Source organism: Mastigoproctus giganteus, chromosome 13, assembly GCF_048544385.1.
Source record: "Mastigoproctus giganteus isolate SK-2022 chromosome 13, ASM4854438v1, whole genome shotgun sequence".
NCBI lineage: Eukaryota > Metazoa > Arthropoda > Arachnida > Uropygi > Thelyphonidae > Mastigoproctus > Mastigoproctus giganteus.
The window spans coordinates 41,798,056-41,942,234 of record NC_143587.1 but is presented as its reverse complement, the minus strand read 5'-3'; the positions used below and the strand labels follow the sequence as shown (position 1 = coordinate 41,942,234).

At 37.1% G+C, this 144,179-nt stretch overlaps 1 protein-coding gene across 1 annotated transcript; it reads right to left on the bottom strand.

The window, feature by feature from the left end:
* Positions 1–54,670: 54,670 nt before the first annotated feature.
* On the bottom strand, positions 54,671–119,659 carry LOC150075986 (ribitol-5-phosphate transferase FKTN-like). The gene is made up of 7 exons (XM_090387571.1): positions 119,098–119,659; positions 84,426–84,662; positions 81,913–82,181; positions 73,573–73,832; positions 70,609–70,748; positions 60,571–60,695; positions 54,671–54,922 (listed from the first exon to the last, which is right to left on the bottom strand). Exons 1-7 carry the CDS (start codon positions 119,224–119,226, stop codon positions 54,712–54,714), a joined length of 1,371 nt encoding a protein of 456 aa, XP_090243697.1. The 5' UTR covers positions 119,227–119,659; the 3' UTR covers positions 54,671–54,711.
* Between the last annotated feature and the right edge of the window lie 24,520 nt (positions 119,660–144,179).

Genomic DNA, 144,179 nt, shown 5'->3' with positions numbered 1-144,179 from the left:
CGAAATAAAGCTCTTTTTGAATGAAAAAAAAAAAAAAAAAATAGTTATGACGAATTTTCAAATATAGATTGGCTAAATGATTTAATGTTCTTATGTGATATCACTCAGCATTTCAATGAACTGAATAAAAAACTTCAGGGACATGGACAAATTGCATTAATAATGTTTGAAAATATCAAAATATTTATGAAAAAACTTGACATCTTTACTAAAGATTTGGAAATGAGCACCATGAAATATTTTCCTCAATTACAAAAACATTTTCAAAACACTAAAGATTTTGAAAATATTCTTGACATTCAAGAAAATGCAATTAAAAAAATATTTAACCATTTTGCAAGAAATAAAACAAGCTTTCCATGAGAGATATAATCAATTTAAAAGTTTGGAAAATACATTTCGCTTTATTTTATGCCCACATAAAGCAGAGTATGATACAATGCAGCTAAACGATTTTATGTGGCTAGGTATCACTAACTTAGAAACGGAATTAATTGAATTCCAAAGCAGCATAGTGTGGAAAAATAAATTTGAAAACTTGATTTTCGAAGTAGAAGGAAACATTTCAAAAAGTAATGCAGATAGGCCTAACGAAGATTCCACACTAAAAGTTGAAAATATTATATTAAACGCATGGTATTCTTTACCGAACAATTTTACATGTATGAGGAAACTGGCTAACCCTCTTCTCACAATGTTCGGGTCCACATATTCATGTGAAAAATTGTTTTCCTCAATGAATTTTGTTAAATCTTCCAACAGGAATAAACTTGGAAATGAATTGACTGCAAAATGTATTAAAGTAATGAACACGAAGTATGTACCTAATATTAAGAAACTGTCTGAAAGTAAGCAACAACAAATTTCGCATTAAATATACTTTTATCAACTTTATTACATGTACTGTATCTGTAATTATGTTTGGCGCACTATGGTCATAGTTGCTGATGCGCCCAATAAATCCCGAAACAAACAAGTAATTATGTTAATTATTAATGAAGAATATTTTAAAATAAAAGCGTTTTCTTTTATTCCTTGCCTATTCAAATACTTTGTGCAGAGGCAATACTGGTCATGATGTCACCTGGTGCGGTACAAGGTATCAAATCAAGCTTCGATATTTACTTTTTTTTTAGCTCTTCACTTGCAAAAGTTAAAGTTATAAATCAAAAAGGAAACTAAAACCTTTTTTGGATTATTTCAAAAGTGAGAACCAAAAAGATTCGACTGTCAACTTTATCTCGTAACAAAATGTTTGATGTTTCCAAATAATTGGTACCCTTTTCACCCCCCTCTCCTTTCTAATTGAAGCCACTAACTTTTAACTCACGGGCTAGTATTTAAAAAAAGAAATAAAAATAATTGACCCACTCTTCAAAAAGGTTCGCCATCACTGATCTAGGCCATAACAAACTTTTACAATCAAAAGAAATATTTGCTAGACAATGCAAAGCAGTCAACATCGATTATGAACGGTTTAAACTTGGATGCCTCATGCATTTCACTTCACAGAAAATTCAACTGCAATCTGAGGCTGAACCTCACTGAATGCATCTAGCTGAATCTCCCAACAGTGTCCTCCACTAAGAAAGAATTACTTAGAATAATAAACAATTGTCCCAGTAAGGTGACTATGGGCCAGATTGGATTTTTGCTTTTTATCATTAAGTTCTGTAGTCCCTTTATTGGACTACAGATCTTTGATCTATTTAACTGACTTTTCCCCACTTGAAAATTGTTTAAATTTTCAGCTAAGTCAGATCACTGCCTTGGTTACATCTACTCGGCAATCAATAAGATTAGATGATTAGATATTATCTTCAATATAAAGTCGGAATACGACTGAATTAGTTTCTGCTCTCCATATTTTGGAGCGCTACTACAAAACCATAGACAAACTATTCTATATCCCAAAAGCTATGCTGCAAATTCTACACCTGTCCATAGCACATGAACCTTTCCAAGTTCTTTCTTGCCAGGGATGTCTGTATCTTGGGGCGGCATTCTATCCACTACCCTCTTTGCACCAGCACTGGAATAGGGTAGTGGATAGAGGGTAGTGGATAGAATGCCGCCCCAAGATACACTACCCTCTTTGCACCAGTACTGGAATATTCCCTCTTCTCCTATGCGGATGTTTCTTGTGCTGGCGATTTAAAGTTTTTAATTGTATCTTATCCAAAATTTTTCTCTAATCAATACTACCTTTGTGCTAGGAAATCAACCCTTGCCGGTAGTACTTGGTTATAATTGCCATCCTTCCGCACCATGCGAAAAAGAACAAAGTTCGAATCTCATCAATGATGTACAGAACTTTTATGGACTTTTTTCGCACCACGTTCGAGTTAGTCCTTTTCTTGTGAGGGTAAAAAAAAAAAAATATTATTATTTTAGGGTTAACCATAATTAAATACATTAACCCGTATTTGTGTCTATAAATTGCGTATGTTCTATGGTTGATTTGCCTGTTTTGCTGGACGAAAAAAACCACAGTTACTGGGGAGAAAAACCTTGCTATCTACGCCTCAGACCAACTAACTCAGTCACGAGGTGAAAAAAGCCGATTAAAGTTCCTCGCGTCATCGACGGGATTCGAACCCAGGCCTTTTCCACCCGGTGTGGGGAAGACGGTGACGATACCACTGTGCTACCCGCGCAGTCTTCTTGTGAGGGTAGCAATTTTTTTTCTCTCGGTGTTTTTTTGTTTTACAGATAGGTGTTTTGCCTGTAAAACAAGCAAAATGACGATAGAATGCTCGCCATTTACACACAAATTACTACAGGAACAGGAAAAGTCACTTGGGGTGTGTGAACTACCGCTCAGGTAACCCATAACTTGAAGTAAGCTAGAAATCGACCGCACGAATGATCTTAACTAAGAAGAAAATCGAAAACGTTCAAAGTCCCATCAACACTAAAGAAGTCAAGAAGGTATGAAGTTTGGGTCTGCCTGGATGGCAATTTGAATTTCGCTTACTATTTTAACACCATGAAAGGTAAAGACTAAACACAAAAATGGGGCTTCATGAGTAGTTTTTTGAAAATATCAAATGTTTGTTTGCAGAGATTCCTTCTACTTTTCAACATGTACGTATCCATCACTTGGTCTGCTGCTCTTCCAGCTCAGTTGTTGGTTTTGAGAATCGGGTATCGAGAAAGATGAATTGAATATCCAAGAACTTTTTCATCATCTCAAATCTTCTCTTCATTCCATCCTTGGTGTTCTACTCCAGAAACTACTCATAGCGTCAACAAATATCTCTGTTCGTCAAAATCCTCACATGCTGAATAGACACGCCTGACATATCCTAAGTTGTTCAACATTAGTCGAAACTTCTGCTTGTGGCTGCTGTTAAGCAGCCACAAGCAGAACATATTAGCATTAGTAGAGGCATATGATGCCAGAAAGCAAGCTTATGGCAGCATCAGCCAAAAAAAAAAAAAAACTTCCACTTCACCCCTCCATTCATTCGAAATACCTGTCCAGCTGAGCTTTAAATTTATTTAGGCTATCAACTTCTACAATAAGGGATGGAAGTCTGTTCCACCAACCAAGTACCCGCTGGCGAAAGGCAAATTTCCGCACATCTATTCTACATCTGTCTTTCCTCAATTTGAATTTATGCCCTCTCAGGGGATTATTCTGAGCAAGAGGAAGAATCCCATCAGCATTGAGCATGCTCAAACCATTCAAGGCTTTTACACCTCTATCAGATCACCTCGCTGGTGCCTAGTCTCCAGCCACTGTAATTTGCAAAACACAAGCCTTTCTTCGTAAGAGCAACCCTTTGTTCCATTCGCTAATCTTGTTGCCCTTCTCTATACTCGTTCCAGCAGCTCTAAATTCTTTTTGAAATGAGGCCTCCAGACCTGTAAACAATACTCAAGGTGTGGCCTGACCATTGCCTTATACAAGGGAATAATCACCTCCTTATCCCTGCTAGAAAAATTCCTGTATATCATTGATAAGACACCATGAGCTACTCTTGCAGCCAGTCTGCACTGCTCAGAGAACTTCATATCTGCCTGCACAATTACCCACAGGTCCTTTTCATTCTCTACCACTGTCAGTGTAGTACCACAGAGTTGAGACATTGCTCTGGGATTGCTGTTTCCCATATGTAGTACTTTACATTTGTCAATGTTAAACTTCATTTGCCACCTCTCAGCCCATCTGCTCAACCTTTCCAGCTCCTGTTGCAGCAGCATAGCGTCAGTAGTGTCCTTAACAACCCTGCCAACCTTTCTATCGTCTGCAAACTTGGACATTAAGCTTGATATACCATCATCAATATTATTTATAAATACAGAAAACAATAATGGACCCAACACTGAACCCTGAGCAACTACACTAATAACATTAGTCCACGATGAGCAGTGACCATTGATTACCACTCTCTGTCTTCTCCCCCTCAACCACCCCTTTATGCATAGCAGCAATTTTCCTCCAATGCCACACTGCTCCAATTTGTGCAGCAGTCTTCCATGTGCAACAGCATCAAAAGCCTTTCTAAGATCCAAGTATATAATATCAAAGTTATTCCCTACATCCATTTCTTTTGTGACTGCATCATAGTATCCAATGAAATTGGTTAGGCAAGACTTTCCCTTAACAAAACTATGCTGTGTCTGAGCTATAACTGAAGTCTTGTCTAGATGATCCTGCAGTGCTTCTTTAACCAGTGCCTCCATTAATTTTCCTGGAATAGAAGTTAAACTCACAGGTCTATAATTACTTGGGTCAGCCTTTGATCCTCCTTTTTGAATTGGGGTCACATTTGCTCATCTCCAGTCTATGGGTACCTCCCCTGAGTCCAAGGAAGCTCTCATAATTATGGCTAAGGGTTTGCTTACTTCCTTTGCTGCCTCCTTTAATATAACTAGATAGATCCCATCCACCCGAGGTGCCTTTCTTGTTTTTATCTTCAACAATTTCTCCTCCACTTTACTCTCAGAGATTACAAGATTCTCTAGCTTACTGCCAGAATTGAATACACCTCTGGCATTCCCCTCGCTGAATAACTCCTCATGTGTGAATGTCGATGCAAAATATTCATTTAGTTTGCAAGCTACCTGAGCAAGATCATCAACAGTTGAACCATCGATATCAAGTGGACCAATCTGATTCATCCCCTTCCTTCTAGAGTTTACATAAGTAAAGAACTCTTTGCTGTTTTTCTTTACATCCTTTGCGATAGATTTCTCGTATTCTGCCTTCGCCTGCCTAACCTCCTATGTAACTTGGTTACAGATCATCTTATATCTATCATAGGCTTCTGCGTCACGTGTTAATTTTTATGTATCCCATGCATTTTTCTTCTCTGCCATATGTCTCATTAGTTCATCTGATATCCATTTAGGCCTAAACATTGAACAATATATCTTAGTTGGCATGTAAAGCCTAGTAGCTTCCAAGATAAATTCGTTGAATGCTTCCCATTTTGAATTTGCTGTTGGTAACATCATCAGTTGGTCCCACTGTATAGAATTTAAATACTGTCTCAGACCATCATAGTCACCTTTATGAAAGCAAAAACCCTTCCATATACCCCTGTTAATTTATGCCTCTTTGAGTAAATCCCACTTCAGCACACTGTGATCACTGCCACCTAGTGGTTCCTTTATATACAAATTATTAATTCATGAAGAATCACTTCTGATAATCAGATCAAGAGTATTACTCCCTCTAGTTGCCTCCCGAATATGTTGATGTAGAAAACAATCATCCAATAAATCCACAAAAGCCTTGCTAGTGTGTGAGTGATCAACCCACAAATTCCAGTCAATATCTGGGAAATTAAAGTCCCCCATTATAAGCCTCTCTGATTTACTGGCCCACTTTATTTCCCTGTACAGTTTCTTATTATACTCATCAGAGTCATTAGTCCTATAGCACACTCCTAGTCTCAATTTTGATCTCCCAATGCTTATGTCACACCAAACTGACTCGACACTGCACTGTCCAGCAATGTCAACTGGCTTCACTTCCTTGGATTTTATGTGTTTCTTAACTAATAGCATAACCCCTCCTCCCTTCCTATCCTGTCTATCCTTTCTGTAGACGTTGTACTCCCCAAATTCCAGTTATGCATTACTTATATCTGTGTGACACCACGTCTCTGATATCCCAACAATATCCGCCTTTGATGCTTTGAGCAATCCCTCAAATTCATCAAATCTATTTACCAAACTCCTAGCATTGGTGTACACGCAAGTATACATGCACCTGTTCTTTTTCTTAGCAACCCTAACACAACCCATGTGTTTACTTGTACTCCAATGACTCCCAGCAGTCTCTGAAATATCCTGCATCTTATTTTCCAAGCTGCTGCTCATTCCAATAGAAGCAGTGCATGAATCACTTTCACCTCTGCCAGTGGCTACTGTTAATTTATTAGTCCTTGTATCCCCCCAATCTAGCAGTTTTTGACCCACCTAACACTGCCTCGATAGCACCAGCAAACATTCTTGCACCTTTTCTATTTAAGTGTATCCCATCCCTGTAGAAGCAGTCTCTCCTGTTAATAAGTACAGACCAGGCTGAAAAAAATTCTACCTCTTGAGCCTTACAGAATCTTTCCAGGGCCATTTCAGACACTTTCAAATTCAGCCCTAATTCACTGCTTTCCTTCACTTGAGATGACATTCTCAAAACAGAGGACTGTATGCAACAGTTTAGTGTAGCATCTCATTGGGGATGTTGGCTACATGCTGTTTAATGCTTTCTTTCCAATCGACAAGCATCTGTATGCCGCCATGGTAAACTCAGTCTTTCAGATATACCCGTGGCCAGAAATCACAGGAATTGAGATCTGCTGATTAGGCTGGCCAGAATTGCGGAAAGTCTAGAAATGATGCAATCATTTCCAAATGTTTAGCAGAGCAGTTCCTTCACTTGTCAACCAACATGGAGAGGGGCACCATCTTGCATGAACACTGTGGTCTCCAAGCATTGCCTTTCTTGCAGAGCGGGAATATTGTGACCTCTTAGAGTGCAGTACCGTGCACTAGTTACCATACACCTTATGGGGCCATAAGCTGTAGACTATTCAAAGAAAAATGGTCTGATTATAAACTCTGTTGTGAATCTACACCATACTGTAATGTATGGAGTTTTAGTGGTCTTTCATGCACAGCAGATGGATGAGACATTCCCCATATTTGGAATTTTTTTTGCATTTACAGCCCCATGAAGAGTGAAATGTGCCTCTTCAGACCACAAGATCATTCGAGCCCATGTATCATCAAGTTCCATTCGAGCCAGAAATTGTAGAGCAAAGTCTATTCATTGTTGCTGATCACAAGACTTTAGTTCTTGCACTACGTGAATCTTGTACGGGAACCAGCGTAAAATTATTCGAAGCACTTTACATACAGTAGAACAAGGAAGATTCCAGTCTCTTGACACATCTCTGGCACTACTGACTGGTAGTGTTTCACTTTCTGACGATTGAAATTGCTACTTCATCCACTACCTCCATTCTGATACATGGTCATTCCTTGTCTGGAATTACACCTATATTCATGTAGTGCTGCATTAGCATTACTCTTATTCTGGTAGAGCAGTTTTACTAAAAGAGCACGTTCTTTTTTGTAAGAGTCATAATGGTTATTGACTGTGGCCTTTCTGCTTTTATATAACAGAATGTCATTTGCATAAGCAGCATGTCTTGAAGTGAATGACAACTTTTATCTATGCAGGGCCGTTTTCCTCTGCTGGCAGAAATTTGAACTAATTTTTTTTTCTTCTACAAATCGATTCCTAAATGACATACCCACTGATTTTCACAGTGCTAACTCTAACTGTTTTGGCACTAGGATCTCCTGAATAGGGAAACTTATTTTATAACCACCTGGTATATATTTTAAACAGATTACACCCAGGAGTAGCCCGCTTTTTTTTTTGAAATTTTAGAAATGTATTCATTTTTGATAATGAATACTAAAATAGGGGCAGACTAGCCTCAATTTTAGTATTCGTTATTATCGATTGCCACCAATGCTGATAGCAATTATAGTTACTGCCAACAATTAAAAAAAAAAAAAAATGGCTAAAACATTGTTGGGAGCTAATTAGCTTACTGTTAAAATATGCACTAAAAACTATTAGTATTTTTTAGTATTTACTAAAATGCCAAAAAAAAAAAAAAAAACTTTAAAACATTTGAAACAGGAACACCTCATTATAACTTCATTGTATAATAAAATCAATGTTTGTTCATCATACATGTATAATGTCATCTACTTATTATGAGAAGCAAATGCTATACTATATGTCATTTGGTTTCTGCATATATAACATGGCACATTATACATGGGTGTAAAGAGGTCACCCATTTTGTAGTTCAGAAAATCTGGTTACTAAAAATATGGAGCAGATAAACATTAGAAATCCAAAACATGAAAATTATGTATTAACACACCAGTGGTAGAACCACGCTGTTTTCCAAAAGGCAGGAGGGGAGCAAAGGGGGGTATATGACATAAGTGAGATATAGTGGAAATTCTGTAGGTGGTTGAAGGTCTTTCATTAACTGCCCTATTCTCTCTCATTCCATATACTTTTTTATCCATATAATTCACAGTACCAACTGCTTACATAAGCAGCACATTTATTACACCAACAATTTGTTGATGAGAAAGGGTGAAGTTGTGGTACAGTGATTGCAGAATTGCTAGTTAATGACCTTGACACACCTATAAAAATTCTCTCTATTACAATAATTGAAAATTCAGCTCAAATTAAGCTTGAATATATCTTGAATTTTTAACCAGCTTTTATATGCTATTAGGTGACCACACATCCCAATTTTGAATATAAAATCCCAATGTCCCCAAAAAAGTTTTAGTAAAGGTATTTCATCACAATTTTCATGTAGAGCTCTTTTTATGAACTAAATATATGCTTTTAAGATTAACAGCATATATTTATTTTGGTAATTTAGCATTGCAATTCACATTATCTTAATAAATAATACATCTAATGTTGAAATGCAAGAAGGTTTTAATAAAGCATTAATACAGTATTAGTGGTATTAATAGTGGCAAAGGATGTAAGAAAGAAAGCTTATACGGCATCAGCCAAACAAAAAAATATGTTCTCATTTCAACTGTCCACTCTAGTTCTCCCTTGAATATATTCAAACTATCCACTTCCACAACAACAGATGGAAGCTTGTTCCAACAATCAAACACCCGTTGGCTGAAGGCAAACTTCTGCACATTTATTCTGCAACTATCTTTCCTCAATTGAATTTATTACCCATCATGTGCATAGTCTGAGCAAGAGGAAGAAACCCATCAGCAATGAGTTTTCTCAAGCCATTTAAAGAGTATATTGCATCTGTAATAGTGTGCATTCTTTGGTTGGTTTGCTGGACAAAAAAAAGAAAAAAAAGAAAAAAAAATTTCCAGGAGCAAAACCCCTGCAACCTCCACTCAAGACAGACTAATGGCGACATCGTGGAAAAAGTCAATAAAAGTTCCTTCTGCCAAGACAGAAATGGAATCCAGGCCTTTTCCCTACTCAAAAGACTGGAAGCTGCACTAATGTCTTTTTTTTTTTTTTTTTTAATGTCTTAACATCATGCTAGCGTGGAAATAATATTTTCTTTGCACAAACACTGGACAAAAGATAGTATTAGGTGTAAGTTCAGTGGAAAAGCAACTAAGGCTTTGAAGTATCACTATATCAGGGGCATATTTGAGGGGGGGGTAAGTGGGGCATGTGCCTCCTTAACCATGCATATAATGTGTTCCTAGGTCTATCCAAAAAAAAAAAAAAAAAACACTAAAAAATCTTGTAGTCATTCCCCCCTTACAATGATATGTGGATACAATAGTACAGTATATTGTACTATTGTACTAAGTGGATGTATTCTTCAGTCTGTTTTCTGGAGAAAACTTGTTTCCCAGAGAATAAACTATGCAACCCTTACCTGAGATGACTACCTCAGTCACATATAAAAAAAAAGGCATAAAAATTCCTTGTGTCATTGATGAGATTTTCGAACTCAGGCCTTTTCCACCTGGTGTTGGAGGATGGCAGTTAAAAACCCCTGTGCTAACCACAAGGGCAGCAAAATCAAATGGAAATCTCCATGCTGAAAGCAAATCTGCAAGTAACACTTGATACAGATCAACTTCTTTAGAATGTTTAACTTTGTTATAAAACCGAAAATCTAAACAAAATAGGATCTAGTGAATGCAACTGATAGCGGTTAATTGTATTATGTTTTTTTTTATTAATGTAAAATGTATTTTGGTTTTTGTAGTTAATATTTTCTTAGATAAATGTTTCTTAGTAGACTAATTGTTAGACTAGAAAAATTTTTGCTACCAATGGCCCATGCAGGTCTGCCTTGCCAAACAAAGTTATTACAGCTGGAATAACTTCTTTTTTTTTTTTTTTTTTTTTTATAACAGTCGACTTTATTATTTTAATGAACAGATATTTACACAAGAGAGTTGTTTATCTTTTGTAGCAATTATTAAAATAAAGATGGTAAGAGGTACCAGTGCAGACAGTAGTTTTTAAAGATTTCATTATTTTATGTGTATTACACAGGTTATTGCAAATGTCCAGCACCACCATGGCTAATTAAAATAAATGCTCAGATTTTTCACCATCAGAATGAAAGAATTTTTAATTTCATTTGCATGTGTGAACATTTAATGCTTCAATGTTAATCTAGCACATCAAAATATCATTTTCTCCTTCCCTTTTTCTGTGGCTAATATAGCACCACCATGGATAATTAAAATAAATGCTCAAGCTGTTCACCATCAGAATGAAAGCATTTTTAATGAAAGCATTTTTTGCACATATGTAAACATTTAATGCTAATCTAGCACATCTAAATACCTTTTTCTGTGTCGTCATGTTCTGAAGTAATATGACGATTCCTTCATAGATATTCACTACTGTCACTTTCCCTTGATGTCCCAAAGTCATCTGACAGGATCTTTGCTATCCAGTACTTTTGTTTAGACTGAATAATTTTAACCTTTTGTTGCTCCTGGCCCCAATTTAACAAGACCGCTGATGTGGCATCTGTGAGATTAATTAATTAACTAAATTAATTTTGAGCTTTTTCACTGAACTGAAAATAATTGATTATTATTATTATTCATTATGATTTGCTAAACTCAGTTTAAAAATATTGAATGAAAATTAAATGAAAGAAACCAATAATAATAATAACATAATAAAGAAACTTTTTTATTGCATTTTTTAGAATCACATTTTATAATTGCATTTTTTCAATCTGCGGATGAGTGACCTTTTTCCGGGTCACTCATCCCCAGATTGAAACAGACACTCAGTGGCATCTGGCAGCTGCAATATGAACTTATATTTTTGTCAGCTGTTCACATTTAGCTGCCGAAACTAAAGCTCTGTGGCAAGATTAGACATCTATTGCTGGTGTCTCACAGATGCCATGTTGGAATGGAAATTGCCTAGAAGATAGATAAGATGCTTTTGCTCGCCTGGCTCTGTTAAACACCACACACAAAAAAAAATTTCATTTACGAATTTAAAGAAATAAAAGAGAAATTCAAAAAAGTGGTATCTGTCAGATGCCATATTAGGAGCATGAGGTTGATCACTGGTGTTCATGTCAGTGGAATATCATCCAGAATAGGTACAGGTATTAAGAACAGTTATAGTACACATCTTTTGTCTGTTGTGACCTTCTCAACAGTGGTTGAGAAAATCACAACACTAAAACTCAACAATGAGTTTTATTAAATTCATCAGTAACGAATCCAGTGGAAGGACTTTACCTCTACAAATTAAAAACTTCTATCGTATTTTTTTTACTTTTTCAGTGTTCATCCCCTTTCATTTAAGTTAAGGTTGGATCTGTCAGAATGGGTACAGAGGAGAACAAGATTGGCCAGGACACAAAAGGGTGTCTTTGCCAAAAAAGGACTTCACTTTTGCAATTGCAGAGTCTGGAACGGGGTTCCTGCAAGGATTGAGGTATTTAAGGCTTTAAATGGATTAAGTAAACTAAATGCTGGTGACATCCTACTCCTTCTTGGACAGCATACATAAAGAGATATAAATTTAAATAAAAAGGATAGTTGAAGCATATGCAAATATTCGTTTTCAGCCAGAGAGTAATCAATTGTTGGAACAAACCTCTATCTGATATTATGGAAGCAGGCAGTTAAAGGTGAGGGGGTGAACAAATGAGGGTTTTTTTTTTTTTTTTCGCTGATACTGTATACGCTTGCTTCATTGCATCATCATCTGCCACTACTAATACTAAAATGGTGAAATAATTCACATAATCCAGGTAAAATCTCAAAAGATTCATGATTTTTGTAATAACTTTTATATTTGTATATAGTTTAAATATTATAGTCACAATATTTTTCTTTCATTCATGAAAGCATCCAAATCCAATGTCATCCAAATTAATATTTCAAGGAATAAGTGCTTGGTTTTCAACAAGTGTGAACAAGAAATATTACAGTTTATGGAGTAAGTATGATTATTATTATTATAATTAGACAGTAAGGTGACATCTTAAAATTTCATTCATTAATTGTTAATTGAATTATTTTATATTGAATGGAGCTAGTACTCATTGAGCTGGTTTACACAATAACTGATATAAGCTGGTTAACTGATACTTAACTGATACAACCAATTGCATGTTGTTGTTTTTTTTTTTTTTCTTTCATGGTGACCCCAAATATGAAAGGTTATTAGAACTTATAGTACTCTTAGTATAAGTTGCCAAGACAGAAAATACTTGTTGACATTGGACTTGAATTTCTGTAGATTTTAATTTTCAGGAAGTACATAAAAAGGATAGCTGTTCTGAAGAACAAAATGGATAACAGATGACGAAAAGTTAGTTTGAGCTGAATTGTGAATATGTATTGATCCTCTATTGAATATATTCAAACTGGTTTGAAAGAAAAGAGGATGGAATTGCAGATGCAAATTCAGAAGATTAATTCTCATGGAAATATCTGTAGAAAAGGAATGCAGTAGACACCCAGCTTCCAAATGACAGTGATTTGAGTGAGTTCATAACAGAGGGACCATTAACTAACCTCTCTTTTGGATACAGTTTTTTAAGTGGAATTCACTACTCCAGATGTGAGAACACTGCTCCATGTAGGGCTCCATGTTTGTTTGTTTGTTATTTGGTTTTTAGGAACATTAGTAACTAAGGCCATATTGCTCCGGGAATATGCGGTGGTCATTCGCTGACTTTTCCACATCCTCCGTATTTGGTGGTCATGGGCTCGAACCCTGGTCTAATCAAGAAGTGTGTGCTACGCACTGCTGTGCCTGCCCACCTGGCTACAGAGGCGCTGCATATTTGTGATCTGTACAGAATCAATAGCTATTTATAAGAAAAATAATGCTTAGAGCAAAAGAGAAAAACTTAGTTTTTTTTCAATTAAGTTATATTTGTGATATGTTTATGTCAAACACACCAGGTCTGTTTTAAACAGGATTTGGCAGACTTAAAAGATGGATGATGATTTACATTTTAAAATGACATTCTATGCAGAGAGAAAATCGTAAAGATTTGTACTATTTTGAATAAGGCTGTTATCACATAAAAATTGACTGTTGTAAACTATACCTATCTGCTTTTGTGAATAGTAAAGAATATATGAAAGAAAGCCTGCACAAAAAGAATACTATCTACATATATTTCTATTGCAGTTGGGATTGCTGTTAATGACAAAAGATTAACTTACTGAAACCACAGTTATTTGGAGAAACAGCACATTATTAATGTCTTAACAACTTTTGCATTAGTTGTTTTAACTGGTTATTTACAGGATGAATATAATATATATAAATTCAAATTTCATAATCATCTCTGTTGCATCCCAGATATTAGTCACTGTTAACTCTAATAGAACTATATTGTGCAGTAATTGCAATTTATTTTAGAAACAGCTATAAAACTGCAAAGTTTGTTTTGTTAGGTGTAGAATTTCTTAAATTAAATTAATCAAAAGTTCAATAATCCTTAAAAAAAAGAAAGAAAGAAAATGGTAGGGAATTGGAGTGCAGTCACTTTGTAATTAAGTATTTTGAGAAATTAAATGGTTTTATATCTATATAATCGCATGCCAAATTTAGGTAGTCCTGGCCCTGATACAAATATTTTTAAAAGTCTTAAAATAAGATTTTGGAGGGGGAAGCCCTAGACTCACAGTAATTAATAAAGTTGAGTTATTTTAAACATAAAACTTTGAATTGTATTTACAGAAAATCCAGTGTTCATATATATATATATATATATATGTACACAGAAACATATACATGTATATACACTGCCCTACCATTAATATCTGGATATCCCTCCATAGATGAGGAAACATTAGCATTAGCATTAGTAGAGGCATATGATGCAAGAAAGCAAGCTTATGCAGCATCAGCCAAAAAAAAAAAAACCACTCCCATTTCACCCCTCCATTCGTTTGAAACACCTGTCCAGCTGAGCCTTAAATTTATTTAGGCTATCAACTTCCACAACAAGGGATGGAAGTTTGTTCCAGCAATCAACCACCCACTGGCTAAAGGCAAACTTCTGCACATCTATCCTACAACTGTCTTTCCTCAATTTGAATTTATGCCCTCTCAGGTGATTATTCTGAGCAAGAGGAAGAATCCCATCGGCATTGACCATGCTCAAACCATTCAAGGCTTTATACACCTCTATCAGATCACCTCGCCGGTGCCTAGTCTCCAGACACTGTAATTTGCAAAACTTAAGCCTTTCTTCGTAAGAGCAACTCTTTGTTCCATTCACTAATCTTGTTGCCCTTCTCTGTACTCATTCCAGCAGCTCTACATCCTTCTTGAAATGAGGCCTCCAGACCTGTATACAGTACTCAAGGTGTGACCTGACCATTGCCTTATACAACAGGTCCTATGCAAGTAACACGTCACAGAACCTGCTATAAATATGCACACTGCGCTTCGAACAGACAATTGAAAGAGTGGGCATGCAAGATGAAACATTCACCAGAATTACCTCAATGGTTCAACATCACTGATCACCTCAACAAATGCTAGATGCTGATTAACATGGTGTAACGAGCGTGAATCCTGAACAGTGGAAAACAGTCCTATGGACAGATGAGTTGAGGTTTGCACTCTACCAGTCTGATGGCCATTCCTGGGTGTGGCGAATGCCAGGGGAACAGTTCCTTCCTGATTATATCCTCCCAACAATGAAGTTTGGTGGAGGTAGTGTCGTGGTATGGGGCTCCTTTCATGGTTTGGCTTGGGCCATTGGTCATTATCGACAAAACCATGAATGCTGTGCAATACATTCTGGACAATTATTAACTTCCAACATTATGTCAATACTTCAGGGAAAACCACCTCCTTTTGTAGCCATTTGTAGCCATTATTCCCCTCTGACCTCTCTCATCAACAAGCAATTTTCTTCCACAGGAGTGCCATTGAGAGGATGCTTTCTGTTCATTGCACCATTCTCGATACACTCTTGAAACTGTGGTGCATGAAAAGTTCAGGAGAACTGCTGTTTCAGAGATGCTTTGTCCAGCATGTCTTGCACCTACTACCATGCCACATTCGAAGTCCTTTAGATCACTCCTTTTCCCCATTCTTGATATGGTTTGTATGCTTAACTGATACTAGAAAGGTTGTTCTGCTCCATTTATATCCACAACTGCGGTCATGTGACTTGCATCATTGTGAGACAACCATTTGCGTCCACAGCAGGGGTGTACCTAATAAAGTTGCAGCACAGTGTATATGGAACTGTCATAAAAACATACTAGTAGGCTCCTATGGGTTCGGTTGGGTTAGGTCAGCAGTGGGCAACAGCCGGCCTCGCGGGCCACATCCGGCCTGCGACGATGTTGAATCCGGCCCCCTCGGTAAATGCATAAATATAGAAAATCCATACCTGACTACACTCGCCGTTAACGTTCGGCTTAATTCAGTTCAATCGGGAATCGCGGCCAGTACAACAGTAACCAAGTGATTCTACGCAGCGTCAAAGAGTTATTTCCTAATTATTATTGTAGCATTGATCGAACGAAGTTCCTTTGGGTTTGACTTCTTATCGAAAAAAATAATATTGGTGCGAGATATTTTATGTTTTATGCCTTTTCTAATTATTACAATTTTTAATTTAATATAATTTATAGCCCATAAAATGAGCCAATTAAAAAAAAAAGAAAAATTGATGCCGAATGCCGCATTTTCAATGATAATTGGACATTCAGATATTTTTTTAAAAAATACATTAATAATTTGGTAATTCAAGTAATATAACATTTTTTAGGTTCTGATTTTTTTTATTAAATCGTTCAATCTATTCCAGCCCGCATCATGATGCGAAAATTTCATTTGGCCCGCATCATGATACGAAAATTTCATTCAGCCCGCTGACGAAAAAAGTTGCCCACCCCTGGGTTAGATTATAAATCTACTCACGACCCGCATTGATAGGGCAGCCAAATATCTCTAGCACACAGGCGGCTAACAGCCCAAAATGGCCCTGCATACGCAATATTAGAATATACCTTTCATGTTTAGAGTTTTCATAAAAAAAAATTAATTAAAATAATTGCAAAACTGTTATCATGAGATCAAATAAAATATAAGATTTATGTGTTTATCATATAACATACAGACATAATTGCTATATTTGACCTCATGATATCAGTTGTACAATTATATTTTAATTAATAAATGTGTCCTTGCATTTTTTTTTTTTTTTTTTTTAAATTTGCTAGAAATGATGGTGGAAATCAAAAGTGGCTCTGGTGTAGAAAGGTTACCATCCCTTGCTTAAGAATACAATGTGTTTCCTTCCCTCCCCTCCCCCGGCTCTCTCTGTATGGATCCATTTAAGAATATATTGTCTTAGGCTCACAAATTTACAAATAGGGCTCTGAGCAATAAATTGTATTTGTATGATAATTTGTCCAATGTGTGCATGTGATAGATTCGTCCATATTACTACAGTGAGCCATAATGCAGTTTCTGGTTGCGGAAACTGTATTACACCCACTGTCAAGTGAAATTTTTAATTGCATATGAGATGTTTATGGAGAATGCCCAGGTAAACAAGTGGTATAAACCATATAATAGGGGTTGGCAACCTTGTTTGAGTGAAGAGCCAGTTTTAATCTAATTAAAAAAAAAAAGAGATTCCGAAGAGCTGGGAAGAGGGGAAGGGGTGGGGAGTTTAAGAAATAGAGTGGGAAGGTGTTTTATTAAAAAAATATATATTTTGAAATATTTATTAATACTGAAAAGACGTAAAAAACATCCAATTAGGTACGAATTAATGTGGCTTTTGCTGCTGAACTTCTTGAGCGAAGTCTCTCAATATCAGGCCAGTATGCCATGCCATAATTTTGTGTTTTAAACATGCTGAGAGACTTGTATTATTCAGACGGTTTCTTGATTTATTTTTAATATAGTTCATGTTCGAAAATATTTGCCTGCAGAAATTCATTGAACCAAAAACTGAGAGAAGTCCAAACACAAATATTTTCAAATTTATATATGTGTCCGGTAAGCTACTCCACTCATCGAACACAATTTGTTTTGCTTTTCAATTCCTACATCGTCATCCATTTGTGTAGAATTGCAAGGGCAGCCTTTTGCCTCTCCAAATCCTCAATTTAAGTTTTAAGGCATTTTAGTCTTGCACTCCACATGTCTTTGATTTTTAAGTCCTCTAACTCCATTTCAAATTGTGCTTCATGTGGGCTAAAAGTTAAAAAACTGCATTTACATGCTCAAAGAGCCGCATGCTGCTCGCAAGCCTCAGTTTGCCGACCCTTGCCATATAGAATGGTCATTAGTTCACTGCTGTCTAGCCATGGATCACATCATGCTGTTAACAATAATACAAATGTGAAGGTATGAATGATCCAGGGCCTGCATATTGCCATTTTTGTGAAATAGTGAAAATCGTGATTTGTCACTTTTACATAAACAGTGAGTTGTCTCTATGTGAATTTTATATGTTCACCATAATGGTGAACATCTAAAAATATGCACAATACTGAATGCTCAAATGACTTACAGAGATGGGAAATATGTGGTCTTTAGTATGTGTTTAATAACTATGGGCTGGAAACTTTACATAAAAACAAGGATATACTGGTAAAAGTCAGCTTGAATTTGGGAATACAAATTTATTAACACAGCAAGAATAAGTTTACCATGGAATCAGAAAAAAATTTGCCGTACTTTACATTTCCAAGTTATCAGCAGCATACCCTTGAAAAGTTTGTTAGTCTTTTCTCCTTGTTTTTATAACACCGGCATCACTATTAGATTACCACTTTTCCTGTAGTCAGAGCTGCATCAACACTAAAGCATCTAAGTGAAAACAAGAAAATGCTGCCCTGTCCCACTACATCAGATGCCAGCAATACTCTATTCATTTTATTGCTGCTTCACTCTAAAAGAAAAAATCTGATTGATATGACCTATTTTGCTGTCCCTGAGAGTTGGTGCTTAAATGTAATCACTTCCAGATTTCCACCTTCATGTAGCCCTGCCTACAATTTCTCATGTTTTTCCATAATATATTCCTCTGCCTGCCCTGTTATGTGCATAGCCGAGTGGTCAGGAGCGAGAGTGCACAGCACGCGTTCCTTGAGTGACCGGGGTTCAAGCCCGTGACTACTAAATACGATAAATATTTGTATTGACGATTTATTGTAAACTCTACTGACTTGGTTGTCGTGCCGGAGTATAAACAGAAAATTTATTTATTTATTCATATTTATGGAGGAGTCATAGGTAGGTCATTTTTAAAAAAATTACCTTGGGAAGCACCCAAGGTAATTTTTTTATCACAGTTTGTATTAAAAACTTAAGAAATCTTTATTGAATAGGTTAAGATTGTGCTCCTCAAAGTGGCATTATTTTATGTATGGTTTTGCACAATTGCCAGTGGATAGCTGCCAACTCTCTTGGTTTATGATGGAGAATCTGTGTTTTTTAATCAAATAAATCCATGGGATGGTAACTCCTCTAACTCATGTTGCCGTACTTTACATTTCCAAGAAATACGAGCCAAAACAGTGCTCTTCCCTGTAAATAAATCAATAAAGGCCACCATCCTTGTCAATCACAAATATAAAAAGAACGAGAGATGATTAGTACAGAGACACAATATATCATGAACATCAAAGCAGGTTGATAGATGATGAACCGGTCAATAGTATGCTACAACATGATGTCTCAGTATATTATACATAGGATAAAAAAAAAAAAAGAAATGTAAGTGCAGTTCTGTCAACATTGTGCCATCAAGGTGATTTGTGCGCTGATATGATCCACTGAAGTGTTACACTTTCAAAAATTTAATATACTTGTAGCAGAAAAACTCTGACTTAATGCATAAATTTGATAAATTGTGGATTTAAGTTTGACTTTTTATCTTGACCAAACAGTGTTTCTTTATGGTATTCAAAAGTCTGCTGGCTCCAAACAAAATTCAAACATTCAGTTGTCAGCTGAATGTCTGGAAATATTATTTTGCTTTAACCTAATATATTGTATTTAGAGAAGCAATTAATCATCCAATTCAGTGAATACGTTTTTTCAGTGATTTTGCAAACACACAAAGTTTCTAGTACTTCTCAGTATACTGAGAAGTACTAGATGATGAGGTTACAAAGGAACTGGAGGCAAAAAATAATATTGATATCATATACTTGGATTTCAGGAAAGCTTTTGACACTGTTGTGCGTGGAAGACTACTGTACAAATTGGAGCAGAATGGTATTAAGCAGGGGTGGGCAACTTTTTTCGTCAGCGGGCCGAATGAAATTTTCGTATCATGATGCGCGCCGAATGAAATTTTCGCATCATGATGCGGGCCGGAATAGATTGAACGATTTAATAAAAAAAATCAGAACCTAAAAAATGTTATATTACTTGAATTACCAAATTATTAATGTATTTTTAAAAAAAATATCTGAATGTCCAATTATCATTGAAAATGCGGCATTCGGCATCAATTTTTCTTTTTTTTTTAATTGGCTCATTTTATGGGCTATAAATTATATTAAATTAAAAATTGTAATAATTAGAAAAGGCATAAAACATAAAATATCTCGCACCAATATTATTTTTTTCGATAAGAAGTCAAACCCAAAGGAACTTCGTTCGATCGATGCTACAATAATAATTAGGAAATAACTCTTTGACGCTGCGTAGAATCACTTGGTTACTGTTGTACTGGCCGCGATTCCCAATTGAACCGAATTAAGCCGAATGTTTACGGCGAGTGTAGTCAGGTATGGATTTTCTATATTTATGCATTTACCGAGGGGGCCGGATTCAACATCGTCGCGGGCCGGATGTGGCCTGCGGGCCGGCTGTTGCCACCCATGGTATTAAGGGTGAGTTGCTACAATGGATAAAAGGGTGGTTGAATGGGAGAAGACAGAGGGTGGTAATCAATGGACCCTGCTCTTCATGGACTATTGTTATTAGTGGAGTTCCACAGGGTTTGATGATGGGCCCACTGTTGTTTTGAAATCTATCAATGATATTGATGAAGGTATATCAGGCTTAGCGTAGAAGTTTGCAGATGATACAAAGGTTCGCAGGGTTGTTAATGACAGTAATGGCAGTGTGGTACTGCAACAGGATCTAGAAAATTTGAGCAGATGGGCTGAGAAGTGACAACTGAAGTTTAACATTGACAAATGCAAAGTACTGCATATGGGTAGAAGTAACCCCAGAGTAACATATAAACTGTGCGGCACTACACTTAGGGTGGTAAAAATGAAAAAGACCTGGGAGTAATTGTGCAGTCAGATATGAAGTTTTCTGAGCAATGCAGACAGGCTGCAAGAGCAGATCATGAGGTTTTGTCAATAATATACAGGAATTTTGCTATCAGGGAGGTGATTATTCTTTTGTATAAGGCCACACCTTGAGTACTGCAAACAGGTCTGGAGGCCTCATTTTATGAAGAATGTGGATTTGCTTGAGCTTGTACAGAGAAGGACAACAAGATTGGTGAAGGGAATGAAGGGATCCTCTTACCAAGAGAAGCTTAAGTTCTGCAAATTGCAGTGGCTGGAGACTAGGCACCTGCGAGGTGATCTAATTGAGGTGTATAAGGCCTTGAATGGGTTGAGCACACTGAATTCTGATGGGATTCCTCCACTTGCTCAGATTACAAACCTAAGGGGGCATAAATTCAAATTGAGGAAAGACCATTGTAGATAGATGTGTGGAAATTTGCCTTTAGTTAGCAGGTGGTTATTTGCTGGAACAAACTTCCGTCTGTCATTGTGGAAGTTGATAGCTTAAATAAATTTGAGGTGGAACTAGACAAACATTTTGAAGAAATGGTTGTCTGAATTATTTATTTTTTTTTTTTTGGCTGATGCTACATAAGCCTATACACTTGCTTTCTTGCATCACATGCCTCTATTACTATTACTAGAAACTTTGTACTTTATCTTCAGTACATTGAAGATAAAGAAATAGATATTTTGCAGTATTAGTTCTATCAGTTTCAGTGTGAGAATCTACCAGACACTATTATGAAAGAAAAAAGGACTGTTAAACAGTAGTCCTTGGCAGGAAATTTGAAAACACAAGGAAGCTTGAAATGTAACAAATTAATTCAAGTCATGGTTAGTATTTAAAGAATTTCACACATCATTTGCTAAGTGTGAGAATATTCAGCCAAGTGAAAAAGAAAAAAGTTCAGATCTCCTCCTTCTGGTGAAGCTTTGGAACTGCTGTTGAAAGTCAAGTCCAAGTTTAAACACCAGTGCCATTGTTATAAACAAAACTCTGACTAAACATTTCTAAAGGGAGCAAAGTCTGTTGCAGACTTTGCTCTCTTTAGAAGTCATAATCTGCTTGACAGGTAGCAGACAATCTGAACAGAAATATTATAGGTATACTAATTTTTGAAAGCATGCTGTACTGGTAAGCAATCCTATGACTGTATTTTAATATAAATGTGTATGTTGTTGGTGAAATTTAGTTTCTAGAGTAGCGTGGACCTTGTCCTTTTGAGAAATGTTGAAGTTTTGTTTTATAACTCAAATTTTCCTCCCACTTTCCACAAAAAGCTCCTATGTTTTTACCTGTTTTGGCCAAAAGAATCTCCTGTTTTTCTTCTACTTACAGTTACCTAATCTCCAACTTTTTCAAAGTCAAAAGTTGGCAGCTATGCAGTGGATTAAGAAGTTATTCTTAAATTTTCCCATCATCAGTATATTCTTTAATAACAAAAGTGTGCTTTTTTTTCATTTTTTTTTTAAATAGAGACTCATGGTGGAACAGTAGATTCTGAAGATACAGCAATGTTTCTGTTTAGTGAAAACTCATCAGAAGAAGATACAAAAAAGTACGTGATTACCAAATATATTTTTATGATATATTTCCAACGAAATCATTTAATAGGTTTTGTCAGTTATTGTCAGTTAATTTGCAATGCATTATAAAAAAAAAAGTCATGGAACTTTCAGGAGGAAAAATAATCTGAATTAGCTTGTAAAAAATTGTATAGAAGTTGAGCTTTGCTTAAAACATTGGGAAAAGTGTATGTGCATGTGTACACATGTGTATGTGTGTGAAGGAGAGATAAATGCCACTATTCATGCCAGTAAATCCTTATTATACTAATGGGATATCAATATCTGAATTTAAAAACTGATTACTAAATAAGTTTATATATTTTGTACAGGAAAATTATTTCATTACCAGTTTTTTTTTTTTTTTACAGTTATTGCATAACTATTTTTATAGCAGCCTATACATAACAGGCTTCAGCTGTTTATTTACAGGCTGGCTGTAAAAATAATTATGCACCAATTATTTAAAAATAAGCTTTGGTTAAACTATTTTTTATTGCACAAAGTTTTAAGGTTCTAAATATATAATAGTTTCGAAACACTGTTTTCTCTGATTATAGATTATTTAGAAGTAAAGACTACTTAAATGGTGAGTTAACTGTGTTTCGGCCATCATATATTGAAAGGTGCATCTTTTGTGGTAGTGTGATGGAAGTACCTGTTGGTTTGTTTCTTTTAGTACCTGAGGAAGTAGAAAAAGGTAAGAAATCATAATTTATTAGAACAATTTCAATACAGGAATGGGTAAAGAATTGGATAGGGAATAATAATTTTTTTTATTTACACTAAGGACAAGTTGAAAGCACAAAATGCTATTTACATTGCTCCTGAATCCACTTATGTAGTATTATTATTCTAAGGGCAAGTGATGCAAGGAAGCAAACTTATACAACATCAGCCAAAAAAAAAAAAAAAAAAAAAACTACCCAATTTATCTGTCCATCCCCCTGTACAATTTTATCTAATTCTTGCTTAAATTTATTAAAACCACCCACTTTTATAACACTGGACATTAGTTTAGTATTAGTTGAGGCATATGATGCAAGAAAGCAAGCTTATACAGAATCAGCCAAAAAAAAAAAAAAAAAAAACCTTCCCATTTCACCTATCCAGTCACTCCAAATGTTTGTCTAGTTCAGCCTTAAATTTATTTAAGCTATCAACTTCCACAACAACAGATGGAAGTCTGTTCCAGCAATCAACTATCCACTGGCTAAAGGCAACCTTCCACACATCTATTCTACAACTGTCTTTCCTCAGTTTGAATCTATGCCCCCTCAGGTTCTTAATCTGAGCAAGCAGAAGTATCCTGTCAGCATTGAGCCTGCTCAAACCATTCAAGGCTTTATACACCTCGATCAGGTCACCTTGCAGGCACCTAGTCTCCAGATGCTGCAACTTGCAGAACTTAATCCTTTCTTTGTAAGCGCACCCCTCTGTTCCTCTCACCAACCTTGTTGCCCTTTTCTGTACTCATTCTAGCAACTCTACATCCTTCCTAAAATGAGGCCTCCAGACCTGTATACAGTACTCAAGGTGTGGCCTGACCATTGCCCTATACAAAGGGATAATCACCTCTTGTCTCTGCTAGAAAATTCCTATATATCATTGACAAAACTCCATGACCTGCTCTGTTTGCCCATGTGCATTGCTCAGAGAACTTCGTATCTGACTGCACAATTACCTTGAGGTCTTTTTCATTCTCCACTCCCAGAGTGTAGTACCACACAGTTGGCACATTTCCCTTGGGTTACTGCTACCCATATGGAGTACTTTTCATTTGTCAATGTTAAACTTCAGTTGCCACTTCTCAGCCCATCTGCTTAACTTTTCTAGATCCTGTTGCAGTAGCATACTGCCTTTACTGTCATTAACAACCCTACCAACCTTTGTATCATCTGAAAACTTGGACATTAAGCCTGAAATACCATCATTGATAAATACACAAAACAACAATTGGCCCAGCACTGAACCCTGGGGAATTCTGCTAATAACATTAGTCCATGCAGAGCAGTGTCCATTTATTACACTCTCTGCGATCTCCCACTCAACCATCCTTTTATCCATTGCAGTAACTTGCCCTTAATGCCATACCACTCCAATTTGTACAGTAACAGTTCAGTTGGAACAGTTTGTTCCAACAGTCATTTACTCTCTGGTTGAAAGCATCCTTTTTCAATTTATGTCCCCTTTTGTCTATTGTTCAAAAAAGAGTAAGGATGCTAACAACCCTTAGTTTACAGAATTGATTGAAAGCCTTAAACACTTCAGTCAGGTCTCCTTGCAGGTGCTAGTTTTCAAGCATGGAAATTTTCGGAACTGGTCTTCCATGGTAAGAGTACCCTTTTGTGTCCTTGACTAATCTAGTTGTTCTTCTCTGCACCTATTCCAAGAAATCCACATTCTTCTAAAAATTGTACCCCAGACCTCTATGCAATACTTAAGATGCTTCCTAACCATTACCTTATACAATGGGATAATTGCCTCCTTATCCCTGCTGGCAAAATTCCTATATCATTATCAAAACACCATGAGCTGTCCTAGCACATGTCTGCACTACTAAGAATACTTTGTCAGAACTTTCTTATTACAAAGGTGTTTTTCCTTCTGCTTGGAAATTTGCTCATATCCAGCCAAGCTCTATAGTTTCTTACCACCTTGAGTATGGACTTGATGACATTATAGAGCAGATATCATCTTTTAAGGGCACAAAAAGAGCATGTATATTTTAAGGGATAAAAAGATATCATCTTCTAGTACACATTAGCACTAATGACATTAAGAGTAGGAGATCTGCAGACTTACTTAACAACTTCAGGTCATTGTTCGAAAAAAGTCACAGCTTAGGGTTAAATTTGAAAGTGCATTTCTACTCAGACAAGAGATGAAAGAGTATATGATAAAAGCCTTGTCCATCAATTTGGCCCTGGAGAGATTGTGCAAGGCTCATGGGGTAGAATTTTTCTCAGCATGGTCTGTACTTGCTTGTTAACAGGAGAGACTGCTTCTACAGGGATGGGACACACTTAAATAGAAAGGGTACAAGAATACTTGCTGATGCTATTGAGGCAATGTTAGGTGGGTTGGGAAACTGTTAGCTTGGGGGTATACACAGACTAATAGATTAACAATAGCTGCAGGCAAAGGTGAAAGTGATTATCGCATTGCTTTTATTGGAATGACCAGCAGCCTGGTAAGCAAAGTGTTGGAGACTGCTGGGGGTCATCATGGAACAAGTAAATACATGGGCTATGTTAGGGTAAATAAGAGTAAGAACAGGTGAATGTATACTTGCATGTGCGCCAATGCTAGGATTATAGTAAATGAATTTGAAGTGTTAGTCAAGCTGTTAAATGCAGACATTGTTGTGATTTCAGAGACGTGGCATCACTCAGATATTTGATTATGGGGAGTACAATATATAAGGAAAGAATGGGGAGGGGAGAGTTATGTGCTTAGTCAAGAAGCACATAAAATCTAAGGCAGTGCATCCAGTTGACAGGGTGGCCAGTTCAATCTTGAGTCAGTTTGGTGAGACATACACACTGGGAAAGCTAAGATGTAGAAGTCTGTTATAAGCCTAATGACTCTGATGAGTACAACAAACAGCTGTACAGAGAAATATAGCAGGCCAGTAAATCAGAATGTCTTATAATGGGGGATTTAACTGTCCAGATATCGATTGGAACTTGTGGGTTGGCCACTCACAGATTAGCAAGACCTTTGTGGATTTATTGGCCGGCTGTTTTCTACAGCAACATGTTAGAGAGGCAATAAGAGGGAGTAACTCTAATTATCAGCAATGATTATTTATGCATTAGAAATCTGCAGATAAAAGAACCACTAGGTGGCAGTGATCACAGTATATTGATTTTGAATTTACTTAAAGCTGTAACTACCATCAAGGGTAAAGGGAGGGAATTTTGCTTTCGTAAAGGTGACTACAGTGTTCTCAGACAGTTTTTAAATTCTGTATGGGGAAACCAACTGATGTTACCATCAGCAAATTCTAAATGGGTAGTATTCAAGGAATTTATCATAGAAATTACTAAGCTTTTCATGCTAACTAAGAAATACTCTTCAAGGTATAGGCCTAAATGGATGTCAGATGAACTGATGAAACTCATGACAGAGAAGAAAAGTGCATGGGATGCATATAAATTATTGGGTGACACAGAAGCCTATGGTAGATATAAACTAGGTCAGGCAAGCAGAGGCAGATTACGAGAAATCTTTGGCAAAGGATACAAAAAAAAAAAACAGTGAAGACTTCTTTACTTATGAAAACACTAGAAGGAAGGGGATGAATCAAATTGGTCTACTTGATATTGATGGTCTGACTATACACTTGCAACGTGATCTGATTGAGATGTTTAAGGCTTTGAATTGATTGGACAAGCTCAATGCTGATGGGATTCTTCCTCTTTTTCAGGCCACACACACATAAGGTAACATAAATTCAAATTGAGGTAGGACAGTTGCAGAATACGTGTGGAAGTCTATAGTTTAAATAAATTCAAGGAAGAAGTAGACAAACTATTGGAGGGAATGAGTAAATGAAATGGGAGGTGTCATGCATTTTTTTTTTTTTTTTTTGCTTATGCTGTATAAGCTTGCTTTCCTGCATCATTTGCCACTGCTAATGCTAATCAAATTGTTATGTTATTCTGGAATTACTGTTGACACATGCAGTACTGTGCATTTATCAGTGTTAAACTGATAAACCATTACTTCTCAGCTCACCTGCCTAACTACCTTGCCAACCTTTGTATTATTATTAGTAGTAATACCAGCAAATGATGCAAGGAGGAAAGCTTATTAGTAAAAAATAAATAAACACTACCCACTTTGTCTGTCCATCCAATCTAATAATAAGTCTAATTCTTCCTTAAATTTTTTTAAAAAATAAACTATCCACTTCTACAACACCAGAATGATAGTTTGTTCTAACAATCAGTTATTCTCTGGCTGAAAGCACTTTTTTGCACGTCTGTCCTGCAGTCATCCGTTTTCAATTTGAGTTTGTCTTTGCACCCATACCAAGAGACAGCTAAGGTAAAGAAAGCCTGCACAAGAAGCATGCAAAAGTTCGATGAAATTTACCGGTAAAAGTACTTTGCTGTAACGGCATTTGTATTGTTGCTCACTCAGTAAACAGACTGTGGGTGTTATCGGTTCTGGAGTAGAAGTTGAATCCCTTGGGAGCTTGAAACCCTCCCGAAGTGGGGAGTAACCTGACCTTTTTTCTTTAGAATCACTAATTGAATTATGAACAGAGTCATATTGGAAGTTCTGGAATCGAAAAAAAATTTTCGTAACGTAGTTTCACCAGTAAACTTTTTCAAAGTTTTCCATGCTTCTCGTGTGGGCTTCCTTTGCCTTTTTTTTTTCTTAATAAACAATTTATCCACTAGTCCACCAGTGATTCTAAAGAAAAAAGGTCATGTTACCCCCTCCACTTCAGGAGGGTTTCAATCTCCCACGGGATTCAATTTTCAACTCTTGACCGATAATACCCACAGTCTGTTTGCCGAGCGAGCAACAATACAAATGCTGTTACAGCAAAGTACTTTTACCGGTAAATTTCATCGAACGTTTGCATAATTTTCGTGCAGGCTTTCTTTACCTTTACCAAAGAGACCACCATTTCTTATAATGAGGCTTCCAGAATCATATAGTACTGAAGATGTGGTAACCATTGCCTTACATAATGGGATAATCACTTTTGTCAGTGTTGGCAAAGTTCCTGCATATCATTGGCAGAACTCCATGAGCTGTTCCAGCAGTCTGTGTACACTGCTCAGAGAAATTTAATAAAATTGTACAATTATCCCTAGGTCACTTTTGTTCTCCACGATGTTGAGTGTGGTATACCTAGTTGGTATATTATTTTGGGATTACTGCTGCCCATATGCAGTACATTGCATTTACCAATATTAAACCTTAATTGCCACTTCTCAGCCCATTTGCCTAATTTATCTAGGTTTTGCTGCAGTAGTATGCATATATGCATGCCTTGATCCCTCTCATTGATCATCTGCAAACATAGATAGTATGCTTGATATGCCTTCATCAGTATAGTTAAGTAATACTGTATACAATAAGGCACCCAGCAGTAAACCCCGAGGGCTTCACTAATAACATTAGTCCAAGAAGAGCAGTGGCGATTTATAACCACCCACTTATATCTTCTGCCACTCAACCATCCCTTTATCCAGAGCAATAACTTGCTGCCACACTGCTACAATTTTTACAGCAGTCTTTTGTGTGGAACAGTGTCAAAAGATTTACTTAAATCTAAATATATGATGTCAGATTTATTATTTGTATCCACTTCCTTTGCTATTATATCATAGTAACTACTGAGATTAGTCAGACAGGATCCCATCTGTTAATAAACCCATGCTGTGATTTATTGTATAATTCCATTCCTGTTAAGGTGATGCTGCAACACCTCTTTAACCACTGACTCCATTATTTTGCCTGGAAAATAATTAAATCAGTAGTTAAAGTCATGTTTACAAGCCTGTAATTACTTGTCACCCATTTATCCCCCTTTATGAATAGAACATGCATTTGCACACCTCCAATCAATAGGAACCTCCCTTAAATCTAAGAATGCTTTCATAATTTTGGTCATGGGTTTACCTACATCTTTTGCTGCTGCTTTTAATATAACTGGATAGATCCCATCCACCTCAGTGCCTTATTTACTTTTAGCTTCAGCAGTTTCTTTTCCACTTTATTCTCAGTTATAAGAAAATCATTTTTCTCTCAATTATAGGGATGGTGTTCCCATCCCTAAAAACTTCATCTGTAAACTTAGACAATAAGCTTGATATGCTTTCCTCAATATCAGTAATAATTATTGAAAATAGTAAGGGCCAAGCACTGAACCCTGAGGGAACCCACTAATAACATTACTCCAAGAAGAGCAGTGCCCATTTATAATCTCCTTCAACCATCCCTTTATCCATAGCAGTAACTTTTCCGTAATGCCACACTGCTCTAATTTGTACAGCAGTGTCATGTTTGTAAGTGTCAAAAGCTGTACTAAAATCTTTTTTTGCATAGAGTTCCTTTGTTACTCTGCCACATTATCTTATCATATTGGTCAGACAAGATCTACCCTTAAGAAATCCATGCTGCGATTTCCATAATATTCCATTCCTGTTAAGGTGAGCTTACACTACTTCTTTAACCACTGGCTCCATCAGTGGATCACAACATACTTTGTTAGGGAATCACAACAAACTTTGTTAGGGAACATTACTTGTTTTCAATATGATTAGTATATATAATTGTATACATATTTCAAATTATTCATTCTACATATAGCAAACTGATGATAAATAAAGTTAGTATTATATATCTGTATAAATATAAGAATAAAGTTGTTGTTTCACACATAAAACTTTGACTTTTCTTTTCAGAAATCCCAGTGTTCATACACATATGCACGCACACATATACCTATATATATAGGGATCTGCAGACTTTTTTGAAGGGGTCCATAAATCTCAGTAGATTGGGAATCACTGCTGTAAGGGATATCTTCCTCCTGTAGGAAAACTTTGTATAATGCCATTTTAAAGCTTACTTGGAAAGTGTACGTTGCAAGAAGTTTTGAATGAAGATGAACAACTGTCCATGTAATCTATGGCAGTTGGTTAAGAATTCTGTACTTCCAGGTAGTTTCGTAGACTTTGTTCTTGTTAAAACAAATTCTTATGTAGTGTTCCATTCAAATGAAAGCATTTCTTATTGAATCTCCACACTCTTACCAAAATATCTAGCATGGTTCTGTTCCATCTGGGCTATAAAGAAGATTGTGATTTTCAAGATACAATCATAATTCCATGGTTGACTATTTTCTCCAAGACCTTGTACAGGCAGCTGATTAAAGCAATGAGTCATATTGGTCTTTTCCTGTTTTCAAGAAAGCAAGAACAATAACAATGATGCATTGTTCTGGGAAGCAGTTTTCTGTATAGATTCTATTGTAGGGGAATATAAGTGATTGTAAAGAACTTTCATTTGGTTTCTTGATCAAGGAGTAATGAATATTGAGTGATCTCACAGCTCTGTGACCAGATATTGTTAGCAATCTTTTTTTTAAAAAATTCATTCATTTAAAATGTTGGTTATATCCTCTATCCCCAATAATTTTCACTTGAAAGTGAAAATTATCTTGTGCTTTAATTTCCAAATCAAAAATTATTTTGAAGATTTTGGGGATAGGATCCTATTGTTGCAAAGGTTTCCCCAAGCACATTTACAATTTCTGATAGGTCAGCAATGTTCTGACCTTGCCAATTTATAATTTGCAGAGGGTTGTCATGATATCTGCCGCTTATTTTTCTATTGGCTTTCCAGATTTGTTAGGAAATGGTGGTGTTATTTGTATTACTGAGGCAAAACTTACTGAAGAGGCCTTTTTTGCTGGGTTCTTCCAATGCACCTGGACCTTACTCACTTGTGTTTGTTTGAATGAGGTTGGCTGCAGTCAGTTTGCAGCACAAGGTCATTCCATTTGTTTCTTTCAGGTACAAGGCAATCATTATTCCGCCGAGTCTTTGGGTGTAGCAGTAGTTCAGTGAATGTTTTAGGTATTATTAGCAGCATTTAGCAATTTCTTTGTAACATACATGACTGCTTTGATGAGTGAGGATTGTTGGATTGCCTGAAAACCCAGTGTTGATAGAGGTGTTGCTAAAGTTTCCATTTTCAATTTCTATTAAAAAAATAGTTTTGATTAGTATTTTAATTATAGTTGGAAGGTGGTTGCTATGAAGAGGATCGATCTGTAGGTGTTCCACTTGAACAGAAAGATTAAGCTTTGAGAACACATTGATAGATCAATTGTAATATTGGTACCAAATAACCAGATGGGAAATGAAAGTATGTAAGTGATACATCATTAAGAAAAACAAGTTTGTTATCTATGAGTTTTTCAATATGCTTTTCCCTGTGGTCTGTGAAGTTATTTCCCCATAGTGTGATGAAAGTTAAGGTCTTCTAGGATCAAGTATAGTGAGAATAACTGTGATATTAGATTGTCAAGTTATGTTATTCTGCAGATCACAATTTGGTGGTACATATAAAAAACAGTTAAATGTGTTTTCTATGGTGTTAGATGACTACTGCATCCAGAGGAGTGTTAAGTGATAACTGTTTAATGGGAGTATAATGGTTTTTTTTTTTTTTTTTTTTTATGTAAACCCCAAACACGAGAGGTATTAGAACCTATAGTACTTAGTACCTTGCTTGGGTTGGAGGTTGAGAAGACAAAAGATATTTGTTGACATTGGATTTGAACTTCTGTAGACTATAATTTTCAGGAAATACGTACATGAAGGAAGTTTGTTCCAGAAAACGGCAGTTGAATGAATAAACGAAGAAGATGAAAAGTTGGTTCTGTGAGTTTGAAGTTGGACAGTAAATGGATGTTGGCTTGTGGTGGCACGTGTTCGGACTATTTTGAAAGAGAGAGCGGGAATTATAGAAGCCAATTCAGAAGAACACTGCCAATGGAAATATCTGTAGAAGAGGCATGCAGCAGAAACAGTATGTCTATGAGACAGTGAGTGGAGAGAGAATCTGTTAGAAATGAATCATTAATTACCCAAACTGCCCTCTTCTGAATGGAATCAAGAAGCCTGAGACAGGTTTTGTGGGCACCACCCCAGATGTGGGAACAATATTCCATGGTTGGGCAGATTTGCGATTTGTAAAGAGTGAACAGCTGTGTGGAAGAAAATTAACGCCGAGAGCGAAAGAGAAAACCAAGTTTTTTTGATGCAGAGGAAGCAATAATTGTAATGTGCTTGTGCCAAGGGAGATTAGAAGTCAGGGTAATCCCCAAAAGAGATATATCATTTTTCCTAGAAATCGGAGTGTCACCAAAGATAAGCATAGGAGCAGAAGAATCCTTTTTGTGAGATATAAGACAAGACTGAGTTTTAGAAGGATTAAAATCAACTAAGTTGTCTTTGCCCCACTCGTGAATTACCTGGAGATCGGCATTTAAGGAATTGGTAGCAGATTTTCGAGAAGTTGAAGCTGATTGAGCAAGACAGGGTTTCTCAAAATGGAAAGTGGAATGCAATGTGCTATCATCGGCAAAACTATGGATAGCATTTCCAGTCAATGGAAGAAGGTCATAAATATACAAGAGGAAAAGAGGGGGGGACACCGGTATTAGAGGAGAAGTTAGAAGACAGAGAGCCATCTACCATCACTCTCAGTAAGCGATCAGAGAGAAAACTGGATAACCAATTACAAAAAACAGTTGGCAAACCATAAGATGGAAGCTTCTTTAGAAGATCTTTATGCCAAACACGATTGAAGACCTTTGAGATGTCAAGAGCAACTGCTTGTGTTTCACCAAACTTTTCCGATGAATTAGTCCATAAATGGGTAAAATAAGCCAGAATATCACAAGTGTATTAACACTGACAGAATCCATACTGGCGAGAGTTGATCAGATGCAAGATTTCCAGGTAGTTTAGAAGTTGGCGGTTAATTGATTTCTCCATTACTTTGGAAAGAGTAGAAGTAATCGCAATGGGACAATAATTGGATGGGAGGGACTTGTCACCCTTTTTAGGAACTGGCTGGATATGAGCAAATTTCCAAGCAGGAGGAAAAACACCTTTGGAATAAGAAATTGAAAAAAGGTAGCAAAGAACAGGAGTAAAGTTCAGGAGCATAGGTTTTGAGAACAAGTGGAGAAATACCATCAGGACCTGGAGCTTTCTTAGCATCAAGATTCGCCAAAATACTTCTGACATCCTTTTGATGGAAGACCACAGAAGGAATTGAATGGAGCATGTTGGGAGGTGTTTTACCAAGATCATTAATACATGAGTTAGAAGAAAAATGGGATGCTAGCAGGTCAGCTTTATCCTTGGCTGAAGTGACAACAGAACCATCTGGTTTGGACAGAGGTGGGAGCAGAGATGGGCAAAAGTTGCAGCCAACAGATTTTGGCAAGAGACCAATGCTTGGCTACCATTAGGGCAAGAAGCAGGTTTACTACTCTTAGCCTGTTCAAACTCTGGTTTGTACTCATTAATAACTGCTTTTTACCATAGTTAGGCACATTATGGCCTTTGCTGCTCTTGCACCGTAAAGCTTACAAACAAACAATAACTGCTTTACAATTGTTGCGAGCTTTCCTGTAGGCAGAAAATGAAACTGAAGAATTAGAAACAAGCCAATTACGATTTGCAACATTCTTCTCTTGAACAGCCTTAGCACATTTATTGGAAAACCAAGGTTTAGACAAAGGACAAGGTTTTAAAATGGAGTGTGGGATAAAGGATTCCATTCCTGCAAGAATAATTTCACTGACACGATCTGAGAAAATGTTCACATCAGAAGTTTTGAAACAGTAATTCGACCAAGAAAAAGAAAAAAAGAAATCTCGCAGGTCATCCCATTTTGCATTCTTGTAATTCCAAACAATATGAGGTTGGGAATAGCCATGAGATAAGGGCTCCATTAGAGAAGAGACAATCACCAAGTTGTGATCTGAGGTGCCTAAAGGACCTCTCACTTCGACCATGTACTTAGAAGGGTTGTTTGTGAGAAAAAGTGTGAACATTAAAATCACCAAGGAAAATTACCTCACTGTTAGGAAAGTTGGACTGGAGAAAGTCAAGTTTCAAAGAGAGGAAGTCAAAGAGCTCCAAGTGATTAGTGGAGTTGGAAGAATGGTAGAGACAACAGATGAATTTGATACAATGAGGTAGAGAGATTTTAAGCCAGAGAAGATTGAAAAAATAAGATTCCGAAATAACCAAGTGTCTGACAGGGAATATCGGAACGGACATATTCACAAGTACCACCTTTGAGGCGAAAGGAATCATACAGCGAATAATTTGAGCAACTGAGATGAGCAGTAGTTGAATCAACTGATAACCAAGATTCTGTCAGAAAAAGTACATGGGGGTTTGGCAGACTGCAAGTGGAAATGGACATCATTGAAATTAGAATTGAGATCATGTATATTTGTGAAATGGATTAGGAAGTTTAGATATTTTTGCAGATAAGCTTACTCTATTTGTTTGACAATTCATGGTGGATTCAATAGTAAGAAAAAGTGGGTGGGACATGCTGTATGAAGTAAGGAAATTTTTGGATATGGCATACACATGGTAAGAATATCCCCAGATCCTTGACATAGTGTGGCCTCAACAATGCCCCCTGCAAAACACACTACTCGGACTCCCTGCAGTCACTATCTGGCAGAGTAGAGGTAGCAAGATTATAGACCAGCTGATCCGGAAGCCTCCCACAGAGTTACCAATTGGTTCAGTCCTGTATACTAACTAGCGGCCGGCCTGCAAACACCGTTTTAGAGCTGTACCCTCGAAATATAAGGAAGATTGGATCTCGCCATGATGTTCATCATAACCTCAAAAGTCATCAATCATACTGCATGATGGAAGAGATGGGGAAGGGTTGACTGGAACTTGGCTCTGGAGACTAAACATGGGTTCCACCACTTCAAGCCTCCAATAAGCAAAGTGGTGGTATTGCACCGGTTAATGAGTGTCACCTACCACTGCCTGGTAACACAGAGGGGCGGCATTCCTCCATGTGGTGTGGGAGCCACACCTCAACCCCTGCTTACGTTGGTTCACACTTGGGTGGTCACACACCGTGTGCTTGTGCATGGAGGTTATACCCAGGATTACTAACAGTCCCACCATCATGAAGGTGCAAGCAGAGGATTTTGCTGTTACAGACTGTCCGGACTTCGCCGAAATTGGGTCCACTTGACTTGAGTGTCACCCGAATATCAGTTCCATCAGCGTTTTAGACTCCCAGGTAGCAAGTACAGCTTGTCTGGCATATCTGAGAGAATGTCTGTGACAACCTCAATGACCATTGGGTTGGTAAGAACTGCCATTCCTCCATATCTTGTTTAGTTCTGCATCCTATCTTTTCTGAAAAATCGTAGTACATATTGTGTATCTTGCAGCTTTAGATATATTTCTTGTAGACACATATTGGTGCATTGCATTAGGAAGTCATGTTAGTCATCTGCTTTGGCAGGGGAAACCATGACAATTCCACTTAATGAATGTGTAGAACCAAAATAGACAAACAGAAAGCTTCAGTCCTTTGAGAGCAATACGAAGAGCATCAAGAAGCAAATAACTCCCAAATAACTCAAGCTTTAAGTTTAGTTCTCTCCTTTTTTTTTTGGAAAAACTAGTTTTCTCATATACATGTCTTTTTCAACAGATATGTCTAGGGATTTATTCTGTTTGTTCTTATCAACATTTGTTTCTTCGTGACGTCTTCCAGCAGTCTCTGAAATACCCTGCATCTTATTTACCAGGCCATGTTTTCCATTTTGTTGCTCATTCCAATAGAAGCAGCCTGGAAAACAAGATGCAGGGTATTTCAGAGACTGCTGGGAGTCATTGTGGTACAAGTAAACACATGGGTTGTGTTAGGGTAGCTAAGAATAGAAACAGGTGAATGTATACTTGCGTGTACACCAATGCCAGGAGTTTAGTAAATAAATTTGAAGAATTTGAGGTATTGCTCAAAACATCAAAGGCAGATATTGTTGGGATATCAGAGACGTAGTGTCACACAGATATATGGAATGCAGAACTGGAATTTGGGGAGTACAACGTCTACAGAAATGATAGGAAGGGAGGAGGGGTTATGCTATTAGTAAAGAAACACGTAAAATCCAAGGAAGTGAAGCCAGTCGACATCGCTGGACAGTGCAGTGTCGAGTCAGTTTGGTGTGACATAAGCATTGGGAGATCAAAATTGAGAGGGGTGTGTTATAGGCCTAATGACTCTGATGAGTATAATAAGGAACTGTACAGGGAAATAGAGTGGGCCAGTAAATCGGATAGTCTTATAATAGGGGATTTTAATTTCCCAGATATTGACTGGAATTTGTGGTTTGGTCACTCCCACACTAGCAAGGCTTTGTGGATTTATTGGATGATTGTTTTCTACATCAGCATGTTCGGGAGGAAACTAGAGGGAGTAATACTCTTGATTTGATTATCAGTAGTGATTCTTCATGCATTCAGAATCTGCAGAGTGGCAGTGATCATGTGCTGAAGTGGGATTTACTCAAAAAGGTAACTACTATCAGGGGTAAAGGGAAGGGTTTTTGCTTTTGTAAAGGTGAGTATGGTGGTCTGAGACAGTATTTAAATTCTATATGGTGGGACCAACTGAGGATGTTACCAACAGCAAATTCAAAATGGGAAGCATTCAAAGAATTTATCTTGGAAGCTACTAGGCTCTACATACCAACTAAGAAATATTCTTCAAGGTTTAGGCCTAAATGGATGTCAGATGAACTAATGAGACATGTGGCAGAGAAGAAAAATGTATGGAATACATATAAATTAATGGGTGACATGGAAGCCTATGATAGATATAAGCTGGTCTGTAACCAAGTCACAAAGGAGATTAGGCAGGCAAAGGCAGATTATGAGAAATCCTTGGCAAAGGATGCAAAGAAAAACAGAAAAGAGTTCTTTACCTATTTAAACTCAAGAAGGAAAGGGATGAATCAGATTGGTCCACTGGATGTTGACGTTTCAACAGTTGAGGATCCTGCTCAGGTGGCTATTTTGCATCTACATTCACACACGAGGAGTTATTCAGGAAGGGGAATGTCGTAGGTGAAGTAAACATTGGCAGCGAGCTAGATGATTTTCTAATAACTGAGAGGAAAGTGGAGGAGAAATTGTTGAGGATAAACATAAAAAAGGCACCTGGGGTGGATGGGATCTATTCAGTTATATTAAAGGAGGCAGCAAAGGAAGTAAGGAAACCCTTAGCCATAATTATGAGTGCTTCTTTGGACTCAGGGGAGGAACACATGGACTGGAGATGCGCAAATGTGACCTCAATTCACAAAGGAGGATCAAAGGGCAACACAATTAATTATAGACTTGTTTGTTTAACTTCTGTTCCAGGAAAATTAATGGGGGCACTGGTTAAAGAAGCACTGCAGAATCATCTGGACAAGACTTCAGTTATAGCTCTGACACAGCATGGTTTTGTTAGGGGAAAGTCTTGCCTGACCAATTTGATTGGATACTATGATGTGGTCACAAAGGAACTGGATGTAGGGAATAACTTTGATATCATATATTTGGATCTTAAAAAGGCTTTTGATACTGTTGCACATGGAAGACTGCTGAACAAATTGGAGCAGTGTGGCATTGGAGGCAAATTGCTGCTATGGATAAAGGGGTGGTTGAGGGGGAGAAGACAGAGAGTGGTAATCAATTGACACTGCTCATCGTGGACTAATGTTATTAGTGGAGTCCCTCAGGGTTCAGTATTGAGTCCATTGTTGTTTTCTGTATTTATAAATGATACTGATGATGGTATATCAGGCTTAATGTTCAAGTTTGCAGACAATATGAAGGTTAGCAGGGTTGTTAAGGACCTAATGACAGTATGCTGCTGCCACAGGATCTAGAAAAGTTGAGCAGATGGGCTGAGAGGTGGCAAATGCTGTTTAACATTGACAAACGTAAAGTACAGTAATACTCCGAAGTTACGCGATAGGTGGGTCCGACGAAAATCGCTTAAGTTGAATTCGCGTAAGTTGGGGTACAACTTTGCATATAAATATATTTTATTGCAAGAAAAATATTTTAGAAGAAAAATATTTAATAAAATTGCAGTTATTTATACATATTAATACAAAATATGTATTAAAAAATAAATGAGTTACGTAAAAAAGTTATTTCGATGTTTTCATAAAATCTAACAACTTCGTCTGACGACACAGCGCCTTCTTTTTTTCACACAGAATTTCTTTGTAGCAAGCTAATAATTTTTTTATTCCTTGCTTTGTAGCTATAACGTGTTCTTCGTTGGAGTCTGTTTTCTTAAATTTTTAAGCCCTTTTCAATTGAGCTGAGACCTTCTGTCAAGCTTGCAATTGTCATGTGCTTTTCTGGTGGGACTGGGTCTGAAGTGTCGGATACTTCAGTGACGTTTTGCTCACGCATTTATATGAGCTCATTCGTTCTCAGCTCCTGACTATGTGAATCCAACAGCTCATTGACATCATCACCATTGACTTCCAAATCTAATTGCCTGGCAAGATTAACAACTTCTTCTATCACATGAGCGACATGATCAGTTTCTGGCATTGTTTTCGTCTCATTTTTGAAAAAAAAAAAAAAAATTGGACAAAGTTTCTTCCAGACACCATTCAATGTTTTTTTGTGAATTTCATCCCAAGATTCTTCAATGATTCTTACGGCATCTAAAACATTGAATTATTTCCAAAAGTCTTTAACAGATATCTATTTTGTCCCATAGCTTCATTCAGACTTGCAAATGAACGCCTCGTGTAGTAAGCCTTGAATGTTTTGATGACTCCCTGGTCCATTGGTTGAAGCAAGCTGGTTGTGTTTGGAGGCAAAAACACAACTTTCACATGTGGGTCGAAATTAATTAGGGTGGCAGGAGGGTGACCGGGTGCATTGTCAATAAGAAGCATCACTTTAAATGGAATCTGTTTAGACTTGCATTTACGTTAGACTTCGGGTATGAAGTGGTGACCAAACCAGTCCTCAGAAATGGAAACTGTCACCCAGGCTTTATGATTTGATTTCCAAATCACTGGTAAGCTAATTTTAGATATACACCAAACGAAAAAATCAAGAACCGCGTAACTCCGAGTATTACTGTACTACATATGGGAATCAGCAACGCCAGAGTGACGTATCAATTCTGTGGTACCACACTGACAGTGGTAGAGAACGAAGAGGACCTGGGAGTAATTGTGCAGGCAGATATGAAATTTTCTGAGCAGTTCAGACGGTCTGCAAGAGTAGCTCAGTGTCTTGTCAATGATATACAAGAATTTTTCTAGCAGGGATAAGGAGGTGATTATCCTCTTATATAAGGCAATGGTCAGGCCACACCTTGAGTACTGTATACAGGTCTGGAGGCCTCATTTTAAGAAGGATGTAGAGCTGTTGGAACGAGTACAGAGAAGGGCGATAAGGTTAGTGAATGGAACAAAGGGTTGCTCTTACGAAGAAAGGCTTAAATTTTGCAAATTACAGTGTCTGGAGACTAGGCACCAGTGATCTGATTGAGGTGTATAAAGCCTTGAATGGTTTGAGCATGCTCAATGCAGATGGAAATCTTCCTCAGAATAATCGGCTGTGAGGGCATAAATTCAATTGAGGAAAGGCAATTGTAGGACAGATATGCAGAAGTTTGCCTTTAGCCAGTGGGTGGTTGATTGCTGGAACAAACTTCCATCTGTCATAGAAGTTGATAGCTTAAATAGATTCAGGGCAGAACTTGACAAACATTTGGAGCGAGTGGATAGGTGAAATAAGGGGTTTTTTTTTTTTTTTTTTTTTTTTGGCTGATGCTGTATAAGCTTGCTTTCTTGCATCATGTGCCTTTGCTAATGCTAATTTTCATGTTCAGAAGTATTGTGCAGTTATTATATGGTATAATGTAAAATAATTTCAAATTGTATATTCTTTCCTACAGTTTATTCTTTTATTTAATTAGATGTTACTTTAACTTTTTTTTTTAGCTCTACCACCTGAAGCAAGACATTTCCTTACTGAACCAGTTAAAACACATATATTGCAAGATTGTGAAAAAAGAACAACTAAAACACCTATAATATCTGATATAGCTAACTGTGAAAAAATTAGAAAGACCAACTGTAGTGGCCAACTCTTTTCTCCAGCCCAACAACTTAAGCAAATGCTGATGTCACAGGGTATAATTTATTATTGTTGTTACAGCCCATTCTTTTAAAAATAATATCAAAGATTTTGTTATGTTTGTTTTTTCAGGATGCAAAAGCACAAATTTACATTAATATTTGTCAGATCTCTGAAAAATCAATTCCACTCATACTATATTTACCTAACTTATAGTATATTTAATACAGCAGAAGCTACACACCTTGAAACCAATTTCTATAGGCTTCAAGTATATTCACTAACTGAGGCTACCCACCATCTGATGAGAGACCACTAACAGGTTGCCCTATCAGTGTCTCACATTTTAAACCAAAGGCAGAGTACCCTTTCATGGAGGTAGTTTGTTTAGAAACAGTGTATTCCAGAGAATACTTGTGTTAAAGCAGTGGTATGCAAACTTATTTCACTCACGATCCCCTTTATTAAATATAAAATGGATGCGACCCCTCAATGTAAACCCTGAGGGAGGATGACAAGATTTTTAGATAAGAAAAGTGGCATTTTGTAAATTATTTGTGTACTGAAAAGGAATAAAAAAATAGTTTCCTTTTTAATTTACACATTAAAATAATTGTTTAATATTTTAAATGAATGTAGCAAAAACAACAAATCAAATTCTTTTTCTTCCGTTAAGATTACAAAACAATAAAAAATTAACATTTGCAAAACAAACCAATTAATGAGAAGGATGAGCTTGGATAACTGATAATATTTGGACGCAATATTTAAAATTGCTAATCTCATGTCATCTTCTGGATGAAATCTGGAACTCTTGTCTTGTTTTTATAGCTGCTAAATTTTATGACATAAATATGTAGACCCAAAAGGCAGCTAGCTATCTTTGTATCAGCATTATTTTTGAAAGCTTCTGAGTATTAATATATTTGTTCCCTATCCTTGAAGACTTAAATTTAAATCAAGTTTTTGAAATATATCAACAAGGTAGCTACATTTTCCAAGCCATTTTTGATTTGTAAATAATTGAGTCCTGATCTGTATCTGATAAAAACAATAAAACATGTTGGAGGTCAAAAAAGATTGCAACATTTTACCACTGGACAACCACCTCACTTTTGTATATAAAAGAAGTGTTTCATAAGCAGATCCCATTTCATTACAAAGTATAGTGAAAAGTCAGCTATTTAAGTTTCTACTTTCAATAAAGTTGATCACACTTACTGTATCTTTCAAAACATCATGCAAATCAGTTTGCATTTCTTTCACTATTAATGCTTCTCTATGTGTAATGCAATGATTAAAAACTGTATTTGGAGCAATTTCCTTTACTTTTCCTTTTAAATCTTTGTTTAATGCAGCCATCAGTACAAATCACAACACAGTTGTTCCATGTTAGATTTGTTTGAAAGAAAATATTTATAACATCAAAAATCTTCTGGCCCATCGTTCTTCCTTCTAAAGCTATGCAAAATATAAATTCCACCAAAATATCCCCCTCATAGCAGTATCTGACATATACAATAAGTTGAGCAAGGTTTGAAATATCTGTGGATTCATCAAATGTATTGCAAAAATTGGACTTTCTCTCAATCGATTTAATAAATTGAATTTTATGTTGTCAGATAACTGCAATACTCCACAAGACTGTCTCTGGACAGAGGAATGGTCTTGAAATAATTCCTCTACTTTTTTCCATGCATACTTTTCATTTCAGCAAGGAGGATGCACCAAATTACGAAGCAGAATAAAGCTTTTAGCATTAGCATTGGCATTTGATGCAAGAAAACAAGCTTATGCAGCATCAGCCAAAAAAAAAAAAAAAAAACACCACTTCCACTTCACCCCTCGGTTTGTTCAAAATACCTGTCCAGCTGAGCCTTAAACTAATTTAGGCTATCAACTTCCACGACAAGGGATGGAAGTCCGTTCCACCAACCAACCAACCACCCACCCGCCCACCCGCTATCTAAAGGCAAATTTCCGCACGTCTATCCTACATCTGTCTTTCCTCAATTTTAGTTTATGCCCAGAATAATCACCTGTTGATTATTCTGAGCAAGAGGAAGAATCCCATCAGCATTGAGCATGTTCAAACCATTCAAGGCTTTATACACCTCTATCAGATCACCTCGCTGGTGCCTAGTCTCCAGACACTGTAATTTGCAAAACTTAAGCCATTCTTCGTAAGAGCACCCCCTTTGTTCCATTCACTAATCTTGTTGCCCTTCTCTGTACTCGTTCCAGCAGCTCTACATCCTTCTTGAAATGAAGCCTCCAGACCTGTATACAGTACTCTAGGTGTGGCCTGACCATTGCCTTATACAAGGGAATAATCACCTCCTTATCCCTGCTGGAAAAATTCATATATATCATTAACAATACACCATGAGCTACTTTTGCAGCCCGTCTGCACTGATCAGAGAACTTCATATCTGCCTGCACAACCACCCCCAAGTCCCGTTCATTCTCTACCGTCAGTGTAGTACCACAGAGTTGATATGCTGCTCTGGGGTTGCTGTTTCCCCATATGCAGTATTTTACATTTGTCAATGTTAAACTTCATTTGCCATCTCTCAGCCCATCTGCTCAACCTTTCCAGATCCTGTTGCAGCAGCATACTGTCATTAGTGTCCTTAACAACCCTGCCAACCTTCGTATCGTCTGCAAACTTGGACATTAAGCTTGATATACCATCAGCAATATCATTTATCAATACAGAAAACAATAATGGACCCAACATTGAACCCTGAGGGACTCCACTAATAATATTACTCCACGATGAACAGTGATTACCTCTGTCTTCTCCCCCTCACCACCCCTTTATCCATAGCAGCAATTTGCTTCCAATGCCACACTGCTCCAATTTGTGCAGCAGTCTTCCATGTGCAACAGTATCAAAAGCCTTTCTAAGATCCAAGTATATAATATCAAAGTTATTCCCTGCATCCAGTTCTTTTGTGACTGAATCATAGTATCCAATCAAATTGGTCAGGCAAGACTTTACCTTAACAAAACCATGCTGTGTCTGAGCTATAACTGAAGTCTTGTCTAGATGATCCTGCAGTGCTTCTTTAACCAGTGCCTACATTAATTTTCCTGGAACAGAAGTTAAACTCACAGGTCTGTAATTACTAGTGTCAGCCTTTGATCCTCCTTTGTGAATTGGGGTCACATTTGCACATCTCCAGTCTGTGGGTACCTCCCCTGAGTCCAAGGAAGCTGTCATAATTATGGCTAAGGGTTTGCTTGCTTCCTTTGCTGCCTCCTTTAATATAACTGGATAGATCCCATCCACCCCAGATGCCTTTCTTGTGTTTATCTTCAACAATTTCTCCTCCACTTTTCTCTCAGTTATTACAAGATTCTCTAGCTTACTGCCAGAGTTGAATACACCTCTGGCATTCCCCTCGCTGAATAACTCCTCATGTATGAATTTGATGCAAAATATTCATTTAGTATGTTAGCTACCTGAGCATGATCATCAACAGTTGACCCATCGATATCAAGTTGACCAATCTGATTTATCCTCTTCCTTCTAAAGTTTACATAAGTAAAGAACTCTTTGCTGTTTTTCTTTGCATCCCTTGCCAAAGATTTCTCATAATCTGCCTTCGCCTGCCTAACCTCCTTTGTAACTTGGTTACATATCAACTTGTATCTATCATAGGCTTTTGTGTCACGTTAATTTGTATGTATCCCATGCATTTTTCTTCTCTGCCATGTCTCATTATTTCATCTGACATCCATTAAGCCTAATGGATGTCAGATGAAAGCCTAGTAGCTTCCAGGATAAGTTCTTTGAATGCTTCCCATTTTGAATTTTCTGTTGGTAACATCATCAGATGGTCCCACTGTATAGAATTTAAATACTGTCTCAGTCCATCATAGTCACCTTTACGAAAGCAATAACCCTTCCCTTTACCCCTAATGGTAGTTACCTCTTTGAGTAAATCCCACCTCTTCACACTGATCACTGCCACCTAGTGGTTCCTTTATCTGCAGATTCTTAGTGCATGAAGAATCACTACTGATAATCAAATCAAGAGTATTACTCCCTCTAGTTGCCTCCCAAACATGCTGATGTAGAAAACAATCATCCAATAAATCCCCAAAAGCGTTGCTAGTGTGTGAGTGACCAGCCCCCAAATTCCAGTCAATATCTGGGAAATTAAAATCCCCCATTATAAGACTCTCTGATTTACTGGCCCACTATTTTGGTGGAACTCGGTTGGTGGAACCGACTTCCATCACTTGTTGTTGAAGTTGATAGCCTAAACAAATTTAAAGCTCAACTGGACAGGTATTTCGAACGAACGGAGGGGTGAAATGGGAGTGGTGTGTGTCTTTTTTTTTTTTTTTTTTTGGCTGATGCTGAATAAGCTTGCTTTCTTGCATCATATGCCTCTACTAATGCTAATTCCCTGTACAGTTTCTTATTATACTCATCAGACCTATAGCACACTCCTACTCTCAATTTTGATCTCCCAATACTTATGTCACACCAAACTGATTCAACACTGCACTGTCCAGCGATGTAAACTGGCTTCACTTCCTTGGATTTTACATGTTTCTTAACTAATAGCATAACCCCTCCTCCCTTCCTATCCTTTCTGTAGACGTTGTACTCCCCAAATTCCAGTTCTGCATTCCATATATCTGTGTGACACCACGTCTCTGATATCCCAACAATATCTGCCTTTGATGTTTTGAGCAATACCTCAAATTCTTCAAATTTATTTACTAAACTCCTAGCATTGGTGTACACGCAAGTATACATTCACCTGTTTCTATTCTTAGCTACCCTAACACAACCCATGTGTTTACGTGTACCGCAATGACTCCCAGCAGTCTTTGAAATATCCTGCATTTTGTTTTTCAGGCTTCTGCTCATTCCAATAGAAGCAGTGCAAGAATCATTTTCACATCTGCCAGTGGCTACTGGCAATCTTTTAGTCTTTGTCTCCCCCCAAGCTAGCAGTTTTCCGATCCACCTAACACTGCCTCGATAGCATCAGCAAATATTCTTGCACCCTTTATATATAAACAATGACTAATAGATTAACAGTAGCCACTGGCAGAGGAGAAAGTGATTCTTGCACTGCTTCTATTGGAATGAGCAGCAGCCTGGAAAATAAGATGCAGGATATTACAGAGACTGCTGGGAATCATAGGGATACAAGTAAACACATGGGTTGTGTTACGGTAGCTAAGAATAGAAACAGGTGCATGTATACTTGCGTGTACCCCAATGCTTAGTAAAGTAAATAAATAAAGTAAAGTTTAGTAAATAAATTTGATGAGTTTGAGGTATTGCTCAAAACATCAAAGGCAGATATTGTTGGGATTTTAGAGACGTGGTGTCACACAGATATAAGGAATGCGGAACTGGAATTTGGTGAGTACAATGTCTACAGAAAGGATAGACAGGATAGGAAGGGAGGAGGGGTTATGCTGTTAGTTAAGAAACACATAAAATCCAAGGAAGTGAAGCCAGTCGACATCGCTGGACAGTGCAGTGTCGAGTCAGTTTGGTGTGACATAAGCATTGTGAGATCAAAATTGAGTAGGAGTGTGCTATAATCCTAATGACTCTGATGAGTATAATAAGAAACTGTACAGAGAAATAGTGGGCCAGTAAATCAGAGAGTCTTATAATGGGGGATTTTAATTTCCCAGATATTGACTGGAATTTGGGGGCTGGTCACTCACACACTAGTAAGGCTTTTGTGGATTTAATGGATGATTGTTTTCTACACCAGCATGTTCGGGAGGCAACTAGAGGGAGTAATACTCTTGATTTGATTATCAGTAGTGATTCTTCATGCATTAAGAATCTGCAGATAAATGAACCACTAGGTGGCAGTGATCACAGTGTTCTGAAGTGGGAGTTACTCAACGAGGTAACTACCCTTAGGGGTAAAGGGAAGGGGTATTGCTTTCGTAAAGGCGACTATGATGGACTGAGACAGTATTTAAAATCTATACAGTGGGATCAACTGATGATGTTACCAACAGCAAATTCAAAATGGGAAGCATTCAAAGAACTTATCTTGCAAGCTGCTAGGCTTTACATACCAACTAAGAAATATTGTTCAAGATTTAGGCCTAAATGCATGTCAGATGAACTAATGAGGCATATGGCAGAGAAGAAAAATGCATGGGATACATACAATTTAACACGAGACACAGAAGCCTATGATAGATACAAGTTGATCTGTAATCAAGTTACAAAGGAGGTTAGGCAGGCGAAGGCAGATTACGAGAGATCCTTGGCAAGGGATGCGAAGAAAAACAGCAAAGAATTCTTTTCTTATGTAAACTCTAGAAGGAAGGGGATGAATCAGATTGGTCCACTTGATATCAATGGGTCAACTGTTGATAACCCTGCTCAGGTAGCTAACAAACTAAATGAATATTTTGCATCGACATTCACACATGAGGAGTTATTCAGCGAGGGGAATGCCAGAGGTGTTTTCAACTCTAGCAGCAAGCTAGAGAATCTTGTAATAACTGGGAATAAAGTGGAGGAGAAATTGTTGAAGATAAACACGAGAAAGGCACCTGGGGTGGATGGGATCTATCCAGTTTTATTAAAGGAGGCAGCAAAGGAAGTAAGCAAAAACCCTTAGCCATAATTATGAGAGCTTCCTTGGATTCAGGGGAGGTACCCATGGACTGGAGATGTGCAAATGTGACCCCAATTCACAAGGCAGGATCAAAGGCTGACACAAGTAATTATGGAACTGTGAGTTTAACTTCTGTTCCCAGAAAATTAATGGAGGCACTGGTTAAAGAAGCACTGCAGGATCATCTAGACAAGACTTCAGTTATAGCTCGGACACAGCATGGTTTTGTTAAGGGGAACGTCTTGCCTGACCAATTTGATTGGATACTATGATGCAGTCACAAAAGAACTGGATGCAGGGAATAACTTTGATATTATATACTTGGATCTTAGAAAGGCTTTTGATACTGTTGCACATGGAAGACTGCTGCACAAATTGGAGCAGTTTGGCATTGGAGGCAAATTGCTGCTATGGATAAAGGTGTGGTTGAGGGGGAGAAGACAGAGAGTGGTAATCAATGGACACTGCTCATCGTGGACTAATTTTATTAGTAGAGTCCCTCAGGGTTCGGTATTGGGTCCTTTATTGTTCTCTGTATTTATAAATGATATTGATGATGATATATCAAGCTTAATGTCCAAGTTTGCAGACGATACAAAGGTTGGCAGGGTTGTCAAGGACACTACTGACACTATGCTGCTGCAACAGGATCTGGAAAGGTTGAGCAGATGGGCTGAGAGATGGCAAATGAAGTTTAACATTGACAAATGTAAAATACTGCATATGGGGAAACAGCAACCCCAGAGCAGCATATCAACTCTGTGGTACTACACTGACAGTAGAGAATGAACGGGACTTGGGGGTGGTTGTGCAGGCAGATATGAAGTTCTCTGATCAGTGCAGACGGGCTGCAAAAGTAGCTCATGGTGTATTGTTAATGATATATATAAATTTTTCCAGCAGGGATAAGGAGGTGATTATTCCCTTGTATAAGGCAATGGTCAGGCCACACCTAGAGTACTGTATACAGGTCTGGAGGCTTCATTTCAAGAAGGATGTAGAGCTGCTGGAACGAGTACAGAGAAGGGCAACAAGATTAGTGAATGGAACAAAGGGGGTGCTCTTACGAAGAATGGCTTAAGTTTTGCAAATTACAGTTTCTGGAGACTAGGCACCAGCGAGGTGATCTGATAGAGGTGTACAAAGCCTTGAATGGTTTGAGCATGCTCAATGCTGATGGGATTCTTCCTCTTGTTCAGAATAATCACCTGAGAGGGCATAAATTGAAATTGAGGAAAGAGATGTAGGATAGATGTGTGGAAATTTGCCTTTAGCCAGCAGGTGGTTGGTAGGTGGAACAGACTTCCATCCCATGTCGTGGAAGTTGATAGCCTAAATAAGTTTAAGGCTCAGCTGGACAGGTATTTCGAACGAACAGAGGGGTGAAGTGGAAGTGGTTATTTTTTATTTATTTATTTTACTTTTTTTTTTTTTTGGCTGATTCTGCATAAGCTTGCTTTCTTGCATCAAATGCCTCTACTAATGCTAATGCTAAGTGTATCCCATCCCTGTAGAAGCAGTCTCTCCTGTTAATAAGTACAGTCCAGGCTGAAATAAATTCAACCCCTTGAGCCTTGCACAATCTTTCCAGGGCCGAATTGTTCGACAGCTCTCATCATATACTCCCTCCTATCGTGTCCGGGCAGAATTGCAGACACTTTCAAATTCAACCCTTAGAAGGGATAAGACTCATAGTAAAATGAGGTTGAAGTTTCATGTTTATAAATGATACTAGAACTATGGTTATTGTAGGGCAGAGGTCAGCAACCTTTTTTTGAGTGAAGAGCTTTTTTTTATATATAATTTTTATATAAAAAAAAAAAAGGAGAATCCGAAGAGCCACAACCTTAGCTCAAGATGGGAGGGAGGGGTACGAGAGTTTAAGAAATGGATTAGAGTGGGAAGGTGTTTTATTAAAAAATATATTTTGAAATATATAAACAGGTTGCCGACCCCTGTTGTAGGGTTTTAGGCAAATCAGCGACATATTGCACCATAGAACATGTGGGCTATAAATTAAAATTATGAGGGAAAGAGAGGAATTATGTGGGAAGTTTTATTTTTAACTAGAAAGTTTTTAATTTCCAGAATAATTTAGCTGATAACTTGGGGAAATCCAAAAATCTGCTCAGTATTTACATGAGAAACATGTTAGCATTTATTTTTAATTTAGATTTCATAATAAAATCCCCATTTAAGTGTTTGAATTTGGAGGCCTGTGCTTTTAATATTTTAGGCCAAATAAAACTTTCAGTAATTTGAACTTTTGTTTTTAGGACCAATTTCAAGCTCCATATTGCCATGTGCTCTTGGACCTTTAGAAGTCATTGATATAAATAATGGATCATATAAAGTACTTGCATATAATGTAGATTTGGCTTGAAGTCATAGGATGGTTTGAGAATTGACAGGTCACGGCCAGTAAACAATTAGAAATATTAAAATGGTAAAGGATATATAAAAGTAAAATTATATAAATTTTTATTTGTAGTATATCATAATCTCGTACTGTGTATAAGCTTCTCTAATTTTTAACATGAACAATTGATTTTTTCATGGCAAAAACTGAAAAATTTTCAGCATGAATAAAAGAAATTTTTTTTTTTTTTTTCACATAAACAATAAATATCAGTTTGTTTGGTTATCAACACTTAAAACATTAAAAATCAACATTATGTAATTAAATAAGGAGTGTTAAAAGTATTTTTTAAGAAATTCTTAAAGAAAGCATATGCATGACTTTTCTAAATATATGGGAAATTTATGAACTGGATGCAAAAAATAATTTTGATATTATATACAGTGGATTCCGGTTATTTGGGCTGCCATTTATTTGGGGCAAATCTTAAAAACAGAACCCAATTGAGAAAATAGCTAGGGTTTACTTCACTTAATTGGGACAACATGCCGTTGAATCGGGGCAGGAGACTGCAGCACTGGAGATTACCCTACGATTGTCTCCGACTGTAATGTGGTTCGGTCGGATTTCTGGAGTTCACAACCATAAAACAATAAATACAATTAGCAGTCACCTGTTTACTGAGCTTTTCTGTTAGTGCAATCTTTCATAAATGGATAGTAAACTCCATCTTATCGAAAACTATATCTTATTGAGAGTAAACTATCTTATTTAGATAGTATGAATCAGAGCTGTACTACTCATGTTCTACATTGATAATAATATTAGTAAAAAAAAAAAGGTTTACCTCAATATAGTGTGTAGAACACTTCACACTTTTTTTTTTTTTACTCTATCTTATTGAAACTGATATTGACAGCTGGAATTCTGTGGGTTATTATGGTGAAACGTGTTTACACTTCCATGGAATCTTCAATCATATAAAATAATTAATTTTCAGAATCTTCTCTTCATTACTATTTTTAAAGCTTCGTTAACTTGTTACTCCATTTTTACTTGTGCATATTGTGTTACTTGAAATTTGTATGTGCCGTATTCTTTGTTACTGATTGCTTATCTTTTTACTGTTTTAAGTTTTAACCCTCACCCACAAATGTCAGTGAACAGAAATGTCAACTAGTTAGTATGTACATATTACAGTATGTAATAATTATTCCGATTATCAGGTGTCATTTAATTTTTTAATTGGTAAGGTAATAAAGGGCAAATTTGTGCTTAATATATATCTTTAATTTTATAGCCTGTGGATAATATTCCTCCTATTTTCGCTAATTAGAATCTCTGTTTAATAGAATTAAAATTCAATTCACAAATGTAATCACAATGACTGGCGCTTACTACACATCGTATAGTGAATGGTACTTTACTATGGTGACTCCATCATAATGGGATTTGATTGTACAGTGAACCAATTGTAAAGTGGGGTCCATTGTATTTTTAACTTTTTTTTTTCGTGAAACTTCAGATAATTGGGGCTTCGCTTAATCGGGCCAAAATGCACTAGTCCCGATGTGTCCCAAATAACCGGAATCAACAAGTAATTATTATGATAATAGATATAATAATTAACTGTATTTAGCAGTTACAAGTTTGAACCGTGGTTTGCTTAAATGTGTTTTATTCACTCTAGTCTTCATTCTTGCACTACCACTCAGCTATGAACCAGGCCTTTTTCCTGCTTTTCTTTTAGCCAAAGCAATATTCATTTTTATAGAACACTTGATTTTTTGCAAAGATTATTCCATAATTTTGAGTAAAGGACAAAAACAATGAAAAGGTGCAAAATGTTTAATTTGTTCTGATTGTTCAAGTGAGAAATCTTTTTTTTTCAAAAAATTACAACTGGCAACAAACATGGCTGTTTCAGTAATAACAATTCAAAAATCAGTTTTGATTGAGAAAACCAACTCCAAAAGTCAAAATAGAAAGGGTTCAAATCAAGGATGAAAACAATTTAGATTTGATTTTTTTAATTTTTGATATTATTGCTATTGTTCATTCAGAATTCACCCCCTGAAAATCAAAAGTTACTTATCATTTGGAATTAAAGAAATATTTAAAAATTATTTTTGATCAATGCAACACAAAATCTTTGGCCAAATAAATAGATTCTTCATCATGTGATATACCAGCTAATAATATACTTTATACAAAAAAAATAAAAAATAAAATTCTACAAATTATTCATTGAATTTGACCCAATGCAATAACTAACTTTTACTTTGCTACTTAGAAAAGTAGAAACTGAAAAATACAAATGGAAAGAAAATGATTTTTCAGCTTTGATAACATTTAAAAAGAATGCAACTGGTATCCTGAAGAGTATTTCAAAAGAAAGTTTTAGAAATATTTGTTATAAAATTAAGCCAATTTTAAGTACCATAAAATTGGCTTAATTTTAAATAAATACTTTCAAAAAATAGCATTACCAAAAATGCCAATCTATTATCCACTACTAGGACAGCATTTTCAGGCCTTACTGGTCCCTAAACAGATGGGTCTGAATTAGTGAATCCCACACAACTTAGTAAATAAGACATAAGGGACCACAAGTCCTGAAGCAGGCTATCACAGCAGCACATTATCTTTTAACTAAATGGATGACTAGCCTTTTAGTGATGTCATTTTTTAGAAAGTAGTACAATACCAAGGCAACTCATGGCATAGGAATTCTATTGTGAGTATTAAGAACCTTTCACAGTTATATCATAATTCTATCTGTGAGGCTACTTAAATTATGTTTCCTACATTGTTGCAAATGATATTAACATATACTTATTATACCTACAAGTACTGCATTATTCAATAAAAAATAATGACCAATAAATGTTTATTTGATAAATTGTGGATGCCAGACCAATAAACACTATTGTTTTTACAGCCTGTCAGTTGCTATGTTTGTCAGTAATGCATTATTTATGAAAACAGCACCTTATGACAATGAAGTTTATCAGCTCTACAAAGAAACAGGTAGATAGAAACAGATACACTTTCATAGGGCTATATTATACAGACAATTACAATATATATATTCAATGCATAATAAATAACAATATACTATATACATCATATTTATAAATTCCTGGAGTTGGATTGTTTTAGATTAGTACCAAGGACAACTCATGTCATGGTGTGCATCTGTATATCATTTGTAAATTGTGTCCTAAGGCTGACTTGCCTGTTTGCAGGATAAAACAAAAAGACTTGAGAAAATATTTGGGGAACATACCACCACTTCCTCAGGTTGGCTAAACCACTTGTGCTTAAAAATACCTGACTAAATTCCTTATATCATCATCAAATAAGGTTTCAACTTAGCCTTTCCAAGCGGGTGATAAGTGGTAAATCCATCAAGCTATGGAAAGCTCTATAAATTACATAAATACTACCTTGGCTAGGAAAAGCAAGTTAAATTACATCGCAATGTACTGCATTCAAGGTCCTGTTAATTAAAAAGCAGCCTACACATTTGTTTCATATTTTTGAAATAAAGCTTTATAAGAGATCATCCTCCTAAATTGTTGGTTTTATAATAATTTTTTAATTATTATTAGTAGTAGTAGCAAATGATGCAAGGAAGCAGGATTATAGAGCATCAGCTAATGAATGAATTTTAATAATAATGAATTTAACCAAATAATAACGATAAATTCGATGACGATATATTTTAAAATTCATAATAAATTTTCACCAAATCATTGAAATGGTGAGCTTTTGAAAGTAAATGATAGTGGTTGTAATTTAAAGGATGAAAATCTATTTCAGTTTTATGCTACTTGATTTAGGATTATGAAATTGAAATATAATGACTAAGTATATATCATAAAATGAGGAATATCTTACCATCTAACAAAATCTACTGGTATATATTATAAGCATACAAAAGCTTGTGACAAAACAGTTTATTTATAGAATTGATATGCTTGGTCTTATTATATATGATTTGATTAGTTTTTTGTTTTTTTTATCATGCTTAATTTACAAACATCAAATATGTACTATATACATTTTACTTTTGTTGAAATACTTCATTCCTGAGTTGCCTTGGTGCCAATCCACATACCAACTGATTTGCGTTTGCAGTTATGAGCAATGCAGTTTAACTGCTTTCTTCCTTCTATGTTCTCCATACAATACATATCCAATTATAAAGCTAAGATGGCAATCTATGTTTGAAAAGTAAGTAATATTATGCAGATTTCATAATTCTCATTAACAGGATAAAAAATTCAGTTGATAATAACACATGGATTTTTGAAAGTGGCAGTGAAAAACATGGCATTTACTGCTAAAGTTTTGATGCTGTCATTGCAATACCTCATTATAATTTATTATTCATTTAAATGTAATGGCACTGCATTACAAACAAATTAGTTATGTTGCTTATCTCTTATGCACTTCTAAGGCAACCTATGATGATAGCATCTATATTGAGAGATCAGTGTCATAATATAAAGATTTTGTCCTTTCCCTGTCCATAAAATAAGGTGTAAATTTTTTAAATTAAAATACTTTAATATAGAGTTGAAACATTTAACTTTAGTTATTCATTTCTTATATTTTATTTTTAGTATTAATCATTTCATGACCATTGATCCATATCAAAATGCTAGCTCTCCTTCAATAGAAGGAATTGATAATTATGTAGAAAAAAAAAAAAAATCTGTCACTCATGAGAGAAAAAGAAATGACATGTGTGAAAAAAAAAGTGAAGCTATAGAATTTAGGCTTTTTTTAATCTGGCATTTTTCCCTTGTATTTATAAAAATTAGAATTTTTTCTCTTATTTACAATGCTTTTTTTTCAGGCAGGCATCATTTTGCTGGGTAGAATGACTAGATAACACTATTTAATCCTTTTTAATGACTAGAAAGATGGTTCATTTATTGTAGTATATTACTTGGCCATTATCACCAAACACTGACCATTTTCTGTAGAATGGTACTTTAAAAGGGAAAAAAAAAAAAAGTAATGACTATGAGAGTTGAATATGTATTATGATACTTTCAATTTGAATTACTTTCATTGTTTATTGTTCTTGTCTTTATGATGCAATGCTTATTTATATAAGACAGGATAATAATTTTACTGGGGACAATGACTAGATTAAGAACTTTTTTCATTAGCTTATCTGCATGACTAGAATGAAAATTCATTCATACTGATATATTATGCTGCAATGATTACAAATAAACAGAAAAATATAATAGCATCTGATGTCAGTTTGAACCTTTTCACTATTATTATCAATTGTAATAAGAGATATTATGGTTCATATGAAATAATAAAAAAAGTAATGGTTGCAGTATTTTTATCATAATAAAGGACACTTAGAATGATTATCCAAACATAAATCATATTCAATGTGACAATTATTGATATTTAAAAAAAAAAAAGTAATTAAAGTTGAATCTAATTTAGCTTTGTTGTGCGTATCACAATCAGTGAGATAATCATCTCTTACCATTGACTTTGATAGATAGATATAAATATTTTGATATGTCACATATCAAAATAAATATTTTGATATGTGACTAAAATGTAGTTTGAGTTATTTGAGTGAGGTACCCTACAGAGATTGATATGACTGCTCTTGCTCAGCATCTGACCATTTTTTTCTATTTTTAATATTAAATGCCGAGGAATCATATCTCCAGGTCTTTACAGGCACTCTCCAGTTACCATATTCAGCATCTATCACAGCTTCTGCTTCACATGGCACATGCACTTTTTCACCCACTAGTTCTGCAGAACAGAGAGTAAAATGCGGATATACATACCTATAAAAGAAAAAATTTCTTTTATTCTTGTATTTCATATATAGAAAAATAACTATTTGAGGGAAATTTGATAAAAGGCTGCATAATTATTATATACTTGATTAGTTTAGAGGATAATAAAATAGGCCAAAAATATTTACATAAAAAAAAAAAAAAAAAAAGTTATATATAGTGGTAAGTCAGTTTGAACCTGACTTACCAATACAAAGTAAATAGTAAAGGTCTAAAACTACATAAATTTTTGTTAAGTTTTATGCCCTTACTTTTGGAAATGCTTTCTTTATATTCATGGGTACAGAAAGCCCCTTAAAAGGCATAAAAGTTCATTTGAATTTATTTAATAATGGCAAAATTCTTTATAGTTTATTAAATATAACAATTTAGTAAGTGAAACATTCAGAAACTGTCAGTGTTGTTTCTAATGTAGTTAGAAACAACACTGATCAATAAAAAGAATAGTTTATTTCCATCAAAAATATAAACCACTTTTCTAAACCAGTTTTGTGCACTGATTTCAAATGCATTTCTCAGCTTTTTCTAGCACATGTAGTTTTTGTAATATGACTTGATAATATTAGTACAAGTTAATTTTTTTTTTACTATTTCATTACAAAATACGAGACTGGTTACAGTTAAATTTTTTTTTTTTTTTAATCACTTTTACAGTTTGCAGTTCACTTTTTTTACAGTTCACTTTTACAAAAAGATATGTACAAGTAAAAAAAAGTGTTATGCAGATGTTTTTCTTTGTCATGCTTTGTTCAGAATGCCGTGGTACAATATCTAGCAGCAAGCTACAACACACCTTTGTTCCAGGAACCTTGGCAGTGATTTTGCATTGACTTTAATTCCTTGATGGAATTTTTTCCCTGTTCATTATTCACTATGCCAAGGTTTTCAGAAAGGAAGTCCAAATGCGAATGCAAGAAAGAAGTTTCAGCAACATACATCATCCTATTTCGTTATACACATTGAGCAATTCCTGAATTCCATCTCTGTATGTGTGTGTAACCTGTGATTACCCAAAATGTTTCCACAAAGCCATCCAAAAGCTCAGCATACTTTTAGCTATAATACAATGAGACAATTTTCAAGCTTTAATCCTGAAGAAGCCTTCCAATTTGGGTTAATACCATCTTGAATTCATCTTGCCCACTGCTTTCACAAAGGCTTCATTAGGCCTTTGAAGCTAGTCACAACTGATGTAATGGTCTTCAGTAAAGTAGTTATTCCATATATAGAGGAAACAATATTTGAGAGCCTTCCTTACATGCCTATTAACATACCAATGACTTGGAAGTCACTGCAGATATTCCATTGATGAATGATATGTGTCATGTTATAGTATATCACCTTTAGATGAACAGAATAGGCAATGAGGGTGGATGGTATTAAGTTTCTCTTATACAAGAGAACAGCCTTCAAACTTCACTGTGATGAATCTGTGACGTGGCACCATTCAGATGTAGTGGGTACTTGTAACAATTCTATAAACACTATTGATATCATGACAGTAGCAGAGCAGACAACATTCCCAAAACTTAGTTGCTTTTTTTTTTTTTTTTTGATAGCGAGACACTCTGACTTGTTTCTTAAACAAGTGTTTTTGCTTTAGCCTCAAGGTGAGAAGTTTGGTCTCTAAAAATAAGGTCCTTCAACTCATCCACTTCATTTTTTAAAGAATCTAGTTTTAAAGAATACTGTCATTGTGAGGGATTGGTCTCATTTCTAAATCCAGGTTTGGATAAACAATCTCGTGCTTATTCATTGCCGAGAATCCAATTGCATTCACATTACAAAAGTAACAATCACCGTTATGGTCTTTTGGTTTCCTCTACATCACAGATATAGCAAATGGCATTGACTTTTTCCTTTTGTTCAACCAATCATGTAATCCATTTGAACAAGCAGTTCAAATAACATGTGGTGCCCTTGCCTTATTCACCTAGAGGAGAGGCAAAGTATAGCTAGTAAGTTTACTGAATATCTGTTGTGATTGTATGCTACTATGATTTAGTTAGGGGAGGGGAAAGAGAGCAGAATTTGTTGAGGTGATTTTTACACTTTCATGGCATGATGATGAACATATTTCGGTACTCACTAGACCTTACCTTAAAGAATTTATAATCAAATAATTAAAATATGAAATGACAAGATATATTCAAACAATTATATGAATATGAATGTATAAACAATAATTGTGTTCATGTAGACTGGTGAGTGGTATAATAAGTCTCAATGTTCATGCAATCTGTTTCATCAGAAAAACCAAACATGCAAGAGGAAAACTGAAAACAGATCTGAAATCAGCATCTGAAGATCTATATAATCCACCTTTTTTTTTTTTTTTTTTTTTACCCCAATGAAAGATTTGTTGAGCTGTGTAATTTAATATTGAACTTTATAAGTGCATGTTGCAAATGTAGGTAATTAGAATTGGTAAAATGGACACTTCTGTGTTAGTTAAACTAGTTTTATTTGGAAAATTTAACTGGATGTATAACATTTTGTACAGTTCTGCCTACCTTTAGTAATTAACAATTAGAAAACTTAAATTATTTAACAAATGCAGATGCCTACATTATAGCTAGACTCCTATTTTTGCTGAGATAACAGAATACTGTACAAAAAAAAAGGAACTACATAAACAAATTTCTTATTCTAATCCACTGTATTCGAAAATTCAAGAATCAGGAATATTCCCAAAGGGGGAGGGGAAGAGAGAGAGAGAGAGAGAGAGAGAGAGAGAGAGAGAGAGAGACCACCTTTTGTTTTTCAAATTTATATGACAAAATTTCCACAAAAGATGAAAGTTAAGATTAGTTTAATTCAGATAAAGAAACATGCTACCTCAGGAAGCTATGGTAAAGTTTATCATGGTTACACATAATTTACAAAAGCCGAAACAACAGCAGTTAAAGTGCAGTATGTCAGACTATCTTTTTAATTAATTTTCAAAAAAAAAGTGCCAAATTTTTCAGAATTCTAAAAAATCTGGCACTTTTTTTTCCCCCAAGAAGTTGAATGCTAGACTTATTGTTTTCAAACTGGTCACATCTTTTTACCTATGTATATATTAAAAGGGTGTGAAAAAAAATAAGCATTATTTGTCAGAGAAAATAGCAAATGAATTCTCTTCATGATACTCTGGATAACAGGATGGACAAAAAATAAAAGGTAATTGAAATAATTAAATAAAATGGAAGGTCCAGTCTTGTTTTTTTTTTTTTTTTTTTTTAACCTTTCCCTGAGTTCTTGGTCTCTCTGGTTTGATATTACTCTTTGCTCAAAAGTGTCATTTATCCATTTGCAATTACTCTTGAATTAAGGCCATACAGGATATTGTATCTGTAGACTTCTATCCTACCTTTAGAGCGAATCTTAAACTTTTCTGTGTAAAGCGATTAGACATACGACTTGTGTAATTGAGACCCACTAATATATTAGCAGGTCTCGATTACACAGATCGTCTGTCCAACATGTCTATTATTAAGCCAACAGGATTCCGATAATGTTTTTTATACAATGTAAAGTGATTAGTGATAATATTAATATAAATACTTATTACTATTAAATAAGTTCAAATAATGCTTTTTTTTTTTATGCCTCTTAATATTATTGTTCATTATGTGCAAGTGGTCTTGCAAATTATGTGACAACGGGAAATTTTTTTCATAACTGTGAAGTAACATCATTCCCTGACATGGATCAAACTATCAATTGATGGCAACTACTGTTATTCAAACTGCAAATATTTAGTCAAAAATATTTTAAGAAAATTTGACAATTGTCTTTGGTTTTCAGTCTGTTATTGCTGATTGGTTTAGTTTTAGGTGGATTGATATACATCAGCTATGGTTTGCTCTTCCTTTTTAGCAGGAAGTGGATAATGGGAATTGAATACAAGATTAGGTTTTAGGAAACCCATAAGATATATTAATAATATTTTAAAAAGCATAATATTGCATTATAAATTTAGGCCTTTGCATAATGTATTAACCGGATGAATTTGATGTGAGCATCGGGCTGAAGAATTTTCCTATAAAAAAGGTATGAGAAGTTCTTATATTTTACAAGCTATATTGTATAGCTTTATAAAAAAGCTGGTGACAATGGGACTTTACACCAGCAATTATTTAAATAAACAAATTTTAATCCTTCAACTAAAACACTTTATTTACAATAAAATAAAATTACAAGTATATAGGATAAAAATATAATAATCTAAAACTGATGTGGTTTAATTTACAATAAAATAAGAAATGTAAAATAAAATATGATGATAAAAGTGATAAAAATAGTAAAATAAAATACCGTAACAACTGTAGCTTTTGGAGACAGCGGTCTCCTTTCTCAACAGCATATTTCTGCTGTGCGGCACATCCTTAAATAGCATAAATTTTGCTATTTATTTTATTTTATTATAAATAAAGTGTTTTAGTTGAAGGATTGAAATTCGTTTATTTAAATACCGGCTGGTATAAAGTCTAATTGCTCAATATGAATTGTGCCAGCCTTGTAGGCCTATTTGGAGAAATGGGACTTAAACATTGTTGAATTTTTTTCAGAAGTTCAGCAAGGTTGAAGTCTCAGTGTCACTAGATTTAAGGTTCTACTGTACATATTTTTTTTTTTATCTAGCTATATTTTAGTGTTATTATATATCTCAAATTATATCTCTGATGTACTATATTAGCATATGTGAATAGTACAGTACACAAGATGAATCAACTGGTTTAAAGCTGAAAATTGCATTGACACCATTTGTAGCTTTCACTATTACAGGTGTGCAAGCTTCCAAGGGTTTGAACTCTTATTGTGGGAAATAAACTGATTAAATAAATAGAACTGTAAATGCTATATGCATTTCAGAGTGCTAATTTCAAATGTAGCTGATGGCCCAATGTAGTAGCCAAGTAATCAGGCACAAGGGTGCAGAAGCACGTGCACTTTGAGTGGATCATACTTCAAGCCAGTGTGAATGCTAAATATGGTTAATGATTCTATTTATTATCAAAATAACTAATGTAAATGCTTCTAACCTAGTGGTCATGCTGGAGTACAAACAAGAGCATTTTTATATTCTGAGAGAATCCAAAAGGCATGATAACCTATTTGGCACTGTATAACAAAGTTATTCTGACCAAATGGTACCAAACACCAGATGTTTCTAAAGCTTATTGCATAGTCTTTCTGTGAAAAAGGTTTGGTTTTTACTATTTTCACTGGGAAAGAATCTGTAAATCAGAGTAGAAACACAATTAGCATTCGGCGAGACTAAAGTGTTCTGTTATATACTTAGCATCCAGTATTCATTCTAGCATTCCTATATCCTATTGGAGCATCATTTCCAAATTATCAGTATAACTGAGTTATAATTTTGACAAAATAATTATTTCAATAAAAATCCATGGCATGCTAATTTTATAACTTTGCATTCAAATCTTATTTTAATGGCATCACAAACTGAAATGAAAACATTTGCATTGTCTGCCACAAAATAACATAAAACTTTTAAAATACTACAAAAAGATGTAAATAAATTGAATTTTCATTAATCTCATGTTAACCAGTATATCCTTCTAACCTTGTTGATTTTTGTATTAACTCAAATCTTTCATATATATATAGCTTAATTAGGTACATACTGAAAATATGTTTTACTGCTTATTTCATGTCCACAGTACCATGAAGAATTGCTGTCTGTGTATGTAAAGAACAAGTCTATCCTCAAACTGTCCCAATATAAGGCATATTGGTAACAATTATCTGGCTGAAAGAAAACAGAGCTATTAAAAAAAGCATAATTTAAGAAAAATACTGTAAATATAATTCATACTATTAGGTGTCCATAAGAATTATTATACTCTTCAAACATTATATTAAAAACCTTGAGAATCCTTCACAAATTTGCTTTAACACTGCAGGTAAAGTGAAATTTAGTCCGTGTTGTCAACATCATGAATATATGTGCAATTTGCATGTCATGATGCTTTATGTAATTTCATTTGTCACTGTCAGCTGTTGTAATTACATTGAGAATAGTCTATAAAACAAAAATCAATGCATATTTTGTGGTCAGCCAAAATAGTGTTTTTTCATGTTTGGAGGACAATGTATGGTTCTGCTCAGCAGAGAATCCTTCAATGGGTTGAACAGTTCAAACTGTTCAAAGGAAAAGAAAAGTTGATGTTATCATGATGACAAAAATTAACATTAGTATTTTATTTCAGAGTTATTATGAATCAAAGTATGATTTAGATTCTCTTTCTCTCAAACAAATCAAAATTTCCTTAGAGCAGAGGCCCCCCCGATTACCTGACCATGGTCTGAACAATTTTGATTCAGATCACACACAATATATGAAAAATCTGAACTGAAGTAAATAATTTGCACATAAGTAATTATTTTATGAAGTCCCTCAACTTGGCATTTGACATTTAAAAAGAAAAATGCCACACATTATACCAACTGCACTTTCTTTGCTGTTGTTTTTTTTTTTTTTTTTGGTTTTTAGGAGCATTAGCAACTAAGGCCATATTGCTCCGGAATATGCAGTGGTCATTCCCTGACCTTTCCGCATCCTCCGTATTTGGTGGTGATGGGCTCGAATCCCGGTCTAATCAAGAAGCGTGTGGTACTCACTGCTGCTCCTTCCCACCTGGCTTCGGAGGCACCACTTTCTTTGCATTACTGATGATGCCATAATACTTGTGAAATATGTCATTCTATTTCATAACAATTTAATAGTTAAATTACACAATTGCAAAGAAAAAAGTGTCTCCTTCTGCTGTGCAGCCTCGTAATTATACAAGGTAATTAAACAAGGTGTTCTGTAATAAAAGAAAAATGCATTATTATAATATTTATTTCACATTTTGTTAGTTTTATTCCAGTAAAGGATCTGAACTTGAATTTTTTTTTTCCTTAGATATTCTGGTCTATACACAGCAGAAGACTTATTTACACAGCATGAGAGATATCAAAAAGGTGTTCTTCTTAGACTAATACTATTTTAGGGTGGTAAGCTTGAAACTATGACATTAACTAGTGCATTTGGATCATTATTACATAGTTGAATTTTTTTAGACAAACCGAAGTTTGTACATTGGCATCATTATTGTAACATCACATATTGTGAAATCCTTCACAATATGAGATGTTACAATATCTAATATCACCCCTTATACTTCTGAGAATCCAAGTAGCTTTAAAATAGTGATGTTTCTAAATGGCAGTACTCAACTGAAAATAAGTAGTCTTCTCTAATGGGAAGCATTACTTATTTGATATAAGGAAGGCAACTTGTTGTGAATTTCATAATATCAGATGTTATAATCGTAATATCAGTTACAAACTTCTATTTGACCAAAAAATTCAACTTGTGTAGTAATAATGCAATGCACTAACTAGTCATAGTTTAAATTTTACAGTCTGAAGCTGGCTTCGATAAAATATTATTAGTCTAATTAACTACTTTAATTAAAATTATTGTCTTATCACTTAATTTCCATTAACTGATACTTAGAATTAGCACATGATGCAAGAAAGTAAGCTTATATAGCATCAGCCAAAAAAAAAAAAAACACCCCTTATTTCACCCATCCACTCGCTCCAAATGTTTGTCAAGTTCTGCCTTGAATCTATTTAAGCTATCAACTTCTACAACGGCAGATGGAAGTATGTTCGAGCAATCAACCACCTGCTGGCTAAAGGCAAACTTCCACACATCTATCCTACAACCATCCTTCCTCAATTTGAATTTATGCCCTCTCAGGCAATTATTCTGAGCATGAAGAAGAATCCCATCTGCATTGAGCATGCTCAAACCGTTCAAGGCTTTATACACCTCAATCAGATCACCTCGCAGGTGCCTAGTCTCCAGACACTGTAATTTGCAAAACTTGATCCTTTCTTTATAAGAGCAACCCTTTGTTCCATTCACTAATCTTGTTGCCCTTCCCTGTACTCGTTCCAACAGCTCTAAATCCTTCTTAAAATGAGGCCTCCAGACCTGTATACAGTACTCAAGGTGTGGCCTGACCATTGCCTTATACAAGGGGATAATCACCTCCTTATCCCTGCTAGAAAATTTCCTGTATATCATTGACAAGACACCATGAGCTACTCTTGCAGACTGTCTGCACTGCTCAGAAAATTTCATATCTGCCTGCACAATTACCCCCGGTCCTTTTCATTCTCTACCACTGTCAGTGTGGTACCACTGAGTTGATACATTACTCTGGAATTACTGCTTCCCATATGTAGTACTTTACATTCGTCAATGTTAAACTTCATTTGCCACCTCTCAGCCCATCTGCTCAACTTTTCTAGATCGTACTGCAGCAGTGTACTGTCAGTGTCATTAACAACCCTGCCAACCTTTGTATCATCTGCAAACTTGAACATTAAGCCTGATATACCATTATCAATATCATTTATAAATACAGAAAACAACAATGGACCAAACACTGAACCCAGAGGGACTCCACTAATAACATTAGTCCACAAAGAGCAGTTTCCATTGATTACCACTCTGTCTTCTCCCACTCAACCATCCCTTTATCCATAGCAGCAATTTGCCTCCAATGCCACTGCTCCGATTTGTGCAGCAGTCTTCCATGTGAAACAGTATCAAAGACTTTTCTAAGCTCCAAATATATGATATCAAAGTTATTCTTTGCATCCAGTTCCTTTGTGACTACATCATAGTATCCAATCAAATTAATCAGACAAGACTTCCCCTTAACAAACCCATGCTGTGTCCGAGCTATAACTGAAGGCTTGTCTAGATGATCCTGCAATGCTTCTTTAACCAGTGCCTCCATTAATTTCACTGGAACAGACGTTAAACTAACAGGTCTATAATTACCCATCTCCCTTTGATCCTCCTTTGTGGATTGGGGTCACATTTGCACATCTCCAGTCCATTGGTACCTTCCCTGAGTCCAGGGAAGCTCTCATAATTATGGCTAAGGGTTTACTTACTTCCTTTGCTGCTCCTTTAATATAACTGGATAGATTCCATCCACCCCAGGTGCCTTTCTTGTGTTTATCTTCAGCAATTTCTCCTCCACTTTACTCTCAGTTATTACAAGATTATCTTGCTCACTGCCAGAGTTGAATACACCTCTGGCATTCCCCTCGCTGAATAACTCCTCATGTGTGAATGTCAATGCAAAATATTCATTTAGTTTGTTAGCTACCTGAGCAGGATCATCAACAGTTGAACCATCGATATCAAGTGGACCAATCTGATTCATTCCCTTCTAGAGTTTACATAAGTAAAGAACTCTTTGCTGTTTTTCTTTGTATCCTTTGCCAAAGATTTCTTGTAATCTGCCTTCACCTGCCTAACCTCCTTTGTAACTTGGTTACAGACCAGCTTATATCTATCATAGGCTTCTGTGTTACATGTTAATTTATATGTATCCCATGCATTTTTCTTCTCTGTCACATGTCTAAGTTCAGCTGACATCCATTTAGGCCTAAATCTTGAACAATATTTATTTGTTGGCATGAAAAGCCAAGTAGCTTCCTTCTTTGAATGCTTCCCATTTTGAATTTGCTGTTGGTAACATCATCAGTTGGTTCCACTGTATAGAATTTAAATACTGTCTCAGACCACTGTAGTCACCTTTAGGAAAGCAAAAACTCTTCCCGTTACCCTTGATGGTAGTTACCTCTGAGTAAATCCCACTTGAGCACACTGTGATCACTGCCACCTAGTGGTTCCTTTATCTGCAGATTCTTTATGCTTGAAGAATCACTACTGATAATCAGATCAAGAGTATTACTCCCTCTAGTTGCCTCCCAAACATGCTGCTGTAGCAAACAATCATCCAATAAATCTTTAAAAGTGTTGCTAGTGTGCGAGTGACCAACCCACAAATTCCAGTCAATATCCAGGAAATTAAAATCCCCCATAAGACACTCTAATTTATTGGCCCACTATTTCTCTGCACAATTGCTCATTATACTCATCAGGCCTATAACACACACCCACTCTCATTTTTCCTTTCCCAGTGCTTATGTCACACCAAATAGACTTAACATTGCATTGTCCACCCACGTCACTTGGATGCACTTGCTTCGATTTTATGTGTTTCTTAACTAACAGCCTAACTCCTCCTCCCTTCCTGTCCTGTCTATCCTTTCTGTACACATTGTACTCCCCAAATTCCAGTTCTGCACTGCTTATGTCTGTGTGACACCATGTCTCTGATATCCCAACCATATCTGCCTCTGATGTCTTGACTAGCACTTCAAGCTCATCGAATTTATTAACTATACTTCTAGCATCAGTGTACATGCAAGTATACATGCAGCTGTTTCTACTCTTAGTTACCCTAACATAGCCCATGTATTTACTTGTTACACTATGACTCCCAGCAGTCCTGGAAATTCCCATTGCCTTGCTTTCCATGCTGCTGCTCAATTGCATTTCAATTGAGTAGCAGCCTTACTTTCTGCAGAATCCAGCAAACATACAAATTTATAAACAATAACTGCTTTATGAAGTGGTTTCCTTATAATTTGTCTACCAAATATTTCAAATAATCATGCAAGAACATATATATTTCAAATAATCATGCAAGAACATATATATTTATATGTGCAATAAATATAATCCAATTTTGTTATCTTTGTTGCTGCTTTATCATCATCTAATGAGGTATTTTCATTTTTGAAAGAAGCAGTTGTTCACTAAATATTAGTATTATAATGGATAAATGAAGGAATGGAATTTTTTCTGCATCAGCAAAAAAAAAAAAAAAAAACCCTATCATTCACACCATCCTATCACAAAAAAAATTTATCTAATTCCACTTTGAACTTAACCAAACTGTCAACTTTAACTGCTGGGCAGGCAATTCATTCCAATTATCTACAGCATGCTGCCCAAAAATAAACTTCATGAGATTCCAGTCTTCTATTAATCCCTTAAATTTTGTCTGTGCTCCTAGGTGCTTTTCTATTCTTCCAGTGAAAATATACCTCTATAAATATACCTTTATATAAAATACAAATAGTTCAAATGGTGCAGCAGTTATTACCAACAGACAGGCCAGCATGTGAATTTTTTTTTCCCACCACAATGCTGCACTTAACTGAAGAAGATGAGTTTCCTACAAAGTGTGCTTTTCTGATTAAGCAACTTTTAATGTTTCATGACATGTAAATTAGAACAATGTTCACATATGGGAATCTGAGAACCCACATAAAGTGCATGAAAATGTTAGTCTGAAAATCAATGCATGATGCAGACTTCATGATCACATTATTGGTCCATTTTTCTCTGAAAAGTCAATTAATAGAACAATTTAGCTTGAGATTTTAGAGAATTATGGATGCTCACAACTGGAGTAAATCAGCCAATGTTTTTCCAATAGGATAGTGCCCTACCATTGGTATTCTGCTGTACATAACAATCTTGAAGCTGTTTTTCCAAATTGCTGGATTGGCCGTGGTGGACTGATTGAACGACCACCTCGGTCACCATTCAGCTCCACTTGATTTTTTTCTTGTGAGATTATATTAAGATTAAGGCATTTGCAACAACAGTTCCTGATTTGTCAACATTAAAGACAAGAATAATTGAAGCAATCCCTTTGATTTCATCTGAAATGCTAACAATATATGGCAGGATGTTGAGTACAGATTTGACATTCTCAAATCTACAAGAGTGGGTACACATTCATGTTTTATTGATATGCATAAAAACTTTTGAGTTTTTAAAAATTATAAAAGCTCAAAAGTTAATGTAAATAGCATCCATTCAAAAGCTATGGCCTTTTGAACAGTATGTAATGCAAAGTAGCAGACCAGACTAGACTAGAGCCATCAAACTAACAATAGAACATAACATCCACCTGTAACAAAGAATTTACATGTATGAAGTTAGAGAAGTAAACTCATATGAGTAAATGAGTGGCAGGGTACATGCACCATAAGCAAAATAATGTGTAAAGCTCACCCCCACACACACACACACACACTATTGTGCTCAACCCTGGGATTTTGAAAAAATGAACAATGCCCATCATCCATGTGTCAGAGAAATAAGCATAAAAGCAACTGCATTCACACTAGAAGTAGGCAGATCAATGAAATACAGTAGATGGGCTGAAGTGCCAAGCTTAACTTTCAGTAGGATGCCAAATCAAAGTATTTGCAGCATTTCTGAAAACTACTGCATCCTGGATCAGAGATTCCCAAAATTTTATACCTTGCCCCCACCCTTAAATATTTCCTAGATTTTTCTCCCTATCTTCCAGAAAAGTGCAAATAAGCATATTTGAAATAAAAGTTAGTTACACGTATACATATTTTTATAAATTATAAGAGTCGTTGTCCCACACTTTGGGTTGTTATTATTTGGTTTTTAGGAGCATTAGCAACTAAGGCCATATTGCTCTGGGGATATGCAGTGGTCATTTCCTGACCTTTCTGCATCCTCCGTATTTGGTGGTCATGGGCTCGAACCCCGGTCTAATCAAGAAGCATGTGCTACACACTGCTGCTCCTGCCCACCTGGCTACGGAAGTGCCCACACTTTGGGAACCTCTACCCTAGATCAATGATGATTGATGCAATCACCAAATGGAAACATCTGGGAAATGTTTCGATACACTATAGAAGTTGATGAAAAGAGACCAGAGGGCATTCAGATCCAGTGAGTCATCATCAAACAAAAGTACAAAGACAACAGGAACTGGGGTTATTACAAAAATGATACATAGGGAGCTACATAACATCAGCTTTTATGCCCAAGCACACTAAAAAACATCACAGCACACAAAGCAGTGTTGAACTGCCTGCCGAACAAACCCATTATAACTGGTCAATGGATTGTTGGAAGACTATCTATTACGAAGTGATGAACCAGGGTGCATGGTTTTCTGATCTGATGACCATGTTTGGGCCTGGTTGATGCTTGGAAAACATTATTTACCGAAGTGTGTTATCTCAATGTGAAGTTTGGCAGAGGTGTTGTCATCACAAAACAACTCCCATTTACTGTTGATTGTTATGGTTTGTGCTTAAACCATTAGTCATTGAACATGTTTTGTGGTACACTGATATTTTGGATAATCCACTCTTCCTATGTGATTGTAGCAACATGGGGAAAATATTCATTTCTGTTTCAGCATGAAAATGCACTATGCCATATTGCACAGCCTGTAAGTGATTTGATTTGAAGATATGGATGTGCAAACCTTCACTGACCACCCCTGAGCTGTATCTTTAATCCCATTTAAGATCTTTTGGATGAACTGGAATGTCAGCTTTGATCAGGCCAACATGACTGAAATCAGAACCAGGTTCATCATTTCCATTAGGCACTGTGCCTAGGGCACATGAGGTTTTTATATAATGTTTATATAAATAAAATAGAATTCAAATGATTTTATTCCAACAATAAAATTCTTTATTTTTTTCTTTTTAAAGTTCATATTGCAAGTAAGTTAGTGCTGTAATAAGTGTTGTGGAAATAACCATCAGGGGTAAGGGAAAGGGTTTTTGCTTCCGTAAAGGCGAGTACAGTGCTTTCCGACAGTTTTTAAATTCTGTACAGTGGGATAAACTGACAAAGTTACCAACAGTAAATTCTAAGTGGGAAGCATTCAAGGAATTAATCGTGGAAGCTACTAAAAGTTTCATACCTATTAAGAAATATTGTTCAAGGTTTAGGCCTAAATGGTTATCTAATGAAACTCTTAATAGAGAAGAAAAATGCATGGGATGCATATAAATTAATCAAGTGACTCAGAGGCCTATAGCAGATATAAGCTAGTCTGTAATCAGGTGACAAAGGAGGTTAGGCAGGCGAAGGCAGATTACAAGAAAAACAGCAAGGATTTCTTTACTTATATAAACTCTAAAAGGAAGGGGATGAATATGATTGGTCCACTTGACATCGATGGTTCGACTGTTGATGATCCTGCTCAGATAGCAAACAAACTGAATGAGTATTTTGCATCTACATTCACACATAAGGAATTATTAAGGTTTGAAAATGGCAGAAGGTTATCAAATTGTAGCAGGATACTTAATGATTTTGGAATAACTGAAAGCAAAGTGGAGGAGAAATTGTTGAAGTTAAACATAAGAAAAACACCTGGAGTGGATGGGATCTATCCAGTTATATTAAAGGAGGCGGCAAAGCAACTAAGCAAACCCTTAGCCATAATTACGAGAGTGTCCTTGGACTTGGGGGAGGTTCCCACGGACTGGAGATTTGCAAATGTATCCCCAATTCACAAAGGGGGATCGAAGGGTGACACGAGTAATTACAGACCAGTTAGTTTAACTTCTGTTCCAGGTAAAATAATGGAGTCACTGGTTAAAGATGCATTGCAGGATCATCTAGACAAGACTGCAGCAATAATTCAGACACAGCATGGGTTTGTTAAGGGAAAGTCTTGTCTGACAAATTTGATAGGATATTATGATGTGGTTACAAAGGAACTGGATGCAAAAAATAATTTTGATATCATATATGTGGATTTCAGGAAAGCTTTTGACACTGTTGCACATGGAAGACTATTGTACAAATTGGAGCAGAATGGTATTAAGGGTAAAGTTGCTACAATGGAAAAAAGGATGGTTAAGTGAGAGAAGACAGGGTGGTAATCAATGGGTGTTGCTCTTCATGGACTAATGTTATTAGTGGAGTTCCACAGGGTTCGGTGTTAGGTCCACTGTTTTGTATATTTATCAATGATACTGATGAAGGTATATCAGGCTTAATGTCGACGTTTGCAGATGATACAAAGGTTGGCAGGGTTGTTAATGACAGTGATGGCAGTGTGCTAGTGCAACAGGATCTAGATTTGGGCAGATGGGCTAAGAAATGGCAACTGAAGTTTAACCTTGACAAATGCAAAGTACTGCATATGGGTAGAAGTAACCCCAGAGAAACATACCAACTGTGTGGTACTACACTTAAGGTGGTAGAAAATGAAAAAGACCTGGGAGTAATTGTGCAGTCAGATATGAAGTTTTCTGAGCAATGCAGACAGGCTGCCAGGGCAGGTCATGGGGTTTTGTCAATGATATATAGGAATTTTGCTAGCAGGGAAAAGGAGGCGATTATCCCTCTGTATAAGGCAATGGTCAGGCCACGCCTTGAGTACTGTGTACAGGTCTGGAGGCCTCATTTTAGGAATGATGTAGATTTACTTGAGCGTGTACAGAGAAGGGCAACAAGATTGGCGAGGGGAATGAAGGGATCCTCTTACCAAGAGAGGCTTAAGTTCTGCAAATTGCAGTGGCTGGAGACTAGGCACCTGCACGGTGATCTGATTGAGGTATATAAGGCCTTGAATGTTGAGCACGCTGAATTCTGATGGGATCCTTCCACTTGTTCAGATTACGAACCTAAGGGGGCATAAATTCAAATTAAGAAAAGACAGATGTAGAATAGATGTACGGAAATTTGCCTTTGTTCCAATCACTTGTTCCAGAAAGAAAGAAAAGAAATAAACTACCAGTATCATTTCAGTCCAATCGAAATCTATACTGTTTCAGTTCTTGGGATGTCAACCAACCCCAGTTTTATCACAGCAACCAGTTTTTCTGGTGAGAGATATTTTTAAAAAATATGTATATTATAATAATAATAATAATAATAATAATAACAATAATAACAACAACAGCAACAACAAATTCCAGTAACTTACAAATCCATAAATTTTTTTCAGCTTCAAGTGCATATGAGCTCCCAAAATATAGTCAGTCAAATCAGGCTGAAGAAAATGGGCCCATGTAGCAAAATCAACATCAGAAGTATATGGGATTATATCACATTGCCTATACCAACCTGTAATGAGAGTGGTAATATAACAGTTATGATGTACTTATGTTTATTGTATTCACATGCACAGAAATATATAAAAAAATTCTTTAATTATTAAGAACAGGGGAATGAGATTTATCTTCATATAAGTTTAAGTTATTTTCTACATAAAATATACTGTGGAAAGATGAAGAAACACAGGAAGAACAAACTACTAAGGCGACCTACTCTGCATTAAACCAAAAGTTAAGGATATGTCAACAATGGTGCAAATGAAAGAGTATAGTTTTTGCAGTCTTCAGAAATGGATAAAGTGCTAAATTTTTGAATAAGATAAGAAAGCCCATAGCAGATATTTGAAGAAATCTGCTGAGATTATAGTCTCTTTTGCCAGTTATTAACAACAAAATTATCGTTGGTTCACCTTCTAATTCCATTAATTCACCAATTAATGGTTGCTCTTCATATTGGGCTAACGTTAGAAGTACATGCCTTGGGGTCCCCAAGGAATGGTACAGAGACCACTGCTGCTTATGATTTTTAAAGTGACAAAGGGACGGAGGGCATGATGTTAAAATTTACAGAGGATATCAAGACTGGGAGAGTAGCTAATGATCAATGCCAAGCAGTGCTCCATCAGCAATACTTAGACCTCAAGGATGGCCAAAAAAATGTGGCCATTATGGTTTAATGCTGCACAATGCAAGGTATTGGGCAATTCCAGAATAACTTACACACTTAGTGGGTTTAAATTAAAAACAGTAGAGGAAGAAAGAGATTTAGGAATTACAATATATTTGGATGTGAAATTCTCCATACAGTACAGTAGACAGACAGCAAGAAGGATTCATGGAGTACTACTAATGATTTATCAAACATTTGCTTGGCTTGTAAAGACAGCAAGGTCATAATCCCACCATATAAGGAAGTTGTGAGACTACACCTGGAATCCTGTGTTCAGGTATGGAGACAGCACCTAAATTCCACTAAGGTTATCTGAGTAATCAATCAGAAGTGTCTGATTCTCCAATAGAAATTTCTAAGCAGTCAACAGCACTCTCTGCCAACCCATCTAATTACCACATATTGGTTTCCTCTTTTATTACATGCTGGATGGAGTTTGCTTCCTGCACAGCTATGATACAATTTACTCCTTTTGTGGAAAGCCATTCTACTTAAACTTTTAAAGTGCAATTTTCACTTGCAATGAATCCTTTAATTGGCTCCACATATTTTCAATTGGGTTTCAAATGCTGTTTGTTGTTTGTTTGTGTGTTATTTGGTTTTTAGGAGCATTAGCAACTAAGGCCATATTGCTCCGGGATATGCAGTGGTCATTCCTTGACCTTTCCGCATCCTCCGTATTTGGTGGTGACGGGCTCGAACCCCGGTCTAATCAAGAAGCGTGTGCTACGCACTGCTGCTCCTTCCCACCTGGCTACGGAGGCGCCGTTTCAAATGCAAATAGCATGGAAGCAGATGAAGAACTTTATGTTCATGCTGAAGAGCTATGTTATGAATACAATATGAATCTTATCTACCACAAATATCAGAAACAGATAACTCCACCTTCAACATAATGGAATTCCATAGAATGTTTTTCTGTCAGCCAGGTTTGAATGTCTGATTTTTTTGGTAGATATCGTTGGGATGGTTTCCATACGAACACTATGGTATGGAGCATTATCTAAAACAATAATGCTATTTAGCTTAATGTTTGTCAATAGTTTGTTGACAAAATAATCTTCGTAATGTGGGCCATTCATTTCTCCATAGTAATCGCCTATAGGTCTTTTACTATATATTTCGTACTGTACATTCACAAATTTCATCAACTCTTCATTCTCATTCATAACTGTCATCAGCTTTTCAATGTGAGAATTTCGTTCTGGAAGAAAAACTCGTGCACTCTTTTCCAAATAGCTGTCAGCATAAAATTACGATTTTTTTTTCAGCTCCAGTCTTTGATGGTCACTTCTTTCTGGGCATTAAAAAATGATCTGTACTGCTGAAGTTGAGACTTAATCTTTTTAATAGTGTAATCTGAAACACCAGTTAAATCTACAGCCAAAGAGAATATCTCATTATGCAATTTATCTGGATGTGTTTCTTTTAACTTCAGGATACATTCCAGAACTTCTTAAAGGCTGGCCAGCTGCATGCTTTCAAAAACCAGTTGACTGATGAAAACACTCCATATTGCTATAACTAGCAAGGAAGCTGATGGTTGATTGGGTAATAACTAACTTGTGGGAAAGCTTGTGGGAAATATGGATAAGGCATTTAGAAATGGCATTCATGCCCAATACTTATAGCACATAACTTTTGATTAAACTTGTATTAAAAACAGAATTTGTAATTAATGTTACAAACCCTTTAGTGGAACTATATTTGTGGATGTACCTTTCCTTCCATAGACTCCAATATAAAGTTAGGTTTTTGCAGCAAGTACAGTGGTGAAAATAGCTAAACAAATGAAGAAATTTTCACAATTATAAATGATACTATAATTAAGGACCATAAATTACAATTATGAAGGAAGAGTTTTAGACTGGATTATAACACTTTATTTTCACCAGTGAATTGTTAAGTTGTGAAATAAGTTACATCTGTGGATAGTTGAAGCTGACAGTTCAGGGAAATCAAAAAGGTTAGCTGGATCAGCACCTATGTGGAAAGGAAAACACATAAGGATTTTGTTTTGGCTGCACCAGTCAAAAAAACCCCCCAGTGCATTCTTGAACTGGATGACTCATACTAATACATAATTAATAGTAATATTAGGGTAAATTCTTTTCATATGCATTACACTGTAAAGCATATACAAGCAGTAAGAAGTTTCACTTACCTAACAGTGTTCCACTTGATATCCAAAATGGTATTAAAAGTGACTTCAGTAAATATTTCAGTTCCCTGAGAGAATCCTTGAAATCCTTCTTAAACGATTGGTTAGGAACTGCTAACAGAGAATGCTTACTATAGAAAGTCCTGCATTCTTCAAAATTACACTCTAGAAAATTTGATATGGGCAATTCCATTAAGAAAATTAATGGATCTGATGGAATTCTGTAGCAGAAATTTCCATTATTAACTATATGTACATTAAATCTGAAAGAAAGAAAGAAAAAAATCTTATCATGGTTGATATAGCATCAATACAAAGTTTGATAAAGTTATCTGGTGTGGTGATAGTACAGAGGTGTATTACATTTCACTTTCTCATGAAGTTGTACTTTACATTCGTACATAAATTAATTTTTGAAAGATCTGAAGCCAAAACAAATGCAAATTTTTGGTCATTAGATAATTTAAGTTATTGTGAATTCAGACAAAAGGTTTACACATTTATCAGTTAGCTGTAAAATAGTGTTATACAAATGTTTTTTGGTCCCATACCTCTTAATTCCTAGCTTTACCAGTGGAACCCTAAATAAAGAGGAGGCTAAATAATAAGGAGGTGATTATTCCTTTGTATAAGGCAATGGTTAGGCCACATCTTGAGTACTGTATACAGGTCTGGAGGCCTCATTTCAAGAAGGATGTAGAGCTGCTGGAACGGGTACAGAGAAGGGCAACAAGAGTAGTGAATGGAACAAAGGGTTGCTCTTACGAAGAAAGGCTTAAGTTTTGCAAATTACAGAGTCTGGAGACTAGGCACCAGCGAGGTGATCTGATAGAGGTGTATAAGGCTTTGAATGGTTTGAGCATGCTCAATGCCAATGGGATTCTTCATCTTGCTCAGAATAATCAGCTCAGAGGGCATAAATTCAAATTGAGGAAGGACAGATGTCTGATAGATGTGCGGAAATTTGCCTTTGGCCAGCGGGTGGTTGGTTGGTGGAACCAACTTCCATCACTTGTTGTTGAAGTTGATAGCCTAAACAAATTTAAAGCTCAACTGGACAGGTATTTTGAACAAATGGAGGGGTGAAATGGGAGTGGTGTGTGTTTTTTTTTTTTTTTTTTGGCTGATGCTGAATAAGCTTGCTTTCTTGCATCATATGCCTCTACTAATGCTAAAATATATTTTTATTTTTTTCAGTAATAAAGCACTGTGATTGGCAAACAAATATTTTTAAGTTCAAAATCTGTGTAATTGGAAATCCTTCTGCATTTTAAATTGCACAGATTTTAAAATTTGCATGCTGGAAGCTGAGATACAAGCCAAATACATTGCTTATATCTCAGCTTCCAGAAATGCTAGAGATAAAAAAAAAAAAAAAAAAAGTCATTGACAACTTAATTCCCAGAATTAGCATGATAGGCAAGTTTGTAACTCATTCATGGGCCACATATTGAGACGAGTCTGCCTTCTCATGGAATAACTGCTGTTTACCCCAACACAAGGTCTGCAGACCACAAACTGTGGTCTGCAGATTACTGTAAACAAGCTATATCTTTAGCATTAAAGATACTAGTTTAAAATTTGTAATGAGACTTGATCAGTATATTTCATGCATTCTGAGAATCCAGAACAAAATCCAAACAAAATATTTAGTGAAAGATTCCAAGCAGAAGTAAATTAACAGGTTTAATTTTGTACACAATTCCAGTATTTACAAATAACATGGAAACCTTGAGTATATATCCAGAACTGCTTGAAATATTATAATAGCAATTACCAGAAAAGCCATAATATAACAAAAATATTATAAATATTAAAATAGAGAAATGCACATATACTTATCAAAATATCTCACAGAAAGAAATTATTAGTAAATAATGCAAGAAAGCAAGCTTATAACAGCATCAACCAAATAAAAAAAAAAAAAAAAAAACCTTCCCATTTTACCTATCCATATCATTCAACTGTCTAGTTCTTCCTTGAATTTATTCAGGCTATCCATTTCCACAACAGATGGAAATTCATTCCAGTAATCAAACCCCTGCTGGCTAAAGACTAACTTCTGCACATCTATTCAACCATTCTTTCTCAATTTGAATTTATGCCCCTCATGTGCACAGTCTGAGCAAGAAGAAAAATCCCATATACATTGTGCTTGCTGAATCTATTCAAAGCCTTAAACATCTCAATCAAATCATCTCGCAGGTGCCTAATCTCCAAACACTGCAATTTGCAGAACAGAAGTCTTTCTTGATAAAAGCATCCGTTTGTTTCCTTCACCAATCTTGTTGCCTACTCTATACCTGCTCCAGCAGCTCTACATCCTTCCTAAAATTAAACATTAAGACCTGTATGCAGTACTCAAGACATGGCCTGACCACTGCCTTATACAAACGCATAATCACCTCCTTATCTCTGCTAGCAAAATTCCTGTACACCATAGTCAAAACTCCATGCACTGTTCTGGCAATCTGTCTGCACTGTTTAGAAAACTTCATATCCGACTGCACAATTACCCCCAGGTCTTTTTCATTCTCCACTACCTTGAGTGCACTATCACACATTTGGTACATTAATCTGGTTACTGCTACCTACATGCAATATTACATTTGTCAATGTTAAACCTTAATTGACATTTCTCAACTGAAATGCCTAATTTTTCTAGCTCTTGTTGCAGTAGCATGCCATCATTACTGTCATTAACCATCCCACCAACCTTTGTATCATCAGCAAACTTAGACAATAAGTTCTGATATACCCTCATCAATATCATTAATAAATACAAAAAAAACAATGGATCCAGCACCAAACCCTGGGGGACTCTGCTGATAACATTAGTCCACAAAGAACAGCATCCATTGATAACTCTGTCTTATCCCACTTACCGATCTCCCCCCCCCCCATTTTTTTTTTTCAAAGCAGTAACTTCCCTTAATGCCACATTGCTCCAATTTGTACAGCAGTCTTTTATGCACAACACTCAAATGCTTCCCTGAAATCCAAGTATATGATATCAATATTATTTTTACATCAGTTCCTTTTTACTGCATCATAGTATCCAATCAAACTGTTCAGACAAGATTGCCCTTGACAAACTCATGCTATGACTGAAGTATAACTGCACTCCTGTGTAGATGGTTCTGCATTATTTCTTTGACCAACGACTCCATTACAAAGCTTTCCTTAAAAAAAAAAAGCATTGTCATGTTTGCTGAATGTTACAATAATTATGATCATGTCTGAGGATTTATGAGCTTGTACTCTTTCCCTGTGTGATGATGGTATTACTCAAAATCAGATAAGCTGAAAAAGTTTATTAGTGTTATAAACTTTTTCAGCTAAGAGAGGACTATGAAAGTGACACTAATGCTTCAGGTTCTTCACTATAATTATATTCCATTGTAAAAATGTCATATTATGCTTCACCAATCTCAGCTTATTTTGTTAAAGACAAGACTAACATTGCTCATACATATAAAACTATATACAACATAGCAGAATAATTTAATTGAATAATGTACATTTAATTTTACATACTCAAGGATCATTTGGCATATTCAAAACTTTCTTCATTTACTCCTTTGCAGTCCAATGTTGTGGCTGCCACAACTTTGTAAAACTCTGCTTCCTGTCTGATGCTGTGGCAGCCATGACCGTTAGTGCTGCCAATTTTAAAATTGGTTTTTCTGCTGTGCTAGCATAATTAATGTACTGTTATATATTTAATAAAACAATCTTAAAAACTAGACTGATATTTACATTCAACTGTTAATAGTAGGCAGCAGTTGTTTTTCTTCATTTTAGAAGTCACAAAATATTTTATATTCTGTGTTAGAAGTGAAGTATTTAGCCATGGCATCAACATCTAGTAAAGCTTTTCTGATGAAGAAATTGTTGGAACTTTCTGATTCAGAATTTGAACGAACTGAAGATGTTTTTTGGTATTAACATGGGACTAGATGAAAAAACTACTACACAAGAACATTGGTCTGAAGGCTTTAAATGGATTGAGTAAGTGCAATTCTAATGGTATTCTTCCTCTGGCTACACACATCAGGGGGTCCATAAATTCAAACTGAGGAACAATAGATGTGTAGAAATTTGCATTCAGCCAGAGAGTAACTGATCGTTGGAACAAACTACCATTTAGTGTTTTGTGGAAGCAGACAGTGTGAGTAAATTTAAGGAAGAATTAGACATGTTATTAGAGGGGATAGACTGAGGTGGGCAATGTTTTTTTTTTTTTTTTTTGTTGATATTGTATAAATCTTGCTTCATTCCATCATTAATTCAGTATTGAAGGTGCTGAGTGAGGAAATTGCTACTAAGGTCCAATGCCTATATGCGAAGTATTGGGGGTAGTGTTAGACTTTGTTTATTCACTGATTGATTTTACACTAGTATCCAACAAGCAGAACTTAATGAACTAAATATATAACCTTGAGGCACTGTTATGGAAAAACAAAAAGGGATTTACATTTACCATCAAAGATCAACACAAAGAAAATTGAAAAGCACAGGATTATTGGTTCTTGAAAACAGGATAAATACAAAAGAAAAGTACTTATGATTTCTATATTACTGAAACTGAAGTAACAACTAGACTGATATTGTTTCTTTCTCCCTCTCTTTACTTATCAGGAAAAGTAAAAAGAGGGAGAAAACCCTGTCACTATTTGTGATTACATAATGGGTGCTGTAGACAGAAGTAACAGATGAATGAAATGGTAAAGTTTGTTTGCAACTTTTAGAAGTCTTAGTTGTGAACAGCTTCATCTCAATTAAAAGGTACCAGATCCATTTCAAAAGAACCTTCATCACAAGAAGTTTTGAAAGAATTTGCTTGTTTGGCTAGTAGGAGATGCCCAAAATAAGAACAGTCTTTCTAGAAAGAGGCTATCAAGTTCAAATGCAGAAGACAAATTGAATGCTTAATTTCATTTTGCGAGAAAAGATGAAAATCCAAATAACAAGAAACAATGTACAATATGTATAAGTGTTAGAAACAGAAAAAAAGAAAGTCTGGTATTGCAAGACATGTTCCAGAAAATATGGACTGTGTGATTTTGAAAGTTTCAAACCCAGTTGTCTGGAGGACTACTTATTTGTTCCATCATTCCTCGAGCTGTACTACACCGCTATCCTTGTTATTTGGTTTCATTATTATGTGTATTGTGTGTTAATATTCTGTAATGGCATCCCCGGTTGTAGAATTCCTTCTCATATTAGAGAGTCTCTTTGTAATAGGTAAAGGTTTTTTATTGAAATCTGTCCACTGTGCTACAAGAGGCAGGGGTTTAAATTTAAAAAAAAAAATTTTTTTTTTTTTTAAATTTTAAAAAAATTTGCTTGTAGTCATTGAAGAGAACTGTTACTCGTACTTGTGATTCAATTAGTTTACTTAAAATTGCTATTTATTACTATCCTCCAATTACTAGTGTCATTTATAACTAATTTAAACACTCAAGTAAATTTAACATTTTCCTTCAGTTATCACAAAATCATTCAGCTCCCTGTTAAACTTTGATATGCTTCTGGCATCCTCCATCCCTAGACAATTCCTATTGTGTGAATGTACATACAAAATTTCCATTCTGTATCTACATTCTGAGCAGGATCATTAACAGTAAAAACAATTCATATCTAGTGGACTATTATGATTCATCCCTTTCTTTCTAGTGTGTAGAAAAGTAAAGAAGTCTGTCGCTTTTCTTTGCATTTTTAGCATTAGCTGAGGCATATGATGTGAGAAAGCAAGCTTATAGCATCAGCCAAAAAAAAAAAAAAACACCTTCCCATTTCACCTATCCAGTCACTCCAAATGTTTGTCTAGTTCAGTCTTAATTTTATTTAAGCTGTCAACTTCCACAACAACAGATAGAAGTCTGTTCTAGCAATTAACTACCCAATGGCTAAATAAAGGCAAACTCTGCACATCTATTCTACAACTGTCTTTTCTCAATTTGAAAATATGTCCCTACCCCCAGTTCTTAATCTGAGCAAGCGGAAGTATCCCATCAGCATTGAGCCTGCTCAAACCATTCAAGACCTTATACACCTCAATCAGATCACCTTGCAGAACTTAAGCCTTTCTTGATAAGAGTACCCCCTTCTTCCTCTCACCAAACTTGTTGCCCTTCTTTGTACTTATTCTAGCAACTTTACATCCTTCTTAAAATGGCCTCCAGACCTGTATGCAGTACTCAAGGTGTGACCTTGAGTACTGCGTACAGTCTGGAGGCCTCATTTGACAGTGACTTCTCATAATCTGCCTCAGCTTGCCTCTAACCTCCTTTGTGACTTGACTACAGACTAGTTTATATCTATTGTAGGCATCTGAATTACCTATTAATTTATATGCATCCCATGCATTTTCATTCTCTATCACAAGTCTCATCAGTTCATCTGACATCAATTTAGGTCTATTCTTGAACAGCATTTCTTAATTGGAAAAATAAGAGTATCTTACGATTACTTCCATTTAGAATTTGCTGTTGGCAACTGCATCAATTGGTCCCACAGCATAAAATTAAATTGTTGTCAACTTTAAAAAAGCAAAAACGTTTTCCTTGCCTCTGACAGTAGTTTGATTTTTAAGTAAATCCTACATCAATACATGTGATCACTGCCACCTAGTGGTCTTTTATCAGCAGAATGGAATGCATGAACGGTTGCTGCAGACAATCACATCAAGTCTCTCTCTCAAATAGAAAAAAATAATCCAATAAACTCACAAAAGTTTTGCTACCATGGGAGTGGCTAACCCGCAAGGTCCAGTGAATATCTGAAGTTCAAGTCAATCATAAGACATTCTGATTTACTGGCTCAATCTACATGTCTATACACCTGGTCATACTCATCACAGTCGTTAGATCTATAACACTCCTACTTTAATTTTTGTTTTCCTAGTACTTATGGTACACCAAACTGACTCAACATTGCACTAGTCATCCATATCCACTGGATACACTGCCTTATATTTTATGTGCTTCTTAACTAAGAGCATAACTCCTAAGCCCGCATCCTGTTTGTCCTTTCCGTAAACATTGTATTCTCCATATTCAAATTGTGAATCCCTCATATCCGAGTGACATGTTTATAAGAATATTTTTGAGTTTCTTTCATTTGCAATTTCAAAGCAGGATAAAGTTTGGTGTATGGGCACTTTTAATATAGTTAAAATTCAGCCTATAATATCAAACTATAATAAGCAAACTGTAGAAACAGTTGCAGGTTTTTAGTATTTTTAAACTCCCCCCACCACACAAGAAATATGCAAGATTTGGCTTTATTTATTCAAGTGTTCTCAACAGCTAGTTTACACTATTCTGTTCTCCGGTTTTTGAGTCAAACTGTTGCCATATCGGTAGTGAATGGACTTATTACAGAATATTTTTATGTGCCAAAAAGTTTTCTCAGGAGCAAGGAAAGGTTTATGAAATAAATTTCACTAGAGTTCATTAGAGTATACTAATTTAACTTAGATTTCCCCTGCCTATGTATATTAATATTTCCCTTGCTAACTTTCCTTGATTGATCTGTTATGTTGTTCCAATGGAGTTTGCAATTTTTACACAGGTCTTATAAGCGGGTTAGCTCTGATGAAAATTAGTTTCTGTAACATGACAGAATTTTGTGGAGGCCAAAGTCCAGGCATTATCTGATTTTATGCACGTTTGTTCTGCTAAGGGTTGAATAATTTTTCTCAGAACCAAGTGTGTTTATTTCTTTTTAGTTTAGATGAGTGAATTAACTTTGTCATAAAACCAGAAAGTAATTCTGTAATTGATTTTAGTGTTCTTTGTTCATTAGTTGATCAGTTTAAAGAGCACTGATTTCATGTTTTGTTTTACAGAAAGTCTAGTTTCCTTTTGATCATAAGAACAACTTTCCTCCAGAGAGGAGCAATACAAACAACATGATTGAATGCATGATAGGATAACTACATTTAAACCACTGAACAAGTGAGGAACTTCACACAATTTAGCTAAATGGTCCCTCTTTAGTGTTTTAGATTAGGAATGAATTCGGATTAGTGATATGGGACCACAGCCAACAGAATGACAGGGAAAGGGAACCCTAGACTTTTACTCAAGTTATGTTTAAAATTCTGACTAAGCCAAACGTGTTTCACTCATGGCTTTGCAAAAGTTTGCATTTTTCCTGCATAGGACATCAATGAGAACACAAACTCCTTGTAGCTATGCACCAAAATACAAATAGGATAACAGATTTTTGCACTACCATTATTATATTTAATCTATTATTTAAGATAAGATTGATGCACTTGGTTTTAATAAAATTATTTAACTAAAGATGCTTACAATTAGCTTGTTCACCCACCTTTCAAAAGCTGCAGGGTGTGTTCCAAGAAGTAAAAACTCTGTAGAAATCCAAGACATGTTTTGTGGAAAAGATTCCACTTTACCAATCCATAAATAATTATTCCTCTGAATGAAAACTATAAAGTGCATTATGCGATTCTGTTTAACACAGAAATAATGTGTTTTAATAATTGCTGTCCTGGTTTTACTAGGATCCCAGTGCAACAAACGAGGATCTTCTGTCTCCATACTGTATGACAATGTGCAGTGGTTTTTCATTTGTAATATCTGAAAATGAGGGTATAATAAGTAAACTGAAAAATCAAAAATGTTAAATAAAAATTTAATATATAGTTTATTTACCACTGGCCTATTTTATGATTATATATTATTTTAAACTTATCTCCTCATGCAATGAAATTTATTACAAGCCAAAGAAATGAGTATTAACAGAAGCAATATAGTAGTATTAGTATTGGCCGCATGGTGCAAGAAAGCCTATGGCTTATGCTGGTGAATGTTTTTTTAGTAAACTAAAAACTTGTATAAATTTAACTGCTTGTCATCTCTTGCAGAAAATGCATTTTTCCTCTGTTTTACATCTTTGATATTGCTTCTCCTTAGTTTATAATGAAAAAGTCAAATGAAAGATGGCCAAAAGTAAAAAAAAACAAAAAACAAAAAAAAAAAACTTAGTTATTTTAAAATACTTTCCAAAGGCAATTTGTGCCATCAGCTATCAGAGGCAAAACCATAAATTCTGGGCTCTTTCCCCTCAGTTGTCAAATGGCCCCAAAATGATCTTTAGCAACCATACTAAACAAAACATTTGGTCTCCTGACACCCCCCCCCCCCACACACACACACAGTGGCAGACCTGACAGTGTGGTAATTTTGTTGCTGGTGTGTCAATCCCATTGTGCCACAACCAGCCTATTTATAGTGTCTAAAAGACTTTTGCAGTTGCAGCATTTTATTTGTTACTCCATTCTTGACTTTGTTTTAAATTCTTTAAACAATTAAGTTGCAAGACAACAGAACTGGACTGCATGGACTTTGCATTACTGTGAAGAATTACTTTCCCTGCTCCCCTCTATGCCAAGAAATTCTTATGTAATGACTTTATGCAAATACATTCCTAGGCATATCTGTGCCAGAGACAAATTCCTAGAATGTCACCATACACATTTGTATTGCCAATACACATTTGTATTGTGTATTGGCACCTCAATACACAATACAAATGTGTATTGAGGTGCCAATTCACATTAGCCTGTACATATGCCCCCCCTCAAGCTGTGTCCACAATAATTATTCTACTCATCTACATCTAGTTACACCTTTGTGAAAATCTCAAACAGTAACTGCCGTTCCTTAAATCCAACTTTTGATTAAACTCAGTAACTGGGTCTCTTGATGCAATATGGACAAGCTTCCTTATTCTGCAAGTTCACTAGATCCGGTGAACATGCACACATTGGATATGGTGGAATATTCCCTGATATCTACTGTTGCCCAGCTCGCAGTACTAATGTAAGAAGCATGGCTTAATTTTGGAAGCAATTTGGTTGCTTGTATCATGTACACAGAGGCCATACTTCATACTGATGTGCAGTGCATTTTTGCAAGTAAATACTGCTGAACTGATACACAAACTTAATAATTTCTTGTCCACACTAATATCTGCCACTCCATGTATTCCGAGCTGAAAGCATGTCCTCCTTTTAGGCAAGACAATTTAAATGAGCAATATAATATTACTGACTTGCAGATAAAGCATCTCTAAATTGTAGTGTTGATAAAAATGATAGTGTTGGTCATCACACAATGCATTTTTAAAATTTACAATATTAAATTGTCCCTGTGCAAATATTATGTACAAAATACAAATAAAATTACTATATAATTATGAATGTGAAATTTATTTTATAGTGAATATATCTTGATTAACTAGGTAAAAAAGAATCAACAAAAATTCTCATCAAATCACAAAAATGGTTTAACTTAACCAATTTGGTTGTGAAATTGATTTTTTCCTTTTAAAATAACACATTCGTAATTTTTTTTAAAAATTATGAATATGTTATTTTAAAAGTCAGTAAAGTATAATTCTTTGTAAAAATATAAAATATTCAAATATTGACCTACTACAAGCATTTAAAAAGGGTATGGGTCAGAACCTCACTACACTTAGGAGTTTGATCCATGCTTCCTAAAGCAGTTGCAAATTGGTGGTGCACAGTTCTGCTACAACCACAGCTTTGCCTATTATGCCAAATGGAATGTTGTCTAGACAGGGTATTGAAAATGTCTCTGGCATTTCCAGACCTGTTTTTCATCTGTTACACTGCTATCAAAGTACAAACCAATTAAGCAATCTTCCCATTTTGTACAAGTTACTTCTATTCAATGCCAATTGTTGTTAGTCTTGGAGTAAATAATGGATTTTCTTGGATATTTATATAATACTGGTCAACAAAATAAGGCTATTTCTTGTTTATAAAAATTCAATGGACAAAAGGAAGTATTTACCTTATCAAGAACTGAGATATCCTCTTCCATTATACCAACAGTTGTAATATTGGTAAATCCCATGTTTCTTGTCACATTAAAATGTCTTTTTAAAAGCAGCTGCTTTTGTTTAGCACTTAAAGATAACATCAATACTGTTGGTTCAATGCAAAATACACTTGTTCCCCGATCTTCCATGTAATTAAGTAAACTAGCCCATGCTTCTGCAAAGGGAATGTTCCATTTCCTGATTAATTCCTGCAAAAGAAAAAGAAAAGAAAGAATAGCTAAATAAAATGATTTTATTGGATCATTTTTGGTACAAAAATAAGAAATTTTTAGAAGCCCTTAAAGCGCACACACACACATATATAAAAATATATATATATAAAAATAAAAAAAAAAAAAAAATATATATATATATATATATATATATATATATATATATATATATAAAAATAAAAATAAGAGAGAGAGAGAGAGAGAGAGAGAGAGAGAGAGAGAGAGAGAAGGAACATAATATTTCAATAACTTATAAACCCACCACAGAGATTTAGTTATTACTAAGATTTTGATGTAATGTATTTAAGTTCTAAAAATTTCCTTTAAAATCTCAATGTGGTACAATGAAAACAGAGTACAGCTATCAGGTGGTTGTTGCTGGAACAAGCTGTCACCCATTGCTGTGGAAGTGGATAGTTTGACTAAATTGAAGGAAGAACTAGACAAACTATTGGAGGGGATGGATAGGCAAAATGTTTTTTTTTTTTGGCTGATGCTGTATAAGCTTTTAATTTAACTGCTTACTGCACATGAATAATATTTAAAGTGGGAATGCCAGTTATATGCTATCATCTGTGATGTGCTCTTTATTAATATAAGTATTGTATTATTGTATTTTTACCCTTTTATTTCAGGTCAGTTTCAATTGTGTTCCACTCTGCTAATCTTGATGTTTCAATGTGGAAAAATATGCATTTTATGTCTGTCAACATATATGCCACACTAAAACCTAATCATACACTGCATGTGGCAACTTTGCTTTTTTTTTTTTTTTTTTTGTCATAAGTTAGCAAGACTGTCTGTCTTTTTTTTTTGGCTGATGCTGTATAAGCTTTTAATTTAATATTATTGTATTGTGAATTTTATGATATGCAATGCATCATTAAAACTAATGAAAGTTAGAAGTTCAAGGTGTGTTTGTTTCAATTGCGGTCTCCAGGGTTTCCCCTATATGCCGCTGTAGCATCTGAAAAGGTGAAGGCCGGCAAGTGAAAAGGTGAAGGCTGAAAAGGTGAAGTTGCCAGTGCCAACACTCAACAAGAAGTATGTGTCTTGTTATGTTGAGTGTTGGCACTGGCAACTTTGCACTGTAATGAAAGTTACAGTGCATAATACGTTTTATATGTACAAGTTGCTATATGCTTTGTTTGTTTGTTATTTAGTTTTTAGGAGCATTAGCAACTAAGGCCATATTGCTCCGGGGATATGCGGTGGTCATTCCCTGACCTTTCTGCATCCTCCGTATTTGGTGGTCACAGGCTCGAACCCGGGTCTAATCAAGAAGCATGTGCTACGGCACTGCTGCTCCTGCCCACCTGGCTATGGAGGCGCCTGCTATATGCAAAGCACTGTCAAATATATATCAATTACCTTTATCTTTTAGCCCCTGCAATTTAATATAACAATGCATTGCCATTTGAGTTATGATAAGATCACACCAGTTACACTTAACAGAGCCTAAATAACTTTAACAAGACATTTATTAGTTACTGGAAAGACAGTGCAATATCCATGGGGGGGAGTGTTCGCAGTTGGCTTTGGGGGGGGTCCTTTCTTTTATTTCGACCATTCAAAAATGTTTTGAAATCCCTTCTGTCACGGTCCAGGCTCAGGTGGTAGATGACTTTCATCAACCGGTGAAATACCACCGCTTTGCTTATTGGAGGCTTGAAGTGGTGAAACCCATGTTTAGTCTCTAGACTCTAGAGCAAAGTTTCCGGCATCCCCCCTCCCCCCATACTTCTCCTTCAACCCATGCATGGTTGTAAGTACTATAGGTTTTGATACCTTTCGTGTTTGGGGTTTTCATAAAAAAAAAAAAAAAAAAAAAAAACTGTCGCATTTTGGGCAACAGATAACCCTCAAGTTATGCAAGAGGTCCTGCTGCATTCTCCAAAAGTGAATGTCATGTAAATTTGCGGCCACATTCATGATTGGGCCATATTTTTTTGAACAGGTAACATCGACTGTACCCAGCACCTGTTCCGTCACTGGACAGTGATACAGTATTATGAAATGTTGGCAAATTTCGCAATACCAGAACTGCAACAACATGGGTACCTTCAGGATACCATATTCATGCAAGATGGTGCACCACCCCGCATCCGTTGTATCCAAAGGTTGCTAAGGCAACACTTTACAGACGAACGGGTCATCAGCCATTGTTTCCAGATATCTTGGCCACCCCGATCACCAGACCTCACCTCATGCAACTTCTGGTTGTGGGGATTTTTGAAGAACCAAGTGTATTGGGAAGGATGTCAAACTCTGGCAGATCTGAAGAACAGCATTAGACGTCATGTGCTGGCTATTACAGTTGACATGTTATGTTCTGCTGTAGAAAACTGTTCTTCGAATGGAAACTGTTATTGACCAAAATGGAGGACACATTGAACAAGCAGACTGGGCTAGCCAGGTGGGTAAAGTGCCTGCCTGCCTGGCAACCCAAAGGTCACGGGTTAGAATCCCACCTGGGGCTTGGATCAAAGTACTTCAAAAACCTTGGGAGGTGCATTATGGCCACAGAAGCTGATGCGCCAACTGCCAAAAAATAAACAAAAAAAAAAACCAACATTGAACAATTGTAGCGCTGTTCAAGTGATTTCTATTGCCACAGCGCCATATAGTGACAAATTTTGTAACTTTTTTTTTTCCCCCAATAAATGGCGAGCGCATCCTTTGTTGTACCTGTTGTCCAAATTTCTCTTCAGTACGATCCTTAGAACTCGCTCCAGAGCCCTCTACATAGGGATACTTTAACAACCCTATATATGTGTGTGTGTGTGTGTGTTATTAAATATTAATATCAAAAAGCTACTGGCAAAACTGTTGAGCGAAAATAATAAAATTAAACAATGATTAATCAACAGGGAGGGAGAAGAAAAGGTGAGACTAAAAATTGTAGCAAAAATCTCCAAATAATTTAGAAAATCCAATTCAAAATAATAAATCAATTTTAAAATTTAGAGCCAATTACATAAGAATTTAACGGCGCACCCTTCGTAAGGTGCCGTGAAATATCACAAATAGACTAAAATTACGTGAAATATCACAAATAGAGACTAAAGTAACTACAATAAAATAAAACCAAAATAACAAAAATAGACTGACCATTATGCCCCATATCAACAGAGGCCCACAAGGCCAATAATGGTCAGTGAATCGCTGCATTTCAATCGCTAGACAAATCGCCGAACCTATCGAAGAATCAGTCCGCCATACGATCCCTCGATCGAACCGCCAATGCAGAGGATCTGAATAGCGTTATACAAAGGGTACTAGGAAAGTTTTGCAATACAGCTTTGTTTATTTAATTTTTTCAAAGTAATTTCCTCTACATTCAATACACCTCTCCTCCTCCGAAACCAATCTTTAAACCAGTTCTGCCAAGTTTCACTATGGAGTAAAGCACACTCGTTGTCCCAAGCCCGTAGAAGGTCCTCATCACTGGAAAACCGCCTCCCATTTAGCTTCATTTTCACATGCGGGAACAGTGCAAAGTCGCAGGGAGCAAGGTCTGGACTGTAGGGTCAAATGTCGTGGTCAAATATTCGGTGCAGGCTTTGGCGCTGTGAGCTGCAGCATTATCGTGATGGAGGTGCCAGGTGTCCATTCTTGACTTTGGCCGCAGGTTCTTCATAGATTCAATGACTTTAGGCAGGCATTGTTCAGTATACCACTTAGCTGTGACTGTCTTCTGCGTGTCCGAAACGACACGTTCCACAATTCCACTCGATTTGAAAAATACAGCTATCATTTTCTTCTTTACAGATCGGGATTTTCTGACAATTACGGGTGTGTCGTCATCATCAAAGACCCAAACTTTGTTTTGAGCCTTGGTCGGCAGATCGTAATAGTACAGCCAAGTCTCGTCACCTGTCACGATGTTGTTCACATACCGAGATTGTTCCTTATCAAATTTTTTAACATATCCCGGCACCAAGTCACACGTCGTGTCATCTGCTCTTCAGTCAGTTGATGCGGCAGCCAGAGAGAACAAAGTTTCTTCACGTGCAAATGATCTTGCAGAATCGAACGAATTGCTGGTGCAATTAGGCCCAAAGTATCCTCTATCTGTTGGTAGGTCACTCGCCTGTTTTCGTCAAGCATTTTCCTCACAGCAGTAACGTTTTCCTCCGTAACTGACGTCCGTGGCCTTCCCGGCCTCTCAGAATCCTCCAGAGTGAAATTTCCCCTTTGGAATTCTCTATACCACCTGAATATCGTTGTACGATGTGGACAATCATCATCTAGTGCAAGAGTCATTTCTTCTAAGCACTGGTCTATGGTTAAGCCACGCACGAAATTATACCGCAAAACTGTCCTTATCTCATTTCGTGACCACGATGCCATCGCAAGCACTTTACACTCTCACTACTAATGAATAACTGAGCCCATCGACTTGGCGCGGCGCCTACTATGCACGTATGAACATGTCTCAACATGCAGCTTCCTGTGATTCATTGTTGCGTCATATTGCAAAACTTTCCTAGTACCCTTTGTATATATATATATATATATATATAGATATATATATATGTGTTATTTGATAGGCCACTGAAATCTCAGGAAACTAAATTCAACTACTGGGTACCTGGTCTGCCTTCACGGAGCTGATTGCGGGCATTGTGCCTCAACAGGGGTCCAGCGGCTAAATGGCCAGAAGAACAACGATACATAACACTACACTTACAAAATCCATACACTTAAATCTCTGGCCTTCCCAGCGAACTAGTACACTCACAATGAAAGCAATGCGGAGATGTGGGAAACCCGTGGTGCGTTTGACACAAAATACACTACACTTTCTATGCCCACAAGGGAAGCATAGGGTCCCAGCGGCCAAGAAGCCAGAGAAGCAACAGGACCTAACACAATACTATGCACAAACAACATACCACACACTTCTAGCATTTACAGAGTTCTGTATACTACAAGAGTACTGATAGCGCAAATGTGGGTAACCACCGATAGCGCCTTACCCTAAATACTACGCCACTATGACCACAAGGGATTACTGTCTATAATGAACAGTATTACTGAAATTAAAAAAAAGGTTTTGCCTGAACTACGTATTTATTATTTTGAAATTTATTCACAATATAAATAAATTGTATTCACATTTTATTCAACGTATTTTCTCACGTTTTAACCTAATACCTCTTTACTTAGTAAGGATTTCATTCTCATTGTAGAATAGTTTCATTCATTCTCATCATCTGCCTTTCCCCGCCAGATGATGCATGTTACAAATTTATTACGTGTAGCCACACAGTTCGTGTGGGCCTTTCATCAACGGGAGATGGTGAACTTAAGCATGGTGCCGAGGAGTCTCTCAGAAGATCTTGATATGCCACTGGGAGTATAAATTCTCCCTGCATGGTCGATATGACTTGCCATCCATTCCGCAATATCGATCTCACTTGAGACAGTGCACGTTCGTGTTTCTCTCTTATTTGGTTTATTCTTACATTTCGCTTGATAATTATACATTAACTTTAATTCTATAAAGGACTACTCATTATTTGATGCACTGTAGAAAGAAAATTGAAAGGGTACTGTAACAAAACTTCAGGCGGACGCAATGCAAGAACGGGTTCAAAATACGGCTTAATATATCCAACAAGTGAAAAATAAAATCAAGAGTATTACATTTAATTTTGAAAAGAACATCAGAAGACTTTAAGGGTTAAAAAAAACATCATTTGTAGCTTTCTAGTGAAATTACTAAATAAGGAATTTCACCTAATCTTAGATGGTGAATTCACCATCACCTTCTAATTAAAAAACAAATAAAATATATATTTTATTCAGCTTATAAAAAACCAAAATCATTTCTGCTTCTTTTTCTTTTACCTCCATGTAACAGATATCCACTCATTCGTATTTTCCCGATGATAGAATATCTGCTTCTTTTTTTGAAATGAAGCTGATCATAAGGCGCACCCATGTTTTAGAACAAATTCTGGGGGGGGAGGGGGGGGGCAAAACAAAAATTATATATGAGTAATTTAAAACACCAACAAATAAATGTATACTAAACAAAGCTTTTAGTCATTTTGTAATACCAATAACGCACCATCGCTACTTTCGCACTCGTCATTATTGAACTTTTACTTTCTCCAGAGGCACTCCCTTCATAGCGGTAAAATATACTGCTGATTCCGAATTTATTAAAAATTTTGGCAATGTCTCGTTTTATTTACTCACACAAATATTTCAACAATTGACAAACCTGAGATATCGTTGTTCGCTTCATTCTTTCTGTTGGTATTAAATCGTGTTTGGTACCTTCATCTAGAGAGTGAAAGGGGTGGGGGGGGGGTGCGCTGGAGGCGAAGCAGGGGCCCTGACATGGGAAGAGGGTCTCAAACGTTTCTTAAATGGTTACAACATAGTTACAGAAGGGGACCCAAAAACCATCATTGCACTCAGATCCGTGGATTCTATTGCACGGTCCTACCACCATCCAATTGGTCCACGCCTCACACAAGATCAGCAAGTGATTTTGTCTTTGACCCTTCCCCTCATATTTTGGGAAAGAGAAGGATAAATTACTTGAAACGAAATACTTCGAAGAGTTTGTTATTTGAGATGTCCAATGGTTAGAGTTGGCTAATACATCCTGTAATTACATCTAACTCCATGTTTAATTCTTTCTGAATTAAGCACGGAGTTTAGAAGATTTCCTGGACATTTTGATAATACTGTCTCTAGCCACGGAAAGAGAAATATTACTGCGAGCACCTAATATATCTTCCAGCCATATGATTCAGGGCATTTAGGCAACATTTTCAACAAAATCAAAGAAAAGGAAAATTGCATCTTATGGTCCGAAAAATAATAAACAAGCAGCATAGTCAGAGATCGATAGGAAAATTTAAGAGATTCTAACCCTCGTCACGATAATAAAACAAAAGCAGTTATAGCAGGAATAAAAAAGGTGTCTCAAGGTCACTCATTTAGCTTCCCACTCTAAACTAACGTTACTCTAGAAACTAAATATGAGAACGACGACGAATTTTCAATGTTTGGTTGGCACCATTCTGATTACAGAAACGTGGCTATTAATTTTTAACAACAGTCCCAATACTTTCAAAAGTATTTAAAATATTCAAGGGACCTTACCAAATTTCATGTCGGTAGGTTAGCCCATTTTTGCAAGTAGCTGGCCGACGCTACAAAAATATGCTGCCCGTATTATAAATTCATATCTCCCCTTGGTTTGTGTCAAAATCATTAGCATTAGATGCAAGAAAGCAAGCTTATGCAGCATCAGCCAAAAAAAAAAAAAAAAAAAAAAAAAAACCACTTCCACTTCACCCCTCTGTTCGTTCAAAATACCTGTCCAGCTGAGCCTTAACTTATTTAGGCTATCAACCTCCACTACAAGGGATGGAAGTCTGTTCCACCAACCAACCACCCGCTGGCTAAAAGCAAATTTCCACACGTCTATCCTACATCTGTCTTTCCTCAATTTGAATTTATGCCCTCTCAGGTGATTTTTCTGAGCTATAGGAAGAATCCCATCAGCATTGAGCATGCTTAAACCATTCAAGACTTTATACACCTCTATCAGATCACCTCGCTGGTGCCTAGTCTCCAGACACTGTAATTTGCAAAACTTAAGCCTTTCTTCGTAAGAGCACCCCTTTGTTCCATTCACTAATCTCGTTGCCCTTCTCTGTACTCGTTCCAGCAGCTCTACATCCTTCTTGAAATGAGGCCTCCAGACCTGTATACAGTACTCTAGGTGTGGCCTGACCATTGCCTTATACAATGGAATAATCACCTCCTTATCCCTGCTGGAAAAATTCCTGTATATCATTGACAATACTCCATGAGCTACTCTTGCAGCCCATCTGCACTGCTCAGAGAACTTCATATCTGCCTGCACAACCACCCCCAAGTCCCTTTCATTCTCTACCACTGTCAGTGTAGTACCACAGAGTTGATACGTTGCTCTGGGGTTGCTGTTTCCCATGTGTAGTACTTTACATTTATCAATGTTAAACTTCATTTGCTACCTCTCGACCCATCTGCTCAACCTTTCCAGATCCTGTTGCAGCAGCATAGTGTCAGTAGTGTCCTTGACAACCCTGCCAACCTTTGTATCGTCTGCAAACTTGGACATTAAGCTTGATATACCATCATCAATATCATTTATAAATACAGAAAACAATAATGGACCCAACACTGAGCCCTGAGGGACTCCACTAATAACATCAGTCCACGATGAGCAGTGTCCATTGGTTACCACTCTGTCTTCTTCCCCTCAACCACCCCTTTATCAATAGCAGCAATTTGCCTCCAATGTCACACTGCTCCAATTTGTGTAGCAGTCTTCCACGTGCAACAGTATCAAAAGCCTTTCTAAGATCCAAGTATATAATATCAAAGTTATTCCCTGCATCCAGATCTTTTGTGACTGCATCATAGTATCCAATCAAATTGGTCAGGCAAGACTTCCCCTTAACAAAACCATGCTGTGTCTGAGCTATAACTGAAGCCTTGTCTAAATGATCCTGCAGTGCTTCTTTAACTAGTGCCTCCATTAATTTTCCTGGAACAGAAGTTAAGCTCACAGGTCTATAATTACTTGTGTCAGCCTTTGATCCTCCTTTGTGAATTGGGGTCACATTTGCACATTTCCAGTCTATGGGTACCTCCCCTGAGTCCAAGGAAGCTCTCATAATTATGGCTAAGGGTTTGCTTACTTCCTTTGCTGCCTCCTTTAATATAACTGGATAGATCCCACCCACCCCGGGTGCCTTTCTTGTGTTTGTCTTCAACAGTTTCTCCTCCACTTTACTCCCAGTTATTTCAAGATTCTGTAGCTTACTGCTAGAATTGAATACACCTCTGGCATTCCCATCGCTGAATAACTCTTCATGTGTGAATGTCGATGCAAAATATTCATTTAGTTTGTTAGCTACCTGAGCAGGATCATCAACAGTTGACCCATCAATATCAAGTGGACCAATCTGATTCATCCCCTTCCTTCTAGAGTTTACATAAGTAAAGGACTCTTTGCTGTTTTTCTTTGCATCCCTTGCCAAGGATTTCTCGTAATCTGCCTTCGCCTGCCTAACCTCCTTTGTAACTTGGTTGCATATCAACTTGTATCTATCATAGGCTTCTGTGTCATGTGTTAATTTGTAAGTATCCCATGCATTTTTCTTCTCTGCCATCAGTTGCCTACACTGTAAAAATACATTACAACAAAATCACCCATTTTTCCAACAATTCCATTTACAGAACCATTATTTTAGGAAGTTATTTTCACGTCCTTACCCCCGCCCTTTTTGATTTTATATTACAGCAATTCACTCAAGTTTTACTACATAATACTTTTTTCATGGCAACAAAATTACACGAGAATGATCACACTAACACTGCAGGTAGTCAGTGTTTGCGACAAATCGATATCATTCTAAATGTTGTTTACTACAAGAAATTCGCGAGTCCTGATATAACCAATTCATTTAAATTTCGATCGATTTAGAGTAAATTGACTTTCGAATTAGGTGGTGCATACAACTGACTTATAGACATACGATAGTGCCTTCATCTGTTTCACCATATCAGTATGCATATGGCATTCTAACTGAACGAAGTTTGGCAAAATATGGTACTGGAGATCCTCAACAGAAACTTATTCCGTTCCAAACTGAATGATTTGGACTACCACTTTATACGAAGTTCACAATATGATAAAAAAAAAAAAAAATGCGTTGAAAAAACTATTTCAACTCAGGTTAATGAACAGTTTCCTAAAACAGCGTCTCACCGTGTTGGATTTTCACTCAAGCCTCTGGGAAAGGTGTTGTCCTCCCAAGTAACTGTCAGTATTCGGGCTTAAGTTCGTTAGAAATGATTACATTTGTACGCGTAAACAAGAGGGGTATTCAAGGGTGGGCAGAGGGACATATGCCCCTTCTTAACCAAAAATTTGAAATAAAAGAAAAAGAACGCAAGAGGAATTCTACAAAAAAAAAAAAAAAAACCTCAAAACCTGGTCACCGCGTCAAACATCACTTTCAAAGATATTTCCTAATACAGTGTACAGTCAGTCCTCGTATAACACGTGTTTACACTACACGATTTATAAATAGGGGAACGATATCTTATATAACACAAACCGAATTCGCTTATGCACGATTCGCCTTTGTGTTTACAAGAAATGGCAGTCGAATGCAGAATCACACCAGCCGAACACAACACGATAGGAATGAAGAGAAGATTCTGAAAATGTATTTGTTTTTTATATCAGTGAAGGGAAAACACATTTCACCATAATAACGTAAAATTCCAGCTATCGGTATAATCGCAAATGCAATTAGATCGAGTTTACTACCAGTTTATAACAGATTCCACTAGCAGAAACGCAACTGAAAATTGTTTTTATTGTTTTATGGTAGTAACCCCTAGAAATGTGCTTTAGTAAAATGTGAGGTGTTAATAGTGTATCTCTGCCTTTACGGTGTTGTTTATTCGCGCGCAGCTTTATGTGTATCAAGCGTGCCTCCTCGTTTTGTAATTGTGCTTTATTCCCTAAAAATGAGCAAAATACTTAAAAGGTGTGAAAAGGAAGGGTCCTGGTGAAGACACTGCAGATTCAGAGAGAAAAAGAAAAAAGAAATCGATAAACAGAGGCGGACGGGGTAAAAAATTCTTACCCGGGAAAATTTATAGTGGCCTCATACTATGGTTATGGCCAAAATCACACCGGCCCACCAGGGTTTCCCCGGTAAGGGGAAATCGATATTTCTCTATCGATAGAGGCCAGTCAGCCTCTATTGATAGAGAAAAAATATGAAATTGTGAAACGCTTTGAGCGAAATGAAAGACCATGTGATATTGCACGTGCTACAGACCTAAATGAGGCAACAACGAGAATTACAAAGAATGCAGAGAAAATAAAAACAACTTTCATAGCAGGAACAACTCAAAGTTGTAATTAAAATCCATCAAATTAAGACACAAAGAACTGGAAGAGATGGAACGGCTGTCATCTGTTTGGATAGAAAATCAAACAAAAAAGTTTGCTTACGATAGAAGCAAAAGCATTAGCAATGTTTTATTACGTAATAAAATACGTAAGTATTTCATTACGATTATTTATTGTGTTTGGTAATGTTTTGATTACAAATGTGTTCAATCTTGGGTGGTCGGCGCCTAACCCTATTTTAACCATAGGACCTGTTGTTTATATTGCACGAGGGTTTCTAGGAACACAACTATCGTGCTATACGAGGACTGACTGTATATACTTTTCTTTGATTTTAAAATCAGCGAAATACTGAGGGTATTTGCGGCTTTTTTTTTTAGCAAGACCCTCAAGCCTGTTTAATAAATCAAAGTTGAATATTTTTTTCAAAATCAGTCAATTTTAGGAGTTGAGTAAATTTTATTTGAAAGAATAATACCGTTTAATTTCTGCGATTTTTTTTTTTTTTTTTTAATATTTTATTGAAAATAACCGATACAATCTTTTACATTTTATTAAGAATACTTGTGCTGACTCGAAATGAAATGGTATTCAACCGCACACCATAAACGCGTGGAAACCTATTAACTACGTGTACAACTCCATAAACATACAGAGAAACGAATCCAATAAAAAAAAAAAAAACTTACGCGACCATTAAACATTTAAATTCTGCAATTATTTTAAAATAACTTTATATTTTATTAAGAAATAGTAAAGAGAAAACAATATGCGGCTATGGTCATTCACTAGGCCTATCAACTCCATGTAGGGGTTCACATCTGGTGAGTATGGGCTTGGCACACCCAGCTGGATATCATCATTCTTCTCTTTCTTGGTGATTTCCTTCTATCTGACACACAGACGTGCACGCGCGCACACACACACACACACACACACACACACACACACACACACACACACAGGGTAACTCAAATTTTTTTTTGGCTGGTGCAGCATAAGCCTCAGGCTTCCTTGCACCATATGGCTAATAATAATAATGTTCACACTGTGGAGTGAGTGACCTTGAGCCGTCCTTTACTTTTCTCCTTATTATAGTAAAATGAGTGAATAATGCACAGACCCCTATCAATGCTTTTAAGCGCCCAGATCTAGAGGCCTATAAATGCACCACTGCAAGTCTCACGATACAGTTTAATTATGGTCCTAAACAAAATTTGGAAATCATTTCAATGTGCTCAGTAATGAATTAAGTTAGATCAGGTCATGGTCGTTTTTCTCCTTTCCCCCACCCCCGAGTATTAACTGAAAAGAGAATATAAAGTAAAGATTAATGGATGGGGGAAGTACTATTCTAAGTTAGTGAGATTTTAATGCAAAATCGGAGTATCTGGAGGAAATCTTATGATTACAGCTTGAAATAATCATTGCCAAGAAAGGAAAGTCCCAAATGGGCAATTAACTATTCAAAAACCCCGCCCTTGCTACATCACTTATTAATTACTGATAATCGTAACGTCTAATTACACCTACTGCAGGATTTATGTTGTAGCTATCCTATAGTGATCCTCCCACCGCTTCAGTGATTTCACCTTTAACTTCTGAAGGTTGCTATCTAAGCAGTTGTCTGCCATCTTTTATTGGACAAGGATCCCTTCGATTGGCACCTCTTCTTCCTGTACCAAAATGCTTCAAGCGTGTCCGCGTAATTAGTATTGACGATCTGATGTGCCCAGCCGAGACAGCTCAAGCCACGTAATTGGCGATGAATAAATTACTTCCACTAAGGACGAATGTACAATCTACGAAAGGTAGTCCATATTTGAAGTTATTTCATGAACTAATATTAAGCATTCGTTCTCTGCTTTTGACCAGTGCCCTTGGCTTTGTTATTAATTCCTTTCAAGAAGACAATGAAGATGCCGTCCCCCCTTCTTCGTTCCTCTACGCTAAGCTGGAGTTTTGCCAGTTAAAAAACAAAAAAAAAAAAAAAAACTTTCCTGTTCTGTCATACATCGCTTCCTGCTGCCGTGTTTGCGTGTTCAGAAACACGTCATATGCCCCTTCCTAAGCACGCTACTCTTTCGGTAAATTGCGAGCCAAAAGGAACGCCAGTCGACCTGTCTAGGAGGCTTTTTTATGCAGCTAGATCCAGTCTCGTTCTCCCACCCCATCAACGTTAAAATGTCGTCCCTGCGAACAAATTTAGTCACCTTAACTCGGTTTTGAGTTGCTTTAAGGGCGGAATTCGCGGATTCTATTTTGAGATTTAATTTCGCCGTTCAGTTTGTCATACAGAGTTAAAAAAAAAAAAAAAAAAAAAAAAAAAAACACCCTTTTGGCCTTTAAATTAAGAAACAATCTGCGCAACATTCTCAAAGATATGGAGAACAACAGATATTCACCTCGGCGCATTATTAGTTGGAACACCATGTTAATACTTCTGCGTAGTTGTAATTGGTGGACATCGTCACTACTATGAACAAATGTTCAAATTTTAATTACTTGGATTCAGCCTTATACATTGCAACAGGTACCATAGGTACAGATGCATAAATATTGATTGTATAGATTGTTATTTGGTTTTTAGGAGCATTAGCAACTAAGGCCATATTGCTCCGGGGATATGCGGTGGTCATTCCTTGACCTTTCCGCTTCCTCCGTATTTAGTGGTCACGGGCTCGAACCCTGGTCTAATCAAGAAGCGTGTGCTAGGCACTGCTGCTAATGCCCACGGAGGCGCCATGCATAAATATAATATACATCAAATAATATGAACAAAAAATATATTAATGTACGAACATCTAATTATGCAAAAAACACGTATTATTAATAATAAAATATAAGAATAATATCTCCTTAGCACATGGGTCATGTGAAACCACACCGGAGATTTATTGTAACCTAAGGCACCCTGAAGCGTCTAAGTGGAAACTGTTACCTCTTACTTTGAGTTCTCTAGGCGTTATCATCAGCCTAGAATTTATATGGGCCAATTTATATGCCAATATTCAGGGTTTTGTGCATTTTGAGGGTGCTTCTTCGGAAGTCCACACGTCACCTTGATTGGTTGATCGTTTAGTTTTAGTGGCATCAACGACTTAGATCATATTGCGCCATTGTAGTCAGTACAAATGTGGGTTCATGGGTCTTACGCCCTCCGCTTGAGATGGTTAAAAGTCCCAATTTGAAGTGGAGTTTAGAAAATTCTGCAATCTAAGACAGGAACGAACCTAGCCTTATCCAAAACGAAGGTCAAGTGGCACAAGTTACTATACTGTCACGTAGGACGTGTTACCTTGAATGCCCAAGTCATCCTAGGGCATGTCACAAGTTTTTGGTTGATTACACCGATGAGCTCCTGTTTAATCGCTTACATTGCTGTGAGCCACCATGAAAAGACACCACAAAATTGGTTAGCGTTTTTTGTGACAGTGCAACATCAAGATTAAAATCACTGAAGCAGCAGAGGATTCGCGAAACGTATGATTTCTTGCTAGCTATAAATAGATTCTAAAAATTTAGACAGGTGAAATGCTTTCGGTTCCAGTATTCAGATAAAAAAAAAAAAAAAAACCGCAAACCCTTCTGCCCATTGGTTTAAATAAAATAATCTTAGAATGGTAAAATAACAAAAACAGCGAAAAGAGAAAGCCCCTTATTATACTGTATATCTTAATTTCTAACTTTGGATCTTATTTTAACCCATTCCGTGTGTCTCTGACGATAAGAAACAGTGACTTATCCAAACGTTGGCAAACTGTATTTCTATTGAGGTGTATTCAATTTAATCGTGACATAAAACAAACAAACAAACACAAAAATCTTTATCCATCGCTTCATTTTAGTTCATTACATAATCAAATTTATTATGTAGAATCGTGAAGTGTTTTAAATTTAATGGCATTATTCTACCCCCCTCTCCAGAAATTTTTTTAACAATATAAATTATGCAAAAACTCTAAATTGAGTTTGTATGAAATATTACTTAAAGTCTAATAACCAAACTCTCAGGCAGAATGCCAGGAATGTGGCCTACTTGCACATTTAATAACGGCTATCACATACTATAAAATTCCAGCGAAATATGAGGAAGGGTCCAATAAAACTGCATTTTTTTTTTTTAAGTTTGAATTAGGTCTTTGGTAAACATCACTATTATATGATATGCGGAAATACATTAACAACTGAAGTTTTAGCAGAAATACAAAGGCTACCAACCCCGAGTTTACTCTTAAGTTAATTAATTGAAGTACAGAGGTGCCTTTCTTAATATAGCAGGGGGGAACAAAGGGCGGCTCAAGGTCGCCTACTTATCTTCCCAATCTATATTAACGCGTGGAAGAGAAGGCCTAGTTGGTCACTTTGAGCCCCCTATTGTTTTCCCCTACTGCAAGTAGTACTAAGGATTTAAGTACACATCAGTCTATGGAGAAGGAAGTTCTCGGCTTGACTCCAGGCGTCAATATTCCTTTATACAAATTAATTATTTCCAACAGTTTCCTTTATATGGTATTATTTTATTTATTCATTAGGATTTTCACATTTCAGGGTTTATCACTTGCCATTTTAGTAAGGACCTATTCCTACAGTGGTTTCCGACCTTGGTATTTTACTGAACTTTTCTCATCTGTGTGCGTTCCACTGCAGTTGACCACTCGGCTATGTCAGGCCTATAACTGTTCCAGAAATTGTTAATAAGTTATCTAAAGGCATTCCAACGCCTACAATTTAGTTTAAAACTAGTTTAACGTGAAGCAGAGCGAAAACCCGCTAGAAAGAGTATATGGATGGTTAATAGAATACATTTTAATGGAAACGTGGCAGCTCATTTGCTCGACTTTATTTGAAGACAAAACCAGACTTACGAGAAGAGTTAAAAGTTCTACCCATTAGATTTTTGTTTTTTTTACTGTACTCTTCGTTTGAGGTCAAATTTTTTGATAATGTAACGTGGATCTTTATTCATGTATGGGCATGTTTCCAGATACATAATTGCGACTTTCTTTTTGTAACAGAATATTACTGGAGACGCAGAAGAATGCAGAACTGCAGGTGTGTGGAGTGATCCTCGAAAACTCTACCATCCGAATGTGGATGCATCGCTTTAAAAAGGGCCGAGCATTGACTGAAGACAATCCATTGTCTGCAAGAAAGAGAAGCATACTGGAGAAGTGTGTCAAGTCAGTTTTTTGATGGAAGACAGCCGCGTCAGTGTCCATGAGGTTGTTACATGTTTCTCCATATGTAAGTCCATCTTCACCATATTTTACGCACTCAGTTTTTTTTTTTTTTTAAGTTTCCCTTCGGAAAACATCTCACAGACTGCAGCACGATCTGCATTAAGATCAACGCAGTGTTTTAAATCTTCAATCCACCACTAGATTCAGTGTCCCTCCAAGAAGTGTCTTCCGTGATAGTATTGCGGTTTATCACTTGTCACTCGTTTGGAGAGGTCTGGATGCGATTCGTTTAAGGTATGTTGGTGTCTAACTGCTCCTGAGATTCTCCCATCTCCACGAGTGAGCTTTCGGGGCAGAGATTTTGAGGTGTGTGTGTGTGTGTGTGTGTGTGTGGGTTATGTGCTATGTAGTGTGTTGTACCCTTTGTTCATCCGGTCAATTAGCCGCCGAGCCCCTAGTGGAACCCGACGTTACCAGACCTTGCCTCGGGGAGGCTGATCGGCTGATGTTTCTAACGTACTCTGGCAGGTCTTGCCACCTACTTTCCTGGGATTTCAGTGGTCTGCAAGAAAGAGAAGCATACTGGGGAAGTGTGTCAAGTCAATTTTTTGATGGAAGACATGCGGACATGTGTTTTTGTAAAGGGCGGCTCCTAGAACGTGAGTTCAACTCCGCCTCGTATCTCTGAAGAACAGTATCACTATAAATGGGCCATATGTGTGTGACGTCGGTTTGTGTGTATTGTGTGTGTGTTCTGTTGTTCTGTTCTGGCCTCTTGGCTACCCAGAAACATCAATCACCTGGATAGATGATTCTGGGTACTCGTCCACACCACGGAAGGTGGGCCAGTCCCAATAGAGCACGTATTGTCTCGATACGAGACTCTGAACAACCTGATGTTGCCAAAAGGTGGGCCGGATTTCTCTGGGGGCCCACTCCAGAGAGGGGAAAAAAAATAAATAAATAAAATAAATTAAATAAACTAAAAACAGAAACAAAATGTATTTCCCGTGGTGCAAAAAAAAACAAAAAAAAAATAAATAAATAAAAAATAAATAAATAAAATAATAATCATAAACAAATAAATAATTATAATAATTCCCCGTGGTGAAAAAGAAAATATTAAATAGATAAATAAATAAAAAATAAATAAAATAAAATTAATAATAATAAAAAAATAAATAAAATTAAAAATAATAATAAATAAAATAAAAAAAATAATAAAAAATAAATAAATAAAATAAATAATTAAATAAAATAAGAAAAATAAAATAAATTCCCTGTGATGAAAAAAAAAAAGGGAGAGCTGTCTGGCACCAATGATAGTCCACATCCCAGTTGTCAGAACAGAGCACGAGTAAAAAAAATTAAGCTAAGTAAATGAAAAAAAAATAATAATAAATAAATAAATAATAATAATTACAGAATAATTAAATAATTTTAATCCCACAGTGAAGAGGAAGATGTAAGTCGGGGTGCCAGCAGAGAGAGAGTAAGAGAAAAAAAAAAAAAAAAGTGAGAGTGGTTATCTATCCTGCACAGAGGGAGAAAGAAAAGGTGAGCCAAGGCTGCTCCTAGTTCCAGGGCAGGACCCGGAAACAGTGCAGAACGCTGGTTTGAGGAAAAATAAAAAAAAATAATAATAATAAAATAAAAATAAATAAAAAATAATAATTAAGGAATAAATAAATAATTTTAATCCCACACCCTGGCTACAGTGAAGAGAAAGATGTAAATCGGGTGCCAGCAGAGAGAGAATGAAAAAGAAAAAAAGAAAAAAAAATGGGAGAGTGGTTATCTATCCTGCACAGAGTGAGAAAGAAGAAAAGGTGAGCCAAAGCTGCTCCTAGTTCCAGGGCAGGACCCGGAAACAATGCAGAACGGAGGTTAGAAAAAAAAAAAAAAAAATAGTCAGTAGAAGGAGTGACTTTCAGTTGGCAGTGGAATTGTTAATGATCGGCATTTCCACGTCGGCGATTGACGATCAGTGTCCTGCTCCAGGCAAATACCTCAGCTGCAAAGGTCTGGAAGGCTTCGAGGCTGTTTTTGGGTTCATATCAGTTGATGCAGATCTGCTGGTGGGAAGTCCTGGATCTTATTCTGATATCATTGTAATGTACACATTCCAGAAGCAAGTGTTTCCAACTTTCACTTTGTCCGCAAAAGCAGTAGGGAGTGTCGATGAGTCCCAGTGTATGCAGTTTCTCATTTAGAGAACGGTGTCCGGTAATGAGAAAGGAAGTTCGAGGCTGAGGGAGAACCATCGGGCGTTATTTTTAGTGGTTGCAAAGGTTATCTCCGGAAGAAAAGTTACAACCCCTACAGTAGAAGAATCCCATCTGGCCTGCCATACATTGAAGAGTTTATCGAGACATCGAGATTTCTCCTGCTTTACATCCGTAGTTAGTGAGAGTTCTATATCCAGGATCGTTGCCGGAATACCTTTTTTAATTCGATAGCAGAGCCCCTTGTAGATTGTGTAAAGGTCGAGAGGGAGGGTGCCTGCTATAACTTGGAGAGTGCTGTAGAGACTGTACGGCAGATTCGATGGGTAGCCAGTAACATAGCTCTTTGTACAGAGTTTAGCTTTTCTTTCATCTTAATGATGGGAACTCTGTGAAACCAGACCCCGGCAGCATAGGTTACTATTGGGAGAAAGACAGCTTTATAATAAAGAAGGGTTCGTTTTGATAGTCCCCACTCACTTCTTGAGATTCGTATAATTGCGGCGGAGAACTTTTTGGTCTTGGAACTCAGATGCTGTAGATGGGGGAAGAAAGACAGGCGGTTGTCTATTACTACTCCCAGGAATTTTGTCTGTTCTACGAAGGTTAGCTGGGTTCCGTTGATTTTGACCTGGGGAGGCCTTCGTAAGTCGAGTCGGTTTTTAAACACCATCATCTTAGTTTTGGCAGGGTTGATTTGCATTTGTTGATTGTTGTCCAGGTAGAGAGATGGTTGAGTACTCGCTGTGCTATGGATTCGAGGGCTGCTCTAGAATGACCAGCGACCACGATGGTCAGGTCTTCGGCGAATGCTATGATTTTCGTTTTTTCAAAACTGTTACTGAGCCAACTCTGGAGCATATTCCACACCATGGGCCCCAGGACAGAGCCCTGGGGACACCCACGGTGGATGGGTTTAAGGACTTGGTGATATTTTGACTTAACTACTATTGTACGTTGTGAGAAGTAGCTTCTGAACAGCCAGTAAAGATTGTTTGGACATTCTGCTGTGCGAAGACGTTCCAGTGCACTTTCCCATCATACATTATCGAAGGCCCCCTCGAAGTCAATAAACAGAGCGAGTTCATATTTGGATTGCGAAGTTTCCAGATGCAGGATCAAATCAGAGAGGGCATCTTCACATGATCTGCCCTGGGTGAATCCATATTGGGCTGGTGAAATCATACCTTTGGAGAGAAAGAGATTCGTGATTCGGATGGCCATTAGTCTTTCCAAGGTCTTGCCCAGGTTTGCCAGCAGGGCAATTGGTCTGTATGAACGAGGGTTTGTTATTGGTTTATTTGGTTTTGGTATTAGGCGGAGAAGTGCAACCTTCCAGGGCTGGGGGAACTTTGATTTTTGGAGGCATTTATTGTACAATAATAGAAGATGTTCTGGCTTTAATTTGTGAAATCTAATGATGAAGGCATATTCAATTAAATCCAGTCCCGGGCACTTTTTCGTATTTACTTTTTTGAGAACCTGATTCAATTCCAGACCGGTGAAGGGTTCAGCTTGGGTCTGTGTTATATATTCGGCATTCTTCTTCCGGATACTTTTGTGTTCCGGCAAGTCATTCTGGAAGACAGCCGTGTCAGAGTCCAGGAGGTTGTTGCATAAGGTATAAGGTATGTTAGTGTCTAACTTCTCCTGGGATTTCTCCCATCTCCGCGGGTGTACATTGTATCGGGGCCAGAGATTTGAAGTGTGTGGGGGTCATGTGCTGTATATTGTGTTGTGCCCTTTGTTCCTCCGGTCTATTAGCCGCCGAGCCCCTAGTGGGACCCGACGTTACCACACCATGCCACGGGGAGGCTGACCGGGTGTACCACTGTAGCTAGAGTACTCTGGCGGGTCTTGCCACCTACTTTCCTGGGATTTCAGTGGCTAGGACCAGATTTGAGAATGAGATGATCGCTGTTTCTTGAGCAACGGTTGTAATTTTAACAGAGCGTAGGGTTGTTCGCTGATAACTTGTTCTAGGGCCAAATAGGTCGGGCAGTAATTTTGATGTTTTTAGATTTAGACCTGTGGGGAATGCGTGTGTGTGTATATAAAAATATATGTATATACACACACACACACACACACACACACACATATATATATATATATATATATAGAGGTTGTTGCATGTTAAATGGAGGAAAACTATGAAATTAGAGCAGACGCCAGGGAGGATACTTAGTCGCTGTTGAGAGGGGCTATAAGGGGACAATCGCTGAAAGATAAGTTTTCTAATAGGTCGGGCATAAATTTTGATGCTTTTTGAATTTTGACATGTGGGACAGACTTTGTAAGAAGAAAGTGTGGGTGGAAGGCTGTGGGGTTAGAAGTTGGGGGGTCGACAGGGAAGATGGCTCCGGTTTGGCAGTGGGGCATGCCCATGCCCCACAAAAAAATGGGGGGGCTCTTCTCCCCCCAAGGGAAAAAACCGTTCTGCTCAAGGGAGTGCGGAAGTAAGATCGCCCACTGGGCAACCGAGCAGCAGCGTTGTGCAGGCAATTCAGCGTGGTCGACGAAGGTACCAGATGTATCTGGTGTGCACAGCCACCCCGGAGTCATTAAGTGGGTCAGTTCCAGAGTATGGTCGCTTGAAAGGATGTACACAGGACCTCTTCAGAGCGGTCCTTGTTATGGAGTCTGAGACATTGATGCCCCATTCATCTGTGGGTGTCCGTTGGTCAGGTTCCATGATGAGATTAGATAAGGACTGGCATGGGACCAGAGTCCCGACTTGGTAGTTGTTGTAGGTTTATCTTAAGGGTTTTCCATAATTGGTAAGGTTTGGTTACGTTTGACTGATGTTTCAGTCTCTAGACTTATGGTGAACGGTTCATCTTCTTCCAAAAAGCTCCTGGGCAAAAGAGGAGAAAGCGTTATGTTTCTTGAGATTCTAGGAGGAAATGCTCCTGGTCTTTGGGGTTGAATTGGATTCATGGCAGCATCTGATAAATCAGATGCTGCCATGTTTCCGGGAGACCGCAGGAACAGGAAACGTTTTCCGTCAATCCCATTGTGATTAGCTTCTCTGTTCCTATGTGTGACTGGAGTAATTTCTAAAGGCCACTTTAGCATTAGCATATGATGCAAGAAAGCAAGCTTATGCAGCATCAGCCAAAAAAAAAAAAAAAAAAAAAAAAAACCCTTCCACTTCACCGCTCCGTTTGTTCGAAATACCTGTCCAGCTGAGCCTTAAATTTATTTAGGCTATCAACTTCCACAAGGGATGGAAGTCTGTTCCACCAACCAACTACCCACTTCAATCAAGGTTATAGTTAGCCGAGCCCTCGTGGGTAGCCCAGTTGGTAGGATCGCCGTCCTTCTCCCACACTGGGTGGAAAAGACCAGAGTTAGAATCCCGTCGATGAGGGGAAGAATTTTTATGGTGTTTTTGCATAACATGGTTGAGTTACTCGGTTTCAGGCGAGGGTAGCATGGTTATTTCCTACGGGAAACTTGAATTTTTCGTCCAGAAAACAATAAACACACAATTTAAAGACAGTATATACGAGAAACATGGCCTTAGTTGCCGATGTTCTTAAAAAATCCAAAAAAACAACAATAGTTAGCCGATCGCGGGCAGAGGGAGTAGAATTTCTCCAGTTTTTCAACCTGCAACAACATGCAAATCGCCGTGAACGCACACTTGTATAGACAACACACAGCAGCGCAATATGGTCTAAGTCGCGGATGCGCCAAAAAACCCTACAATAATAGCAGCCTCCAAGAAATTAGCTAAAACTTTCCAGAAGTGGGTGGAAGGTCCTGGGAAATACTGTATGTGGCTATTGCCAGAAAATGTCTTCTAAAGAGTAGTTGGATTTTCACAAAGTAATAAAACAATATTTATGGTGGAATTTTTGAAGTGGTATTACGTATTATTAGCTATATGGTGCAAGGAAGCCCGAGGCTTATGCTGCACTAGTCAAAAAAAAAAAAATTCCCACATTACCCTGAGAGTGAGAGAGAAGGGAATCACCAAGAAAGAGAAGAATGATGATATCCATCTCAGGACCCTGGGTTTGCCAAGCCCATACTCACCAGATGTGAGCCCCTTGGGACTAATTCAATGCAGTAGCGGTCGCTGGCGATTTCAACTGGTAGGCGAAACTAGTACTGTAATTGCAGTTGATTTTGCCTTGGCTTAACTTTGCCATCTGCAGAGAAGAGCTCAAAAGCGTCGATAATCGATATACACACACATGCGTGGGTATTTGCGTGGATCGCTTCTTTCAGGTGAGCGAGTATATTTTGGCAAAAGCAAAGAAATACGACTATCAGTGGGTAAAAGCTTTTGAGAAGTGAAGAAGAATATTATATGGGAGATTAAGAATTCGTTTAAAGAAAAGATTGGTACGACGCCTTGTATGGAGTGTACTTTATGAAGCAGAGTAATGGAAGGCATTAAAAGAGCTGAGACGTGGGCATGGAGAAAAATGGAAAAGAGACGTTAAAGATTAAGTTTTTCGATTTATATATCAGTAATATACAAAATGAATCAAATTAGTAATTAAAAGATAAATATAAAAAAAGTACTTACTTTTTTAGAGTAACTGTGACGCTGCCAATGGCACTAGCATTTCATAGCCAACCTCCATTGCTGCAAAAGTCACCACAGATATGCCAAGGGCGTTTTACATAGTCATATGTTTTAAATGACTGAATAGTCTCACTCAATACTCAATTATGTGAACTGCATGTATGAAAGCAAAATTATACAAATTTCTCCAAAAGTGTGAGCAACAGAGAAATATCGTTTACATTTTCATAATCCACTTTATAAGTAAAGTATGGAAACTCATCATAGAACATTATGAACCTATCAACGAACATCAAAATCCTGTGTTAACTCCTTTCATATAGAATCAGTGTCCCTTTGCCTCAATTGTGTCCTGCCCCTGTGGGTAGCATAGTCGGTATGATCGCCGTCCTCCCCACACCGGGTGAAAAAGACCCGAATTTGAGACCCGTCGATGATGATAGGAATTTTTATGGGCCTTTTTCACAACATGCCTGAGTTAGTCTGTCTTAGGCGAGGGTAGCATGGTTTTTTAACCCGTAAAATCGGGTTTTTCATCCAGCAAATAGAAAATCTGCCTCAGAATACACGCAGTTTACAGACACGGAGCAATATGGCCTTAGTCGCTGATGCTTCTAAACCCTGCTACGATAATAATAATCTTCTTCGATCATGATAGAAAGATTACTTTAAAAGGCCTCATTAGAAGAAAGTTGGCAAATTACAAATGCATTACCACGATTTTTCCCACGTAATACCTTAGATATATTTAATAGCATTGAATTAAATATGTCCCACTCATATTTTGCACACAAAAGAAATACAGATTTGCTTATATACAGATACTTATGAATTTTGAATTATCCGCATCTTTTAATACTTTAGATTTGATTTTGTATAAATTTATATGTGAAAATTTTGTTAGAATTATATGGTTGCAACTGATTTGCCCTTCTATAGTGTTACTCGAGTGTTGGCATTCGAGGTGAGTGGACGCGCTTCGTCAGGGCTACTCAGTTTAAGTGGATTGGATTACTGTTGATTAGTGCTTTTAAATATTTGATTTATTTAGATATTGTTGGATTATTTTGTTATAGGTTTTCCTGTAACAGTTTGATTTTTATAATATTATAGATATAATTTTTTAAAGTTAATATTCATTGATATTTAGCTAATTTTATAATGGTAGTTACGAGATCTGCCTTAACACGTCACAGGGTATCGTGACTCACACGGAAATAGCCTATGGCGATTTACGGGTGAGTCATGATTTAATCCGTTGCGAAACCTGTGGAATGTTTTCTAAGGTCGACCTGGTGACTAATCATAGCTCACTTGGGGATTATTTTCTTTGTGATCGATGTAAGGGGTGCACCGATCTTAAATTACAATTTGGTGCACTGATGGAACAATTTGAGTCACTGAAAAAACAGGTTCTTGCCCTCGAGAATAATGCATCTGGGAGTTCGTCAGGGACTCAAGACTCCAGCAATCTACCAAGTGATGCACACCCGATTCGGGCCTCAAAACAGAAAAACCAAGTGCAAACTACTCTGGTTAAAAAGGACATTGTTTTATTAGGAGACTCCATTGTCAGGGAAACGGGGAATATTTTTTGTAATAAGGATAGGTGGAGTAGAACCAGGGTATGTCTGCCGGGAGCAACTATTAATGATGTCACCAACAGACTGTCAGATTTTAATGGGGGTAAAGAGAATATTATTATTCATGTGGGGACTAATGACATTAAACGTACACGATCTGACGATTTGTTCGAAAAATACAGGACCATGCTGAGGAAATCCGCGAGCTAGGCCACAATGTCTATGTGTCTGCAATTCTGCCCAGACACGATAGGAGAGATTATATGTTTAAAGTCTTGTGGTTAACTCAAGGCTTGAAGGACTCTGCAAGGCTTTGGGGGGGGGGGAAATTTCTATCAGCATGGTCCACACTTGAAGGTAGAAGGAATTTGTTTTGTGGAGATGGTATACACTTAAGCAAAGGTGGTGCAAAAGTTTATGCCAGTATTATTGAGGATACCTTAAAGGTTCAGGGAAACTGCTAGTTGGGGGGGGGGGATGTGGGTAATACTGACACGCGTTTATCTGATAATATTGGTCAAAGTAACTCTTGCACATACCTCAAGAGTTCTTATCTGTTACCACAACTGGACATATTATCTAGAAGTTCTGGGGGCAAAAACGTTTCAACTGAGAGGGTAGCTAATGCCAGCCAGGGAAGAGAGCCTAAAAAACTTCAAAGGATTGTGTTAGGGTAGTTAAATATACAAGAACAGTAAGTCTTAATTGTTTATATAGTAATGTTAGAAGTGTCGTCAATAAAATGAGCGAATTCGAACTGCTGGTTAAAACAAGTAACGCGGACATAATAGGGCTTACGGAGACGTGGTGCTACCCGGAAATTGGGGATGATGAGTTTCAGTACGGCTTGTATAATGTATTTAGGAAGGATAGGGTAGAGAGAAGGGGTGATGACGTAATGCTTCTTATCACAAGCAGCTTGAGTGCGACGACAGCTTTCCCGGATTCAGACGTTTCACGAGCTAGTATAGAATCTGTACGGCCTCCGTAGCCGAGTGGTCAGGAGCGGGAGTGCAGCGGAACACGCTCTTTGAGTAGACCTGGTTCAAGCCCCTGACTGCTAAATACGCTCGATCTGCCAACCCGCACTGGACCAACGTGGCAGATTATGGTCCATTTCCCTCAGCATGAATTGTTGAGGAGGCTTCCATCCTGCAGTGGGTTGATAATGGCTGCAATTTACTTTTTTTTTTTTTTTTACGGTGTGAGATAGTTGGAAACAAAAAGGTATAATGCGAGTAGGAGTAATCTACAGACCAGGTGATTGTGAAGATTATGACAAAAGCCTCTACATGTAAATGGAATGGGCAAGTAAGCGTCAATGCCTTATTATGGGTGATTTCAATTTGCCTCTAATTGATTGGAGTAAAGGGGAAGGAAACTCGACAGGAGGAACAAAATTTTTAAATCAACTAGATGACTGTTATTTGTATCAACATGTCAGGGAAAGTACTAGAGAAAAGAATATCCTAGACCTCATCATCACACATGAATCAGATGACATAACAGGGCTGACAGTAGAGGAACCAGTAGCAGGAAGTGATCACGGAGTTCTACGGTGGATGATGACGAGAGAGGTAGCAGAAGTAAAAGGCAAAGGAATGGGTTTTAATTTCAGAAAAGGAAATTACGATGCCTTAAGGTGCTACATGGCCTCTATTAACTAGGTAGACATAGCACAGAGAATGAATATATTTTAACAGAGAATATATTTTAACTGTGGTATACTTTTAAAACATTAATCACAGATGCCTTGAATGCGTATTTACCATTAAAAAAAAAAAAAAAACTCCACGAGGAGGGTCCCAAGTTGGATGAATAGTGAAGTTGCCACATTACTTGAGCAGAAAAAGGTGGCATGGAAAGGTTACAGAGCAATAAAAAGTACTGAAGCCTATAACAGCTACAAGGTGATCTGTAATAGAGCCACAGAAAAGGTTCGACAGGCAAAGGCAGTTTATGAGAAATCACTAGCAAACAGAGCAAAGAGGGGGGGGATAAAGAATTCTCACATATATAAATGCCAAGAAGAGCAGGACAAACCAGATCGGACCTTTACGTAATTGAAAGGGGATAGTATTAAATACACCAGCTGCCATTGCACATGAACTCAGTTATTTTGCATCGATATTTACAAATGAAAAGCCTTTTGTGGCAATGGGAAATTGTGGGAGCGAAGTTAAAAAATATGTAATTAATGATATTGAAATTTCGCAAGATTATTTAATGAAAAAAAAAAAAAAAAAAAAAACTTTCGAGCCTACAGGCCAGAAAGGCTTCTGGAGTTGATGGAATATACCCTATAATCTTAAGGGAGGCGGCAAGTGAGTGCATTGAACCATTGAGGCTAATTATTTAGATTTCAGCAAAGCTTTTGATTCAGTCCCACATGAGCAGTTGCTTTATAAGCTGGAATCACTGGGAAAATCATTAGATGGATAGCAGGATGGCTTCAGGGCAGAGGGTTGTGATAAATGGCTATTGCTCAGATTGGGTTGATGTAAGAAGTGGGGTTCCCCAGGGATTAGGACCACTGTTGTTTTTAATTTTCATAAACGACATTGATGAAGGGGTAGAGGGCGTGATGTCTAAATTTGCAGATGATGTTAAAATTGGTAGAGTAGTTAATGATCACTGTCAAGCTGAGCTTCTTCAGAGAGACCTAGATAGACTTCAGGAATGGTCAAAAAAAAAAAAAAAAATGGCAGCTATGCTTTAATCCAACAAAGTTTAAGGTATTACACCTGGAAAAAAACAGTAATCCCAAAATAACTTATTCACTTGGTGGAGTTCAACTAAACCCAGTACTGGAGGAAAGGGACTTGGGTGTTACGATATGGTCAGACATGAAATTCTGAGCATTGTAAACAGGTTGCAAGGAAGGCCTATGGTTTTCTATCGAACTTTTGCAAGTAGAGATAGGGACGTGATAATCCCATTATATAAGGCTTTTGTTAGACCACACTTGGAATACTGTGTTCAAGTATGGAGACCGCACCTAAAGAAAGACATCGAGCTTCTTGAAAGGGTGCAAAGAAGGGTAACTCGCCTGGTGAGATCGGCAAAAGGGCGTCCTTATGACGAAAGACTTCGAATATGTGGGTTGCAGAGTTTGGAAACTAGACACCTTAGAGGAGATTTGATTGAGGTGTTTAAGGCTCTGAGAGGCATCAGTAAAATGAATGAGGACGAAATTTAAGATTATAATTATGCTAGAACTAGGGGACATAAATTCAAGTTACGGGGGGAAATGTTTAGTTGGACTGCAGGAAGTTTTATTTTAGCCAGCGAGTTATAAATTACTGGAATAAGTTGCCTTCATGGGTGGTAGAGGCCGACAGTTTGGGGAAATTCAAAGGTCATCTGGATAGTACCTTCGGGTGAGGGAAGCGCATAGGATGATAGGTTTAATTTCCTTTTCTTTTATTATTATTTATTTTAATCGTTGTTTTATTCGTTTTTTTTTTTTTTTTTTTTTGGCTGGTGCAGCATAAGCCATAGGCTTTCTTGCACCATGCGGCCATTACTAATACTGTCAAGTGCCATATACAGTATATGTATTTTTAAACTGAAATAAATAAAATAATTTTTTTTAAAAAAACAGAATCCTGTTAAAACAGTTTAATGTGGAAAAAACAAAATTTTATGCATCTAGAATTGACTGCTACACAAAAACGTCGGTTAGGATTGACCTATATTACATACTTTCTCCTCGACTCCATTTTCGTACGTGTTGTTCTCAGCGCAAGGCAAACAGGTCTTGGGTTTATTGTTTTTCAAGAAAACGTCCATTACAGTAGCGTAGCCACCCTTTTTCGGGTGGCAAAGAATATGTTCGGGGCCCCTACTTAATGAAAACTGCAAAAACAGGAAACAGCAAAAACGCCGGGCCCTTAAAGGGCCCGGAGTCAATTGCATTGCCTGCCTACATGGTAGCTATGCCACTGGTCCATTACACAGGGGGGAATTGAATGAAGGGTCCTATGGCATCAATTGCAAGTTTCTTTTACTATTTCAAATTTCTTTTCACAAAAAACAAAAATAACAACAAATTTTTACTAGATTAATATCGGTTAATATTAATTACAAGCATAGACAAGGGATCATTAACTTATCAACTGAAATACTATTTATGTTTTTTACTTTAAAAAGGTGATTGTCCTTCGAATGTAGACTTAAAATTTTCACTGCTGTAGTATGAAATGTCTATTGGATTAGAATTCAGTGATTTTCAAACTTGTTTTCGCAGCATAACACTTTTGCAAATTTATATCTTCCGCGGAACCCTAATAATCTTTAAAAATTGTAATAATTAACAATAAATTAAAAGCAGCAATATGTGTATAAATTAACTAAAATCAAGCAAAGGTAAAAAAATAATAATAATGAAACGTTTGTAGACGTTCTGGGATTCCCTTTTGAAATCTCCAGGTTCCATTGAACACACATTAAAGAAAAAAAAAAACTCCAGGCTGTGCTGAAATATGAATATTTCTTTATTCATGTTAAAATATTGCATGTATACTCAAAAACCCTCAACTTTTATAAACCTACTTTCTATATTATCAAAACTAGAAACAGATGAAGGGAAATTTAATACTTTAGTCTTAATTTGCTCAGGTTTTCTAATGAGCTAAACAAATCGAAGAGTGTCTGGGCTCTTTGGAAATTAAATCCAGTGATATAACACCACGCAGACTACCAACGGATATACTGTACAGTATTTGTTTTCGTGTCCCCAGTATTATAATCCTAACGCCACCACAGCATTTCCATGTCGCAGTAAATGCGTTCTGGTTTTTTTTTTTTGTTTTTAATTAAGACCCTTATTTTCGTGCTGTATGGAGCTTATTTCCCTCCCCTCCTCTTTCCCTCGAGTCCAATAATTTGTTTCGTGTAAACATGAATATAGTGGGCCAAGTTACAGTGTATCACCAATAGCAGCCGATCGTCTACTTCACTGCGCATGATCATTTACTGTTTTAGGTATCTTAGCAACTAAGCTGTTTGTTTGCAAGGTTTGTGATGCTGGATAGCATTCCAAACGAACGAGTCGCGTTGGCCTTTTCCATTCTTCAATGAATTATTCAAATCATTCCTTACTCCCCATTTTCGTGCAAATTGGTTCATGATTATTATTTTTTTCATTTGAATGGAAACTGGATGGATTTGGTGGCTTTTATTTCTTAAAGCCACCAAATTCAAGATGTGGCTAAACTGAAGCAGCAGGAATTACACTACACCATGTTTTTCTGATGGGTGGAACAATTACGATAAAGAACTTGGTCAATTTCTGTTTCCGACTGCACACTAAAAACACACCTAGAAGGCAACTATAATGGCTGCAGAGAAACTTAACAGAAACTAAAGAACAAAGTAATCTAAGGCCACATAGACTATATAAAACAATAACGTACAATTAAACCCTCAGACTTGAGTTTAACTGCATTTTGGTTTTGTTCTGTTTCGAACCGTTATTATAATCTTATTAAAATACCAGAAACCAATATTTAAATATTCTTGGGAGATCAGTGAGTTGTTTCTTTAAAAAGTGGTGAAGCCACGTGCCATGCACCAACTATAAAGATGCTAAAAGATTTATTTATCTGCAGAGAATCAACAAAAGGACTGTTTGTAGCCTTCATGTTTACCTATAAAATTATAATTCTAAACAAGACAAATCAACTTTGTTGTCTGGGTGCTCCGCTTTTGAAAGTCTGCGCAATTTCTGAGAAATGAAACAAACTCACTGCACACGTTTTATCACAGACAGTTCAATGACGTGCGATATTTCTCAATCAGTTAATCCATTGATCAATACAACTTATTATTGTACAAAAGATAAAAGTGCTAATACCAAATAGATATAAGACTAATGCGAGTCGTTGCGTGTTTTGTAGAAGCTAAGAAACATCACCTAAACAGTTGTTACTATTCCTTGTCAATTCTGCATTAGGTCTTTTCAACCTTGAACTGTATTTACGAAATCGTTCACCTTGAACGATTTCGCACAGTTCTGCGAAATTTCCGGTCTATTCAAATATTGGAGCATGCTCATTTCCGTGATCATTCAAGGACATCAATTTAACATTCAGAAGCAGAACATTCTAAAAAGCTCTGTACGCACCAGGCTATCATATTTTAAATTATGTAAAGTGGATTATGATATGTGTTGGAACGTCATACCAAAGTGTTGCAAGTATGCTGGCAACATAAAAACCAGTCGAACTGATGGCATCTATCCTCCGTAATTCTTCCAAATCATCAACCGGATATGAACAATCCAACTAAATACATTTGTGAGTTCATTAACACGCAGGAAGCACATAAAACCAATTCTTTTTTCTTCCTTGCGATGTAATTTTTGAAATAAATGTGAAAATCTTTTTCAGACTTTCACATTTGCTTGCACGCTCTTAGTCACCCATCCAGTAAGAATAAGTATGCTTACTGTTACTATATTACAAGCAGTCCAGATACTTTTTGAACAGACTTCGTAAGCTATACCTGACTCGACGTACATGATCGCATTTCTAACCATGACTATTGGTCCAATTACTGAATAAACCTGTCCTTATGAGAATTCGTCAAGTAGATTAATGGCAAATAACTGGTTATGAATATACTCGAAGGAAAATAGGTGTACGATATTTCTGTTACTCTTGCGTTTCTTTCCCAATAAACTGAAATGAGTTAGTTGAGAAAGAAACGTGAATCAATAAAATTTCATGTGAACACTAAAATTCTGTTATCTCAAACAGAACCAGTCTCAAGATCTGTTTGTGGGGAAGAGGAATATACTCCCCTGAGGGTTACACAAATCTACACATAAAAAACAGGAACTCTACTTGGAGATCTACAGATCCATTTTTGATAATCTGTCTCATTTATTAAGCTGTGGTAACAATCGGTGTTAAAATAGTTAATCCAAACAGGTTTTACATACATACTCGAAACAGATAGAATTGTGTAATACAATGCAAGTACTGTAATTACGGATAACAAAGTTAAGTCATTTGATTAAATATCAAACTTAAACAGTTATTATATGCTAGTTTGGAGGTGAGAAAAGAGAAAGTACAGCCTAAACGGAATTTTAGGATGCTCAATGGGTTAAAGGCAGGTCATAATCAGGTTTTACCGCCCTTAATCAAAACTAGACAGCAAGGAGGGTAACCGGTCAGTGGAACCTTCGTCAATCAAGCCTATTACTTTTTAAGACTACACAGTTGGTTTGATTAGTCACACCTGTGACACATTATTGCCATAAAGAAACGGAACATGTATTTGTACAAGCTAGAACTTGAGATGCAGACCATTATGAATGTATAGTAATAACACTTCACAAAAAGGAACTGCCCTAAAAAATTACATCGAAGTTGTAACAATATAGCTGTTTCTGCAAGGTACTACACAAAAAGACTAATCCCCTCCCCCATTTTCAGTTTGACATTCCAACAAAGTTCTTCCATCTTACTGAAACAATACAGATCATCAACTCCAGAAAACTTCTTTTCCACTGCTTGAGAGGTCAATGCGACAATTCAATCAGTGGCTGAGCATTACCTTTTGTGGTGAAATTTTTGGAAACAAGCTCCAAAACAGATTGCGTGTTGATGCTGTTTTGTTTTCACGTCAAAACGATAGTGAAGTGTGTATTGTGTTTGTAAATTGCATTATTTTTTGGCCTGTTTATCTATTTTGATATAAAAAACCAGAGTTGGTTGTGGGGGGAGGGAGTCGCCAAATTAATTGTGCGAAAAAAATCCCATAAACATCCAACTTAACGGGATTCGAGGGTTCTATTTGATGCATTTTTTTTTTTTTTTTCGTACAATGCGCAAATTGTGTTGCAGTAACTTTCCAAAATTCTTGGTTTATTCTCTGATAACTGACATCGAAGACTTCAGGTCTCTTCAATCGGAGCTACAGCCAGCCGATCTCAGACAGATGGAGAAGGGGTTTCCTATGAACTAGGAGTTTTTCATCCACCACAACATTTTTGTAGGAGTGAGGAAAGCAGCTTGTGTGTGCGTAAAGTGACTTTCGAAATTATCTGCTATAAATTTATATTAATATTTGTATAAAACCGAGTTAATTAAGCATTATCGTCCTAAAATTCGAAATCTAAACCATAGAACATCAAATTTATAATTAAAAATACGAATGGGTTGAATATTTACCCTGAGTTTGGTTTAACTTTTAAAATTAGTCTGATTGGTTGGCATTTATAATGTATTTTTTGCAGGGTAAAGTCTTGATGATTAACTGCTGTGCATCAAGACTATCTTTATCATAACAAAATAGTCTTAATTTGTAAAAAGGTACTTCGCACCCAGACAATTTCGATCTCCAACTACATACCACAAAATACGAGGTCAGTTTCTGTTACCACATTAAGTGTCTTAAAATTAAGAGTATTTTTTTTTAAAACATTTATTTAAAACGTAAACACAGTTATTTAAAAATAAGAATTAGCAATACCATGTACAACGCTTGAATTTTAGTTTAGTTTGTTATTAGCAACATCTTTGGCTAGAATGCATTACTTTATAAAATCCCTTGATAGACAATTTCGATGTAGTCATTCCTTGGAACTTGAGTTTGCCTAGCTCTTGATAATTGTTAGTCATTTGCGAAAGCGCACAAATAATTTAATTTAATTGAAAGTGAAATTTTATTTAATAAAAAGCTTCCTGGTTCAGACTTTTGGAATAAGGTTTATCTTTGTAAATACAAGCCAATACAAATCAACATCGTAAACAAACACATTCAAGAACGGTTTTTTATAATTATAAGCATTAGCAGAAGCAAATGATGCAAGAAAGCAAGCTTATACAGCATAAACAAAAAAAAAAAAAACTTCCCATTTCACCCATCCATTCGTTCCGATAGTTTATCCAGTTCCTCCTTGAATTTATTTAACCTGTCAACTTCCACAACTACAAATGAAAGTTTGTTCCACCAATTAACCACCCGCTGGCTAAAGGCAAATTTCCGCACATCTATTCTACACCTATCTTTCCTCAGTTTGAATCTATGCCCCCTGAGGTTTGTAGTCTGAGGAAGAATCCCATCAGTATTCAGCTTGCTCAACCCATTCAAGACCTTATACACCTCAATCAGATCACCTCTCAGGTGCCTAGTCCCCAGACTCTGCAATTTGCAGAACTTAAGCCTTTCATCAAAAGAGCACCCCTTTATTCCCTTCAACAGTCCTATTTCCCTTCTCTATTATAATAGAGAAGGGAAATTATAAGTACGGTATTTACTAATACATATTTACATTAATTAGAATGGTCTTCTCTTTCAATCCATCATTTTGGTTTTCGATATTTTTAAAGGAGTCTCTTTAAAATCTTACACAATAAGAGATTGCCATAAGCTTCATATGGCTCCTTCAGTATTCATTTCGGACTAGAATCAACTTAACCCCGTTGTCACTGACTCGCTCCCATCTCTAAACATTAACACCGGTATTCAGTTTCCGTTGCATACCTTCCAACTGATATTTCCGCGTGACAATCTGAAAAGGCGTGTATAATTTTTCTGCTCTCACCAGTTGAGGAAGATGTCGCAAGCAGGGAGAAATCATTCCCGGTTACGCTTCAAATTCACCGAAGAAACTTCTTTTCCTCTTCGTTCATTCCACCGTGCCTCTTTCTTTAATATAACATTCCTTCATATTAATTTTCTGAAAACCGACCAGGAAATTGAACTTAAAATATCGACAACTTTATATAAGTTCATTCACTGTCAGTATTAGAGCACTGTAGGTTACAACAACCCTTTGTATTTCGAGATTAATTAAAATAAAGTGGCAAACTATTTTTATCCGCTGTCATCCAAATGGATAAGAAGCTAAATAAAGTCTCCCCGAGAATTCTGAGCATTTTACAAGTACATATACTAAAGTTAGCACTTACCTCTTCCAACCCAGAAAATGTCTTGCGAAAAACTTCGGTGTTGTGACAACCAAAAAAGAAAATGATACTGGTAGTTGCTAGCCCTGTTACGAGCAGCAGAAGTTGACGATGGGATTTAAACATCAACATATAAACCAACCAAAAAAAAAAAAGTAACAGAACCAGTTGTTTACAGTATCCTCAAAACGCAAACCTCCAAACGATAACTGTTGCGGTATTTCATCACCTGAGCTTTTCGTTTATACTCTGTGGGAGTAACTCGTGCCCGTCCCACGTGGCTGCTAGCGTCACCTTCCTGCTAAAAAGTGCACCAAGTGATCACCAAGTAATCATCGTCTGCACCTGACCACACAACTACACTGAGCACGCTAGCCAACATTGATTACTTTCTAAAGTTCGGTTTCCATCGTTCTCATAGGCGCCCTCAGTTTCACTGGAGGGTGTTTTCCATGCTACGTAACAAGCCAACTCTGCACGCAATTAGATACAGCTAAGTTCTCAAAGCTAGTGACCCGAACCGTGAATCGTTACTACTGTCAACTTCGCCGATGTCTTCAAACGCAGTTACTAAACTTCACTGACGCTACCCAAGCCATCTAATAGCAACTATGTAGTTGTTCTAATACTGGATGACGTCACTAGCCAAAACTGGATACGAAAGACACGGGGTACACTACTCTGATTTCTTATTTCGCACGAGTACTGTGTTTATATGAGAAAAATTGCTGTCTTACTTTTCAACCCTTTCCCAACTGCCTTTTTTCGGTTAGTCCTTGACCTTCAAACCATCGATGCTTATAATTCGTAAAAAGTTGACCACTTTAATAACATTTACAACCAACAGATACAGAAACCATAAGATACCAATTCAGATTTTTCATCCCAAATCTTTAGAGAATATATTGCTTAAAAAGCTAATATAATAGGTAGCTTATACCAAACCAATCAGAATTTATGCAGTTTAATCTCCTCAGAACTTCTTCACCCCTCTTGCTTTCAGATGTGCCATTTCCCTCCTTATTCCCAGTCCCGAAATACTCTTGGAATTTTTTTAACGTTTTTTTTAACCCCCCAACATTGTTCTAAGTAAAGAAACAAAATGTCGGGTGCAAAGTTAAACAGGAGGGTTAAGTCTGCTTATGTGCTATAGTCTTTCCAAGTACAAAAAATGATATTGTTGCGTTTAATATTAATGTTACATATCCTTACTGATTCATAATTATATATAAGTACGTATGTAAATAATATAATGTAGCTAATTAATTTGCCACTTGATATAAGGGCGCATTTTTTCCCAAAATATGTTCGAGGAAGTTCAAACACAAAGCAGGAAATGATACTCTACTTATTATTGTAATGTAACTTATTTATAATGAAAGAAAACTAATATGCTCTATTCACTCATGTATACCTAAAGTAAAGAACATTTTCTGGTTTTCCTGTCACCTGTCGTTGTTATATACTGTACAACAGCTGCAACTTAAAACATTTAAATCCGGTAAAAATATTCACAAAAGAAAATGGCATCAGATGATAAAACATTGAGGGGGATAATCACATGCAAAAGTATTGGACGTCTGGTACCATTCAATTATTCATTATTAATGGGTATAAATCTCTCTGGAAAATAATTCATTTTTTACAGAAAGATTTGCGTAGGTTTTACTTGAAGAGTCTATGGTCATTTAGCAACAGCATTACAATTAGTATTACTAGAGGCATATGATGAAAGAATGCAAGCTTATACATCATCAGCCAAAAAAAAAAACTTTCTCTTTTCAACCATCCATTCACTCCAAATGTCTAGTTCTGCCTTGAATTTATTTAAGCTGTCAACTTCTACAGCGACAGATGGAAGTTTGTTCCATTAATCAACCACCCGCTGACCAAAGGCAAATTTCCGCACATCTATTCAACAACTGTCTTTCCTCAATTTGAATTTATATCCCCTCAGGCGATTAATTTGAGCAAGAGGAAGAATTCCATCATCATTCAGCTTGCTCAAACCATTCAAGGCCTTATACATCTCAATCAGATCACCTCGCAGGTGCCTAGTCCCAGAAACTGTAATTTGCAAAATTTAGTCCTTTCTTCGTAAGAGCAACCCTTTGTTCCATTCACTAATCCTGTTGCTCTTCTCTGTACTCGTTCCAACAGCTATACATTCTTCTTGATATGAGGCCTCCAGACCTATACGCAGTACAAAAGATTTGTTCTGACCACTGCCTTATATATGGGAATAATAACCTCCTTATACCTGCTAGAAAAATTCCTGTATATCATTGACAAGACACCTGAGCTACTCTTGCAGACCGTCTGCACTGCTCAGAAAATTTCATATCTGCCTGCACAATTACCCACAGGTCCTTTTCATTCTCTACCACTGTCAGTGGTAGAGAATAAAAAAGACCTGGGAGTAGTACCACACAGTTGATAAGTTACTCCAGGGTTACTGCTAACCATTTGCAGTATTTGACATTTCTCAATGTTAAACTTCAGTTGCCACCTTTCCGCCCATCTCAACTTTTCTAGATCCTGTTGCAGCATCGTACTATCATTAGTGTCATTAACAACCCTGCCAACCTTCGTATCATCTACAAACTTAGACATTAAGCCTGATATACCTTCATCAATATCATCAATAAACATAGAAAACAACAATGACCCAACACTGAATCCTGAGGGACTCCACTAATAACATTAGTCTACGAAGAGTAGAGTCCATTGATTACCACTCTCTGTCTTCTCCCACTCATCCATCCTGTTATCCATAGCAGTAAATTGCCCTTAATGCCACATTGATCCAATTTGTACAGTAGTCTTCCATGTGCAATGCTATCAAAAGCCTTCCTAAGATCCAAGTATATGATATCGAAATTATTCTTTGCATCCAGTTCCTTTGTGATCACATCATAGTAGCCAATCAAATTGATCAGATAAGACTTCCCCTTAACAAACCCATGCTGTGTGTGAACTATAACTGAAGTCTTTTCTAGATGATCCTGCAGTGCTTCTTTAACCAGTGATGCCATCAATTTCCCCGGAACAGAAGTTAAACCAACAGATCTGTAATTAATGTTCCTCCTTATTAAGTAATAAGGAGGAACAAGTAATTACTTGTTCCCTTTGATCCTCCTTTGTGAATTAGGGTCACATTTGCACATCTATAGTCCATGGATACCTCCCCTGAGTCCAAGGAAGCCCACATAATTATGGCTGTTTGCTTAGTTGCTTTGCCGCCTCCTTTAATATAACTGGATTGATCCCATTCACCCCGGGTGCCTTTCTTATGTCTATTTTCAAGAATTTCTTCTCCATTTTGCTCTCAGTTATTACAAAATCGTTCAGCTCATTGTCAGAGTTTAATTCACTCTGGCATTTCCTTCCCTGAATAACTCCTCATGTGCGAATGTAGATGCAAAATACACATTTGGTTTGTTAACTACCTGAGCAGGATCATCAACAGTTGAATCATCGATATCAAGTGTACCAATCTGATTCAGCCCCTTCCTTCTAGAGTTTACATAAGTAAAGACCTCTTGGCTGTTTTTCTTTACATCATTTGGCAGGGATTTGTCGTAATCTGCCTTTGTTTGCATAACATCCTTTGTGACTTCATCACAAACCAGCTTATATCTACCATAGGCTTCTGCATCACTGGTTAATTTATATGCATCCCATGCATTTTTATTCTGACATCCATTTAGGCCTAAACCTTGAACGATATTTCTTAGTTGGTATGTAAAGCCTAGTAGCTTCCAAGATAAGTTCTTTGAATGCTTCCCATTTTGAATTTGCTGTTCGCATCATCAGTTGGTCCCATCGTATAGAATTTAAATACTGTCTCAGGCTACTGTAGTCGCCTTTACGAAAGCAATACCCCTTCCCTTTACCCCTGATGGTAGTTACCTCTTTGAGTAAATCCCACTTCAGCACACTGTGATCACTGCCACCTAGTGGTTCCTTTATCTGCAAATTCTTAATGCATGAAGAATCGCTGCTGATAATCAAATCAAGAGTATTACTCCCTCTAGTTGCCTCTCGAACATGCTGATGTAGAAAACAATCATCCAACAAATCCACAAAAGCCTTGCTAGTGTGTGAGTGACCAATCCACAAATTCCAGTCAATATCTGGGAAATTAAAATCTCCCATTATAAGACAATCTGATTTACTGGCCCACTTTATTTCTCTGTACAGTTGTTCATTATACTCCTCAGATTCCTTAGGCCTATAACACATTCCTACTTTCATTTTTGCTTTCGCAGTGCTTATGTCACACAAAACTGACTGGACACTGCACTGTCCACCCATGCAACTGGCTGTACTTCCTTAGATTTTATGTATTTCTTAACTAATAGCATAATCCCTCCTCTCTTCCTATAATTTCTATCCTTTCTGTACACATTGTACTCCCGAAATTCCAATTTTGCACTGCTTATATCTGTGTGACACCACGTCTCTGATATCCCAACAATATCTGCCTCTGATATTTTGAACAATACCTCAAATTCATCAAATTTATTTACCAAATTCCTAGCATTGGCGCACTTGCAAGTATAAATGCATCTGTTCCTACCCTTGATTACTCTAACACAACCCATGTGTTTACTTGTTCCGTGATGACTTCAAGCAGTCTCTGAAATTCTTTGTACCTTGTTTTCCAGGCTGCTGCTCATTCCAATAGAAGCAGTGCAAGAATCACTTTCACCTCTGGCAGTCTGTGTGGGTACCACGGTGGTATCATCGCCGTCCTCCCCACACTGGGTGGGAAAGGCCCAGGTTCGAATCCCGTCGGTGACGGGAGGAACTTTAATGGGCTTTTTTTTTCACTCCGTGTCTGAGTTATTCGGTCTCAGGGATAGTTATCAACGTTTTCCCCCCCTAGAAAATGGGTTTTATCGTCCATCAAAACTGCCAAATCGACCACTGAAACATGCAATTTACATATATAACATATAAATGAGTATATGTAAGAAATTACGGGTGGCTCCAATATAATAATTTGAATTTAATAATTTTTTCACCTCTGCCAGTGGCTACTGTTAATCTATTAGTCCGTGTATTTCCCCCAAGCTAGCAGTTTTACGACCCACCTAACACTGTCTCGACAGCATCAGCAATTTAACCAAGGAAACCCGCACATCTTTTAAGCTAGGTTTTTGGGAAACTGACTGCGGTACAGATCCAAGTTGTTAGCAGGGAACTGATTACACCTAACACTTCAAGACAAGTTACAAGTTACACTCGTTGCTAACTAGTTACGTCGAAGAAAGTAAGGACGAATTGTCAATGTGGGACTAAGCGATCAAATTGGATAACGTATAAATTGAAGACCTCTAACTACGGTAGGACAAATCAATCAGGATAGTCCAGGAGGACTGATTCCCTTTTGTCTAGTTGGTAGAAGGAATTTATTTTGCAGGTATGGAATATATTGAAATAGAGGAAGTGCAAGGGTCTTTGTCAATGTCATTGAATGGGCTGTAAGGGTTCAGATAAACTGCTAGTTAGGGTAAACAGCACGGAAGTTAAAGGCATCTAATTGGTTAGTGGTACGGGTCAAGATCAAGGCCTAATTTGAGGATATGTAGGCCCTAAGCAAAAGTATTTTTGTGGCCCCCTGTTAAAATGTTTATTATGAAATGAAATTTAATGTTTTTGGATTAATAATAGTAATGATAAATGGATATGTTTTGGTGACGATTTGTGAAGTCATGGCACCAATGGCGCATTCAAAGGCAAACATATGGGACTGTTATGTATAATTTTGGGTTCGGGTAGAAAAAAGTTGGGACCTCTGTGCCGATAAAGCCCGATAACGCCACTGATGTACACAAGCATTCACACACAAATATCAATAACTCGGTTCGTGGACTTATCTAGATTTCATTGGACTCACCGATGGCTAAAGCAAAATTGTGTCAAATGAATACGAAGGTAACGCTGAAAGTTTCCGGAAGAAGGCGTTTTGTGCGGCCGTAATCGCCTGGAAAGAACAGTTGGCGTCTCCTTCTCCGTAGTTTTAAGGTTCTCGCAGCGGCCGAGGGCACTATGGTAGAATTTTGTGTTCTGAGGTCGATTTTCTGTTTGCTGGACTAAAAGCCCGAATTTTCAGGAGAAAAATCATGCTACCCTCGACTGAGACCGACTAACTCAGTTTGCGCAAAAGGCCATAAAAATTCCTCCCATCATCGACAGGACTCGAACTTGGGTCTTTCCCACCCGGTGTGTGAAGGAAGGCGATGCTATCTTTTGGGAAACTGACTGCGGTACAGATCCAATGACTGCTCCCCCACCGTATAAGCTGTATACGGTGGGCTGTATACGCTGTGTAATCGAAAGCATTGGGCTCATAATCACGTGGTTTGAAGACATTTGGTTAGAATCCTGTTGGAAACTGGATGAATTGTGAAAGTTCTCTTTCAATCTGGGCTGTAGTTAGAGGGTTGTTGCAGTTAATCTCTGGCAGTAGGGCTTTTCCAGTTGATCTTATTAAAAAAAACTGATATTCGAAATTGCTTGGTGACCTTGAATGGCCGGTACAGAGTACCGATCATAACCCCTTATTACATACGATTTTAAACTAACAGTATATACTGTATAACTTTGTACAGTGACAAGTTATATTTTTCATTTTAACTGAAAAAATTGCATAATAGTAAAATTATAAATGTAAAGTTGTGTGAAACCGGATTAAACACGGCCAAAAAGTCGCATATATCCCAATGTAATGATCATTTGTAGCCCAATTTGAAAAAAAGAAGAAGAATTCTCCATTGAATACGTGAAACTAGTACATGTTAGTATACAAATCCCATTGCAATTACAAGCCAGCTTTATATGTGTTGTGGTTAAGCTAAACAAGATTAACTACAGTGATTAAGTAATTAATTACCACAAATTGGCCAATTAACATTGAATAATAATAATAATAATAATAATAATAATAAGTTAGAAGTAAAGATAAATATGGATAAAGACAATATAAAGTAATACAAAATAATATGAATACATACATCTCAGCATGACTACACGGTGGGAAAGACACCGACATTCATATGGTCCCAACATCAATCCCGATAGTCTCAGCCTATTAGGGACGAGCCAAGATTGGGTTGAATCTGAGACTTGAGACAGGGATTCTCCAGTTACAATGATCCCAGAAGGGTTCTGGCCCTCGCGCGTAGTTCGGTTAGTATAATCACCGTACTCCGTACACTGGATGAAAAATACCTGAATTCGAATCTTGTCAATGGGGCAAGTAACTTTTATGGATCTTTTTCACAATAACGTGGCTGAGTTAGTCGGTCTCAGACGCTGGGGCCCAGTGCCGGATTAAGGCACGGGCTAGCACGCTCTTGCTATGGGCACCATTCTTTAAGGGGCGCCAAATTTTACGAATCATGAAAAATATATATATAGCCTTAATGAAGGGGGTACTGAAAAACCTTTCTGCCGAACCTTGGTTCGACACTGCTGGTAACATGGTTTTTTTTTTTTTCCTGGCGACAGCAAACAGCAAATCGAACACATCGACCACAGAACACATGCAATTTACAGACAATATATATATGGCGCTATATGGCCTAAGTCGTTGATGCGCCTAAAACTGTACAACAAAAAACGTTGAGTTCTAAAATAATACCTGTCATCATTTTTTACAGAGCCAAATCTAGAAACCATGAACAGGAGCTTGATTCCAGAAACAATTCTGGCATTATATACTTGCATTTTAGCAACGCTTCACATGAGAATTTGATGAACATGCTGGAGGCTGTTAGAGCAACAGCAAGAATACTGTAGTGAAATGGATTGAGAAACAGCCGATGGACAGGAAGCAGAAGCTGCATTTAGGGAACTATATTAAGCTTCTTGAGAAGGTACAAAGATCGGCAAATCGTCTTTTGAGAACAGCAAAGGGGCCGCCATATAAGGAGATATTACAAAGGTGGGGTTACAAAGCTTCGAAATAAGGAATCTCGGATTGGATATTGAGAAGCAGAGCAAAATGATCGACGGTGGAATTTTCACGTTGAAACTGAACGCAAAAACTAGAGGGAATAAATATAAGCTATTGAGGAAAACCAATAGACTGGGTCTGTCTATCAGTTTCCCTTCAGACATCGTATTTAGAAGTGACGGGATGACCGTTGCAAGAATTCGAAGAGTCACATCAAACTATCATAAAAACATGAGCCGGTTTTTGTTGCATGACATTGCACCTGCTCATTTCACGTTAACTGTTCGACGATTTCTTTTGAAAAATTGATAAAGTGAGTTAAAAATGAAGGTGTAAAGAAAGCGATTTTATATCCCAAGACTCCAAAGAATGTGACTGACCATCCCAAAGACTTTAGAAGAATTTCAAGAATGCTTTTTTAAAAGAGAGGTGTAACAACCGTAGAGTCCCATAGGTAATATTTCGAATGATTTTCAAAATAAATTCATATTTTTGAACGTCTGCTTTTTTTAGAATTTAGAATTTTTGTCTCATTACTTTTCGTACGTAATGCGTATGTGACCTGGAGTTGCCATACCATTTCTGAACAGGCCAGACCGTTTTCTTAAAGTTGCATATGCAGTTAAGATGCAGCATTCACGGTATTTCCAGAATTTTGAAAATGCACAAGAATGTCATGACAGTCCCAGAAAACAGTTACAGTACAACAATCCCAGGAACAATTAATTTCCTGGAATATAATATCATTTCATTAGTTGTTGTTGTAGGATTTAGGAGCATTAGCGACTATGGCCATATTGCTCCGTGTATACTGTGAGTAAATTGCGTATGTTCTCAGGTCGATTTTCTGTTTGCTGGACAAACAAACAAACCCAAGTTTCCAGGAGAAAAAAACCACGCTACCCTCGCCTGAGATTGACTAACTCGGCCACGTTGAAAAAGGCCCATAAAAATTCCTCACATCATCGACGCTACTCGAACTCAGCTCTTTTCCATCCGCCGTGGGGAGGATGGCGATTCTACCAATCGTGCTACCCACGAGGGCTGTTTTATTAGTTATTATACTAGCTTTGGAAACTGGCTTGAATGCAGTTTGTAGAAAAGTTAAGTTGCAGCCAAGGCTTGGACGGTATACGCGTTAACTGCCTTCTGGAAGTATTATAGCCGAATTTTCACAATTGTCCTTTATAAAATTGAATTTGTGTACTGAGATCAAATAAGGAACTATAATAAGCACATCGTTCAGATATTCAAATATCGGATCATTTCCATACTAAACAGATACGTTTGAGTAAGGTTGGTCTAACGGCACAGAGAGATCAATTATTTTTCAATTATTTCAATTATTTACAATTTTAAATTAGGAACGCGTTTGAAAATAGAACGATATTTTATTACCAGCTGAGCTTCTTCTTGGATGATATCTCATCATTCCATTTATGGCATTCAAGTTGCCATAATCGACACATTTTATATATCAAACATTCTGGTGTATGTGTGTGTAGGAGGAAAGCTTAAATCAATTTAGAACAGCAATTGTCTATCGTTTCTTAACCCTTAAAGACTTGCAGCAGGCCACAAATAGCGGGTCTGTTATATTTTGAAGTGAGATTGTACGTAATGTAGTTCTTAACTTAGTCTACGTTATGAACTCAAAGAGAGTGACGTATACGTAGAAGTATAAGCGATATTCTTTTTGGAAGGACTCCAGCAAGGTTGTGTAAGTGGCGAAGTTAGGTGCCTGCCCAGATACTATCGGAATAACACAACGCTTTTAAAAAATCCATACACATTAATGCATCAGCCATTGGTCTATTCAGGTCACATAATGGGTAATTTTCATAGATTGTTGTCTGGGTCTTGTTGCTCGATATCGCATGCTCTCCTTAAATCAATAAATAATTCAGAAGAGGCACGATAGACAGAAAGTAATAAATTCAGTTTAACCTACCATCCTTTAGTACTTTAGGAAATTTATAAGCTTTGGAGACTATGGCGTCTCTCCTGGTGTTCAAAATTTGTTACAACAATAACAAAAAAAAACCCCTAAGATATAAAGTAAAAAGAATTTAATAAACTCAAATAAAAGGTTGTAATAAATAAATAGACTCCAGATTTGAGCATTCTTCCATTCAGGATATTTGTCAGTTGCTCTATTGTGGTCGGTAGAAAACTGCGAAGCTGAGCAGCCCTTTCCAACATATTCCAGACATTCTCAATGGAATGGAACACGACCTTTTATCAGTATGAGTGGATCACTCTGTACCAAAAGAACATAGCCTGTAGTATAGAGGATGCTACCTCCAGCCACTTGAGTAGCGGACACGAGACAGTCTGGATGCATGGCTTCATGAGGTTCACCCCACACTTATACCATACTGTTGGTGCAAAAAAAGTGTAAGTTGAGAGTCGTCAGACCACATGACCTTTTGCCACTGTTCCTCAGTCCAGTTTTTCGGCGTTGGCGGTAACACTCCAGTCTAATCTTTCGAATTACAGAAAGAAATGGCTTTCGTGTGGGCACACAATTACAAGTCCCAGATTCTTAAGCTTCCATCACATAGTTCAGTTGGAAATGGGCTTTTGCCTGAAATGAATTTTTCTGTCATTTTCTGCATCCTGGACCCATTTTGACGAACAATTTGCTTCAAATTTCTATGGTTTTTTTTCTTGGAGTACCGACTTTCTGCCGCATTGGCTCATACAATAAAACCTTTCTGAAAACGTGTTCTGAAAATCGCAAAGATCTCCCATGTCCAGATCAGGTCTTTCCCATGACCAGATCGACTAAGAAGCCTCAGAAAAGCGTATAGTGTTTATCTGATACCAATTATAAGTTATTCCAGAGCTTAAAAAAAAAAAAAAAAGGAGTTTACCGGTACACTTTAATGGAATATAAAAAGACATCTCCAAACAACAGCACAATTCTAGGAGAATTCCAGGAGCTAGTGGAGTGGAATACCACGCGACCCTCGACTGAGCTCGACTAATTCAGCCGCGTTGTGAAAAAATCCCGTAAACTTTCTCGCCTCATTTAGGGAATTCGAACTGAGGCCTTTTTTTAACCGGTGTGCTATCCCCAAGGATATGATAATTCTTTTCTGAATCTGCTCCTAATTACTGGTATTTCTGTTTGTATGCGCAGTTCACTGTAGCTGAACAGAACGAGAGAGGCCTTCTGAGTTGGGAACGAACGACACCAAAAAGTTGTTTAATATCTCTAAATAAAACTAAAATATAGAAAGGTAAAACCACGATAAAAATAAAAATGTACATTTACACATAAAAATTGCTAGTAAAAATATGGTAAAAACAGATATAAAACAAACCGTAGCTTTGAACATCCCATGATAGCGTCGTCAACCATGAAATATGTAGCACAATAAAATATAAAATGAATAAATATATGAATGAAACGGTGCCAGTAAGGGACGGGTAGATTGTGTAACCGACTGTTACTAGCGCAACGGAGTTGACACGAAGGCCTAAGTTACGATTACAGCGAGTAGGGGTGGTAGTGGTATAAAGTGATTACTACGAACGGCGCCGATATGGCTTACTGACATGATCTACCACGTAATTTTGTTTTGGATGAAGTGCCTGTCTTGTACTAACTAAACTAAACTTGTTCTTAGGCCATCCGAATAATTAAATTCATCTGCCGTGCTGAGTTTTATGTCTGTTAATTAAGTGTGTTCTATGGTCGATTTGTCTATTTGCTGGACGAAAAACCCCAGTTTCTGGGAGAAAAACCTTGCTATCTACGCCTGGGACCGATTAACTCAGCCACGGAGTGAAAAAAGCCCATTAAAGTTCCTGGCGCCATTGATGGAATTCGAACCTGGGCCTTTTCCACCCGGGGGGAGGCCGGTGACGATACCACTGCGCTACCGCGCAGCCTGTCCTGTACTCTAAAAATGTCTGCGCGGGTAGCACAGTGGTATCGTCACCGTCCTCCCCACACCGGGTGGAAAAGGCCTGGGTTCGAATCCCGTCGATGACGCGAGGAACTTTAATGGGCTTTTTTCACTCCGTGGCTGAGTTAGTTGGTCTCAGGCGTAGGTAGCAAGGTTTTTCTCCCCAGTAACTGGGGTTTTTATGTCCAGCAAAACAGGCAAATCGACCATAGAACATACGCAATTTACAGACACAAATACGAGTTAATGTATTTAATTACGAGCAACCCTAAAATAATAATAATAATGTACTCTAAAAATGTTCAACCAAAGGGAAATGCTGAACTTTTCCCTCCCGAATAAAAGTTATTTGTATTTTTGTATGGCAGGCTCCTGGAACAGAAGTTCATCTCCGCCTCGTTGCTCTGTTCAGTTTTTAAAGATTCTGTCAAGGTAAGGCCATGTGTATGTACTGTAATAAAAAAAAAAAGAAAAAATCATCCCGCACAGGACGGAGGGTTTTGTGCCGGTTGGAAAGGAAGCAGAGAGAGAAAAACAGTTTTTCATCTCGCACGGGAGAAAGTGATACAACAGAAAAATTTTGTCTGTGTGCGTGTTCTGTAGTGAGTGTTGTGTACTGGCCTTTTGGCTACCTGGAAGCAGTGATCACCTAGACTTCCGCTTCCAGGTACTCGTCCCTAGTCCTCCCCTACTATCGGCTCGCCCTCCTCCCTGGGAAACTCATTCTCCAAAAGAAAACTAGAGTAAGGTGAAGAGTGGGAAGAACGAAAGAGGAGGGGGGACTCCCCCGATCCAGGGGAGGCCCCAGTCCAGGATAAATTGTTAGGGAAAAAAACAAAAAAAAACGAGAGTGGGTGAGAGATTGCTAGCCTGACCTGGGGAGCCCCCAGGCTAGGGCAGAACACGAGAACGAAAAAAAAATCTTTAAATCCTGCATCCGATCGCCGAAAGGAAGGGAGCATCGATCAGGTGCTAGCAACAGGTAGATAGGGAGAAAAATAAATAAATAAATAATAATAATAAAAAGTTTTTCATCCCGCGCGGGACAGAGAGGGAAAGATTAGCAGGAGAGTACGTTTGTTACTCCGGATCCAGGAACAAGTCCCAGAGCCAGAGCAGAACGCGAAGAGAGAGCAAAATAAATAAAAATAAATAAATAAAATAATAAATAAAAAGTTATGATAGGACATTTATCATTTTGCAGTCAGCTCATATCCCAGGTTGGTGGTCGTTAGTTCTAGTCAGGTTTAGGTGTCTGCGTTTGGCGTCGTAATAAGGTTGTCAATATGGCTAGGGTCAAGGTTTGTCAATAGTTTTCAGTTGTGCTCGCTGCTCTTCATATTGGGTGCAGTCGAAGATTGTATAGAACCAGTTCTCTTTTTCCCCACATCTGCATCGATTCGTGTTTTAGAGTCACAGCTATAATAGCTTCTCATTAAGGGAGCCGTGCCCCGTTACCAGGAAAGACGCTTCGAGGCTCAGTGAGAATCACCTTCCCACTACTTTATTCGTTGTAAATGTTACGTCTGGGAGGAATCGTTTAGTCGCAGTTCCGAGGTGTCCCATCTGGTCTGTCACACCTTGACGAGCTCGTTGAAACACCGAGTTTTTTTCTTTAGTTATATCTTCCTCAAGGAAGATCTGCATATCCAGAATGGAAGTGGGGATTCTTTTCTTGAGTCTAAAACAGAGCCCTCGGTAGATAATGAAAAGATCTAGGAAAAGCGTTCCTGCAATTATCTGGATGACAGCCAATGGATACAGTGCGACAGATCCCATGGGTGGTAAGAATCATGTTTCTCTGGAGGGTATGGAGTTTATTTCTCGTTCTTACCAAGAATCGTTCGGTGAAACCATGCTCCTGCAGCATATGATACAATAGGTAGATAAACCGCTTTATAGTATATAAGGAGTGTTCTTTTAGAGAGGCCCCAGTCACTTCTGGATACTCTTAACAATGGCTGCGGTGAACCTCTTAACCTTAGTGGCCATTTGCTACAGGTGCGTCAGGAAAGACAGCTTGTGGTCTATTACCACTCCTAAGACTGGTTTGTAGTACTAGGGGAAGTTGGACGCCGTTGAACTTGACCTGAGGGGGCCGCGTGATATCTAGTTTAGTTTTGAATATGATCATGTGTGATTTGGCAGGGCTGATTGTTAGTTCTAGCCCAAGTCATGGGACGGTTAATTACCCGTTGGGTAATTAACTAACTTGTTTCTATTGCAGTTCGAGACCTTCCTGAGACAATGATGGTTAAATCGTCAACAAAGGCTATGTTTTTTGTGTTATCAAAGGTATTATGCAGCCAGTCTCGTAAGACCATATTCCATATCAGGGGCCCCAGGACGGAACCTTGGGGACATCCCCGGTAGATGGACCGCTGCACTTGGTGATGTCTTGACTTTATTATTATTGTTCTGTTGGAGAATAGGATCTGAAAAGTTTGTACAAGTTGAGGGAACATCCAGCCGCCCGGAGGCGGTCCAGGGTGCTCTCTCACCATAGATTATCAAAGGCCGCCTCGAAGTCGATGAAGATCGCTAATTCGTATTTAGACTGAAACATTTCTAGGTGAAAGAAAAGGTCTGCAAAATACTAATTCTAGTATTTTGCCCAGATTAGCTAAGAGCGCAATATCCCTGAACGACTTCGGATCAGTTAAGTGGTTTATTGGGCTTGGGTATGAGTTTAATCGGTGCCACCTTCCAGTCATTGGGGAAGCACGAGGAAATAAAAGTTAAATGTTCTTTTATGGGGTCTCTCGTAGACGCCTCTTAGTTTAGCTCAAGTAATACTCATTTCAGTTGGGGCCGGTTATATAAGCCGCCACGCTCTGTATGAATAAACGCAAGGGTAGTCTCATTTGCGGGATTTTAACAAAATATTTTGGTCTGAAAGTTGGATATGACAGAATGTAAAGTTTCTAACGAGAACTTCGTTGCTGTATCTTCTGTACACAATTACATGACGCGAGGAACTTAATGGGCCTTTTTAACTCCGTGGCTAAGTTAGTTGGTCTCAGGAGTAGATAGCAAGGTTTTCCCCCTTGAAACTGGGGTTTTTCGTCCACCAAAACAGACAAACCGACCAGAGAACACACGCAATTTACAGACACAAAACATATCATGGATAGATGTAATCAATTACGGATGATACTAATAAATAACTTTTACACAATCACACTTACTGGTTTCAATGGCAGATGTCGCTGACTGACTGTAAAACAAATTCAAATTCATAACAAGAACGGAAACGTAGGAGCAAAGTTACACAAATGTACTGTAACTTTTATATTGCTTGCTGATATGCGTAAAGTGGGGCTCCTAGACGTCAAAACATTACGAATTTATCACATTAAAATTTCATAATTACATTGGAGCGAAAGAAACAAATATTGGTTGCTTCTAGTAATTAATACCAAACTGTTCGTTGCATTTGAAAGATGTTTTGTTACTTTCCGCTTAAAGTTACTTTCTACTTCACTTTAAACCAAATGTCAAGAATGTCCTAATAAGCTTGAATCTCCCTCCTGCCATAGTGGGTTAGATTAGGCACACCATCCCTCTTAACTTGCCTCCCGCCCAACGCTTAAATTGGAAAGAGCTTTGTAGTGTGACGACCGATGAGGAGAAAAACAATGACTGGAAGAAATTTAGGTGTTGTTGTTATTGTTGTTGTGCACATCAAAAATGAAACAAACAGAGCGCACTAATACAAATTCCCCCATGCAATTGAATTATGCAGCAAAGCTGGAAATCTGTTGTAATGGGCATTGTTTTGTTAACTGTAAATGTAATTAGTATTAGCAATGACAAATTTTGCAAGAAAGCAAGCTTATAGAGCATCAGTACAAATTGGAGCAGAATGGTATTAAGGGTAAGTTGCTACGATGGATAAAAGGATGGTTAAGTGGGAGAAGACAGAGTGGTAATCAATGGGTGCTGCTCTTCGTGGACTAATGTTATTAGTGGAGTCCCACAGGGTTCGGTGTTGGGTCCACTGTTGTTTTGTATATTTATCAATGATATTGATGAAGGTATATCAGGCTTAATGTCGAAATTTGCAGTTGATACAAAGGTTGGCAGGGTTGTTAATGACAGTAATGGCAGCTGCTACTGCAACAGGATATGGATAATTTGGGCAGATGGGCTAAGAAGTGGCAACTGAAGTTTAACCTTGACGAATGCAAAGTACTGCATATGGGTAGAAGTAACCCCAGAGAAACGTACCAACTGTGTGGTAGAAAATGAAAAAGACCTGGGAGTAATTGTGCAGTCAGATATGAAGTTTTCTTAGCAATGCAGACAGGCTGCCAGGGCAGGTAATCGGGTTTTGTCAATGATATATAGGAATTTTGCTAGCAGGGAGAAGGAGGTGATTGTCCCTCTGTATAAGGCAATGGTCAAGGCCACGCATTGAGTACTGCGTACAGGTCTGGAGGCCTCATTTTAGGAAGGATGTAGATTTACTTGAGCGTGTACAAAGAAGGGCAACAAGATTGGTGAGGGGAATGAAGGGATCCTCTTACCAAGAAGGGGCTTGAGTTCTGCAAATTGCAGTGGCTGGAGACTAGGCACCTGCGCGGTGATCTGATTGAGGTGTATAAGGCCTTGAATGGGTTGAGCACGCTGAATTCTGATGGGATCCTTCCACTTGTTCAGATTACGAACCTGAGGGGGCATAAATTCAAATTAAGAAGGGACAGATGTAGAATAGATGTGTGGAAATTTGCCTTTAGCCAGCGGGTGGTTAACTGCTGGAACAAACTTCCATCTGTCGTTGTGGAAGTTGATAGTTTGAATAAATTTAGAGTAACTGGACAGGCATTTGGAGGGAATGGTGTGATTTTTTTATTTTTTTGGCTGATGCTGCATAAGCTCATTCACTTATTTTCTTGCATCACATGCCACTACTACTACTACTACTATCAGCAAAAAAAAAAAAAAAAATTACCCACTGCACCCGTTCATCTCCTTCAAGAATTTGTACTACAGACTTCCACAATAAACTTCTAACCCTCATTTTCGTTTTCCTATATCACACCAAACTTACTCAGTGTTGCATTGGGCACTCATCTCTACTAAATGCAACTTTCTATGGTCCATTTCCGTGTTATTGGATGAAAAACCAGAGTTTTCGGTAAGGAGAGAGGATTATTGTTTGCCCTTGTGCTACACATAAAGTTAACAATTTTTATTTAACTTAAGAATTTAAAAAACAACAGCCCTTTCGTGACAACGCGTGTACTAAGGTATCAGTTAATGCATCAGTATTTTCCGCGTGCATTCTAAGTAAATCGGTTGCATGCATTGCGTGAGTGCAGTGACTAATATATCCTGGACACCTGTCACTAAGCAACCATTTAATGCAAAGAATCACTACAGTGCTAGTAGCTCCCCACTCGTATTTCATGGTGCCGATAACAAGCCAACAGACGTGCACTTATTAGAGATTAGATGGCTTCCTTGAACATGTACTAATATCTGTCGTCGATCATATTTGGGATACACATTGCTGTTTCTTGAAAGTTTTCTTATCCCTTTGGCTTAAGCTTTAATAATTCACGAGCGCAATCTCAACTGATATTCACCGTTGTACGTGCTACTGACCAAGCTCCAATGACAGTCCAATGGCTTATTATAGCGCCCTCATTCTGTTAACATTTGTTCAAAAATTGGATGAATATTTTTATTAAAGAAGTTTCATAAAATTTTTAATAAATCTAAGATATGAGGTTTGGAAAAAAAATGACATATATTTTGATTTTAAATATACAGCATCTATATAATTAATGTATATCTATTCAGAGATGTTTGGAGGGCAATCTATTGGTCGGGTTGAAGTGAAATTTGTTGTACATATAGTTCAAAACATGTGGAAGAGAAAGGCAAAAATAAATAAAATAAAAAACGAGGAACAGAAATGAGGCTGTTGTCTTGAGAAAAAAAAAGAGGGGGGGGGGATTATGTTGTTCGACTATCATTAAAAAACATATAATAGTAGCCCAATGGCCGACGTCAGGGCCGTTTAGAGTTCGGGGCCAAGCGTTAGGATTAATGTTAGGAGAAGACTAATGATGGAATATTTTTTTTTTTTGGAAGAGCCAGATGTGGATAAGTTACAGGTATACCAAATTTAGCTTCAATATTCATTAGACAGCCACATTGAAGCTAAAGATCTCCAGACTCCTCTGAATAGAAATACTGTACTTCAATGATAACGACTTTATCACAAACAAATTGATAACAGAACCCAACGTAGTGCTGGGTAAGAGTAAAATGCACTCCCACATCAGTGGTGAATCGAACTGAAGCCCTTCTTCACCAAGCATGAGAGGACTACGATTATAACTACTGTGCTACTGCGGTGACGGTTTTATTGGTCATTTAAATAAAATTGCTCGAAAATATATAATCTAAATGCATTTTAGATTGCATATTATATAGATGACATCATGATGTATTAATTCAATAAAAAGAAAACTTTATGGGTTATAATTGACCAATTTGTTAAGGTTTTCTTATAAGCAATTATGTAATTTATAACCGAGAACAAACATTGAACTTCCACCTACTGGACATGACACTCAGGTCGCTTGAATTGTTTCTCCCGTGTCTCTCTTGATATGTGACTGCCTTTTCCACCCTCTCGAGGGCCCTCTTCACCCACTTTCCTCCTCGGTGTCCCCATTTTTTTGGGACACTGAGGAGGAATTAGTATACCGCACATTATTAACAGCTTAATGAACCCAGTTGACAAAGAATATACATCATGATGTATTGCAACGTGTATATTGTGAATGTCCACACTTTGAGACTTGTTGTGCATTGTAGGACAACATTTTGAACATTTTTCTCCTGCTGGCTAAAGCCTAGTACAGTTTGATGAAACAAACATGTTGTACCTCAGTTTCTAAGAGAAGATATTGATTATTTGGATTTTCCTATTGCAGACACGCGCATGGTCATAATGGATATCACGTCACTAATATTTCCAGCTGTTTTTTTACTGAACGTGTGTCAGCAGATTATTACTGTACTGGTCTTTCTGTTTATTCTGTTCGCAAATGTCTCCTACTAGGTTCATGTTGTGATCATGCCTTATTTTACTAACACCATGTGTTCGTATAACGCTCAAAGGAAGAATTTCGGTTTCATTCAGTTTCCTTTAGGCAGAGTTTTCGATACCTTGAAGTGTTTGTTAAACATCTGATAAAGCAATCTCTTGGGTGTGTGAAGTCACTAATCACGTTATGTACCTTTCCCAAGGGAAGTTTGATCAAATTTCTTTTTTGGAGATTTTGAAAACATTCGATAGTCATAATAGATAGAAATATAGGTTGCTTAGGTTCTGCAATTTCTTCCTGCTGCATCCGAGCAACTTCCCATCCATTATTAAAAATACCAGGAGATATATTATTCAAAAGGTAGTGGCCATGTTTCTGATTATTGAGCCAAATCTACTGAATTTGATATCTATGTATTAGTCTCAAAATGTGTAACTGCATGGTTAGCGTGTTTTATCCATAGCTAAAAGAGAATTTCATTTTCTAGTTCGTTACAGATGTAATTGTTAACTATAAGTTTAACAGATCAATAACAATTACCAGAAACCAAACTTTGACATAACCACAGTAATTTTTGATTATCCATTAGAACCCAATCACCTTCAAAATCTCAACTTATAAGGGATGATTTAAGGGATCTCCGAACAGATCCCTTAATCGAATGACATCTAAGTTGTCTTAGGTTCACGAGTAACTCAGTATTAATCTGATAATTTTATATAGCAGTACTTTTTATAAGAACATTAAAAGAGATCTCCTTCTCTGAACTTGTTTTCAGTTAATTACAATTCCTGCGAGTTCCCATTTCGTGACCTTTATTCCTTCATTTTTCTTATTCTTTTTCTTAACCTACATTTCTTCCTCCTTCTAGTGGACTGTCGACTACTGGTCAAGCAATGCGAACGAAGGTTAACGACTTTTATAATCTAAGGTGGGTTTACAACTAGACTGCTTTGTCTAGATCAGGGGGGGAATCCATAACCTAGTAAGTCAACCACACCTTTTCACTTCTCAGTGAAATCAAAATGTTAAAGTGTCATCAAGGAATTATTGGTGAATTTATATAACTCACAGTTGTTAACAAAACTCGCCTTTAGAATAAGAAATTATTTAAGACAATGAAGTGTTTGTCACATTCAAATAGCTGGAATTTTCAATTTCGAATTCGCTATTAATTTCAGAGACAGTATGAGACGGTTTGTAGACTTCCCCCTATAGACAGCGTAATTGTAATATCGTAATATTGATTCAAGTTATCTGTGGAATTAATTTCCAAGTTTTTGATGCGAAACTAAAAGGAAAATTTTCTTTGGACTACAGATAAGAAACTTCGGACAAGCAATTTGAAGGACCATAGTTGAAAACTAAGACTGGATTGGCTCCAAAATTGTCGTGTGCAACTTCTTTTAGGAGAAAAACTGCCAGTCGTGAAAGTATCGTTTTAAGACATGCATGCTCAATAAATTTCAAAAATTAGGAAGTAAGAATGAACTTGAGAGTTAATTCTTTAAACAGGGCGATCTGGTCGCGGAACAGAACAGTCGGTGGATTTTTGGTTGCTGTAAAGGAATTCTTAAATTAAATTAGAGTTGTTTAACAAAAATTGTGCGAAAAGTGAAATGTTTGCCGAATCTTTCTAAAACAGGACATGATCTAGCCAAGGAGGATGCCTTTGTGTGTGCTAGTTGTGTAGAGTGTCAAGAAATTAGGCGCCAACTCAGTCTTCTGATGGGCGTCTATGAGAGCTTGGGGGTGTAGGGTAAATACCCTCGAAGAAATTAATATGGGGCCCATCAAGCTCTCAGCTGCCCAGCTCAACCGCAGAGCCCTGTGCATTAGGCAACACAGAGACAATCTCCAAGGCAGAATGCGCTGGTCCCACAGGAACTAGTTATTGTTGGTGACTCTATTGTCAGGGAGATGAGGAATATACTATGCAAGAAGGATAGGTGGAACAGGACCATGGTATGTCTGCCAGGGGGCAAATGTTGATGATGTTGTAGAGCAGATATCATCTTTTAAGGGCACAAAAGGTGATATTGTTGTACACTTTGGAACTAATGACGTTAAGAGTAAGAGATCTGCAGATTTACTCAACACGTACAGGTCAAAGTTGAGGGAAAAGTCGCGAGGTAGGGTTGAATGTGAAAGTGTCTGCAATTCTGCTCAGACACAATAGGTGGGGGAGTATATGATGAGAGCCTTGTCGATCAATTTAGCCCTGGAGAGATTGTGTAAGGCTCACGGGGTAGATTTTTTTCAACCTGGTATGTGCTTGTTGACAGGAGAGACTGCTTCTACAGGGGTGGGGTACACTTAAATAGAAAGGGGGCAAGAATATTTGCTGATGCTATCAAGGCAGTGTTAGGTGGGTCGGAAAACTGCTAGCTTCGGGAGATACACAGACTGAAAGGTTAACTGTGGCCGCGGCAGAGGCAAAAGTGATTCTTGCACTGCTTCTATTAGAATGAGCAGCAGCCTGAAAAGCAAGGTAATGGAGATTTCCAGGACTGTTGGGAGTCATAGTGGAACAAGTAAATACATGGGCTGTGTTAGGGTAACCAAGAGTAGGAACAGGTGCATAGACACTTGCATATACACCAATGCTAGCAGTATAGTTACTAAATTTGATGAGCTTGAAGTGCTAGTCAAGACATCAAAGGCAGATATTGTTGGGATATCAGAGACGTGGTGTCATACGTCTAAGGAATTCAGAACTGGAATTTGGGGAGTACAATATGTACAGGAAGGATAGAAAGGGAGGAGGGGTTATGTTATTAGTTAAGAAACACATAAAATCTAAGGAAGTGCATCCAATTGATGTTGGTGGACAATGCAGAGTTGAGTCTGTTTGGTGTGAAATAAGCACTGGGAAAGAAAAAAATGAGAGTAGGTGTGTGCTATAGGTCTAATGAATCTGATGAGTATGAGCAATTGTGCAGAGAAATAGAATGGGCCAGTAAATCAGAATGTCTTATAATGGGGGATTTTAATTTCCAGATATTGACTGCAACTTGTGGTTCGTCACTTGCACACTAGCAAGACTTTTGTGGATTTATTGGATGCTGTTTTCTACAGAAACATGTCCGAGAGGCAACCAGAAGGAGTAATACTCTTGATTTGATTATCAGCAGTGATTATTCATGCATTAAGAATTTGCAGACAAAGGAACTACTGGGTGACAGTGATCACAATGTACTGATGTGGGAATTACTTAAAGATATAACTACCATCAAGGCTAAAATGAAGGACTTTTGCTTTCTTAAAGGTCTCAGACAGTTTTTAAATTCTCTACAGTGGAATGAACTGATGATGTTGCCAACGTTAAATTCTAAATGGGAAGCCATCAGGGACTTAATTTTGGAAGCTACTAGGCTTTTCATTCCAACTAAAAAATATTGTTCAAGGGTCAGGCCTAAATGGATATCAGATGAATTAATGATGCTCGTGGCAGAGAAGAAAAATGTATCGGATGCATATAAAGTATTAGGTGACAAGAAGCCTATGGCAGATTTAAGCTAGTCTGTAATCAAGTCACAAAGGAGGATAGACAGGCGAAGGCAGATTACTAGAAATCTTTGGCAAACGATGCAAAGAAAAACAGCAAAGACTTCTTTACTTATGTAAAGTCTAGAAGGAAAGGGATGAATCAGATTGGACCACTTAACATAGATGGGTTGACTTTGATGATCATGCTGAGGTAGCTGATAAACTGAATGAATATTTTGCATATACATTCACACATGAGGAGTTATTCAATGAGGCGAGTGCCAGACGTTTATCAAACACTAACAGGGAGCTAAGTGATTTTGTAATAACTGAGAGCAAAGTAGAGGAGAAGTTGTTGAAGTTAAACATAAGGAAGGCACCTGGGGTGGACGGGATCTATCCAGTTATATTAAAGGAGGCAGCAAAGGAATTAAGCAAACCATTAGCCATAATTATGAAAGCATCCTTGGACTCAGGGGAGGCTCCCATTGACTGGAGGTGTGCAAATGTATCACCAATTCACAAAAGTGGGTTCAACAGGTGACACATATAACTATAGACCTGTTAGTTTAACTTGTGTCCCGGGGAAAATAATGGAATCACCGGTTAAAGCAGCATTGCAGAATCATCTAGAGAAGACTGCAATAATAGTTAAGACACAGCATGGGTTTTTTAAAGGGAAGTCTTGGCTGAACAATTTGACTGGATACTGTGATGTGGTTACAAAGGAACTGAATTCCAAAAATAATTTTGATATCATATTCTTGGACTTCAGAAAAGCTTTTGATACTGTTGCACATGGAAGACTGCTGTACAAATTGGAGATGTATGGCATTAAGGGTAAGTTGTTAAAATGGATAAAGGGATGGTTGAGTGGGAAAAGACAGAGAGTGGTAATCAATGGACACTGCTCTTTGTGGACAAATGTTATTAGTGGAGTTCCCCAGGGTTCAGTGCTGGGCACATTGTTGTTTTGTATATTTATCAATGATATTAATGAAAGTATATCAGGCTTAATGTCCAAGTTTTCAGATGATACAAAGGTTGGCAGGGTTGTTAACGACAGTAAAGACAGTATGCAACTCCAACTGGATCTAGATAAGTTGGGAAAATGGGCTGAGAAGTGGCAACTGAAATGCAAAGTACTGCATATGGGTAGCAATAATCCAAAAGAAACCTACCAATTGTATGGTACTCAGGGAAGTGGAAAGTGAAGACCTTGGGGTAATTGTGCAGTCAAATATGAATTTCGCTGAGCAGTGCAATCGGCTGCCAGGACAGGTTGTAGAGTTGCTAGAATGAGTACAAAGAAGAGCAACAAGATTGGCGAAGGGAACAAAGGTGCTGTTACCAAGAAAGGCTTAAATTTTGCAAATTACAGTGCCTGGAGAGTAAGCACCTGCGAGGTGATCTGACTGAGGTGTATAACGCCTTGAATGGGATTCTTCCTCTTGCTCAAATTAGGAACCTGAGGGGAATAGAATGAAATTCAGGAAAGAAAGTAGAATAGATGGGCGGAAATTTGCCTTTAGCCAGCGAGTAGTTTATTGGTGGAATAGACTTCTATCTTTTGTTTTCAAAGTTGATAGCCTAAATAAATTTAAGGCTGAGCTGGACAGGCATTGGGAAAGAATGGAGAGGTGAAATGGGGGGTTTCTTTTTTCTTTTTTTTTTTTTTTGGCTAATGCTAACTCCCCAGACTCCCCCCCCCCCACCACATTCGTAAAACTTTGGTTCCACTAGCAAAGTTAGCGATTCCAATAAGATATAGAGATGGAAAGAAGATTTCAGGGAAAGTGGAAAGTAAGATTGATGGCAGATTGCTTCTGGACTTTGAAAATGAAGGCATATATACACTTTATTTAGCGTCGATGGAATGCAAATAATTACAATAATACAACCCTACAGTGCCATACAATGCTGATTTTTTTTTAGTCTTATCCATCATCCATGCCAAGGAAATAACTTTTGACCCCATCCCCATTTTCCTTAAGTTTATAATTCTCTGACACACACAAAAAAAAAAAAAAAAAAATCCTCTATTAAGAACTGTGGAATTCAGTTTTTTGCATTCTGAGCTATGCAATCAAGACCTTCCCGTCCGCTGTAGCTAGAATGTTTTCTCTTGCTGGCTCCACCCTGTGGGTTGGATGCACTTTTAGTTTCCTCTTTGCCAGCAGGGTTATCAGTTTTTATTTATCCTTCTTACAACAGCACACTTTCATCCTATCATCACGTTCTACACGCTCCACTTCTGGGTTGCCCATCACCGGTAATTTATAGTTAATTTGAATGAGTTTCTTTGTACTTGATCCAGTTACCAATATTGAAAGTTTTATTCTTCGTTCTTTGCTTCGTGCTCTTTTCGTATCTACTCTCTCTTTCTCTCTTGCCAACTTCCTTGCATTCCTAATGATAAATAATGGTTATTTATCATTAGATGACAGAACAGTGTATGTCCAAGAATTCGTTGACGCAGCTGTGAGTTCTAACATTGTAACTACCATATCTGGTAGTTGTTGTTGTTGTTGTTGGAGGTTTTACAGCGCAACGGCAGCTAAAGGCCATTATGCGCCAAACAATGGTAGGAGTTACCAGGTGTCATTAAAGGTGAGATGTATTTCGTGGGATTTAAACACTATATTC

What these genes read in the sequence shown, in the direction of transcription:
- LOC150075986 (XM_090387571.1), bottom strand. Translation starts at nt 119,226, where the DNA reads ATGTTGATGTTTAAATCCCATCGTCAACTTCTGCTGCTCGTAACAGGG. An exon ending in ATATCTCAGTTCTTGATAAG is followed by an intron (nt 82,182 to 84,425) that starts GTAAATACTTCC and finishes CCTCATTTTCAG; the next exon opens with ATATTACAAATGAAAAACCA. An exon ending in CACCCTGCAGCTTTTGAAAG is followed by an intron (nt 73,833 to 81,912) that starts GTGGGTGAACAA and finishes TCTTTCTTTCAG; the next exon opens with ATTTAATGTACATATAGTTA.